The sequence below is a fragment of the Cervus elaphus genome, chromosome 18, assembly GCF_910594005.1.
Source record: "Cervus elaphus chromosome 18, mCerEla1.1, whole genome shotgun sequence".
In the NCBI taxonomy this organism is placed as follows: Eukaryota; Metazoa; Chordata; class Mammalia; order Artiodactyla; family Cervidae; genus Cervus; species Cervus elaphus.
Window position 1 is genome coordinate 125,648,415 of NC_057832.1, and position 109,024 is coordinate 125,757,438.

The following is a 109,024-nucleotide window of genomic DNA, read 5'->3' on the forward strand; positions in this document are numbered from 1 at the left end:
CTCTTAGATGATATGCTGGGCTATAACAAGACTAAATAAATTTAAAAGGACAGCAATCACATGGATATATGCTCTGACATAATGAAACTAAAGTATAAATCAGCAACAAAAAGATATCTGAAAAACCTTATGTTTGTAGATTAAGCCACAAACATGTAAATATTCCAAGAGGCAAAGAATAAATCATAAAAGAAATTAGAAAAATTTAATGGAATGAAATAAAAGTAAAACATAAGAAAATTTGTGGGATGCAGCTGAATCAATGCTTAGAGAGAAATGTGTGCCTATATATTCTTACAGTTTTTAAAAAGAGAAAGGCCTAAAATCCATTATCTAAAATTTCACCTTAAGAACAATGAGGGGAAAAAGAGCAAATTAAACCCCAAGTAAGGAGTAGAAAGAAAATAATAAAAATGAGAGTGGAAATCAGTGAGATGGAGAATGATAACACAGCAGAAATTTTAAATAAAAGCAATAAAGCTGAATGAATTGACTCTTGGAAAATACAGTTTAAAAAAAAAACAAAACACAGGGTTTATCTCAGGAATGTAAGATTGGTTTATCACTAGAAGATCAGGCAATATAATTCACAGTATTGACAGACCAAAAAAAAAAAAAAAACAATGCAAGTATTTTTTTGAGCTAGAGAAAGTATTTGAGAAAATATGACATCTATCTCTCAGAACACTAGAATTGAAAGGAAACATCTTTAACATGTCAGGGTAATCTGCAACAAATACATGAACAAACAAAACCCTTCAATTAGTCCCCTATTCAGTGATATGAGACTGAATGCTTTTCTCAAGACTGAGATAATCTCATCAATTCTAATTAACAATCTATTGAAGAGTCTAGTAAATACAATAAGATAAGAAAAAGAAATGAAAGAAATACAGACTGAAAAGGAAGAAGTAAAATTGTTTTTATTCTCAGATGATATTATTACATGCATAGAAAATCATAACAAATACTCAAAAAAATTTCCAGAATTAGCAAATTTAGGAAACAATGTAATCAGTAAAACCCAATTGCAATTATATTTAATAATAACAATTTATAAATAAAATTTAAACTGCCATATGTAATAATATCAACAACACAAAATACTTAGGGATAAATTTAACAAAATATGTGTAAGACCAGGATACAGAGAACTATAAAACACTTTTGAGAGTAATTAAATAATTCCTAAGTAAATAGAGAGATAATTCATGTTTACAGGCTGGAAGATTCAATATTTTTATTTTATTTTATTTTATTTAACCATCCCTAGTGGTACACACTTTATTTATTAGAAGTTCAGCTTTCTTTTAGTGCAAAAAAATGCCCTTGAAGTAAGAAAATTCAATATTTTTAAAATGTCAGTTATCCCCACACCGACCAGAAAGTCAATGTAATTCCATTCAAAATCTCAGCATTTTTTTCTTTAGAAATTAATATGATTTAAAAATGTATCTGAATGCAATATACCCAGAATATCCAGAGGAAATCTGACATAGAACAACATTATACAGCTAATTTCAAGACTTGCCACAAAATTAGAAACGTTCTCTGTAAAAGGCCAGAGAGTAAATATTTAAGGCTTTGTGTACCATATACAACTCTTTAAAGATACAAAAGCCATTTTTAACCCCTAGGCTGTACGAAACAAAATATAGACTGGATTAAACTTAGAGACTATAATTGGCTATATGACAAAACAGTGTGGAAATGATGTAAGGATAGATACACATGTCAGTGGAACATAATAGAGCCTGGAAATAGACCCACTCATATATAGTTGACTGATTTTTGGAAACAGAGCCCAGGTAATACAATGAAAAAGACATTGGGCTGCACTGTCCAAGAAGACAGAGTTGGAGCTGGAGATATAATTTAGAGGCAGGAGTCTACATCTCATGGTTTTATAAGCCTTTGGCAAGAGGAATAATCAATCATCTTTTGTCAAGCATTCAACCTTCTTAACTGTCTCTAAATCCCTTAGTGTTTGCTTGGTTGTTTACTGCTATTCAATGCTAAAAACAGAAACACAGAAAAGTAACCATAACATGGTTTTACAACTTCTGAGAACACGCTTAATTAGAAATCCTAATTTCTACCATGCCAAGAAACCTGCTGCCCTTTCTCAGTATTTAAGAAGGCTCCTTTACAACTGGACCACTCCACATCTTCATCCACTCCACTAAGTCACACATCCCCAACCCTGTCTTCTCTGGCAGCGTAGCCTAATCTCATCCACAAGCCAAGATTTCATGAACAAAGACCTGTTCACTCTCTGGAAGGAAAAAAGAAGCCCAGGTCTCAAAGACACAAAGTCCTACTAAAAAGTAGAAGGAAACATGGGTTTTCCCCAGTGACGAGACTACTTCCAAGAAAATAAGACCTAGTTAATTTTTGTGTGTTACTTTATTGATTTTTCAGAAAATCAATTGCCTTATTGTCAGAATAAATAAGAAAATTAAAACAACTCATAATCTCACCCCTTGAAAATTAATGAATTAATATATTTATTATACATAGAACTAGAACTAATAGGTGAAGCAGAAATTGAAAGAAAAAAAATAACAACACATAAGATGCCAAAACATAAGTGGGTAAAAGATGTGACAGCTAATTTACAAAAGAGGAGCTAAAATTGATAAACAGCTTTAGTCTTTCTGAAAGTCTCAAATGAGATTCCCTGGTGCCTCAGATGGTAAAGTGTCTACCCTCAATGCGGGAGACCCTTGTTCAATCCCTGGGTTGGGAAGATTCCCTGGAGAAGGAAATGGCAACCCATTCCAGTATTCTTGTCCAGAAAATTCCATGGATGGAGAAGTCTGGTGGGCTACAGTCCATGGGGTCGCAAAGAATCAGACATGACCAACCTAGATAGCATATTAAAAAGCAGAGACATTGCTTTGCCAACAAAGGTCTGTCTGGTCAAGGCTATGGTTTTTCCAATGATCATGTATGGATATGAGTTGGACTGTGAAGAAAACTGAATGCCAAAAAATTGATGCTTTTGAACTGTGGTGCTGGAGAAGACTCTTGAGAGTCCCTTGCACTGCAAGGAGATCGAACCAGTCCATCCTAAAGGAGATCAGTCCTGGGTGTTCATTGGAAGGACTGATGCTGAAGCTGAAACTCTCCAATACTTTGGCCACCTCATGCGAAGAGTTGACTCATTGGAAAAGACCCTGATGCTGGGAGGGATTGGGGGCAGGAGGAGAAGGGGACGACAGAGGATGAGATGGCTGGATGGCATCATCGACTTGATGGACATGAGTTTGAGTAAACTCTGGGAGTTGGTGATGGACAGGGAGGCCTGGCGTGCTGCGATTCATGGGGTCGCAGAGTCAGACACGGCTGAGTGACTGAACTGAACTGAACTGATATTTCACCTATTAAGTTAGTGGCAAACAAAAATACTGGCAATACAAATACAGTTGAAGACTCCAATATTTCTCTCAACAACTGATGAAACAATTAAACAAAAAATCAATAAAGATATAGGAAAACTCAACACCACCACCAACCATGAAAATCTAATCAATATTTATACAACATTCCAGCCAACAGTAATAGAATGCACCTTTTTTTCAAGCACCTATGGAACATACATAAAGAGAGACAATTATCCAGGTCATAAAAAGGTTCAGCATATTTAAAGTAATTAGATCATATACTGTGTGTTCTCTGATCACAGTGGAATCAAACTTGAAATCAATGGCCAAAAAAAAAAAAAAGGAAACTCTAAACACTGAAAACTAGACAACACACTTCTAAATAATTTATAGGTCCAAAAGGAAGTCTCAGAAAGTGTTTAAATATACTGAACGGGTGCTTCACACCGGTCTGGAGAGTCCTTCCAGGCCACTGTGACAGGAATCTGTGGTGGGAACTCAGCAGAAAGGGCGTGAGGGCAACCGGGACCTTCCTTCACCGAGGACGTGACATTGCCAGGTACACTGAGGTCACGCAGGTGGCGGGGAGGCCGTTTCAGATGGTGGTACGTGCTGAGAAGGTACGTGCTGCATGGGGTGGCAGGGGCTGACGGGCGGTGAGTCCAGAGAGGCGCCTTCTTGGAGGAGGAGGGATGCTCAGACAGAACTGCATCTGGGGCCGGAGCTCCAGCAGGGCTGGCCGGTGGGTGAGAAGGGTTCTGCCGAGGCTCAGCCACAGGAGCGGTGCATCTGGCCTCTGGTAGAGTTTCTGCTCCCCAAGTACTGGGGTTATTGTCTGTCTCCTCACGGCTGTCCCGTGCTTGGAACACGACCTGGCCAGAGGCAGGTGCTAAGCAAATATCTGTGAATGAGTGGATGGTCCGAGTGTGGAGATGCACAGGACAGGCGGCGTCAGGCTGCAGAGTGGGGGTTAAGTAGATTAGGGGGCCGAGACGGGAGAGAGGCATATAGGGTTTCTGAGTCCAGACTCCCAGCCCCCTTGGGCTCAGCTCCACCCAAGCCCGTCTGTTCCCCAGACACTGTTTTTTATGGTACATTCCCTCTGGCCTTCACTCACCTGCGTGTCCTGTCCTGCATGACTTCAAGAGAAGCTCCGAGTCTGTTCCCAACACCTGTGCCTGAAGCTTCTTTATGCTTAAGCTGGGGGATCCCAAGGGCGCCCCCTGAGATGGGGCCACTTTCCTGCCAGGGGACGGCTGCACCTTGTCTGTGCCATGGACTCTGCTCTCTGCAGTTGTCTGCCTGTTCGGGTCTCTGCCTGACCCAGGGCCAGGAGTGTTCATGGGTCGGTGTGTCCCCGCTGATTCTAGCAATCCGCCAGGCTGTCCTGCTGGCCTGCATTGTGACACTGCCATTTACTGGTGACACGGGGCCCACCCTGGAGCACAGCTGACAACGTGTCCACTGGTCTCAGCTGGACCTCGCTGTTGGGCCGGGAGCCAGATGGTCAGTGCTGTTGGTGCCTGTGGGCATGGCTGCCATCACAAGCCTTCACCTTGGGGCTCAGCAGCTGAGCCATCAGGGTGTGTGCAGAACGCGCTGCAGACCAGCAGAGGGGGTCAGCGCTGGGCCTCAGCCAGAGATGGGGGCAACGACATGGGGGCCTGCCCTCCATTAGGACACTTTCTGGCCTCCTGGGCTCTGTTTTGTCCGACCTTCAAGGAACGGGAGGAGCTGCTGCGCTCATCCTGGCCCACCCGCTCCAGAGCTGCCCTCACAGACCTCCCCTGCATTGGGATCTGACCAGTACATTCCTGGTCCCAGCACCAAGCCAGGGTGTCCTGGGGCCCCTTCAGTTATGTGATCAGGGGAAGCAGAGCCACTTTGTCTTGAGCTGTAGGAGGAGTCATGTGGGTAGAGTTCTCATTTCCTCCAGTGACACTCATGGCTTACGGCGCCCAGGGCTCTCCTGTCAGTCCCTCTTCTGACTGGTTGGTCCGTGTTCTGACTGCTCGGGACTCTGTGCTCCTGGGTTGAGTATCTGTTGTAATTGGCTAGGGTCTGTTCTTTTCTTTTTTTGATCAGTGTATATATATATATATATATATATATAATATATATATATATATATATATATATTTGAAATATAGTTGGTTTATAATGTGTTAATTTCTGCTGCATAGCTCAGGGATACACTTATACACATATATGCATTCTTTTTAAAAAAAATATTCTTCTATAGTTTACCATTGGATACTGAATATTGTTCTCTGCTATGCAGCAGGGCCTTTTTTATCCATTCTACTTATAAAAGCTGCATCTGCTGACCCCAGCCTCCCACTCCATCCCTCCATCGCCCCCTCCTCCTTGGAGAGCACCAGTCTGTTTTTTCCCTCTGTCCCTCAGTCCGTTTCTGTTTCATGTGTGTGTGCTCAGGTGCTCAGTTGTGTCTGACTCTTTGAGACCCCATGTACTGTAGCCCACCAGGCTCTTTTGTCCATGGGATTCTGCAGGGAGGAATTCACCACTGGGTGAATGCAGGCTTGGGGTCGCTCTGCTCTGCCACAGACCTCTCAGAGGCCATCCACTGGGTGAGTGCAGGCTTGTGTTCACTCTGGTCTGTCACAGACCTATCAGGGGCTGTCCGCTGGGTGAGTGCAGGCTTGTAGTCACTATGGCCTGTCACAGACCTCTCAAAAGCCATCTGCTGGGCGAGTGCAGGCTCGTGGTCACTCTGGCCTGTCACAGACCTCTCAGAGGCTGTCTGCTGGGAGTACAGGCTCATGGTTGCTTTAGTCTGTCACAGACCTCTCAGAAGCCATCTGCTGAGTGAATGTGGGCTCATGGTCACTCTGCTGCACAGTCTTCATAGGGCTGTCGAGAGGCACCGTGTGGCTGCCCCAGCTGGGGGCCACTTGTTGCACTCTTGCTGCCCCCAAGCTAGGTCTGGAGAAGGCTAATCCTAATGAGAAGCTACTTTCAGACTTCAGCTCATGTTCCAGGAGCTAGTCTTCCAGCCTAAGCAGGTCACTCGGGGTTTCCTGTGTTAGTGCTTACAGCTCACACCCCCTAGAGAGTGTGCTGGATCTGGGGACACATGTCCTCTGCTGCTAAAAGTGACATTAGACTGTGCTCCCAGGGATGGACCTCAAGGGGTGATGGGAGAACGTCTGCCTTACCTGCTTGGAGGCACTGTGCCCCCAGCCCCTGCCTTCTCCCCACTCAGGTATGGAATGTGGGAGAGCAGGAGGGGGAACCTGGGTCCCCACTGAGACCCTCTCAGCAGAGCTGGGCCTGGGTCAGGCTTGGAGGGTGTGACCGAGAGTTTGCTGGACAGGATGCCACATTTAGAGGGCCTCCTGCAGTGTAGGTTTCGGGGCTACATAGCAACTAAGTGCAGAGCATGGTGGCTGAGCTGATGGCTGTGGATCCTGCAGGCTGAACGCTGAGCCCTGAACGTTGGAAGGTTGTCTGGAGTCACAGGACGTGCTTGCTCTCTCTGCTGAGATGATCTCAATGGGGACCCAGGTTCCCCCTCCTACTCTCTAGAAGTCATCAAACTGAAGCCACTTCTAATGGTGAACCCTGAGGAAACTCGGGGAGGAGAAGAATACCTGCTTTCCACCAGTCATCAAAGTGCAGCCACTCCCCACTGTGAGCCCTGAGGAAACGCAGGAAGGAGAATACCTTCCCTCTAGAAGCCATCAGGCTGCAGCCACTTCTCCTGGTGAGCCCTTGAAGAAACTTGAGAAGGAGAAGAATGCCTGCTCTCTAGCAGCCATCAGACTGCAGCCACTCCCCACAGTGGTCCCTGAGGAAAGTCAGAAAGGAGAAGACAGGATGCTGGTCCCAGGTGGTAAAGTGTGTACCAAAGGGGATGATTACAGTGGGATGGCTGGTGCATCTTCCCACACACAGAGAAGTGCTAAATTCCTTAACTTTAGGTGCTGCCTCCTGGTTTTGAAATCCTAAAAGATTCTTACTGAATAAAACATAACTCTCAACACCTAGATTATAAATATTTTTATGTCTATACATATGAAATAGAGACTTTCCAAAGAACAACAGAAGACAAATCTCAACATTCAGAACACTGGCACCAGTGGTGGGCACTCCCCAAAGGATGCAACTAGTGGAGCAGTTAGAACAATCATCACCCCTTTTCCCATAAGATTGTGGAATGGACACTGACACTGGGGAATTGTTACAGGGAAGAACAAAATCTGACTCCATGTTGAATGTTTTACTTTAACTTTTGCTTCCTGTTGGTCTGTTTGCTACAGGGATACTGTCCATACATAATGGCCTGCCTCAGGAAACCCCACCCCTCTGCCTTTATCCAGGACCTGTCCACCTGTGGATGGCTACAGGAAGGGAGAAAGTAACACATCTCCCTCCGAGGCTGGCCATTCCAGGAGATGTTTGGCAGGTTAATGGCCTTTTTACTTTATTTCCTCACCTCCCAGCTCTGTGTTCTATGAAAGACACTGGCATCCAGACCCTGACAAGATGGTTTCTTCAAGATGTTAGTCTGCTATCTTCTCAGTCTGCTGACTTTCCAAGTAAAGTCGTATTCCTTGCCTCAGCACCTTGCCTCTGATTTATTGGCCTGTTGTGAGGAAAGCAGAGTGAGCTTGGACTTGGTAACAATCCCACATGCCTTGCAATCAAAAAATCAAAACATAAAATGGAAGCAATATTGTAAAAAATTCAATAAAGACTCTGAAAATGGATCACATAAAAAAGATCTGAAACCAAAAACCAAAAGGAAGTGAGTGGTTGTCTGAAATATTTAAAAAGGAGTTAGTACCCCTCTTGCCCATACCCCCTGAAGCCACACTGGACAGTTAGGCCCTGTCCATTCAGGACACTCTCCAGACCCCAGGTGGAGGTGCTGTGCCCCCAGTGCCCACCTGTGTCTCAGGAGTAGAAGAGACACAGCCTAGGGGGTCTCTTCTCTGGTCCAGGGGAGCGTCACACCAGCCACCCTGTCTCCCTGCCCATAATAAATAAGGAGGGTTGTCAGCACCTGGGCGAGTGATGCTGTGGGCACCTGGACTGCCTCGTCCTTGTGATTTGATGTGAAGACAACACAGAAGGAGAACCAGCCAAGAGGGATCCAGGCAGCAGTAAACCCTTCTTCACAGGGACCCTGTGAGACCCAAGACTCACTCTGCCCACCCTGCTCCCACTTTTGGGAACTGGCCTTTGTCATTCTCTGGGCAGGAGGTGGGAAGGACAACCCGGTCTCTCTTCCACCTCCTGAGACCCAGGTGGGCACTGGGGGCAGCAGCACCTCCACCTGGGGTCCAGAGAGGTTGTCCTGAATACACAGGGCTTAACCATTCAGTGAGGCCAGCCCTCGTCCACAGTGCACTGACCTGCTGCAGGGTCTCAGGCTCCCTGGCATCCAGCTCCCCCATCGCCAACCCCAGCTTTGTGCCTTGGAAGCCCATCACTGGCAGGCACACAGCAGGTGAAAGCTGCATACTCAGCAAGAAGGAGGAGAAGCCGGTGGGGCAGGGGTCCAGCATGGAGTGTCCAAGGTCCCTCTGCTCACCCAGGAACACCCAGCCCTGCCTGCCGTGGCCTTTCTCCTCTTTAGTATGTGTCTTTGTGGCTGATGTTGCCAAACACCTTCCTCTGGAAGAGAAGGCTCCATGACCGTGGAAGGGTTGGAGGTGAGGAAGCGCTGTAGCCCTAAACCCAGGGAGCTTGAGAACTAACTTCCCTGAGCCCTGAATGTACTGTCTATTCAATCTGTACCAACAGAGGCTGAGATCCAGAGATATCCTCTGTGGAAACACTTCACGCCCAAAAGAACCAAATTAGGCCAAGATCTGGGCAGATTCTCTGTGGAAACACTTTTCCATCCAACAAGAGAAGATTTGTTAACTCACAGCCGAATCCTGAGACGTGGGACGTGCTGTAACTGTGGAGACTGCAGGGAAGGCATTTTAGAGGCTTCTTCCCGGGAGGCTTCCCTGAGGCCCCTGCAGTTACTGGACCCAGAGGCAGAGCACTCGTGCTTCTCTCCTCACTGAGGGCCAGAAGATGCCCCCAGCCACACAGCCCTGCTCCTCCGCCTCCCTGAGTTCAACAGAAACCCGCTGGTCATGAGGCCAAAGCGCAGTCTTCTTGGTGAGCAGAGCAGAGGCTGGTGGGGAGCGTGATAGAGGCTGAAAGCTTTTGTAGAAGAAAAAGATGCACATGTATTCCTGTGTGTGGTGGTCAGATGCTGCAGTAATTGGTGTTCCCTACACATTTATGGGTGGATTTTAGTTTCTGTATTTTCTAAATTTCTTTTTTTTAAACAGCTGAATATTATGAGAAATTTTTTGCAATCAGCCATGAGAACTTGCAAAATAAGATCTTTGTGGTTTTTTTTTTTTCTTTCTCTAAAATGTTGCAGTTTTCTCTTGATGACAGATGAACAGACTCCTATCTTTAAGTATTCATTTAATCGGCTGCGCTGGGTCTTAGCTGTGGCATGCAGGGCCTTCAGTTGCAGCATGTGGGATCTAGTGCCCTGACCAGGGATTGAACGTGGCCCCCTGTGTTGGGAGCTCAGAGTCTTAGCCTCTGGACCAGCAGGGAATGCTGCAACCTCCTACTTTAAAAAAGATTATTTATTTATTTTTGGCTGTGCTGGGTCCTCGCTGATGTGCGGGCTTTTCTCTGGTTGTAGGGCGTGGGGACTGCTCTCTCGTTTCTGTGCTGAACTTCTCCCTGTGGTGGCTGCCCTGGTTGGGAAGCATGGGCTCTAGGCTCTTGGGCTGCAGTAGTTGTGAATGGACTTAGTTGCTCCACGGCACGTGGGGTCTTCCCAGATCAGGAATTGAACCCGTGTCTCCTGCATTGGCACGTGGATTCTTAACCACAGCACCACGAAGGAAGTCATTCCCCTTCCCCCTTCCTGCCAACATTCCACTTCAAAAAAAGACTAAAAATAATCTGTTTAGTAAGTTTTCAGGAGTCTGAGCTCTGAGGTCAGGGTCTGTGGCATCATTCTCCCAAAGGCTTCAGACACCAGTTGGGCTCATGAGTCTGGTGACCAGGGTGGGCCTGGCGGCTGAAGACAGGCTTGGCCTCTGGAGCTCTGCCCTCACCGACTAACCCAGGGCCCCTGAGCCATGGCAGTCAAGCAGAGCTGCACGCAGGCAGGGCTGGTACAGCCGTGGGGCTGCTGTGGTCAGGGTGGAGCGTGCAGCGGAGGCAGCTGGCTGTCCATCCCGTGACTGCTGGTGTCCTGTGTGCCCGTGCAGGGCAGTCCCAGTGTCAGGTGGGGCCTGACCGCTGTCGTGGGGACAGGATGGGACCTCAGACAGCTTGCATCCCCACTCCCCATCTCCCAGCTCCGCTTCAGATCATGGCTTGTGACTGCTGGCAGCTCCCTGGGCTGGGAGACTGTGTAAAGCACCAGCCTCCTTGCTCAAGGTCAACTGAGACCCCCAGCTCTGGGGTCACATACCATGTGTGCCACCATCCAGGTCATCCCACTTCTGTGAGGGAGGGCCTGTGTGGGGCTGTGGGTGATGGGGGATTTGGGGGTGTTGTGGGCTGGCCCCAGGAGTCAGCTTTTTGAGGGGAGGGGAGGGAGAAGCTTTGACCTGCTCAGCCTTCCAGGGGATTCCAGGCCCAGCTCTGGTGGGAGGTACAGGTGAGAAGCCCCTGCAGGTTTCTGGGTCCCCACTGTTTTTCAGCTGAAGCCCCTCTGCCTGCACCACCCCTAACTCTCCCTCCCGTGGCCCTGGCCTGAAGCCACAGAAGATGGGGAATTTACGTGGCTTCCCTTCCTGTAGGGAAACCAAGCCACAGACAAACACGTTCCTTTAAGAAAGCATGACAGAAACAGGAAAATAATAGTGGGTGGTTATTACTGACACGATTCATGTAGAGACGCTTCACAAGCCTGGCACACAAAGGGAACTGAGGGCCATTGCCCAAGTCCTGGAGTTTGCATACTCCGCCCCCCTCCCCATGGCCCACTCTCCCCTTGGTGTCTTCTGGTGGCCGGGCGGACTTCAGCCTCCTGAACCCCTTCTGGAAGGATCAGGCCAGGGCAGAGGTCATTCACAGAGGGGAGGGTGTGGTCGACCTTAAGAACCCCATTGCCCCACTCTGTGTCGGAGCTCAGTTCTGGGTCTGAGCAAGTGTGGCTTCCTGGTGCTGTCCCCACCCTCACTCACCCAGGGTGGGGGGTGCTTTGTGTCCACTTTGTCCCCTCGTGCAGCCTGGCCACCCTGGGACCTGTGCTGTGTGAGCATCTGCTCTGCTCACAGCTCACCCCGGGGCCCATCAGACTTCACTCATGAAAGGGAAGTGTAAGGACGAACTATTCCATGGTTAACAATTTCAAGGTCGTGACAGCGTTGACCAGAGTGCACGGGCACAGGTACCAGGCCCATGCATAGAGAAGCCGTGGTGTGGGCTTCAAGGACCCTCTGTGTGGGGGTGGGTTTGGGGCCGAACGGGGATTTCCTGCAAACGCGGCTCCAGGCTCTGTTCTCGGCAAGGGTGACGACTGTGGGCACTTCCTGTCTGTGGAGGGGCCGTGGGGCTGCCCAACTCAGCAGGAATGGCTCGGCTGGGAAGGGAGGTCGCCCTCCCTTAGCACCCCAGATCTCACACCCCCTCATCAGGGCAGCCCAGTGCCTAAACAGCCCCTTTCTCATCTAGCTCTGAAGACCTGGAAGGTGTGGGGGCTGGAGGACATGCAGAAAACAAATTCTGTAAAGCAATTATCCTTCTATTAAAAAATAAAAAAAAGATTGAAGAAAAAAACACAAAGGACAGCAATGGTGGGGCTTGCGTTCTCAGCCAGCCTCTGCCAGATTCCGCCTGTGCTTATGCATCACACCAAAATGCTGGTGCTCCCACCCCGTATCACAGATGAGAATAGAGACACAGAGAGCTTGAGCATCTTGCCCCAGCTCACGCAGCTGCTGAGGGCAGGGCTGAGAACTGGACCTCTGTGGTCGAATCTGGAGTCCAGATGCTGTGATGACCCTGAGGGAGCGTCAGAGACCAGATAGCCCATGCTGAGCCAGGCGTGCACGCACACACACACACACGTGCACATGGCCTTCACCTTTGAGGCTACAGAAGTCAGAGGGAACCAGAGGGCCACCAGGAGAGGCCAAAGGACAGTCGAGGTCTATAAGGAGAAGCCACACTCCCCAGGAGGCCGGGGAATCCCTTTCCCCAGTGAGTCTGTCTCAAACCCTAGATTCCTCTCCCTGGACTCAGGAACTGACTATCCAGTGACCTAACTGAGTTGGCTCCAGAATTATGCCTTCTGAAGTGTTCATCTACCACTGGACCCCACTGCTGTCAGTAATAAGGGTGGAATGGGTGCATAGTCTGGGCTTCAGATTTGTTTGGAGACAAAATTTATTAGAAGAGGAGTACAAAACCCATGAAGGCAATTGGCACGAACATCTTCAGAACACTTAAGAAACCCTCTGCTGTTTATCTACCTCCTCTCCTGTCATGAAAGTGGAAGGTCTATTTAACAAGTAAGTGTGTGCTTATCACACTCTTTCTTTAAAATATTTATTATATATTTATTTATTTGGCTGTGCTATGTCTTAGTTGCAGCATGTGGGAGCTAGTTCCCCAATCAGGTATTGAACGTGGGTCTCTGCATTGGAGTCTTGACCCTTGGACCACCTGGGAAGTCTCTCCTCATACTCTTGGGGACAGTAACGGGTCACAGACCTCCTCTGAGGCCCCCTTAGAGCTGAGGCATGGGGTGGCTGCAGTAATCCTCTTGTGGCTAAAATGTGGTTTGTTGGTCATGACTCACTCACACTCCCGCAAATATAGGGCTTCTGCCCTGTGTGTGTCCTCTGGTGTGTGATGAGGAGGGACTTCTGACTGAAGCTTTGCCCACACTCCCTGCAAACATAGGTCTTCTCCCCTGTGTGTGTCCTCTGGTGTCTGATGAGGATGGATTTCCGACTGAGGCTTCGCCCACACTCCCTGCAAACATAGGGCTTCTCCCCTGTGTGTGTCCTCTGGTGTCTGATGAAATCTGACTTCTGACTGAAGCTTTGCCCACATTCCCCACAAACATATGGCTTCTCCCCTGTGTGTGTCCTCTGGTGTGTGATGAAATCTGACTTCTGACTGAAACTTCGCCCACACTCCCTGCAAACATAGGGCTTCTCCTCTGTGTGTGCCCTCTGGTGTCTGATGAGGGCTGACTTCTGACAGAAGCTTTGCCCACACTCCCCACAAACATAGGGCTTCTCCCCTGTGTGTGTCCTCTAGTGTGTGATGAAATTTGACCCATGATGGAAGCTTTGCCCACACTCCCCGCAAACATAGGGCTTCTCCCCTGTGTGTGTCCTCTCGTGTGTGGTGAGACTTGGCCTGTCCTTAGAGCCTTGCCCACACTCTCCGTACGTGACTCTCATAATCCCTGAGACCCCTGCCCCCGTGAGCAATGTGCCTGTGTCCTCTGGATTCAGTTTCTGGCTTGTGCTGGGCTCGTCTTTCATTCTCTCATGCACCCCAGAACCCCCCATTTGTCCTCTGGGTGAGTAGGAAGAGGCCCTTGAAATCCTCTTCAGCCTTATGCTTTTCAGCAATTGTTGGGGCCTGTCCTTGGCCTCCTGACCCTCAGGTTTGTCGCTCGGGCTGTGTGGATTGGAATATCGCTGATTTTGATTGCCTGGGCAGGGATCCTCTGGTTGGAGGAGGTCTCTTTCAGATGGTCTCAGGAGGGTCTGAGAGGGGTGACTGCATTGGGTGTGTTGGCTGAGGAATTTCTGACTGGAGAAGGCCAGAGAGCAGGAGGCACATGGGTGGATCTTGGGCTTTGGTTCTGCTGAGAGAGGAAGCTTTTGGTCAGGTAGCTGGTTTGCCATGGTCAGGCCTGCCCCACTAATCATCTAAGTGTTGACAGGGCAGGATTTGTCTCCCATCGAGTGTGTCTTTATGGTCCACTTTTCCATTCCACTCTTATTCTCTACATCTACAGAAATCCAGGAAGCTGGTGTCAAGGGCCTTTTCTACATATCACCCAGATAGGGCCCTTCTAGCAGCATCAGAGGCAGTGTCTCTCGTGATAGAGATGGATCTGCATGGACTTTCCCTGCGTGTAATTATCGGAAAAATCACGTCACAGTGGCCACAGGTGTTTTACCCTACTGAGAGATAAGAGTTGATGACTTAAATGGATTCTCCTAAATGGCTCTCTGTGAGGGGAAAGGGTCTATTAAGTTAGGGGCACCTGGCCTAGAGCTTTCTGCATATGGGAGGCAGCACAGGGGGGTGGTTAGAGCAGGTGTGAGTAAAGCTGACTTTGTGACTCCTTGTTCAAAGAGCAGCCTTTGTGCCGATCTCTGCAGGAAGTGGGTTTGAGACTGGATGAGACCGAGCGGCCCAGGTCCCACTGACTACAGGTCTCTGGCTCCTGCTGCCCCAATTGGTTCACAAATTGCTCCTCTCTCAGTTTCCCGTAAATCAGAAAATAAAGGCATGTCCTTTCTAAAGCCTCATCAGTGTTCATACATGATTTATTTCATTCAGGCTTAGTCCATTTAACATGCACTAGGAAGCCCTGTTTAAAAATACATCTCCAGCCAGACTCTTCACACCCTCACTCCCAACATCTTTAGCCAGCCCACTCTCCCCTCATGTCTGGCAATGAACTGACCCCTGAAGGGACTCCCCACTGCTGTCTCTTCCCAAAAATGAACCAAAGCATCGTCACAGAACAGAGAACATGCTGCTTGCAGCTGAAAGCCTCACGGTTGTTCTGTGTCATCCAGGAAGACCCCTGGGGCCTGCATGTGGACACAGGCCCTGAGGCTTCCGTGTCCCATCCAGCCTCCTTACTCTCCCTCTGTGCTTCCTCCCGCGACCCCTGACATGGCCTCTCTTCCCGACCCCGGGGCTGTGGCACTGGCTGCTCCCCTGCCTGGAATCCTTCCCCGCAGGTGTTATCTCTGCAGAGACCCTGCCGCACCATCCCGCACCACACCCCACCCTCTGCTTACGCTGACCCGAGGCACGTTCCCTGCGCTGGTTTTCCTCAGAGCACCAGCCCCTGTTTGGTATGAAGCCCCTGCTGCCCCAGGGCAGTGGTCCTGTCTGTTTTGGTGCGTGGAGCCCCGTCTGGCACAGAGCATGAGCTCACATGACAATAAACTGGAACAGTAACTGAAGGCACATCACTGTACATGTGTCACTTAGAAATGGGAGGAAATGAGGAAGAAACAGTAAAGGGCAGAGAAGTGGTAGGTGATACAAAAGTCGCTTTTTGCTCTAAGCCTTTCAGCAGAAGGTGATGTTACATATTATTTTGCATGAAATATTAAAAATTAGAACTAACATTTTTAATATAAAAATTTTTCCTAACAATCATATGAAAAGAATCAAATTCTGAGACATTTTAATTGCAACTCAACTGACTTTGGACTGGATTGTACTCTGCTTCGAAATCAGACCATGGAGGCTCCCAGGATGGGGTGGGGTGCTGGAAGAGTGGTGACACTCACCTCTCCCAGTCGCAAGCTCACTCTTCCCCCTGCTGTTCCACTTGATGCCAAGGTCCTGGCCATACTCGTCCCCATACCAGACCAGCAGCTCACAGCCCAGTCTGATCACCTGGCAGGTTCGGTAGAAGATCTGCCCGTGATACTGGAAGGCCACCAGGTTCTGCTCCTCGTCGTCCCGGGCACAGTTCACATACCTGGGGTCGAGGCCGGGAAAGGGAAAGAAACCTCAGGTGATGAGTGCCTTCCACTCTCCAACCATGCCCACCTCCTTGCCTTCTGCCTCTGAGGCTGCCCCTCATGTGGACCTTCTGTTCACACCTTCGACCAGGCCATGTGAATTCCCATGCTTTTCTCTCCTTACCTAATTAGCCATTTTCCAGAGCCCAGTTCCAGACTCATCTCCACCTGGACTGTCCGTGAGGCTGGTGACCTCCAGCTCCTCTAAACTCTGAATTAAGTTCTCTTTCATCCACAGGACTTGGTGCTCCTTGGCTAGCACGCAGCCCTCAGCACTCACCCCAGCCTGCCTTCTCTCCTGAGGCTTTCTCCCATCTCCCCACGTGTATCCAGTGTCCTATTCGCTTGCCTACCCCCTCCCACAGAAAATTAGAGAGAGCTCTGATATAGCTTGAGACACGGAACAGTAATAATTTGTTCACTGTCTGCCTGCCCTGATGAAAGGAGAGGCCCTCAGAGAACGGCCCTGCTCAGGGCCATCCTGTTCCCCATTCCTTCTGAGGTCTCAGGGCCCACTTCTCACTGGAACCAAGCCTGAGGAGGTTGTTGCCCACGTGGAGTCAAGGTCTCCTGTATTAGGTTATCCTGGCACTGTGTAGTTACTCAAAGATAGAAAAAATAAGGTTACTGTTCCTAAAATCAATAGGCTAATGTCTGTTTGCAGTATGTTCTCCAAAAGGACATGGGTTGTGTGATCTGCTTCAGTAATGAAGTTCACTGTCTAAACTGAAACATAAAGTGCCTGGTAAGTGTCCATTAAGTGAGTTAAAGTGTCCCTGGTGAATCTAGACTCCTCAAGTTGTTTTCAAGTTCACCAGTTTTGTTCAGCATGTAGACTTCTATCTTGATGGCACATGCCATATTTTTATTTCCTTCTTTCTAGTGTCTTTTGAAATGAAAGAGCATGATATGGAGGGAAAAGAGGAAAGAAGATGTGAAAGCTGTTGAGGGAGCTGGTTTGAGAAGGAAAGGGGCATGGGATTGAGGGAGTATCAATGTCTACAAACTGCAGACTCATTGCACTCACCTCATCCAGTTGGCCCAAGACGTGTCCTTTCCATCCACATACTTGTAGCAGTTTCTCCCTTTGGTGATCTGAGTGTCAGAAAAATAGTTACAAGCTTTCCTCTTTCTTTTCTTTTTTATTGGTAGGAAGCAAGAGAAGAGCTATTTCCCTCTGTAGTCATTGGTGCTTTTCAGCCTGCATGGATTCAACTGCCAGTCAGACCACACGGTAAGCTCCTTACTCATCATTCCAAGTCTGAGTCTCTTGGTTCATTGAAGGCAAGGGCTCCGCAAGGGAGTAGTCACTTCTGTGTGCCTGTACCACAGTGTTCCCACCTCTCCTCTGACCTTTAGATAGAGGTCCTGTGTGTCTGTACACTGTACTCCCACCTCTCCTCTGACCTTTAGATGGAAGTCCTCCGTGTGTGTACACTGTGTTCCCACCTCTCCTCTGACCTTTAGATAGAGGTCCTGAGTGTCTGTACACTGTGTTCCTACCTCTCCTCTGACCTTTAGATAGAGGTCCTGTGAGTGTGTACCAAGGTGTTCCCACCTCTCCTCTGACCTTTAGATAGAGGTCCTGAGTGTCTGTACACTGTGTCCCACCTCTCCTCTGACCTTTGGATAGAGGTCCTGAGTGTCTGTACACTGTGGTCCCACCTCTCCTCTGACCTTTGGATAGAGGTCCTGAGTGTCTGTACACTGTGTTCCCACCTCTCTTCTGATCTTTATATAGAGGTCCTGAGTATCTGTACACTGTGGTCCCACCTCTCCTCTGACCTTTGGATAGAGGTCCTGAGTATCTGTACACTGTGTTCCCACCTCTCCTCTGATCTTTAGATAGAGGTCCTGAGTGTCTGTACACTGTGGTCCCACCTCTCCTCTGACCTTTAGATAGAGGTCCTGAGTGTCTGTACACTGTGGTCCCACCTCTCCTCTGAACTTTAGATGGAAGTTCTGTGTTCACGCCCAGGGCACACAGTACACAGGGCTGACTGTGTCATTGCTGACCATGTTATCACCATCTGTGTCCTTGCATGTAGACATGAAGTACCCCCCCACCATATAGAAGCGATTAGAGGCCAGAGGACAGGGAAACGGGTGCTTCTCACCAGCCAGGCGTATCCACTTTTGGCGGCCTCTTCATCGTCAGTGATCTGGCCCTCATAGGGGCCAAAATGCAGGCCCAGCGGCAGATCGGATGCCCCGTTCCAAACTCCAAGCCCAGTGTCAGGGATGCCCGACAGTCTGATGCTTAACCCAGGGGGCAGAGTGAGGGCTGAGCGATTGGCATGCCCCTTTTCCACTGCACAGTCCTTTACAAAGGTTGGGGGCCCATGGGCAGCACAGCTGTCGATGAAGAAGTTCTGACACTCCTCACAATCTGGAGGTGAGAACAGGGATGAGAGGAGGTATAGTGAAGTTGCTGGTCATAACGACCTTCAGAAAGAACTGGGGCATTCATGGCATTTGGCCTCGATCCTGCACCCCAAGTCATAGAGGAAGGGGATGGCTGGGGGACCAAATGGTGAGGTGAGGTTAGTGGACCAAGACCTCATAGCCCCTTCTCCGTGAGTGGGCCAGTGGGGTCCCTCACAGAGGTAGTCGTCATTCTGGGGCTCAATGACCTCTTGGTACATGTGGCCCTTTTTTTCATGTAGACTGTACCTCTTCACTCCAGTCTCCTTTCTTCTGAGTTCTAAGATGGAGAACAGAAGCTAGCAAGGCTGATGGGGTCTGGAGAATTAGTCCCTGTTTTATCAAAAAGTGTCAGATCTCCTACCTGTCCATCTATACTGTTTGTTAAAACTTTCTTACATGTATTTTTCAAACTTTTACTTTTGTAATTTTATGTTTTAATGTTACATTATTTATTTCTTGGCACACTGCATGGCTTGTGGGATGTTAGTTCCCAGACTAGGAATGGAACCCACTCCTCCTGTGGTGGAAGCGTGGAGTCTTAACCACTTAACTCCCAGGAAGTCCCTTCTCTATACTTTTTTTCGTTTCCCTTTAACTACTGGTTCAGGAGACTGAGGCTCCACACTGACCACAGATGCCCAGTTCAGTGATAGCTTCCTGCACTTCCCGTTAGTAGGTTTAACTTCACAACCTTCTTACTTAGGAAATAGTTCACCGACACATCTACTCAGAAAATATATGTTAAGGGCACATGACAAGTAAGGCATTGAGCAGAGGTCTGGGCATAAACACTAAGAAAGCATGGTTCCTCTTATCACAGTTGGATTTATTGAACTACTTGTAGGTGTCAGACTTTTACATTTAATGTAAAGCTTTCAAGCACTGTATGAATTATGTATCCTTATCTTCACTTTACAGATAGCAATCAGGACCTCAGAAAATGTATAAGATTTTCCCAAGGCCCCAGTACTAACTTCATGTCTCAGATCAGTCCAGCTTAAACTCCCGCCTACCCAAAGTCCATGCCACACACCTAGACCATGCTTATTAGTTTTTCTACAGGGATTAGAGGAACTAATTAGAGGAACTCCCCAAAATTTCCCTTACCGACGTTTTGTCTGGGGTGCTGTCCAGGGGTCCTTGCTTTTCTGTGATGGGGCACTGGTTTCTGAGCCTGCTTGGAGCCACTTGTCTTCAGCAATTTTGCTGCTCCTGGCAATTCCTTCAAACTAGATTCCTTACTTAATGGTGCCCTGGACATTCTCTTCCATGTGAGTAAAAGACAACATGCATTTCTGTAGTTCTTTAGGACTTTATGAAGTGTTTTCACATGCATTACTTTAGTTAATACTTTGACAATTCTTGGAAATACCTGGTGGAGGTGTGGTCTGAACACTGGAGTGTAAAATAAGGACCTAAGTGGGTAATAAATCAAAACTAGAATTCATATCTTAAGGTTCTTTCCCTGCAACTTTCTGCATAAAAGTGAGAGCAAGGCAGGGATAATAGCTGGAGGTCAGGGAAAGAAGAGGGTAAGGGCTCATAGAGAAATCCAGGGGGTTTTCTGTTAATTAGTGGTCCTTTGATGGACGAGGAAGTATGGAAAATTACAGAGGGGACAAAACACATCTGGAAAATAAGGTGACAAAGCAGTGAGATTGAGATGAGAAAAGACAGAACACATTTAGACAATAAAAAATCGGCAGAAACACATTTAGACAATAAAGAAAATGAGATGAAAGTTGAAGGTTGCCATGTCCTCTTAGAGACAATGTTTGGAATTAAAGTAGCTGGTCTCATCAATTCTGCTAGAACAAGGCTGTATGACTAGCTGGTTCTCCTCAGTTTCCTGATCCATAAATTGGTATACATGCTAATTCTAAATGTTACAGTGGACATGAAATTTAATAACATTTCAACAAATTGTTGTGTGAGCTATTTAATATAGTATGAATGTGAGTGTACATCCCTGCCATCAATTTATCCCTTCAACTGCATGTATATTTGAAGTCTAGCTCACAGATACTATCTTCAGCACTATTTGACCTTCCTACTCCTAGATGAATGTTTAAATGTGGAGTCACTCATTCACAAAACATTCAGGGGTCCCTCAGGGGCTTTGAGCTGGGCCTGGGCTTTTGAGAATTAATGGGTATGGGCTAGGCTCTCAAAGCTCACAACACAGGGTTAGGCTAAACACATGATTCCAAACAGGAGAGTTGCCGAATTAGAGCTCAGAGGAAGGAGCTGTTACTCCCTCCTGCAAGAATGAGCATTTGAAATGATGCCCAGATGATGGGTTTCTACTCAAAAGTGGGTAATCTATGGGAAGTCCTTCAGCTAATTTCTTATTTGTTGCTTTTCAGTCATAAACCTGAGGCTTGTCAGGGTTGCGAGTTGCTTCCTCTTATTGGAGTGGGAGGCTCTGAGGTAGGGATCCTGTCGCCTTCTTCATCCTGGACTGCCCACTTTACACACTGCCCAGCATGTCCTTAAGCTTCTTCATCCTGGACCATCCTCTCTACAAACTGCCCAGCACGTCCTTAAGCTTCTGGGCCATCCGCTCTAAAAACTGCCCAACATGTCCTTAAGCTTCTCTTAATCAGATGTCTTAGCATATCCCTCCCTAGCATAGCACAAAAGAACTGAGGTTGAAAACATCTCTCAGATGAATGATATAAAGATGTATGAATAAACTTCATAGAACTATGGAAGCTTTAATCATCTTGTAAGGAGTTTAGAAAAAGTGCTTTCGATTAGACTGCACTACCAGTGATACTGTGATCTCGGGGATATAGTCAATCATTTTTTTTTTTTTTACCTCAGTTTTGTGATCTATAATGGTGATAGTTATATACCTACTTACAGGTACTGTAGGATTGTTTTAAGGTTTAACTAAGTTTATTCACATAAAATGCTTAAAGTCTGAAATATTGTGAAAATAATGTAACAATAGAACAGGATACTATGGTCGTTGTTCTTACTAACTATAAAGGTGGTGATGATATCAGACAGTGTGCTAAAGATCCAGGACAGGAAGGCAGCCTTCTCCAGGATCTCTGTGTTTTCTCCTATTCTCACCTGTGACTGGATCCATGAGGAGGATATTTTTGCAACAGGATTTGGGAAATACTCACCTTCTGGTGTTTACTGTGCTCCACTCTGAAAGCCATCGAAGAAGGTATACCTAAAAAATGATGAGAATCAGTGTTTTGGTTGGTAAATATTTCCAAACTCTGGGCATTCTAATTAAGGACACATAATTCTGAGCCAGAGAGTGACAAGGACAAGGATTATCAAAGGAGGAATTGGAAATGATTTCTGTATCATCAACTCCTATGCTTCCACTGGGAGCATTACATAACTTTCTTAGAATTAAAAAGAAATATGAAACTTCATCTGTGCCTCATCTGATGCCCATAAAGTATCTAATAAATTTACTAGCCTTTCATGACAAAAGTACTCAACAAACTAGAAACAGAAGGAAGTGACTTCAATATAATAAGTGTCATATATGAAAAGTCTACCTCTAACATCATAGTCTTCGGTGAAAAGCTGAAAACTTCTCTAAGATCCATAAAGAGGCAAGGGTGCCCATTCTCAACACTTCTATTCACCATAATGTTAGAAGTCCTAGCCAGGGCATTAGGTTAGAAAAGGAAACAAAAGGCTTCCATTTGGAAAGAAAGAAGTAAAATTATGTCTGTTCACAGAGGACATGACTTTACGTACAGAAAAATCTTTAAAATTCCACCCACACACAAAAAAACCCGTACAGAAAGTTGCACAGTACAAAATCAGCATTCAAATATCTTTCCATTCATTAACAATGACCATTCCAAAAAGGAAAATAATAAAACAATCTTAATTATTTTTTATTTTTTAAAGCTATAGTCAAGATCTAAATTTAAATTAAAAATAATTTATTTTTATTTATTTATTTGTGCCAGGTCTTTGTTGCGGCATGTGGGATCTAGTTCCCTGACCAGGGACTGAACCCAATTTCTCTGCATTGGGAGTGTGGAGTCTTAGCCTCTGGACCCCCAGAGAAGTCCCAATAATCTTATTTATAATAGCATCAAAAAGAATGAAATAATTGGGAGTAAACTTAAGGAGATGAAAGACTTATACATTGAAAACTACAAAGTATTGCTGAAAGGAATCTGACATAAGTAAATAGAAAGGCGTCTCATGTTTATGGATTTGGAGACTTAATATTATTAAGCTGTTCATACTACCCAAAGCAATTTAAAGATTCAATGCAATTCCTATTAAAATCCCAATGGAATTTTTTTCTGATACAGAAAATCCATCCTACAGTTAATACCAAATCTCAGGGGACCCCAAATAGGCAAAACAATCTTAGAAACAACAGCAAAGCTGTAGGTCTCTGATTTCAGAACATATTACAAAGGTACAGGAACCAAAAGAGTGTAGTTTTGGCATAAAGTGTGTGCTTAGTCACTGAGTCGTCTTGACTCTTTGTGACCTTTTGGACTGTAGCCCACCAGGCTCCTCTGTCCAGGGGATTTCACAGGCAAGAATACTGGATGGGGTTGCCATTTCCTTCTCCAGGGGATATTCTTAACACATGGATTGAACCTGCATCTTCTGTGTCTCCTGCATTGAAGGCAGGTTCTTCAACTGCTGAGCCACTGAGGAAGCCCGTTGGCATAAAGTCAGACATGCCAATCAATGGAACAGAATAGACAGCCAGAAATAAACAGAAATACACTCCTGTATACATGGTCTAATGATCTTCATCAAGAGTGTCAAGACAACGGGGAAAGTTTAATCCCTATAAGGAATGGTGCTGGGGAAACAAAATATCCATATGCAAAATAACGAAGATGTTACATCATGAAGAAAAATCAACTCAGGATGGATTAAAGACCTAAATGCAAGACTTGATAAGACTCTTAGAGGAAAACAAAGGTGAAGCTTCACGACACTGAATCAGCAATGATTTCTCAGATATGGTACCAAGCGCATAAGTATTAGTAACAAAGTAAAAATAGACAAATGAGATTGCATTAATCTTAAAACCTCTGTGCAGCAAACGACACAGTGAACAGAGTTGAAAAGGCCACCTACAGGACAGTAGAAAATGTTTGTAAAATATGTATCTGATAATGGGTTAATAAACATACACCAATATGAAGCCTACCTGTAAGTCAGGAAGAGAACCTGATTGACCACGATGGCACTCTGATATCAAACTTCCATGCTCCAGCATTGTAAGAAAACAAATTTCTGTGGTTTAAGGAATGCAATCTGTTTTGCTATGGCAGTCTGAGCTGACTAACATAGTGGAAAAAGGAATTCAATAGACATTTCTCCAAAGAAGATACACAAATGGCCAACAAACATATGAAAAGATGATCAATATTACTAATTAATAGGGAAATACAAATTGAAACCTTCTTTGATAAGCAATATGAATAAGAAGATAATAGCAAGTTTGGTAAGGATATGGAGAAATTGGAACCCTTATACACTATTGTTGGAAATGTAAAATGTTGCAAGCTTTATAGAAAACAGTATGGAGTTTCCTCAGCTGTATGATCTAGCAATCCAACTCAAGAGTATATTTCCATAAAAAATTGAAAGCAAGATCTTGAATAAATAGTGTGCACATCTATGGTCATTGCAGCATTATTCCCAGTTGGCAAGATGTGGAAGCAATCTAAATGCTCTTTGGTGGATAAACAGATAAAAATTATATATAAGATATATCTTATATCTGTTATATACACATGCACACAATGGAATGTTTTTAAGCCTTAAAAAAGAATTCTGTCCTATGCTACATCAGGGATGGGTCTTGATGATATGCTAAGTGAAATGAACCAATCCAAAAAAGACAAATATTGCCTGATTCCACTTCTATGAGGTATCTAAATTAATCAAATCCATGAAAACAGAAAATATAATCGTGGTTGCCAAGGGCTATGAGGAGGAAGGATTGGAGAATTGTTACTCAGTGGGTTAGGGCTTCAGTCACGCAAGATGGAAAAGTTCTACAGATTTGTTGTAGAGCAATGTGTATATATATGCCCGGTGGCTCAGTGGTAAAGAATTGCCTGTAATGCAGGAGATGCAACAGACGCAGCTTTGATCCCTGGATTGGGAAGATCACCTGGAGCAAGAAATGGCAACCCACTCCAGTATTCTTGCCTGGAGAATCCCATGGGCAGAGGAGCCTGGCAGGCTACAGTCCATGGGTACGCAAAGACTTGGACACGATGGAGTGATGAACACTATGGCCACTAACACTAATGTGTACATAGTTAGCAAGAGTGTACCATACACTCAGAAATTGTTAAGAAGGTAAATTAAGATGTGCAGAGGTATGGTGAAACGTGACATATATATATTCCCTATGAAGAATCTCTCTTCATGTAGAAACCTTTGCAGACAACCAAATGTTTGTTTTCATGTCCCTTTCACTAGTTTTAATAACCTAAGGGAACAGAGGGACTTCCCTGGTGGCACAGTGGATGAGAATCTGCCTGCCGATGCAGAGGACACAGGTTCGATTGCTGGTCCAGGAAGATTCCACTTTCTGCGGGGCAACTAAGCCTGTGTGTCACAAACTAATGAGCCTGCATGTGCTCTGCAATGAGAAGCCACTCACCGCAACCAGAGAAAGCCTGTGCACAGCAACAAAGACCCAGTGCAGCCAAAAATAAATAAATAATTTTTAAAAATTTGGGAGAACAGAAATTCATAGATGGAGAATCATAGAACTATCTAAACTGTTTTCTCCAATCTAGAATATTAACTCGTCTAAACTGTCTGAGCAGTTAGAAGAGGAAGTGAGCTGCTCACTTCTATTTTATAATGAGTGTACTTCATTTTATTTACTTGATGCTGTTTCTGGTCAGTGAAATGTGGGAAAGATCAGGGAGAATAAATAGTTCTCTCAAACCCTTTCCCAGAATTAAAACAAAGAATTAGTTTCACCTTAGGGTAACAAGATCATGTGTTGTTTTATATACATACATAAATAATGTATCTTGACATAATATGTTAATCATTTCCTCTTGTAAGAGATTTAATCCAATAACCAATTATGAGATTAGTATTAAATCTCTTTGGTGAATTTATTTCTAAGGTTTCTTTAACTGCCTTTCACTAAGAATGTTTAGCAAAAATAATTCTTTTTAAAAAGAATTATAAATTTTAAACATAAAACTTTTGAGAATTACACTGGAAAACTTATACATTCATCTTCATTCAGGCTGATGTCAATATTCAGCCACAACCACTTTGGAACGCTGAAAATTATGTTTTCTTTGCTAATGGCTGAGATGTAGTTGAGACCTAAGCCCAGGCTGGTTTCAGAAAGACACCTCTAAATCCTCCTGGCCCCTCACCTTGCTGCTTTGGTGTCCATTCTTCATCAGAATCCTCAGTGTCATCTACCTGGGGTTTGATGACCTGCCTGCGGTGATGCATGAAAGTTGGTCGAGTGGCTCTGAAACCTGGAAAGAAGCAAAATATTTGTCCTAAGAAGGAGGAACAAAACACAGAAGCAATGGAAAGTGTCACAAAGCCAGGGAAATCAGTAGGATGGGCTGGGGGAATCTAGAACAAGGCAAGAGGTGAGCTCTGCACTGCAGAGTCAACCTCCCTCTGGTACAGAACTGTAAACATTTCCTGCAGTTTAGTCTCCACAAAAAAGGGAACTGTGAGCAGATGAAGCCACCTAAGAGCAGGCCAAGTGAACACTGAGGGTGAAGACCTGTTTCATGTTTCCCAGGCTCACAGGCACCCAGCACTTCCTGTTACCTATAGCAATCAGCACTTCATAGTTCCTTTTCACATTCCTATAATGGATTTTTTCCCATTCTCCCATCTCTTCCCATTCTTCCTTGGAGAAGTATACGGAGATGTCTTTGAAAGCATCTTTGGCCTAAGGAAAATAATAGATTTCATCAGTGATTTACTAATCTAAGTCAGACCTTAGAGCTGGGCCTTCTCCTCCACCTTTTGTGCAAGGAGTAGCCTGAAGCTACTGGATGGTCTCTGTGAGACAGAGATGAAGACTTTCCTTCCTGACTGTGTCCTGCTTAACTGAACAAACACTGGGCATTTTCCTAACTCTCTCTGGACACAAAGCAGTTGACGGATCTAGTGTCCTATTTTGTCCCACTCCTCCCCACCGTCTCAGACAGGACCAGGCATGCCCATCCTGTGTATGGTCACAGAGACGTTCACTCAGCTGCCCAGGCAAGCAGTCTGTGGTGCTTCACGGACCAGCGCCATGTCCGTCCTATAGAGCTGGCTTAGAGCCCAGCTTTGCCACCTCCACCTCTCACCGTGGGCTTCCACTCTGTTCTCTTGGCATCTCCCTCAGTGCTCTCCTCTGGAGACCTGTTCGGCCTCATGGCCATTGGAGTGCTCAAGGCCAAGGTGCCTGTGGAAGAAGAAGCTGCTGAGATAGCCCAGACCACTGTCCAGAGCCTGGTTTGTCTTCTTTGGGTGGAGTGTCCAGGGAAGGAAGGTGAGGGGTAAGTCGGGGTGAGAGTATTGGTGGGATGGAGGGATCCTGACTAGCTATGACAGACCAGCCTAATGTGAACTAGATTTGGTTTCTTTGGATCCCCTACAATTCAGCCCCTCCAAGGAAAGGCACTGGGAGGGAGATTTCTGTGGGTGACAGAGGGATTCCTGAGGAGACCTGGAAGCCCCTAAGTGCTGGACTGGGGTCAGGCTGAAATCAGGGCTCTGTTCCAGTGCAGGAGAGGAATTATTTCTCCAAGAAAGGTTTTGAGGATCTCCGCCTGGGGACTCAGAAAAATCTGGGCATAACGTGGATTCTATATCTAAGGAACAGGTCAGTTGGCTTGAGGAGATCTGGGTCCCACGGGCTGAAGGAACTGGGGTCCTCAGGCAGAGGGGACCTGGGATCTTTTGGCTGATGTAGAATGTGCAGGGTGAGAGAACTTGGCATCTTTCAGGCTGAGGAAATCAGGGGTTTCTTACTAAGGCGCTTTAGGTCTCCGACAGGCAGGACAATTGGGGTCTTGAGGATGAAGAGCTTTAAGAGTTCCCAGGCTGAGGTATTCAGGGTCTCTGAGGTTAAGGAAATTTGGTGTCTCTGCAGGTGCTATTTTTAGGGTGCCTCAGGCTGAGGGGTACTGGGGTTACTCTAGGTATTTGAGGGTCGCAGCACCAGGGGATTCGGTGTTTCTGTGGGTGAAGGGACTTGTAGTCCCTGAAGCTGACGAGACGCTAGCTTCCTTCAGATTAGGACTCAGGTTCCTCAAAGCTGACGTGATTTGGGGCCTCTCACCCTGGAATTTGAAGTCGTCAGGTAAGGGTTTATGAGGGTTGTGCAGGGTGCGTTCTCGTCAGTCTCGCCGCTGTCCTGCGACGCTGCCCAACCCGGCCTGGGGTGCGCTAGTAGCTCGGGGACGTCCAGTCCTCCCGCGCTGAGGCGAAGTGAAGGGCCAGCAGGCCGCCAGTACCCTGTCAGGCACGAGTGACCAATCGGCCTTGCGACCAAGGCAGTCTGGCCAATAGGCGCTGGGAGGGTGCGGAGCGTGATGGAGGCCCCGCCCCACCGCTCAGGGATTGGCTGCTCTGAGGGCGTGTCTGTCAAGTAGCTCCAGTGCGCAGGCGCATCTTGGCTGTTTTCTTTGCTTGTTTTCAGGCATGGCCTCTTAGGCCTGGATCCTCAAGTGAGCGGGTTGTCCTCAGGCTGGATGTTTCCTTCCAGTGCCCTCAACTAGAATCTCAGCTCCACCAGAGTGTAGTCGTGCTCCCGGAATTTCTCCTAGGCCCACCTGTGCCCTACCTTGCCAAATCCAGTTTTGGCAAGAACTCTATGTGATGAGTACTGCATTATTCAGGGGAAAATTGTGTAAGTAAATTCTGATGAGACACAGGATAAACAACGTATGGTCAAAGATTTAAATGCAAGGCATGGAGTAAGTATGTTAGAAAAAACTTGGAGGATTTTAAACCTCAAAGTAGAAGTGACACTGATGAGTCATTTGTATATTTATTGTAGGTATTAAAAGCCTTCAGAAATGAGGTATAAAGAAAACCTCAAAGCCTTGCACGTGTTTTCTGTAAAACGAGGCATCGAACTGGATGGAGCCACAGAGCTGAGTTTGCTTGACACCTACTGGCTTCACAAGGTAAAATTAGGGACACTGTTTCTGGCCCTTAGCTAGATTTGCTCACAGAAAAATAACGTGATTTCCATGTATTGGAAGCAAAACAACTGACTGTAAAATTAGTATCACGTGGTGGTTGCGAGTCTGGACAGAGAAATGTTACCAGGAAAGTGAGTTTACCTCTTGGTGGGTGTTGAGTCAGAAGATACAACCCAGCCAAAGCTGATGGGAAGGAAAAGTGTATTACTTGCAGAACCATGGAGAACACCACGCAGCTTTCCAGAGCAGTATCTCTCTAAACTGCAAAGTTGGGGAAGCTTTAATCTATGGGTACAGGCGTGTTCAGGCTTTCATGGTGGCTCAGACGGTAAACAGTCTGCCCATAGCAGAAGACCCGGGTTCAATCCCTAACTGGGGAAGATCCCCAGAGGAGGGCATGGCAGTCCACTCTCGTATTCTTGCCTGGAGAATCCCATGGACAGAGGAGCCTGGTGGTCCATGGGGTTGCAAAGAGTCAGACAGAAGTAAGTGACTAACACGTTAACTTTACAGGCATGTTCATTAAGGGTTTTGGGCTGTGGGAGACTCCAAGCTTCAACTGTATAGTGTGATAGCTCATGACATTAATTTTTAATTCCCTAATGGTGTACATGTTGAGCGTGTTTCTGTTTTATACTATGTGTATAACTTTGTCTGGCTGGGTGTCTGTTTAGATCTTTATTTATTGTTTATAAGGTTGTTCAAGAGGTCTTTGTCTATTTTGTGTCCAAATCTTGTAACAGATATGAATTTTTCAAATATTTTTCTCCCAGTTTGTGGCTTGTATTTTGATTTTCTGAATGAGTTCTTTCAGAATAGACATCTTTATTTCTATAAAGTCCACAATATTTTTCTTTTGTGGACTGACAGCTTGTGTGTTAAAACTCAAAGCTCATGATATACAGGCCAAACCCAGGGGCATGTATATTTTCTAAGTTTATGTCCACAATTTTGATAGTTTCAAAATTTAAATATCTGTTAATAAATTTGAGTGAATTTGGTGACTACATTTCATTCTATACAGTTTCGAGTTAATTATTCCTTAACCATTTTGGAGAAGTTTTGGATATTGGCAATATTTCAGTTTGAATTTCCATAGTTTAATGAACCTAGCAGAACTGCCCTGAGGGGCGTAGTCTCCACTTAGCTGTGCCTGCGCGAGTGAGGGAAGCTTGACCTGCAGTTCTCATTGGCTGGCAGGGAGCGAGGAGCCCGCCTCCCTGACCCACCCCCACCCCAAGTGGAAATCCCGCTCTGACTGAGTACTTGGCTGCGTGTGGCTGCTGACAGGAGTCTGGTCTCCTCAGAACCCACTGGGATTTCAGATTTGGGACGTTGTGGGATTCAGTTCAGGAAGACAAGAAGTCTGGTCTCCTCAGGACCAGACCTGCTCAGGTTTTGGCTTTGGGACATTGTGGGGTTCACTTCAGGCTGACAGGAGATGGGTCTCCTCAGGACACACTGGTGTTTTGGCTTTGGGACATTGTGGGGTTAGTTCAGGCTGAGTGGGTGTCTGGTCTCCTCAGGACCTGCTGGTGCTTCAGCTCTGGGACTTTATGGGGTTCAGTTGAGGGATATGGGAGTCTGGCCATTGAGGACCCACTGGGGCTTCAGCTTTGGGACATTGTGGTGTTCAGTTGAAGCTGACAGGAGTCTGGTCCCCTCAGGACCCACTGGGGTTTCAGCTTTGATACATTTTGGGGTTCAATCCAGGGTGATGGGAGTCTGGCCCCCCAGGACCCATTATGACTTTGGCTTTGGGACATTGTGGGGTTAGTTCAGGCTGATGGGAGTTTGGTCTCCTCAGAACCTGCTGGTGCTTCAGCTCTGGGACTTTGTGGGGTTCAGTTCAGGCTGACAGGAGTCTGGTCTTTTCAGGACCCACTGGGATTTCAGCTTTGGGACATTGTGGGGTTCAGTTCAGGGAGTTGGGAGTCTGGCCACTGAGGACCCACTGGGTTTTCAGCTTTGATACATTTTGGGGTTCAATCCAGGGTGATGGGAGTCTGGCCCCTCAGGACCCATTAGGGCTTTGGCTTTGGGACATTGTGGGGTTCAGTTCAGTTTGACACGAGCCTGGTTTCCTCAGGACCTGCAGGGAGGTGGTGCCGCTGAAGGAAAAGGTGAGGAAAATTGGGAAGAAGCTTTCTGTGTATGGCTGTTGCTGAGTGTCTAACTTCAGAGGACCCAGGACAGTTAGGGCTTGATGTGGAAAGTTGTGGGTTTTTAGTCAGTTTTTGTCTGTGGTACAGAATGGTGTCCAGTGTTGTTCCTTGTTGTGTGGTGTCCATTTTTCCCAGCATGGCTTATTGAAGGGACTGTCCTTTCCTGGATGTATGTTCTTAGCTCCTTTCTTGTAAATTGATTACTGTGAACCTGTAGATTTATTTCTGGGCTCTCTGGTATCTCTGCCTGTTTCTGATACAATTCCACACGTCTTGTGGTGCCTTTAGGTGCCTAATGCAGATTGAAGTCAGGGATGGAGGTGCTGCCAGCCTGTTCTCCTTTCTCAGGGTCACTTTGGCTCTTCTGGGTCGTTTGTGGTTCCACACGGATGTTAACATTATTTTTGTTTCTGTGAAATATGTCAATGAGATGTTGGTAGTGATTGCATGAATGTGTACGTTACTTTGGTTAGAATGGAGATTTTAATGGTATTGTCACCCATGAGCATGGGATGTCTTTTCATATCTGTTCAGTTTAATTGAGCACTGTGTCTTGCAGTTTTTAGCTTGCAGCTCTTTCAAGTCCTTGGTTAAATTTCTAGTTTTGGGGGGATGCAATTGGACGGGGACTATTTTCTTAATTTCTCTTTCTGGTAGTTCATTATTAGTGTAGAGAATCACACATGATCTTGCAGTTCTACTGATTTATTTTTTTGGCCATGCAACTCAGCATGTTGGATCTTAGTTCCCTGACCTATGGTCAAACCCAGACCCCCCTGCAGTGGATGTGCAGAATCTTCACCACTGGACTTCCAGGGAAGTCCCTGAATTCACTCTATAGTTCTGACAGCTGCTTTGGTGCAGTGTTACATGAAAAACTAGAATTCAGACATCTCACAGTTTCAGTTCCATCAGGGCCATTCTCAGCACCCAAGGCATGGTGGCTACTCTTCCTACAGTGACTTTTAATACCATGTGGACTACTACGAGGCAATTAGCATCACTACTTTAGTTGAATTTGGTCTGGTTAAGTCTTGGACTCTTTTGTAATGTTTGGTGCCATCTCTGATTTTCTGGCATGTGACTTACATGGTTGTACTGAAAATTTCTAGTAAAATTTCAAAAACTTCAAGTTTCAATAGAGGTACAAAGTTTCCTATATTCACATCAAAAAATGCAATGTGTTTTACCCAAAACAGGGTTGCTTTCCCAGGGGACCATCCCATAACCCCCAAATGGGGGATAGTTATGGTGTCCACATTACAATCCTATCCATAAGACCACTTCAACTTGCATCAGCTGCCCAAACTTTGTGCAAATGTCTTTCTCCATTCTAATGCAGTTTTCTTTTTCTGGGACCACCACTGCGGCTTTCCCTCTTGTCAAAAAATTTTGTGGATTTAAAGTGACAAGATGACTATGATCTGCATGGCTTTTTCTGTGTGTCTTCTTTCACTGAGGATTTTTTCAGTGCTTTTCCATGTTATAACCTGTATCATTTTTTAATTGTGATTACAAACATATACTATTTATCATTTGAGTCATTTTAAGTATGTACTTCTATAGCGTCAACTGCACTCAGGTTGTAAAAATATCCTCACCATTTGTCTCCAGAATCTTTTCTTTTTCCCGAAGTGAGACTCTAACCATTAAACACTCACCACCCTCAATCCCTGGCTACCTTATTCTACTTGGAATTTGTCTTATTTGGATATCTCGTACTGGTGGAATCATAGAGCACTTTTCCTTTTGTGTTGGCCTTTTTTCACTTCACATAATGACTTGAAGGTTCATTCACATTAGAGCATGTGTGACAGTTATCTTGTTTTTGAAGGTTGAATCATATTCCATTGTGTTTATACTACACTGTGCTTATCCATTTATCTGTTGAACGCTTGTGTTGCTTCCATCTTTTGGCTACTGTGAATAATGCTTCTGTGAATATGGGATACACATATCTGTTCCAGTTCTTGGTTTTAAATATTTTGGGTGTATTCCCTGGACTGAAATTGATGGGCTCTATGTTAACTCTGTGTTCATTTTTGAGGAGCCCCCTATTGTTTCCTGCAGCTGTGGCTCTATTTTACTATATGGCATATATTACTGTATGCCTTTATATGGCAGAGTAATGCATCTTATGGATGAATCTACCTTATTTTGCTTATTAATTCACCTGTTGGTGGAAATTTTCATTGTTTTTACCTTGGGTTGTTGAGAACAGTGCTGCTATGAATATTGGTGTACAACTTAATATTTGAACATCTTTTTCAAATTCTTTGTATGTATGTCTAGGAGTGGAGCTTCCAAAACATATGATAATTACATTTTTATATTTTTGAGAAAATGCTGAAGTTTTACACACATTGATTGCACTGTTTTACATCTCCACAAGTAAAGTTGGAGTTCTAATTTCTGTACATTTTTGCCAACATTTGTTATTTGTCTTTATTATTAATTTTCCCCATGTCCATCCTGTGTGCCTTATTAAGGAGGAAGTCATAATTTTGGACCCACACTTGAGGAGAGGGAAGTTAGCTTCACATACTTGATGGACAGCTGAGTGTCTGTATCAATTGTATAGAATCTTTCTGCATAGCGATTTTTATTCAACACTACTCATAAAACCTATGTAACTCTTTAAAAAAAACAGTTTGGACACATGAAAATTATTTTAAACTTTTGGTTATAATCCAGCACTATGTTATTAGACTGCTTAGTTTATTCTTGCTTTGGCTATTGAGAGCTTTTTCTATGCTCTCTTGTTTTTATTTTACATAATTCAGCTTTCATGGGGTCTTTTGGTACTTCTCTCTCATATTTTAAGATTATCTTGCTTTACATATTTACTGTCTCAGTCCTAGTATCAGCCACATATTTAAAGAACCCTTATTCCTTTTTATTAGAGAATGGTAGTAAAAACTTGCATGTGGGAACTTACTATTCTTAGTAGACAATGCATGAAAATACATATGCATGTATCTCAGACTATGCATACACACAGTTATGAAGATTTTCACAGGGAGCTATGTGTTTCTGTATTAGGCTAGTTTATAATGATGTCTCCAACCTGATCTGTTATGACACAGGGATTGTAACCATCTCTCTTTGTCTGCCCGTAACTTCCCACTCCAGTGGTAAGAAATCTGGCTTCCACCACTTTTCATTTATCAAATTCAGTGCTTGTTCCATTCAATGACTGATACGGTAGTTTCAGACCTGTTAGCTACAACCTCCCATAGGAAAGAACTTACAGAGTCCATTGTTTATGCATGGTACATTTTGTCTTTGGCCTGCAGATTCCATTCATTTCCACAGTGATCTTCAGTCAGCTCATTTTGTCCTACCACTAAGAGTGGGTTTTTTTCTTTTTCTTCTTTAAAAAAAAATCTCTTGGCTATGTTATATGGCATGTGGGACTTTAGGTCCCTGACCAGGAATTGAACCCACCTTTCCTGCATTGGCAACGTGGAGTCTTAACCACTGGACCACCAGGGAAGTCCTGAAGTTTTTCATACATTTCTCAGTCAGATTCTTTGTTAAATTCCGCATTCCAGTCTTTGAATGGAATAAATAAATGAATGTGAATAGGTAATAATTTACTTGTTGGGTTCTAAAAACAAAAATCCGTGTGCTCAGACAAATTCACAGTGGCAGGTATTCGTCACTACAATACCATGTGAAATATTTCAGCCACATATCCATAAACTGTTTATTATGTCTGTTTTGCCTTTTCTAGAATGTCTTATAAGTTTGTACAGTGTGTAGCACTTGAGGCCGGATTCCTTCATTTAGTAATGTAAGTGTTAGATTCATGCTTTTTCTATAAATGGGTTGGTGGTTCATTCCTTTGTATCTCTGAATACTATTGTGTTGCATTATATGAGAGTAAAGATAATTTTCTCTCTACCCTTTGATGTCCTTTATGAGATCCTCATAATGAAAGGGAGGTGAATTGGAGAAAAAAAATCAGAGGTTTAATATATGCCGTGCATTCGTGTATACTTGAAAGATACCTGGGAACACTGAGTCACTTCCTAAAATGGTGCAAGTTCAGTTCAGTTCAATCACTCAGTCGAGATCAACTGTTTACAACCCCATGGACTGCAGCACACCAGGCTTCCCTGTCCATCACCAACTCCCAGAGCTGGCTCAAACTAATGTCCATTGAGTCAGTGATGCCATCCAACCATCTCATCCTCTCTCGTCCCCTTCTCCTGCTGTCAGTCTTTCCCAGCATCAGGGTTTTTTCAAATGAGTCAATTCTTCCCATCATGTGGCCAGTGTGTTGGAGTTTCAGCTTTAGCATCTGTCCTTCCAATGAATACTCAGGACTGATTTCCTTTAGGATGGACTGGTTGGATCTCCTTGCAGTCCAAGGGACTCTCAAGAGTCTTTTCCAACACCATAGTTCAAAAGCATCAATTCTTCAGTGCTCAGCTTTCTTTATAGTCCAACTCTCACATCCATACATGACTACTGGAAAAACCATAGCTTTGACTAGATGGACCTTTGTTGGCAAAGTAATGTCTCTGCTTTTTAATATGCTGTCTAGGTTGGTCATAGCTTTTCTTCCAAGGAGCAAGTGTCTTTGAATTTCATGGCTGCAGTCACCATCTGCAGTGATTTTGGAGCCTAAGAAAATAAAGTCTCTCACTATTTCCATTGTTTCCCCATCTATTTGCCATGAAGTGATGGGACCAGATGACATGATCTTAGTTTTTTGAATGTTGAGTTTTAAGCCTTTTTCACTCTCCTCTTTCACTTTCATCAAGAGGCTCTTCAGTTCCTCTTCACTTTCTGCCATAAGGGTTGTGTCATCTGTGTATCTGAGGTTATTGATATTTCTCCAAGCAATCTTGATTTCAGCTTGTCTTTCATCCAGCCCAGAATTTCACATGATGTACTCTGCATATAAATTAAATAAACAGGGTAGCAATATACAGTCTTGATGTACTCCTTTCCCAATTTGGAACCAGTCCCTTGTTCCTTGTCTGATTCTAACTGTTGCTTCTTGACCTCCATACAGATTTCTCAGGAGGCAGGTCAGGTGGTTTGTATTCCAATCTCTTTAAGAATTTTCCACAGTTTGTTGTGATCTACACAGTCAAAGGCTTTGGAATAATCAATAAAGCAGAAGTAGATATTTTTCTGGAATTCTGTTATTTTTTTCTATGATCCAGCAGATGTTGGCAATTAGATCTCTGGTTCCTCTGCCTTTTCTAAATCCAGCTTGATCATCTGTACATTCATGGTTCACGTACTGTTTAAGCCTGGCTTAGAGAATTTTGAGCATTACTTTGCTAGTGTGTGAGATGAGTGCAATCGTGTGGTAGTTTGAACATTCTTTGGCATTGCCCTTCTTTGGGATTGGAATGAAAACTGATGTTTTTTAGTCCCGTGGCCACTGCTGAGTTTTCCAAATTTGCTGGCACATAGAGGGCAGCACTTTCATAGCATCGTTGTTTAGGATTTGAAAAAGCTCAATTGGAATTGCATCACCCCCCACAAGTTTGTTTGTAGTTATGCTTCCTAAGGCCCCCATGAATTTGCATTCCAGGATGTCTGGCTCTAGGTGAGTGGTCACACCATTGTGGTTATCCGGGTCATGAAGATCTTTTTTGTATAGTTCTTCTGTGTATTCTTGCCACCTCTTCTTAATATCTTCTGCTTCTGCTAGGTCCATACCACTTCTGTACTTTGTTGTGCCCATTTTTTGCACAAAATGTTCCCTTGCTATCTCTTATTTTCTTGAAGAGATCTCTAGTCTTTCCCATTCTGTTGTTTTCCTCTATTTCTTTGCATTGATCACTGAGGAAGGCTTTCTTATCTTTCCTTGCTATTCTTTGGAACTCTGCATTCAAATGGGTATATCTTTCCTTTCTCCTTTGCCTTTAGCTTCTCTGCTTTCCTCAGCTATTTGTAAGACCTCCTCAGACAACCATTTTGCCTTTTTCCATTTCTTCTTCTTGGGGGTGGTCTTGATCATTGCCTCATGTACAATGTCATGAACCTCTATTCATAGTTCTTCAGGCACTCTGTCTATCAGATCTAATGCCTTAAATCTATTTGTCACTTCCACTGGATAATCATAAGGGATTTGATGTAGGTCATATATGTAGAGTCATATGTAGGTCATATGTAGAGTCTTCTCTTGTGTTGTTGGAAGAGGGTGTTTGCTATGATCAGTGTGTTCTCCTGGCAAAACTCTGTTAGCCTTTGCCCTGCTTTATTTTGTACTCCAAGGCCAAGTTTGCCTGTTACTCCTGGTATCTCTTGACTTTCGTATTCCAAGACTGGTCCAAGAAATGGTCCAAGATTTTACCTTAAACACTTTCATCAACTAAGAATGAAAGAAGGAGGTTAGGGAATGGAAGAAGACATTTAAGGGAATTTACTTATAAGGTGAATCACAGTAAATAAGGGTAAATAAGAGTATGGTGGTTTTACAGACTAACATCCAGCTTAGACAAGCTTTTCTTGATGTTTATCATCATCCAGTTCCTGTCCCAGAGAGGGACACACCCTTACAGATGGAGATATCCTTAGTAAATGTAAATCTGCTTCATAAAATGGCATTTCTACTTGGTTTTCCAAGATTCTCCTGGTGCTGCTGTTTTTTAAAATTAATCAGTCCAAAATAATCCTTTTGTCAAATGTGCATATTTTGGGTGTGCTGTATTGTGCTCCCCTTGACATGTCTGTGTCCTAATTTACTTATGAATGCATCTATGGAAGGACATCCTGATATCTTTAAGTTTTTAATTATTACGTTACTTGATACTAGTTTTTATTTCATAGTTTTGCAAAGCAGTTGTCTAAATACAAGAGGTATACTTCTTGGATCCTGAGGTGAGACTGTTTAGATTTGGAGAAAAGTGCCAAACTGTCTTCCAAAGTTGACTGTACATGCATTCCACCAGCATCCTGAGTGTACTCTTTATGCTTATTTACTATCTTCTTTGGCCAGGTGTGTATTTAAATCTTTACCAAATTTTAAAGAGGTTGTTTAGTATAATTCAAGTCAGATCCTTTTTCAGATATGTGTTTTGGAAATGGCACTAGTGGTAAAGAACCCACTTGCAAATACAGGAGACATAGGAGATGTGGGTTTGACCCCTTGGCTGGGAGGATCCCCTGGAGGAGGGTGTGGCAACCCACTCCAGTATTCTTGGCTGGAGAATCCCATGGACAGAGAAGCCTGGCAGGTTATAGTCCATAGGGTCACAAAGAGTCAGACATGACTGAAGTAACAGAATACATACAGTATGTGCTTTGTCTTTTGGTTTTCTGAATAAGGTCTTCCATAGAGTAGAAATTTTTAATTTTATAAAGTCCACATTATTTTTTCTTTTGTTGTTAGACTTTTATTAAAAGTTATTTTTTGTTTTATTTTTATTTTTGGCTGCACTGGGTCTTTGTTGTGCATGGGCTTTTATTAGTTGTGGTCGTGGGGCTACTGCTGGTTACAATATGTGGGCTTCCCTTGGAAGTGGCCTCTCTTGCTGTGGAGCATGGGCTTCTAGGCTCTTGGGCTCAGTAGAAAATATTTTAAAAATATTTTTACTGATACATGAGTATAAGATATTTTTTTTTTCTGTTCTCAATATCTTTATCAATGCCCTATAATTTTCTAATTATAGGTCTTTTATGTCTTTGGTTAAATTTATTCCTAGTTTTTTTTTTTCCTTGAATTGTCAATAGGATTGTTTTCTTATTCTTTTTGATGGTTTGTTATTCATGTATAGAAAAAAATTGATTTTTGTGTAATTTTTTTTGCTGAATTTATCTTTTAACATATTTTTTGAAATAATGTGAAACATTGTGAAGCTAAAATCTCACTGTTTCTCCTGCAATCCAGATCATCTATAGGACCCACGACTTAGTGGCTACTAACACCCTCTTCCCATGATGCCTCTTAATACTAATAACATATGGACCCCTACAAGGGAAATAAGTGTCACAACTTTGGTTGAACTTGGTCTGGTAAGTCTTGGCCTCTATAACAAAGTCTGATGCCTGTCTCACCTGATTTCTTGAATGATATTGTCATGGTTGTTTTGAAAAGCAACTCACTTTCCACTAATTTAAAATGTACAGAAAATTTTTATAATGGTAAAAAGTACTCATATTTGCCAATTCACACAGTTCAGTGTGTTTTACCCAAAACAGTGACACTCTCCTGAGGAACCAACACCTAGCCCCCCATGAGGAAATCATGACTTCTGTGTCATAGTTTAATACACAGGCCCACTTCCACTTTTACCTGCTGCCCCAACTGTGTGAAGATACCTTTTTCCATCCTGATCCAGTTTTCTTTTCCTGGAGCCATTCCTGAGTTTCCCTTCATTTGGATGGCCTTGATGGATGGATTTAAAGCAGACAAGATGAATATGGGATCTGGGTGACCTTTTATGGTATGGCTTTTCTCACTAAGGGAGTTTTTAATATTCATGTATGTTGTAACAATTACGACCACTACACTTTTTTCTCATTGTCATTAAAAATACAAAACACGGCATTAACCATTTAATTCATTTTAAGTATGCAGTTTTGTGATACTAATTCCTTTCACATAGTTGCACAAATAAGTTAAATAATGTGTGTACCTCCTGTGTGCATGGCAGATACTCATATATATATATATGAAGTGAAGTGAAGTGAAGTCGCTCAGTCATGTCTGACTCTTTGCAACCCCATGGACTGTGTGTGTGTATACACACACACACACACACACCACAGCCACACACACGCATCTTTATCCATTCATCAGTTGTTGGACAGGTAGGTTTCTTTCACATCTTTGCTGTTGTGAACAGTGCTGCTATGAACATAGTGGTGAATGTATCTTTTTGAATTATAGCTTTGTCTGGATATATGCCCAGGAGTGGGATTGCTAATTCATATGGCAGTGTTTTAGTTTTTTGAGGATCCTCCATACTGTTTTCCACAGTGGCTGCATCAATTCCCACCAACAGTATAGGAGATTTCATTTTCTCCACCCCCTCACCAGCATTAGTTATTTGTAGACATTTTATCGATGCTGTTCTGACGACTATCAGGTGATACCTCACTGTGGTTTTGATTTGCATTGCTTTACTAATTAGCAGTGTGAAGTGTCTTTTTATGTGCCTGTTGATCATCTGTATGAGTTCTTTGGAGAAATGTCTATTTAGACCTGCCCATTTTTTATTAATTTTTTTGAGATGCATGCGCTGTTTGTGTGTTTTGGAAATTAGACCTTTTTGGTGGCATAATTTGCAAATATTTTCCCCAACAATTAGTATACGTGCTGGGATAACCAGATCCTACATGCAAAAGAACAAAGTTGGACCCCTACTTCTCTCACTATTCAAAATCAACTCAAAATGGATCAAAGGCCTAGATGTAAGAACCAAAATTATACACCCCATAGAAGAAAACATGAGAGAAAAACTTCATGACTTTGGATTTGGCCATGATTTCTTAGATCTGCTACCAAAACCACAAACAACAAAAGGCAAAAGAGATGAATTGGACTTCTTCAAAACAAGGTTGTTGTGCACAAAAGGAATAAGGAAAAAGATCCGTCATCCAAAATGGCACAAGATGTTTGCACATCATGTACCTGATAAAGGTCTATAGCCTACAAGCCAAGACCCTGCTGGCTCAGTGGGGTGCCCGTGGGGCCCCTCCCATCCCAGATGATAAGGGGGTTTTAGGCCCACAGCACCCTTGGGCTGGACACTGGTCATCCTCAGCACCATCAAGGAGTGAGTGCTGGATGGTTTTGAGCACAGTTCCTTCTCATCACTGACGTCAAAGACTGGAGGCTTCAGCATGTCTCCAGAACAACACGGAATCTTTGCAAGTCTTTGAGAACCAAGGGATCATCCTTCACTTTCTTGAAAAGTGCATCTTACTTCATAGCAGTGACCTTTTCCAATGTGGCTCCCATGGTGTTCTCCCACCTTATTTATTTCTCTGAAAGTGGCCAGGGCAATTTGGGTGGCTCTAGTCCCCACACCAGGTGACAAGGCCAGTGGGGCCAGGTCCTGGTGGCCCTTCCCTTCACTGGATACTAATTCAGACTCTCAGGTTGACTTTGAACATGGCTGCCCCTGCTTCTCCATCAAGAATTCTCATCTCCTCACCTTCTCTTTTCCTCTTGCTTCTCAGTCTCAGATATACCTGACATCACCACTCACAGTTCCTGAAGAGCGCAGAGATTTCTCCTGAAGGAAAGGTTCTGAAAGATTCAGAAGGATAAATAAAGAATGCAGATGATTCCTATCTCGTGCTGATGCCTAGAGGGTGATGATAATGAGTGTTTTCTCATGAGAATTGTAAAATCCTCCAAGTAATAGATCATTGGGGGGCATCCTTTGTCTTCCTGCTCATTCTAATAATGTTGTTCCTGAATTTTAATTCAGTAAAAATTTATCTTATAAATATGCCAAGGGGGAGATCCATTTAAAAATGTTACTGAAGTAACTCCAAGGGATTTACAACAAACAGCGACACAGAACCTGAGGTCAGACACTTGCTGAGAGATTCCCACCCTGAGCCACTGTCCCTTGAAGGGTGGGATGGCCGTGACCGTCCTCCGGCAGGTAAGCCTCCTCAGGCACACCCCGTGTGGGACCACCGCATCACAGAATCTCAGAATGGCCATGACCGTCCTCCGGCAGGTAAGCCTCCTCAGGCACACCCTGTGTGGGACCACCGCATCACAGAATCTCAGAATGGCCGTGACCATCCTCCGGCAGGTAAGCCTCCTCAGGCACACCCATGTGGGACCAGCGCATCACAGAATCTCGGAATGGCCAATGGCCGGCAGCTGGCGAGAGATGAGGAAAACAGTTGTCCCAGCAGCTTGGGTCAACTCCTGGGCAAGGACTTAGTAAGGGTCAGCGTCAGGCCGTTAGAGCCAGCATCAGGGCCTTAGAGACAGTGTCAGGACCTCAGAGATAACTTGATGGCCTTAGCATGAGTCAGTTAAGGCTGTTCATTAGGACACTTCAGAGACTTTATTAGGGACATATTCAGGGCCTTGGTTATGGACAGAATCAGAGGGATATTTAGTGACAGCATAGACTGTAAGGGACAGCATCAAGGCCTACACTAGGGACAGTGTCAAGGCTTCAGGTAAGGTTGTTCCTTAGGGATATCTCAGGGGTTTCAATAGGACCAGCATCAGGGCTGTAGTTAGAACCAGTGTCAGGGCAATAGTTAGTGACAAAATCAGGGTGTTACTTAGGGAAAAAGTCAGGTCATTATTATTGACAGTGTCAGGGCCTTTGAGAGGAGGAGGTTCTTGAGCTTACCAAGGAACAGGATCAGAGAAATAGGACCATTGTCAGGTCATGAGTTAGGGCCACAATTAGGGTGTTACATATGGAAAGAGTTAGGTTATTAATGACAGTGTCTGGGCCTTAGGTAGAGTCATCATCAAGACCTTAGTTAGGAAGAGCTTCAGTTCAGTTCAGTCTCTCAGTTGTGTCCAACACTTTGTGACCCCATGGACTGCAGCATGCCAGGCTTCCCTGTCCATCACCAACTCCCAGAGCTGGCTCAAACTCATGTCCATTGAGTCAGTGATGCCATCCAACCATCTCATCCTCTATCATCCCCTTCTCCTCCTGCCTTCAATCTTTCCCAGCATCAGGGTCTTGTCAAATGAGTCAGTTCTTTGCAATAGGTGGCCAAAATATTGGAACTTCAGCTTCAGCATCTGTCCTTCCAGTGACTATTCAGGACTTATTTCCTTTAGGATGGACTGGTTGGATCTCCTTGCAGTCCAAGGGACTCTTAAGAGTCTTCTCCAACACCACAGTTCAAAAGCATCAATTCTTCAGTGCTCAGTTTTCTTTATAGTCCAACTCTCACATCCATACATGACTACTGGAAAAACCATAGCTTTGACTAGATGGACCTTGGTCAGCAAAGTAATGTCTCTGCTTTTTAATATGCTGTCTAGGTTGGTCATAACTTTCCTTCCAAGGAGTAAGCGTCTTTTAATTTCATGGCTGCAGTCACCATCTGCAGTGATTTTGGAGCCCCCCAAAATAAAGGCTGACACTGTTTCCACTGTCTCCCCATCTATTTCCCATGAAGAGATGGGACCAGATGCCATGATCTTAGTTTTCAGAATGTTAAGCTTTTAGCCAAATTTTCACTCTCCTCTTTCACTTTCATCAAGAGGCTTTTTAGTTCCTTTTCATTCTCTGCCATAAGGGTGGTGTCATCTGCATATCTGAGGTTATTGATATTTCTCCCGGCAATCTTGATTCCAGCTTGTGCTTCATCCAGCCCAGCATTTCTCATGATGTACTCTGCATATAAGTTAAATAAGCAGGGTGATGGTATGCAGCCTTGACATACTCCTTCCCTGATTTGGAACCCGTCTGTTGTTCCATGTCCAGTTCTAACTGTTGATTCTTGACCTGCATACAGATTTCTCAGGAAGCAGGTCAGGTGGTCTGGTATTCCCAGCTGTTTAAGAATTTTCCACAGTTTGTTGTGATCCACACCGTCAAAGGCTTTGGTGTAGTCAATAAAGCAGAAGTAGATACTTTTCTGGAACTCTGTTGCTTTTTTGATGATCCAACAGATGTTGGCAATTTGATCTCTGGTTCCTCTACCTTTTCCAAATTCAACTTGAACATCTGGACATTCATGGGTCATGTACTGTTGAAGCCTGGCTTAGAGAATTTTGAGCATTACTTTGTTAGCATGTGAAATGAGTGCAATTGTTATGGGATTCCAGTTGAGCTATTTCAAATCCTAAAAGATGATGCTGTGAACGTGCTGCATTCAATATGTCAGCAAGTTTGGAAAACTCAGCAGGGGCCACAGGACTAGAACAGTTCAGTTTTCATTCCAATCCCAAAGAAAGGCAATGCCAAAGAATGCTTAAACTACCGCAAAGAGTCGGACATGACTGAGCGACTGCACTGAACTGAACTTGAACATTCTTTGGCATTTCCTAACACCCTGGGCGCCCACCTCGAGCCCGGGCCTAGGGACCCCAACTGGCATTTTTCGCCCGGGGAGCCCTGACGTGGGGCGGCCCAGCACCTGCTTCCAAAGGCCTCCCGTGGCTGTTTGCTTCTTCTGGCAGAGCTAGCTTTGCTCCCCGCTCCGGCACTGGGCACGCCAGGGGCCGGCCCACCACGCCTCGCTGGGGGCCCATGGGAGGTGCCAGGTGTCCTTGGCCAGGTGACCCCGGCATGGCACTCGCCCCCCTCAGATGCACTCATGCTGCCTCCTTCCCTGTGGGCAGGACTGCACTGACCTAGAAAGGTGTTTGCTAGGTTCGCAGAGTGCAGGCAGACACCTAGCCTGACTTGGGATTTGAGGCCCTGGCAGCAGGCCCGGAGGCCTGGTGTCTGATGATCCACACACTGGATGTGCGATAGAGGCCTGAAAACCCACTCTCTGGGGCTGCCTTTCCTGCCTCCAAGGACGATAGTGTTCCCAGCCGCCTGCAGGCTGAGAGTCACCCTCGGCTGGGAAGCGCTGGCTGGGAGGTCAGTTGGCAGTGGCAATGGCCTCTGGGGCACCGTGCCTGGGGAGGGCTCCCACACTCCCAGGGAATGTCCAGGCAACCCCCACATGGCTGTTTCGTCACGTTTGCTCTGCAGGAGAGAGCTCGCAAGCCTAGGCCTTTCTGCACCACGCTCGTCTACTGCCGGCAGAACACCTTGGGCGCCCACCTGGAGCCCGGACCTAGGGGCCCCAATTGGCATTTTTCGCCCAGGGAGCCCTAATGCGGAGCGGCCCAGTATCTGCTTCCAAAGGCCTCCTGTGGCTGTTTGCTTCTTCTGCCAGAGCTAGCTTTGTTCCCCACTCTGGCATTGGGCATGCCAGGGGCTGGCCCGCCACCACTCGCCGGGGACACATGGGAGGTGCCAGGTGGCTAGGCCAGGTGACCCCAGCATGGCACCTGGCCACCTCAGACACACTCCCACAGCCTCATTCCCCATGGGCAGGACCGCGCTGACCTAGGAATTTGTTTGCAAGGCTTGCAGACTGCAGGCAGACACCCAGGCCTGACTCAGGAATTGAGGCCCTGGAGCAGGCCGGGAGGTCTGGCATCTGAGGAGCCACAGACTGGCTGCGTGACAGAGGCCTGAAAACCAACTCTCTGGGGCTGCCTTTCCTGCCTCCCAGGAAGATAGCATCCCCAGCTGCCTGCGGGCTGAGAGTCACCCCTGGCTAGGAAGCCCTGACTGGGAGGTCATTTTGCAGTGGCATTGGCCCCTGGGGCCCCGCGCCCAGGGAGGGCTCCCACACTCCCAGGGAACATCCAGCCAACCTCCACACGGCTGTTCCGTCACGTTTGCTCTGCAGGAGAGAGCTCTCGAGCCTAGGCCGATCTGCACTGTGCTCAGCTTCTGCAGGCAGAACACCCTGGGTGCCGACCTGGAGCCTGGACCTGGGGCCCAAACTGGCTTTTTTTTTTTTTTTTTGCCAGGGGAGCCCTAATGCAAGGCGGCCCAGCAACTGCTTGCAAAGGCCTCCCATGGCTGTTTGCTCCTTCTGCCAGAGCTAACTTTGCTACCTGCTTCGGTTTTTCGCAAGGTTGGTGGCAGGCCACCACCCTTCGCTGGGGTCCCGTTGGAGGTGCCAGGTGCCCTCGGCCGTGTGACCCCAGCATGGCACCCGGCCCCCTCAGACACACTCCCACAGGCTCCTTCCCCATGGGCAGTACTGCGTTGACCTAGAAATGCGTTTGCAAGGCTGGGAATGTGCAGGGTGACACATGGCGCTTACTTGGGAATTGAGGCCCTTGGAGCAGGCTTGGAGGTCCGACCTCTGAGGAGCCAAACCCCTGAAAACACATTCTGTATCCTGCCTTTCCTTCCTCCAAGACATAGCTTTCCCAGCCTCTTGCGTGCTGAGAGTCACAGAGGGCTGGAACAGGCTTGCTTTAACGTCATTATTCAGTGGCAATAGCCCCTGAGGCCCTGCGCCTAGGTTGGGCTCCCACACTCACAGGGGAATCAAAGTGACATTCAAATGAGTCAGCTCTTCGCATCAAGTGGCCAAAGTATTGGAGTTTCAGGTTCATATTAGTCCTTCCAATGTATATTCAGGCCTGATTTCCTTTAGGATGGAGTGGTTGGGTCTCCTTGTAGTCTAAGCGACCTTCGAGTGTGTTCTCCAACACCACAGTTCAACATCAAATCTTTGGTGGTCAGCTTTCTTTATAGTCCAACTTTCACATCCATACACGACACATGGATAAACCATAGCCTTAACTAGATGGATCTTTGTTGGCACAGTAACGTCTCTGCTTTTTAACATGCTGTCTAGTTTGGTCATCACTTTCTTTCCAAGTCGTAAGCATCTTTTTGGAGAAGGCAATGCCGACCCACTCCAGTACTCTTGCCAGGAAAATCCCATGGATGGAGGAGCCTGGTAGGCTGCAGTCCATGGGGTCGCTAAGAGTCAGACCAAACTGAGCGACTTCACTTTCAGTTTTCACTTTCATGCATTGGAGAAGGAAATGGCAACCCACTCCAGTGTTCTTGCCTGGAGAATCCCAGGGACGGCACGTGACTTAGTGACTTAGTGACTGAAGTGACTTAGCAGCAGCAGTAGCAAGCATCTTTTAATTTCATGGCTGCAGTCACCATCTGCAGTGATTTCTGAGCCCCCTAAAATAAAGTTTGCTGCTGTTTCCACTGTTTTCCCATCTATTTGCCATGAAGTGATGAGGCCAGATGCAATGATCTTAGTTTTCTGAATGTTGAGCTTTATGGTAGCTTTTACACTCTCCTCTTTCACTTTCATCAAGAGGCTCTTTAGTTCTTCTTCCCTTTCTGCCATAAGGGTGGTGCCATCTGTGTATCTGAGGTTATTGATATTTCTCCTGGCAATCTTGATTCCAGCTTGGGCTTCATCCAGCCCAGTGTTTCTCACGATGTACTCTGCATAAAAGTTAAATAAGCAGGGTGACAATATACAGCCTTGACATATTCCTTTTCCTATTTGGAACCAGTCTGTTGTTCCATGTCCTGCGACCCCATGGACCACAGGGTGCCAGGCTCCCCTGCCCATCACCAACTCCCGGGGCTTGCTCAAACTCATGTCCATTGAGTCAGTGATGCCATCCAACCATCTTATCCTCTGTTGTTCCCTTCTCCTCTGCCTTCAATCGAGACTATTATAGACAGATATATATATTTTCCCATTTATTTTTATTAGTTGGAGGCTAATTACTTTACAATATTGTAGTGGTTTTTGCCATACATTGACATGAATCAGCCATGGATTTACATGTATTCCCCATCCCGATCCCCCCTCCTATCTCCCTCTCCATCCCATCCCTCTGGGTCTTACCAGTGTGACTATTATAGACAGATATTTTAAAGTATAATTATTTTTAATAGTTTATCTAAAAGCTCATATTGCATTTACATTTTTTAAGGAGTTTTTTTTGTTTGTATTTAGAGGTACTTTCTTTGTTGACAAGCTTGTGACAGATATAACAATATAGCAATATTTAACTTATAATAAACAGGCAGTATGAAAATTTTATGCTTAATGTTAATGACTCTTAGACATGTCTATATTAGAGTTGTGGGAAAAAAATACTAGATATTTAATATTGACTATTTCCCAGTTCACATGAATCTAAAAATCAGTCAGGTCAATTTTTTTTTGTAGTTAGAACTCTTTGATTTGTAAGGGCTTCCTTTTCTTTAGATTATTTAAATAAGAACTCACAACTTCAGTAATATTATAAAAAAAACAGAAGACTCACACTGAGACATACATAAATCCACACAGACAGAGATCTTCTAGTTTTCCGCCTCAGATTTAAAATCTCTTTGACCTCCTTTTTTTGGGGCGGTGGGGGTGGGGGGGCGGTGCTTGAAGTTCTCATTTGCCCAAGGCTGAGGTCTCAGGCAAAGTGGGCAGTGTTTTTCAAGGAAAGGGTTAACTTCAAGCTTTGCCCTAGGCAGGCGTTTTTAACAAGCTAATTGTTTTTAATTGCATATGCAAAAGAATCAGCTTTACAGTTTCCAAGAAAAAAAAATTTTTTTATTTTAACCAATTTTCTCTGGTTCTATAGAATATCATGGCCATCCTCGGTCAGGTCATCTTTCCTTTCTGTAGTCATAGTTTTATCCCTGAATTATAGACAGATTAGCTGACAAGGTTTCCGTAGTTGAACCTGCGGAAGGATCTTTAACGTGGTCTGCTCAGAGAGCTGCACTGTGGCCTCGCCTCGCCCTGCCCGGCTCGTGAGCCTCTCCTCCACCCGTGCGGCGCGAGATGGTAAGGAAGGGAGGGAAGGACGTCTGGAAGGCGGCGCGCCCGTGGCGGGCGGTCGGGTCCGGTGGCCTTTCCGGAGGTAGGGGATGAGGGGCAGCGCGAGAAGGTGTGGGGGTCGGGTGGGAAAGACGGCTCTCCTCCGCCTTCCCGCCCGCCCCGCCGGCCCCTCCGCGCCTCCATCCCCGGCCGGGCGCCCAGCCACTCTTGCCCCGTGCCCGGTGGTGTAGTCTCTGGTGTCCCTCTTCCGCCCGACCTCCCCGTCACGTTGCCTCGAGGTTGGGTCCGAGGGTTGGGGTGGGGGGGGAGGTGCTCAGCGCGCCCCACCCTACCCCACGCGCCTTTGCCCATGGCGCCAGCCACGACTGCCTTCCCCCCGGCCACCGACCGCACGGCGCGGATCCTCGAGTTGCGTCTGGAGGGCTGTGCGGCCTGACGGGTGGCGGCTCCCCGCCGCGGGGCCGCGAGCCTGTCCGTCGCCTCCCGCCGCTGGCCCTGGACCGGTCTGCCTCGGCCGGTCGTCGGTCGTCCGCTGCGCTGGGCCTGCCGCGCGGTCGCCAGGCGCCTCCCCACACCCTCCGAGCCTCGGGGCTTGCTCCCAATCCCCCCCTCTCCACGCCTCCCACGGCTGTCTTGTCCGGTTCTCTCGCCCTCTCACCTCTGTCGTGTCCCCTGCCCACTTGGCGCCACGCTTCCCGTCGGAGCCCCTTCCCTCTGCCCTTGGTTGGGGGAGAAGGGTGTCTGGGACGCGGGCGCGGGTAGGGGTCCTGGTGGTTGAGGGGAGAGGACGGGGTCCCCGGGGTGGGGGGCGGCCGTACGGGTGTGCGAGGTGGTGGGGGAGGGCTCTGCCCCGTTACAGGGGGATGTGGGGATGGTCGTCTGGCGTCGGCGGGGACCTCCGGGTGGGGCCCGCATGTGTCACGGGCTGGCAGCGCCGAAGCCTGTGGGCAGCCGTGGGCCGGGACGCGGTGGTGGTCGAAGTTGGGGCGGTGGCCCGTGGGGCGTGCCGTGCGCCTCGCCCGCCTCCCCTTTTCCAGGTACCTAGTGTGGGGCTTCCTTGGTGGCTCAGATGGTAAAGCGTCTGCCTGCAATGCGGGAGACCCAGGTTCGATCCCTGGGTTGGGAAGTTCCCTTGGAGAAGGAAACGGCAACCCACTCCAGTACTCTTGCCTGGAAAATTCCATGTATGGAGGAGCCTGGTAGGCTCCATGACAGTCCATGGGGTCACGAAGAATCGGACACGACTGAGTGACTTCACTTCACAGCTGATAAAAAGCTTGGTTGTCTCGGTGGGGTGGATTTGCTCCTGGATGGATTTCACCTGGCAGCAGTAGCGAGGCCCGCGGGCCTCTCCTGGAAGTGGGCATATGGGTGGAGCACACCTGGCCCGCGTTGGGAGCGGAGCGCGCCTCCTCTGAGCTCCTAGGCAGTGGGTCCCAGGTCTCAGGGGTCTCCATTGCAACAGGGAACACCCATTTCGTGGGCTCCTGGGTCCCCATCAATGGGCATCCAGTGAGCGGAGCGGAGGGGTGCGGACCACAGGTAAGGGAACTGGGGCGCGGTGGCGCAGGGTGGAGCGGGGAACCACGTATTTCGCCCTCTTTGTTGGCACAGTCTCGGAGCCCCCTAACCTGGCCGTTGCAGAAAGGCCTCACCATTGGGGTCAAGTCCTTTACCACTTTACCCCTTTGCATAAAGTTCAGACCCGCGCGGTTTTTCCAAGCAGCCTAATTCCTGCAGTGAGGTCCCCAGGAAGTCCAAGGGATTTATCCTGCCTGGTGATTTCACCTGCTGGGACTCCACAACCCTTAGTCTGGCCGGCTGGCTCAGCCCTGCTTCCGGCACTTTGCAGGCCTGTGGGCCCTTGACCACCTGCTGGGATGGGAAAGGGAAGGGTCCACGAATTGCACCCCAGAAACTTAGTAGGGTGCATGGATTTAAAAACCTGGTAGCCACCCAGGCGGAAAAGAAGGGAGGAGGGTACCTTGCTGCCCTTTCGTGGTGGAATCTGTGGCTGTCCTGCTGACAGGGGGCCTTTCCATGGGGACCCTGTGCAATAAGTGTGGTGTTTTGGAACTGAATAATTAGAACGTGTAAAAATTTTAAATTATGTGGTGCTTTAATTAACAAAGCTCCAAAGTTTTTGCAAATTGAGGTCTAAAAATTGAAGGCCTATTTTCCTTCCACTGTGGCAGTCTATGAAGAAATGTGTGTTGTTTTTTTTTTTAAAGAAAAGAGTCAGAAAAGTGAGGGAAACAGAAAATTCAGAGGTGCCCCTGTAGTTTGCTGAAGGCCTTAGGAGGTCACTTGTAAATGCTGCTGGCTGTCAGGAGGCAGTCTCTTGTGACCGATGGGCACAGAGCTCTGCAGGCTTGTCCTTTGCATGGATGTTCTTGTTTGTGGAAATCCACCTCGGAGCCATCTCCTGATGTGTAAGAATTTCCCAGACTAGACCCCTAGGCAAATCCCGCAAGGCCAGGGACTCCTCCTTTCATTATATTTGTCTGTTTGACTGAAAAGCAGCAATGACATATTTTTCTTTAAATCTGGTCTATCATCCAGGCCTTGGAGTAATATTTCCCTCCCCCTCAATAGGCTTGGGTTCCAGGGATGAATTATCGTCAGTTGTCCATGATTTTACAGATGAGGAAACTGAGACCTAGAGAAGGTGGAGGACTGTCCAAGGGAGAATGGGATATCGTTCCAGGAGCCCTGGCTCCTGGGTTTTTAATGAGCTTCCTACTCAATGTGGTCATTAATTGGCAAGTGTTGACATTGAGAATAAACTATTGGTGGAAGTGTAAAAGGCTTTTTAAAAGAATGTGCCTACCAGCTGTGCATCTTATGGAGTATTTTCATTGTACTCCCCAACCCTTGGAAAGTGCTGGGCACAGGGCAGATGCTTCATCATTTTTATTGAATAACTTCAGTTTCACACAGTTATATCCATAGTGTCAGCAACACTATGAGGTATATTAGAACAGTGATCATCACAGTTGGTACTTCACAGATCAGTAAAGAAAGAAAACTTTTTCTTAGGAAGACTGTAAAAGAATTGCTAAGTATTAAGTTTATCCCACAAGGATATTTTCAAAAAATGAAACAAATCTCTCCAATCATCACTAAGGCTATTGGAGGTCTGTTGAGGACCCCACGCAAGGGAGGTTCTACCTCTTAGAACACCCCTGCTTCAGCATCTCCCTAAGCCAGCAACCTGGGACACCTGAGTACACTTGAAGTTCCTTCCTTGACCTTGGGAGTTTTTTTTGAAAGACAGGGGTGGGGGAAGGTTTTGGGATGTTTCAAGTGCAGTCCATTTATTGTGCACTCTATTTCTCTTTCTGTTCCCTGGTGGCTCAGTTGGTAAAGAGTCTGCCTGCAATGTGGGAGACCCGGGTACAATCCCTGGGTCTGGAAGGTCTCCTGGAGAAGGAAATGACAGCCCACTCCAGTATTCTTGCCTGAAGAATTCAATGAACTGAGGAGTGTTGTGGGCTACAGTCCGTAGGGTCACAAAGGGTTGGACACAGTTGAGTGACTAAACACTTATTTCTATTATTATTTCATCAGCTCCACCTCTGATCATCAGGCGTTAGATCCTAGAGGTTGGGGGCCCCTGCTTTAGTTCCCTCTTTCATCTTCTCCACAGTTCCAGCCTGCTTCCTCCTCCTCTTCCACCTGCAGAACTACCTGCTGGGCTTCTCTGAATGTGACTAAGACTCTCCTTCCTTCACTTCCTTTTCTCTGAGTCCCTTCCCCTAACTGGGTTTCCCTGTTCTCCATTTAGACACTTTTGCCCCAGGTGGTGCTAGTGGTAAAGAACCTACTTGCCAATGCAGAAATTTGATCCCTGGATTGGGAAGATCCCCTGGAGGAGGGCATGGCAACCCACTCCAGTATTCTTGCCTGAAAAATTCCCATGGACAGAGGAGCCTGATGGGCTCTGACAGTCAGATGTGACTGAAGCGACTTAGCGCAGCATACCAGAGGACCTTTGAGCTTCAGACTCGTGATTGTTTTGGCTCTTTGGAGTCCCTTGTCATTCCTTGTATATGTTAGGGTCAGCTTGTCTATTGCTTCCTAAAGGCCTCCAGAGGGTAATAGGCAGGAAGGCCAGGGGTCTCGGGACAGAGAAAATAGGCTGCAAGTGTCAGATGTTTTTTTATCTCTCTCTTAAGAGGCAGAGAAGCAAACTAGTGTTACATTTTTTCCCCTTCTCGATACAAATTTAAAAAGAGGTTTCTCTTAAAATTCTGTGTTGCCATGATGACTCCTGGCTCCACCTGAATTTAACTTTTCTCAAACCTTGAGCTAAACAATGCATTTTTCTTAGGGAAATGTTTGTCTTAAGCTATGTTAATGTACTATGTATTTACCCTAGATTCTGTCTTCAAGTCGGTTCCTCCTAAAGGCTCAGAACCAACTTGACAAACCAGTATGTTTTACTCATACCTTGTTCTCCTAATCTATTTTAATGAAACTATATATTTGCTTAGAAATCTGCCTTTTTCCAAGATTCATGTCAATCATTTTATGGCCCGGGATGACTCACCTGCTGCCAATGTTATCTCAATGCATGTTATGGGTGAGGGGCCTGGTGCCATTCTCTGAGACATTGCCTTTCTTTCATTAGCAGACTGCTAGTGGCTGTATAACATCTGGTTGAAGACTAGCAGTGGGTAGTCTATGTCAGCAGCTTTCTCTATCTCTTTTATACTGTAATAAAACTTTATGACACAAAAGCTCTGAGTGATCAAGCTTCATCACTGGCCCTGAATTGAATTCTTCTCCTCTGGAGGCCAAGAATCCTGGCATCTTTCATGGTCTAGCAACAACCTTTCAGCCTTTTGTAATTCACATTGAAGCTTCATTTCAGATTGAAGATGCATTCCATGGTATTGCTATCCTGAGTCTTTCCATTGCTATGGAATATCTGTACATGTATTTAGGATATTTTTCAGCAATCGTGTATAATTTTCAGTGTGCCAGTCTTGTCATCCTCATTATATCCATGGCAAAGTATTTTATTAATGTTGACATTATTGAAAGGGAATTGTTTTTTTAAATTCCTTTTCAGATTGTTATTTGCTAGTGTATACAGATAAAAACTGTGTAATCATTCATTTTTTATCAGTTTGGACAGCTTGATAGTTGTCTTTACTTTCTTTCTCATAATTTAAGATTACCCTGGCTCATATATTTACTGTCTCACCCCTAGTCTCAGTCATTTCTTCAAAGAACTTCTGTCCATTTTTTTTAAACATTGAATTATTTTTGACTATGCTGGGTCTTTGTTGCTAGTTTGTCTAGTTGTAGTGAGCAGAGGCTACCCTCTAGGTGCTGTGCCATGGCTTCTTATTGCAGCACTTTCTCTGGTTGCAGAACTTGGGCTCTGGAGCATGCAAGCCTCAATAGTTGTATGGGGGCTTAGTTGCCCCCGGGAATGTGAAATCTTCTAGGACCAGGGATTGAACCTGTGTTCCTTGCATTGGTAGGCAGATTCTTTACCACCGGGCCACCAAGGACGTTTCCTGTTCCCTTTTATTAGAGAATGATATTTCAAACATACATGTAGGAGCTAAATATGCTCAGCTGACAATACATGGAAATATATACATGTATTCCAACTTACCTTTGAACATATTCAATTAAAGGTAATGTGTGATGATGTCTCCATAGATATTGTAACCTTTCCTTTTGTTTATCTGTAACTTCCCATTCCAAAGGTAAGATACCTGGCTTCCACCACTTGTCATGTATAGAATTCAGTGCTTGTCCCATGTGGTTACTGAAAAAACTGTCAGACTGTCGTCCAAAGGGGGCTGTGCATGCATCCCACCAGTATCTTGAGTATGTTTTTGTATGATAGTTTACTCTCAGTATACCCTCCGTGGCCAGGTGTCTATTTCAGTCTTTACCAGTTATGAATGGACTTGTTTGCTCTAGCGTTCTTGGACAATTTGAGTGCAGATTCTTTGTCAGACATGCATTTTTTTAGGAAAACGATTGTATTTATTTTTGGCTGTGTTGGGTCTTCGTGTGTGGGCTTTTTCCTAGTTTGGGTGAGCGTGGGCTATAACTAGTGGTGTGCGGGCTTCTCACTGCAGCGGCTCCTCTTGTGTGGGGCACAGGCTCACGGGCTTCAGTAGTTGCAGTATGTCAGCTCGGCGTTGTGGCTTCCAGGCTCCAGAGCACAGGCTCCACAGTTGTGGCACACGGGCTCCATAGCATGTGGGATCTTCCCATCCCAGGGATCACACCTGCATCTCCAGCACTGGCAGGCAGAGTGTTTACCATGGAGCCACCGGGGCATATTCTCGATTCTAGTTTTCCACACATGTATCTGGTGAGAGAGGCCAGGATCAAGAGGCCTGGCACCTGGAAATCCACAGCCACAGTTCTGGCTGTGCTATCAAAAGCTCTGGGGCCTTTGGCGAGTGCCTCAACTTCCCTGGGACTGTTTCCTCCCCTCAGAAATGCCCTGCTGTTGGACTGTAGCCCACCAAGCTCCTCTGTCCCTGGGATTTCTGAGGCCAGAATGCTGGAGGGGCTGCCATTTCCTTCTCTGCAAGATATCATTTTGAAGTTATTTTCTCCTGGATTGTGGTTTTGATGAAGGAAAGGGGATTCCCTTCCCAGGGCTTGAGAGTGGGTTCTTGTCTGACACTTGGAAATGAATCGTCTGAGGAGAGGAGTGCTGTCCAAGCGAGAGACTATTGGGAAGGGCTGCCGGGGCGGAGGGCAGGGGGTGAGGGAAACGGAGAGAACTGCTCTGCCACGTGCCTCACAGTCTCAGGTTTTATAGTTTCTGGTTTGTCTCTTGCCAGTCATTCTGAATTGGGATCCTTCCTGTGGGCACATGCATCACTCAGCCGAAATGGATTCCAGCGAGGAGGATCCTGGGAAGTTGGTAGGACCTCTGGACTGGAGTCTCCCATCTCTTTTTGACCTCTCCAGAATACTGGTTGGTGGTAGCTTGTTAGTTCCTTGTTCCTTACCAGGACGTCCTGTTGTAAGATGACTGCTGCAAGTGTTTTCTCTTCTCTGTTGCCTGGCAAGGGTGGGTGGTCAGTGGTTCATTTAACCATTTGTTTTTTGGTTCTCTCGAGTAAGGTCCTCCACAAAGTAAATGTATAAAATTATAGAAGTCAGTGTTTTCAATAATTTATATTAATAATTTGGTAAGATGGCTTTTTTGTTGTGTGTTAGAACTGATCACCAGACCAAAGGTCTTGTAGATCTTTTGTTGTTTTCTAATATGTTTATAGTTTTTTAAATGGAATTACAGTGTTGCAAAGCTTGTGTTTACGTTCATTTCATTCCATCTTTTTTTTTTTTTTTTAAGTTGTTTATTTTTAGTTGATTGATCATTGCTTTACAATATTGGTTTGATTGGTCATACATCAACATGAATGTACCGTAGGGGTACGTGTGGTCCCTCGCTCTTGAATCTCCCTCCCACGTCCCGCCCATTCCCACCTCCCTAGGCTATCAGAGAGCCCCAGTTTGAGTTCCCTGAGTCAGACAGCAAATTTCCAGTGGTTGTCTAGTTACCAAGGTTGGTGTCCACGCATCCATGCTGCTCTCCCGGTTCATCTCACCCTCTCCCTCTCGTTCCCCACCCTTGTCCGTAAGTCTGTTCCCTATGTCTGCATCTCCACTGCTGCTCCGTGAACAGATTCGTCAGGACCATCCTTCTAGAGTCCAGGTTTTTCTCTTTCTGACTGACTTCCCTGTTTCATACGCTCTAGGTTCATCCACTTCATTACAAGTGCCTCAAATGTGATCCTTTTTGTGGCCGCATTCCATGCAGGCTCTGACTGTTCCTTACCGTGTTTTGAGGAGGGTCGTGGAGCTATTCGACTCCATTTGGGTTTGGGCTTCCAGTCTGAGTGCTCCCGCAGAGCTGCTTCTGGGGGAGCCCTCTGGGCTGTGTGAGCGCGGGGCTGCCCGCTCTTGTCCGGCGGCCCGCAGGGGGCGCCAAAGCCCCCTCTGACCCGCGGGCGCAGGACTCTCTGCCCTCAGACTGGGCTCGGTGACCAGCTGGCGGGAGCTTTCTCTCCTCAGGGCCGTCAGGGCTTGGGCTTCTGGAAACGGGGCTGCGTCCAGGCTGAGAGGAGCGGGCTTGCCTCAGTGCCCCAGCAGGGAGGCGCTGCAGGAGGGAAAAATGAGGACAAAGTAGACGTTTCCTGTGTCCAGCTGAGCGCTGACCGGAGGGCCATCTCAGAGGACTCGGGGTGCGGGGGGAGAGCTCCATGTGCAAAACAGCGGGTTTTCAGTTAGATTTCTTTTAGATGATCTAGGGGATGACCAGTGATGTTCTTCAGTGCAGGTGGCCAGTTTTCCTGACACTGTTTCTTGAGAAGACTGTCCTTTCCTCTTCGCTCGTTCCTGGATTGATGTTCATGAACTGGCCGCGTACATGTGGCTTCACTCCTGGGCTCTCTATGCCTTCCTCGAGTTCACGTGTCTGTGTTCTTGCCAGTTCCTCACTGTGGTGCTTCCTACCGCTCTGTGATGTAGTTTGAAGTCGGAGAGGAAGATGCGTCCAGCTGTGTTCTTCTTTCTCAGAGTCTTTTTGGCTACTTACGGTCCTGTTCAATATTAGCAGCCTAATATTAGGAATATTTCTATTTCTGTGAAAAATGCCATTGCATATTATTTTGTGATTGTAGTCAGTGTATTTGTTGATGGCTTTGGTTGGAATGGACATTTTAATTCCTCAGTGTTGCAGTGCATGAGCGTGGAATAGTTTTCTGTTTATTTGTGTTTTCTTTGATTTCTTTAACAGTACTTTCTAGTTTTCTGATTACTGGTGTTTTATGTCCTTGATTAAGTTTGTTGCTAGATGTTTTATTCTTTTTGATGCAGTTATAAGTGGGATTTTCTTAATTTTTGTGTCATTGTTATTAGTGTATAGAAATGCAAGTGAGTTTTGTATATTGGTTGGATTGTAAATTGTATTATTTTATATCATTGTACAGTGATCTGAAAGTATTCAACTTTACTGAATGTAGTTTAACAAGTTTTTGTGAAGTTACGGGGAAAATTTCATTTATAAAATCTGTTTCTCCTGCAATAGGTCATCCAGAGGACTCAAGACATGGTGGTTACTAATAGACTTCCCAGAGTACTTCTTCATCCCATGTGGACTCCTTCAAGAGCGGTGAGCATCCCAACTTCCCTTGAACTTCGTCTGGGTAAGTCTTGGCTTCTATAAGAAAGTTTCATGCCTGTCTAATCTGATTTTCTTTTGTGGTATTGACAAGGTTGTTTTGAAAGATAATTTACTTTCCAGTAATTTAAAATGTACAGAAAACTCCTAGCAATGGGAAAAAGTGCTTGCATTTGCCACATCATCTAAAATACTCTATGTGTTTTATCCAAAATGGATGTATTTTCCTGCAGAACCAGCACATAACCTCCAAAATCAGGAAATCACATGGTTTCTACATTATAATGTAATCCACAGCCCCACTTCCCTTTCATCAATTGTTCAGTTGTATGAATATATCTTTTCTTCCCATCCTTTTCCTCAGCGCCCCCCCCCCCACCCGCCGCCCCCGCCTTTAAGAGTGTTACTGAGATTTTCAGTTATTTGGACAAACTTGATGGATTTAAAGCAGACATGGTGAATATGGGATCTGGGTGGCCTTTTCTATATGAATCTTTTTCACTAAAAGTGGTTGTAATGTTTATTCATGTTGTAACATGTATGGATCCTGCATTCTTTTTTTTTCCCCCATAGTAATTAAAAATAAATAGCATGCCATTTACCACATAGATATTTGTAAGCATACAGTGTTGTCGTATGAACTACCTTTACTTGTTTTGCAAACCAGTTTAATAATGTGTACCTTGTGCATGCTTTGGAGAAACTCAGGAAACTGAGTCAGTGACTGAAATGGCCCAAGATATCACCTTAGATCACATCTTCATCTAAAAACAAAACAGGGGCTTCCTGGTGGTCCAGTGGCTAAGACTGGACACTCCCAAAGAAGGAGGCCTGGGTTCAATCCCTAATGTGAGGACTAGATCTCCCATGCCACAACGAAGAGTTTGCATGCTGTAGCTAAGTATCTGGCTTGCCTCAACGAAGGTCGACCTGGCGCAGCCAAATAGAAAAACAGATAAATATTAAAAAAATAAAACCAAAGGAAAGGAAGGGTATGGTTGTTGTACAGATTTACGTCTTAGCTTTCCCTATTGTTTAAAAAAAGCGTTTCACAAAACTGTTATCCTTCTATCTGGTTTATATTGAGGATTCCTTTGAACTGAGATTTCCTTTGTAAATGTGACTCACAGAAGAGCCGTCCTGAACTTGGGTTTCAGAGACGATCATGTGTCTTCTTAAAAAAAAGTTAATTGGGTCCAACTAATTGTCATGCTGAAGCGGTATAGTTTGGGGTAGCATTTGCACCCTTTCACTTTGGATGTACCCCAATTTGCTTGCACAGTCATCTACCTGAAGACATCCTGATATTTGAAAGTTTTTAGCTGTTACAAGTAGAGCTGTTGTGTATAATTGTGTGATAGTTTTTGTCTGGATGCTTTTTCAAAGCTGTTTACTAAGTACTAGATGTGTAGTGCTCAGGTCACAGGTGAGCCTTGTTTAGCTGTGGGAAAATCCAGTTGTGTTCCTCTGTGGCATGTGGGATCTTCCTGTGTAAGGGATGGAACTTGAGTGTCTTGCATTGTCAGGCAGAGTCTTTACCCCTGAGCCACCAGAGAAGCCCCGCCCCTTTACCCCTGAGCCACCAGAGAAGCCCCGCCCCTTTACCCCTGAGCCACCAGAGAAGCCCCGCCCCTTTACCCCTGAGCCACCAGAGAAGCCCCGCCCGTTTACCCCTGAGCCACCAGAGAAGCCCCGCCCCCTTTACCCCTGAGCCACCAGAGAAGCCCCCGCCCCTTTACCCCTGAGCCACCAGAGAAGCCCCGCCCCTTTACCCCTGAGCCACCAGAGAAGCCCCGCCCCCTTTACCCCTGAGCCACCAGAGAAGCCCCGCCCCTTTACCCCTGAGCCACCAGAGAAGCCCCGCCCACTTTGAGTTTACTGGATCTCATAGGTGTGCAGTGCTACCTCACTGTTGTTTTAGTTTGTAATTTCCTAATGGGATATGATTTTGAGTATCTTTGATATGCTTATTTACTATCTGTATATTTTCTTTGGCCAGGTGTTCAGATTTATACACTTTAAATGAGGTTGTTTGTTCCAGATTTTTTGGTATAGTTGGAGTACAATCCTTTATCAAATATGTATTTTGTAAATATATTTTTCTGTGGCTTGTGTTTAAATTTTGTGAATACAGTTTTTCACAGTTTAAACTTATAATTTTTTAAAGTTCATGTTATAAATTTTATATCCTTTTTTGGGTATACTTTAGTGTTTTGTGTTTTTTTTTTGGTTAAATTTCATAAGCAAAACTGAGGTAGTGTAGATACACAGTTTTAAGCAAAGCTGAGGTACCATAGATACAGTTTTGCCTTTTGTCTGTTGAGAAGTTTGAGTGAGGTTGGTGTAAATTGTAAAATTATGTTTACATTCATTTGACTGGATATGGCTTCCAATTAGTTGTCTAATTGGTTTTGGAGATGTCATGGGAAGTCAGTTTCCCCAAGGGAAATTGGGTGGGTTCCATGAAACATGAATTGTCTTCGATCCCTGCGAATCACTTTCTGCTTTTTCTGGCTTTGGATGTGACTTGTTTGGATATCTCATATTAATGGAATCACAGAACGTTTGTCCTTTTTTGGTCTGGCTTATTTCACTTAATATGATGACCCTAAGGTTCGTCCACATTGTAGCATTGTCAGAATTACCATCTTTGAAGGGGTGAATCGTATTCCATTGTGTGTATACCACAGTTTTTATGGAATTGGCTGTCCATGGACACTTAGGTTGCTTCTGTTTTTTGGCTAGTGTGAATCATGCTGTTGTGAATATGACTGTAGAAATATGCATTTTTCAGCGCTGTTTTCCAAACCTTTTGGGTACACAACATGAATTAGAATTGAAATATATATTTATTCCATGTGTTAGTTTTGGAGTAATTTCTGTAATGTCTTGCACAGCGGCAGAACCATTTCAGTTTATTTTTTTGTACGGTAGAATACTGTTCAAGCTTCTGAATCTACCCTGTGTTGCATATTCATTCACCCACCGATGGACACTTCAGTGGGCTCTACCTTTGGGCTATTGTGAATAATGTCACTATGAATATTTGTGTACCAGTTTTTGTTTGAATTATTAACAAATACATAGTACTATATATGAAAGAAACCACAAGGACCTACTGTATAGTTTAGGAAACTGTATTGCATATCTTATGATAACATATAATGGAACAGAATCTCAAAAGAAATATATGAAAAAGACATAATACCATGATAATTATTGTGCCAACACTATGAGTTATCATAGCACTAGTCAACATGTATTTATACACGCCACTGAAATATTCACATCTGTAAGTATATTTCACTGCTTGATTGTATAAAAATAGAGAATTCAAACAGAATAAATAAACTTCCTGTCATTGCTCATCATCATTTTTGCACTATTATTACCTGTAACACTCATTGTATAAGTGCTGAACTAGGAATTCATATTCGTGTAAACCAAGTGATTGTGAAGGTGTAAGGAAGTATAACTTATTTAATTCCTTAACGAAGGATTATAGAACTCTATGTACATGAAGTGAATGAAAGTCAAACAGTTTAATTGAGCCACATTCTTACTAGAGTGATGAGCTTCCACCCCTTCCAGTGTTAGCTCACAATTAAATCCTGAAGTCATCTGGCCTCAATGTCTGCTTCCTGCCATCCAGAAAGAAAAGGTGAGGAAGTCCTGACAGAATTGTTGCTATTTTTCTTTTTTTTGATTTGTATTTTATTGCAGGGCTTGGCAAAAAGAGGGCCTAACCTGTGTTTAGAGTTCCATCCCAAGGCTTGCTCTGGCATGTTACATATGTTGACAAACTGCTGATTATTTTCAACAAAGGACAATGATCTGCACTTCACTGTCTGTTGCTTGAGCTGGAATAGTAGGCATCCCTTTAAGTGCAGTCCTTCAGGCTGAAGTAGGCATACCTGAAGCAGCAGCGTAAGATGAACACATTTATCATGTAGACCTTGCATCCCATGAATTTGTAATAATTTTTCAGTTATACCCATCATCATTGGAGGAACTGACTTGTCCCAGTAATAACTGGAGTACCCAGTATAACAGTTCCTTGACTAAATAATAATGCTTACAAGTACTTCTTCCAATGTTCTTTCTTCTACCCTGGTCATGAACAGGAGAAGCTGATGGCTGTGGTTATTGAAATGTATATTGATTCCTAGGTGGCACAGTCAGCAAATAATCTGCCTACCAGTGCTGGAGATGGAAGTGATGTGGGTTTGATCCCTGGGTTGGGAAGATAACAATTCATACACTCATTTTATGTGAACAAGTTTGATACTCATGAGTTTTTTCTTCTGTATACAGAGAAACAAATGCTGTTCAAGGACACTGAAAGAACCCTAATGTTGAAAATCAGATCTGTGTTGTGAGTGATGCTTAGAAATACATGAGTTGAAGCATAGTGTCATGCCTATCATCCTTGTAGTTCCCTCAGTGAAATATTTTGAGAAAAGCTCTTCATGCATGGTATAGATTCATGAAGAAGCTAAATAGCATTAATCGTTTACGTTGACAACTGTGAATTTAAATCTCCTGTGAATCCTATGTGACAACCACACATACCAACATGATTTATTAGTATTATATCAATATTTTTAGTCCTATTGTATTTCAACTAAAAATATCAATATATAATTGTACATGAATTCAAGACATAAAATCAGTGCAAATACAAAATACGCCATCCTTTGAGGAAGGGAGCAAAAATTCTATGTGCTTTGCCTATTGCATTTTTATATATTAGATCCTTAAGTATTTTATTCACCACACCCAACTGAATGATTAACAAATCTTCAGAGAAGAAAGGATCATTTCTCTTTAACAATGAATAGTTGAACTCCTCTCAAAGCAAAGTCATAAGTGAGTCTAATTTTGTGTGAGACCATGAAAACTCAGTGTTTCTATTGTGCAACATTCCCTTTCTCCCTACGTGCAGTAGAAGTCATTCCCACTTCCCAACATGTCTGTCTTCTGTCCTCTGGAGTATGTATTACTTCAGCTCACCATGGCCTAGTAGATGGAAATCGTCAGGATATTCTAGAAACACTTTTTGCTGCAGTCTCTTCAGGAGGTTAGAACTGCTGCAAACCTCAGGATTTTACCAAGCACTTTTTACAACCTCAGATAAAGGAGAAGTCAACACTCATCACAGCCACAGGCTTCCATGGCCTGTACATGATTGTTGGCTTTGCTTTCATCATCATCCTGTTTCTTATACCAACTAAGATGTCCCTTTATTTTTTTGTCATCATTTTATCTTTGATGGTTTTTAGATCTATTATGGATTTTCCTATATATCTTCACTTATTGGTGAGGGTCTTATGTTAGTAGTAGTTAATAAAACTGACTTCCAGTCAGTTAGCTGTGGTAGAATAGGAAAAAGAATAACCAACTGTATATTATTATTATTATATATTAATATACTATTAGTTTTATTGTTTGCAGTCATCCAATTCTAACTTTCTGAAATAAACATTCAGGAAAATCACGTCCTTTTGAGTGTCCATTTGACTGTATAGGAGCACGGCAGTGTTATTACATAAAATTGTTTACAGTTTCCATTATGTTTCTTCTGTTTGATGTATATATCAGCCTTTGGTTCTATCACTAGCATTGCAAGTAAAAAAATAATTAATTAGAGCTCCTATGGTAATTTAACTGTTAGCAATAAGTATAGCATAAAGTGGACACAGAAGAGGTTAGAGTAGACCAGATATGAAAGTTAGTTTAAAAGAAAATATACAATGTTGGATGATTACAGTAGGATTAATTTATATTTATGAAGTTCCTTTAGTATAGACAAGTATTCTATCCTTTCAGTTTCCTTTGCAGGGGTGTTAATGTACAGATTCCAGTACCATGGCTAGAGTGAATAATACTATCATTCATGAGAGCAACTCTAAGTCTTAGTGCTCATATCACTCAAGGTATTTTAATACCTATTATGTTAGTAGTGTTTGTAGTTTGTGAAGTCACATAAGTTGTATTCATTCAAGCAATAGTGTCAAACAGCTCTGGCATCAATTATAGATGTGAATAGATATAGAATGTGAATCCGTTTCACTGTGACAGGTTATTATTTAAGGTATTCTATTAATGCCAGTAACAAAGCTGTGCAGAGATGATACAATGTTTATTAAGAAAACAAGATTTACTAATTTGTTTTATTATTCTATTTCTTTTAAGCCGATTTAATGAGCACAGGCTTAACTTCTTGTTAACTTGTATGACCATCAGCAGTTTGACCGAGTTGAAGAACATGACTTGTTCGTAGTCTTCCTCATCAGCTCACTCCATCTACTAGCTTTAAAATTATTTAGTACAGAGCTCAAACATTGTCTAGGTGTTAATCCAGTGTTTTGCTTGATTATCTTGCAGGATCAATTTAAAAGTAAAAGTATGCCTGTATGGGTTGGAGCTCTGATCCCAACAGTCCATGTAGAAGCTTCCACTGAGAAAGGAAGGAGCTCACAGTGTACAGTTAAGAGAGGGCTTCCTGGGAAATAAACTGATTAGGAAGCTATGGTTTTGCTCTTGGGTTTGCAAGTCCAGGAGTTTCATTTTTCAGTTTACCCATGGGGCTTCCTAGGTGGCCCAGCGGTAAAGAATCCATCTGTCAATGCAAGAGATACAAAATACATGGGTTTGATCTCTGGCTCTGGAAGGACCTCGGAGGAGGAAATGGCAACCCTCTCCAGTATTTTTGCCTGGAAAAAATCATGGACAGAGGATCCTGGTGGGCTATCATCCATAGGATTGCAAAGTGTTGGACACAACTAAGCAGCAGGCGTGATATAGCATAGGTAAGCTGACTCAGGAGGATAAATGTACGAGACGCACAAACAAAGATAAAGAATCTTGAAAGCATCACAATAAAAAAAAGTCTTGGTATATACAGGGGTTCTTTCATAAAATTATTAGAGGATTTTGTAGCAGAAACATTACAAGCCATAGGGAGTAGGATGATACAGTCAGAGAGCTGAAAGAAAAAAAAAAGCAACACTTGCCAACCAAGCATGCTAAATGGAGCAAAACTGTCCTTCAAAAATGAAGGAAAAATAAGGAACTTCCCAGATAAAACCTGAGGGAGCTCATCACTGCTAGGCTTGCCTTAACAAGAGTTGCTAAAGAAAGTCTTTCAAGTTAAAATAAAAGACCCTAGGCAGGAACACAAAAGGATATAAAACTCTCCCTGGTAAGGGAAGTATATAGATAAATACAGAATCCTTTAATGGTGGTACATAAATCATTTTCAATTCAGATATAGAGCTTAAATTATAAAAATATACTTATGAAATATGTTAATGGATTAAAAATATTTTTAAAAAGATGAATTTTTGACATTGATAACAAAGGAGTGGTGAAGACTTAAAGAAGTAGAGTTGTTATGTCACTGTACTTAATTTGTTATCAGTTTAAAATTGATTATTTTAGTTATAATATGTTTTATATAATCGGTAAAGAAAATACCTGTAGAAAATGCACAAAAGAAAATGAGAAAGGGATCAAAGTCTGTCATTGTATAAAAATAAACCACAGAGAAAGGCAGTGAGAGGAAAAGAGGGACAACATAATTATACAACATACAGAAAACAATAAACAAAATGACAATATAAAGTTCTTTTCTATCATCAATTACTTCAAATATAAATGATTTAAACTCTCCAGTCAAAGGACATAGAGTGTATGAATGGGTGAAAAACAAGGTCAAATTATATACTATTTAAAAAGAGCATATATGTTCTTTAGATATAAGGACATGACTAGGCTGAAAGTAAAAGAATGGAGAAATATATATGAAGCAAATGGGAACCAAATGAGAATAGGGATGGCTATGCTTATATCAGACAAAATAAATTTTAAGTAAAAACTGTTATAAAATACAAAGAAAGACATTATGTAATCATATATAATCAATTCACCAGGAAGACATAATGCTTGTAAATACTTATGTTCATAGTAGCAGAGGATCCAACTACATGAAGTAAACATTGACACAATTGAAGGGGGAAATAGTGCAAAGTAGCAGTAGATTGCCACACTCTACTTTTAGTAATGGGTAGGTCAATCCAACAGAAGATCAGCAAGTGAACAGAGGACTTCAACAACGCTATAGACTGTTGGACCTAATAGACATATACAGAATATCTCAACCAACAAGAGCAGAATAGATATTCTCATGGACACATGGAACATTCTCCACATATTAGACAACAAAACAAAATAGCTGTCCTTTCTGCCTCCTTATATCTAGGCATATAAGGGATCTAGATATATGCCTTATATCTAGAAAGGCAGCTCCTTTCTGCCTCCTTATGTCTAGTAAGAGAATCACTAGCCCACTTCAACTGGAAATGTACCAAAAAGATAATGGGAATATAGTTCAGTCAAACAGGCAGTTTACAAAGTCAACAGTCATGCATTAAGTCTATAGAGTTCTATGTAATATGCTTCTTATATTCTCATTTTCACAACTGCAGATTCAACCAAACATAGACCAAAAATATATTTTAAAAAATCAAGAAAGTTTCTGAAAGCAAAACTTGAATTTGCCCTGCACCAGGAACTATTTATTTTTTTTATTTCAGAATTTACTATTTACTATTTATTTCAAAATTTACCTTGTGTTTACAACTATTTGCATAGCATCTACATTGTATTAGGCATTATATTAATAAGTAATCTAGAGATAAGTTTAAGTATATGGGAGGATATGTGTAGGTTATATGCAAATACCACATGATTTTGTATGATGAGTTTGAGCATCTGTATGGGGTCCTGGAATGAGTCCCCGAGAATTTCAAGGGACAATTGCATTTTGTTCTCTTTTCTCGCCTTACATATTCTCCTGGCCACCTCAGTCTTCTCTATGACTTTGACTACCATGTCTATATGAATATTCCCCAACTTTATATTCCCAGCTTGGATGACTATAGTCTTCTCTATAGTCTTAGATAACCAAGATGCTGATAGACATCACCTCGATATCTATCGATATCGACATCGATATCGACATCACTTAATCTTCAATTTGTTCAGGCTGAATTTGTCTCTTTCCTCTTTGTCTCATTTTGGTTAACAGTACCATTATGTACCTAGCACTCAAACCAGAAATCTTCTAGTCATTCCTTATAGTTTTCCTTCTCACACACATATGACTAGTGAGTACTAGTCCCATTTACTCAATTTCTCCTAAATTTCTACTGCTATTATTCTGATTCAAACCATTATCATCTCGCATATAGATCAAGGCAACCATCTCCTGCCCCCTACCCTCTCCTGTTACCCCATCCTTCTTTGTGCTTTAAGAATAGAAACCAGATATATTACTCTTCTATTGAAAGCCCTTCACTGATCCCCTTTAAGATAATGGGTGAAATCCAAATGTTGCATAGCTTAAACCATTCTCAATAATCCGACTATGACCTACCTTACCTGTAATCATGTTTGGAGCTATTATATTTGCTTCCTTTTTTAAGACTCAGACTGGACCTATTTTATTATTACTCCTTCCCTGGAGGTTCTCATTCTGCAGCTGGAAGAGAAAAATCTTTCTTCTCTCTTGATGGAGTTATCAGCATGTGGGACTGTAACTCCCTGTGTTCGTGTTCTTCACCCTGTAGAGAGATCCCGGCAGAGTGAAAAAGAACAAACAATAAGATGCAAAACAAAGAAGAGATTAGAGACAAAGATGGAGAAACAGAGCACTAACAGAAGTTGTGTCTCTGGATCCCGTTGCCCTAAAGATTACTGTTGACTTTCTGCAGTTCAGATTTCTCTTATATGTTTAAGTTCACTTGAGCTGTATTTCTCTTGCATCAGAGTAGTGATTTATATACATAATTGAAACTCATACATTCAATGTGTAGCCATAAAGTACCACATGAACACATTCCCATTATATGTCACTGTGTCTGATACAGCATTTCTCTTCATTTTTTAAGTGAATGAGCTTGAAGAATAATTCTTCAAGATTCTGTTTAAACATCAAATCTTACCAAGTTACTTCTTGATAACTTCAGATTAAGCTGACCATTATATTTTGAGAGCCTCTTCATACATACAGAATTTACCCTTTTATATTTATTCATATCCTTTATTAGGTGGTAAAATTTTGGAAAAAAGGGACCCTTCCTTCTTCATTTTTGTCATTGATCATAGTGTCTGAGATAGAGAAAGTGCCAAATTAATATTTGTTAAATGATGGATGATTTTGCAATTTATGTTTACTATTTTAAATAGGAATTATTTTTGTGTTTGGGGATGTTTTATCAATTTGCTTTTGGACATACTTGTAGGAACCTTCATATTATCACTTTATTTATACACTATGGGAACAAAGAAAGGAACAAATGCTATTGCTTTCATTTTATACAAAGTATAAATAAGTCAATTTATAGTATTTTGTCAACATGTAAGTTAGAAAAATAAATGGGATTAAACCAAAAGGAAATCGCCCTTAGGACATAGGTTCCTAAGCATTGTGAAGTGAGACTGATTAACAAGCAGCAATCCAGTGGAGACTAAGCCAAGTGTTGAGGTAAAGCTTTTAGAGTAGATACCCTTACAATTGGGCTTCCCTGGTGGCTCAGACAGTAAAGCGTCTGCCCGCAATGCGGGAGATCCGGGCTCGATCCCTGGGTTGGGAAGATCCCTGGAGAAGGAAATGGCAACCCACTCCAGTATCCTTGGCTGGAGAATATCATGGATGGAGGAGCCTGGTAGGCTACAGTCCACAGGGTTGCAAAGAGTCGGACACAACTGAGCAACTTCACTTCACCCTTACAATTATCAATTTTTTTTCCATTTATTTTTATTAGTTGGAGGCTAATTACTTTACAATATTGTAGTGGTTTTTGCCATACATTGACATGAATCAGCCATGGATTTACATGTGTTCCCCATCCTGATCCCCCCTCCCCGCTGCCTCCCCATCCCATCCCTCTGGGTCATCCCCGTGCACCAGCCCCGAGCACATGTCTCACGCATCCAACCTGGACTGGTGATCTGTTTCACACTTGATAATACACGTTTCGATGCTGTTCTCTCAATTTCAAATCTGGTATGTGCAATCACCAGACTTAAGCCTCATATTCATTTTTCAAAGATTAACAACAATAAATTGATGTACCTATACACAACTGGGGCTTCTGTCATAGCTCAGTTGGTAAAGAATCCCACTGCAATTCAGGAGATCCTGGTTCGATTCCTGGGTCGGGAAGATCCCCTGGAAAAGGAAAAGCCTACCCACTCCAGTATTCTGGCCTAGAGAATTCCGTAGACTGTATAGTCCATGGGGTCGCAAAGAGTTGGACGTGGCTTTCACTTTCATACACAATTGTTCGTAGAAAGCTCTGTAACTTCCCAATTTAAGTCTGTTTTCTAATATTCAAAATAAAACTCCAAGTCAGTTTGCATGAACTTGCATCAGACAGCCTCTGTGTTTCATTTTCAAATTATGTTGTATTGTTCACTTCAACCAACCTCCAAAAGCAATTTTAGTAATTTAATATTATTTTATTTTACTTGAGATAAAACAACCTCCGAATTGATAAATAGATGTACATAATTCTAGCCAACTAGATTGATAGCAAGTAATTGTAAACAGTATTTTAATTCTAATAGAAATATATATATATATATATATATATATATATATATATATATATATATATGTATGCTTAGTTGCTCAGTCATGTCCAACTCTTTGCAACTCCACAGACTGTAGCCGACCAGGCTCCTCTGTCTGTGGGATTCTCCAAGCAAGAATACTGGAGTGAATTGCCATGCCCAGGGGATCTTCCCAACCCAGGGGTCAAACTCCGGCCTCCCGCATTGCAGGGAGATTACTGAGCCACCAGGGAAGCCCAAGAATACTGGATTGGGTAGCTTATCCCTTCGTCAGGGAATCTTCCCAACCCAGGAATCAAACTGGGTTCTCCTTCATTGCAGGCGGATTCTTTATCAGCTGAGCTACCAGGGAAGCTCACATATATGTACACACACACACACACACACACACACATATATATATATATGTATATATTCAAAAGTTTTTTATAATTTTAAAATATTGTCCTCTGTCTTAAGCCAGGTTGCTTCAACAAAAACACTGGGTGGCTTATAAACAACAGAAATTCATTTCTCACAGTTGTGGAGGTGGGAATCCCACGATCCAGGCTGGCAGGTTTGAAGTTTGGTGAGGGCCTGCTTTCTGGTCCATAGGTGACTATCTTCTCACTGTGGCAGAGGGGAGCAAGAGAGCTCTCTCAGGTCTGTTTTGTAAGGGCACTGATCCCATTCATGAAGGCGCCATCCCCGTGCCCTAATTACATGCCATGGGCTCCACTCCCAAATACCATCCCCTTGAGAGTTAGACTTCAGTATATGAATTTTGGGGAGCACAAACATTCAGTCCTTAGCAGTTTCTGATCTATCATTTACTGAGAAGCTGCATGAAACTCTGCCCCCATTTGTATGGATTGCTGAACGAGTATTGTCATTCTATCCGTTTTAAATTTCATATATTTTGAAGCAATGAAATTGAATGAAATGATTTTTGACATTTTATGTTTCCAGATAATTGTTCCTTTTATTCTTATAGTGTCCACCTTTCTCCCTAGCAACGAATATTCAACCATTCCTTATCATAATAGCAAATGATTATTTAGTGCTTCAAATGACTAGATGGGCTTCCCTGGTGGCTCAGCGGTAAAGAATCCACCTGCAATGCAGAAGATACGGGTTTGTCCCTGGGTTGGGAAGATTCCCTGGAGAAGAAAATGGCAACCCACGCCAATATTCTTGCCTAGGAAATCCTGCTGATGGAGAGCCTGCTGGGCTGCAGTCCAGTGTCACCAGGAGTCCAACATGACTCAGCGACTACACCAACCGCCATATATTTGCAGGTTTACAGAGAGTTTTAGCCCAGTAATACAATGCAGTGCTGAGTTTGATGGAATCATAGCATAAAATTTTCTTCATTGATTTTCAAAAAAAGCTGTGAATCAAACCAGTTCTTTCACTCATCTGTACTCAACACCATTGTGTCCATTTTCCTTTCTTTTGAGGTTTTTAGCCAAAAAAGAAAAAAAGATCTAGGACCATCTGATTTTAACCCCATAGGCAGAGATGACCATTTACATCGATGAACTCGGATTCTTTCCTTTGGTTGCTGTTCTTCAGTCACTCAGTCGTGTCTGACTCTTTGTGACCTCATGGATTGCAGCACTCCAGGCTCCCCTGTCCTTCACTATCTCCTGGAGTTTGCTCAGAATCATGTCCATTGAGTGGGTGATGCTGTTTAACCATCTCATCCTCTGCCATCACTTTTCCTTTTCCTATAGGAAAGCTGAAAATCTTTGAAAAATCTATTTATAGAGCATAACATAACATTTCATTTTATTTAACCTGATAATTTGTTCCATTCCTTAGATATGTAGTTCTGATCAAACTGATAAATTCTTCCACCAACCCCATAAACTTCATTCTACTCAATGTGGTTCTGACTTGGCCTAAGATTTTATATCTCCTATAGCTCTGTGGGATAGTTTGGAGTTGTATATTCAAATAAGGTTTTTTTTTTTTTTTTTTGGTTTGAAGGTATCAAAAAAGTCTATAACCTATTTGAACTAAATAGTAACTACTGTCTCATGAAACTTAGAATTCTTGGAACAGAGCCAACTTCAGATAATAGCTGCATCCTGGAAATCAGAAATTGTCATTAGGGTTCTCCTGTACTCTTTTGCTTGTCTCTACTTAATTTCAATCTGCAGGCAGGGACTCTTCTTGTGATCGTCAGAATGACTTCCTGGACTCCCTCTTAGCTCTTAGGAAACACTGTGACTGTGCCAGTAAAATCATATGACCATATTGGAATAACCAGCCTTGGTCATACCCTGTATATCCTGTGCCTAAGGGAAGATATGATATGCTTTTCCAAAAGAAAAGAAAAAACAGGATGGTATAAGCAAAGAGGAGGAAATGGAAGCCCGCTCCAGTATTCTTGCCATCGACAGAGGAGCCTGGTAGGCTGCAGTCCACGGGGTTGCAAAGAATCAGACACGACTGTGCACACATGCATAAGCAAAAAAAGGGCATAGGATACACCCTGTGATGACCACATCATAGCTTTTATAAGATTACTGTTCTAGAAAACATTCATCTTATCTGTGCAGCCCATATATCCTGAACAAAATGGTACAAAGAATAATGTTAAAAACAGTCAGTTGGAGGAAAGATTGTTTAGGAAAACTATACACTTTTTGACTTATAAGATGTTTTAATGTCTTATACAAGATTTTGAAAAACAAACAAACAAATAAACTCATGGTCTCAGAGGTGCTCTTAAAATATACCTGATGAGAATTTACATTGGTATAACATTTCTGGAAAACATTTTTGCCAATTCGTAACCAAGATAGTAAAAGATCTAATAATTCTTAACCTAGGTATTTATCTGCTTCTAGGTATACAGCCTGAGGATAAATTAGAAATAAAGACAAATATGTATCAGAATGTTAGTCATAGAACATCAGTCCTTAAAACTGATGAAACATTCAGTTCAGTTCAGTTGAGTTCAGTTGCTCAGTTGTGTCTGACTCTTTGCAACCCCATGGACTGCAGCACGCTAGGCCTCCCTGTCCTTCACCAACTCCCAGAGCTTGCTCAAACTCGTGTCCACTGAGTCGGCGATGCCATCCAACCATCTCATCCTCTGTCGTCCCCTTCTCCTCCTGCCTTCAATCTTTCCCAGCATCAGGGTCTTTTCCAATAAGTCAGTTCTTTGCATCAGGTGGCCAAAGTATTGGAGTTTCAGCTTCAACATCAATCCTTCCAATGAATATTCAGGATTGATTTCCTTTAGGATTGACTGGTTTGATCTCCTTGCAGTCCAAGGGACTCTCAAGAGTCTTCTCCAACATGACAGTTCAAAGGATCAATTCTTCGGCGCTCAGCTTTCTTTATAGTCCAACTCTCACATCCATACATGAATACACAACAACTCTCACATCAGTACATCAAAACCATAGCTTTGACTAGACAAACCTCTGTTAGTAAAGTAATGTCTCTGCTTTTTAATATGCTGTCTAGGTTCGTCATAGCTTTTTTTAGGAGCAAGAGTCTTTTAATTTCATGGCTACAGTCACCATCTGCAGTGATTTTGGAGCCCAAGAAAATAGTCTGTCACTATTTCCATTGTTTCCCCATCTATTTGCCATAAAGTGCCGTGATCTTAGTTTTCTGAATGTTGAGTTTTAAGTCTACTTTTTCACTCTCCTCTTTCACCTTAGGAAGATTAAATATACTACAGTAGAAGATGGTTTAAAAAAATCATAGCATATTTCAAATAGTGGAATATTATGTAACCATTGTAACTTAAATGAAAAGAAAAATGCTCATATAAAAACCAGATTTGAAGCTACTTAATACAAATTTAATCTTTATTTGGTGTTTGTAAATAGTTGTATTTACAGAGTTACACAAAAATTTCAAGTTTTTTTTTTCCCTGGTGGTCAAGATTACATGTGGTTTCACATTCATATTTTTTTTCTAAGTACATAATTTATTGTTACTATTGATTTTTTAAAGAAAAATCTTTCTTCCTGAAAACTGTATCTTATTTAAAACTCAATATTCAAAAAAAGAAGATTATGGTATCTTGTCCATCATGGCAAATCTATGGGGAAATAATGGAAACAGTGACAGACTTTATTTTCTTGGGTTTGCAGATGGTGACTGCAGCCATGAAATTAAAAGATGCTCACTTCTTGGAGGAAAATCTATGACCAACTAAGACAGCATATTAAAAAGCAGAGACATTACTTTACCAACAAAGGTCATCTAGTCAAAGCAATGGTTTTTCCAGTAGTCATGTATGGATGTGAGAGTTGGACCATAAAGAAAGCTGAGCACTGAAGAATTGATGCTTTTGAGCTGTGGTGTTGGAGAAGATTCTTGAGAGTCCTTTGGACTTCAAGGAGATCCAACCAGTTGATCCTAAAGGAAATCAGTCCTGGATGTTCATTGGAAGGACTGATGCTGAAGCTGAAGCTCCAATACTTTGGCCACCTGATGTGAAGAACGGACTCAGTCGAAAAGACCCCAGTGCTGGGAAGGATTGAAGGCAGGAGGAGAAGGGGATGACTGAGGATGAGATGGTTGGATGGCATCACCGACTCAATGGACATGAGTTTGAGCAAGCTCCGGGAGTTGGTGATGGAGAGGGAAGCCTGATGTGCTGCAGTCCATGGGACTACAAAGAGTCAGACACGACTGAGCGACTGAACTGAAGTGAATTGACTATTAGACACTATGAATTAAGAGTTTTAAGTGCCTTTTTAGTAGCTATGTTACAATGCCAATATAACTAACTCCTTCCCATAGTGCAACAAAGAATATCTAAGAACTGCTCAGATAACATGAGATACTTAAGTGTGTTGGTAAACCAGCAGGGAGAGAGCCACTTGGACTCCTAATGGTGCCAAAGGATGTCAGCTTCCTGAGGCAGGGGCAGGGTCCACTGTCCCCAGCACAGTGGCTGACACAGACGCGATACTCATGGAATTGCTCATCAAACACATTTTCTCACTCATGCAAAATAACAACTCAACTAACTATAGCAGATAACTATGAATACAACTCACTGGCTACCTGCGTCTTTGAAATCTTTAAATGCTGGCACATATGAAGAGAGGCTTGTTAGTTGGCATTTATGGAGAAAAGGATGATACAATATGAGACCTGGAGGTTCTCCTGGAGACTCCCACCCCTTCTGATGCTGTGAAGTGATTGTCATACAAATGGCACTGAACAATAACTGCACCACACTAACATCAAACAAAAGCATTTTGGATTTTCTGACAAACCAGAAATAATTTTCCAGGTGTAGGCAATATACTCATGTTGGCATTTGTAAGTTCTTACATGTGGTAATAAATATTGGGAAGCAGCCATGCCAGTTGTCTTGGGGGTGGTGGAACCATAGTTATTGGATTTATGGTGTTCCAGGTCAAAGCAGAAACTACGTCCTTGCCTTAAGTTCATGCAGGGATTCTTGGTAATATGTGGGGTCAGAATGGAGCTTACACTAACCTGCTTTCCATTAACTTTTACTCTAGCATTTGGTTTTGCAAAGAAACTGAAAATGACTAAAGGCAGTAAATAAAACTCGTGGCTCGATCACAGCTCTGCAGTTGTTTGCCAAAGGTTAGGCACACCGAGTGAATAGCAAGAGGAAAACAACCTAGGAATCTACAGATTGAAAAGATTTAAATGCACTTGTTTCAGCATGTACCCTCATAGGCCTTCTGTTAATAGTAGGATAACTGGTGTGCAGGGTTGCATGTTATAGGGATATTTGGTATATATGACAATCAAGAGAAATGGCACCAAATCCTACTTGGAGTAAAGCCTGACACTCATTCTCTTTATTTAGCAGATTCTCAGCGTGCACATCAGAGTTGAGATGTCTCAACATCACTTAGGGGTTTGGAACAAAACTGAGAGTGGGATCATTTGATTTCAACAGGGTGTAAGGGAAACAGAGCTGCCCAGCCCTCAGTGGCTTACTACTGATCTCTTGACTGTATTTAAACCACATGCTGCTGGTCAGGCCACAGAGGGAATGCCTGGAGTAACCCTGAACAGGATAAGGAGAGAATATGTGAACAATATTAATGCATAATGTCTGAAGTCTACAAAGTTAATGTTCCCCCAGGCTTATGGTCCTGAGGTAGAGTGAAGGAAACAGAAGATAAAAGTGGAAGTTACTTTGGCAGGTAATGGATCATGGGGAGAAAAGCCATCATACCTCTTCTGCGGGAATGCTGCTTCCTGAAGGAACTTCTAAGGATGTCTGATGGACACTGGGGTCCCTGTGACTTTGGCCACACAGAGGATGCTAATGCAATGACAGCCAAGCAGACAGGGGAAAAAGTGAGAAAATGAGTCCACTCAGCCTTGAGTCCTCCACAAGCTGTCCTTGCTTTGCTCAGAATCACTCTATCATCTCCTTTGAGAGGTTCCCATCTTGGAAAATCTCAGTGGTTCCTTTATAGCAGTGGTTCTCAAACTGGACTGCTTCAAAGCAATCTGGGTGACTTGTTAAAGCATCCATTTCTGGGCCCTTCCCTGAAGATTTGATTAAAAAGCTCTGTAGTGGGACTTGAAAATTTGCATTTCTAAGTTGCCAGTTGATAATGGTCTTGCTGGTCCTGGCAGCAAACTTTGAGACCCATTGCCTTACAGGACACTAGCTAAGATCACGGCATCTGGTCCCATCACTTCATGGTAAATAGAAGGGGAAAAAACGGAAACCATGAAATTAAAATATACTTGCTCCTTGGAAGAAAAGCTATGACAAAGCTAGTGAAAATGAAAGTCAGTCATGTCCCACTCTTTGCGACCCTATGGACTGTAGTCTGCCAGGCTCCTCTGTCCATGGAATTCTAAAGGCAAGAATACCGGAGTTGGTTGCCATTCTTTTTTCCAGGGAATCTTCCCAATTCAGGGATTGAACCGGAGTCTCCTGTGTTGCATACAGATGCTTTACTGCGTGAGCTACCAGGGAAACTCTAGACAGCATATTGAAAATAGAGGCCTCGCTTTGCCAACAAAAGTCCATATAGTCAAAGCTGTGATTTTTCCAGTACTCACTTATGGATGTGAGCATTGTGCCATAAAGAAAGCTAAGGTCTGAAGAACTGATGCTTTCCAATTGTGGCACTGGAGAAGACTCTTGAGATTCCCTTGGACAACAAGGAGATCAAATCAGTCAATCCTAAAGAAATCAAGCCTGAATATCATTGGAAGGACTGATGCTGAAGCTGAAACTCTAATGCTTTGGCCGACTGATGCAAAGAACTGACTCATTGGAAGAGCCTATGATGCTGGGCAAGTTTGAACGCAAAAAAAAGGAGGGGGGCTGCTGCAGAGGATGAGATGGTTAGATAGCATCACTGACTCAGTGGACATGAATTTGAGCAAACTCTGAGAACTAGTGAAGGACAGGGGAGTCTGGTGTACTACAGTCTATGTGGTCACAAAGAGTTGGACACGACTTAGCGGCTGAACAACAACAAATTCTGCTGTCTCCCCTCTCTATCATGACGGTTTTTCTAGCTTCCCATCTCAAATGGCAGGACCAGATTACTGGAAGCTTGTTATGTCAAACCTCCAATCTTCCCTGTAACACTATTGCTATGCCACCAGAGCAGCAAAGGAAAATCAATGTGAATGACTGGCAAAGATTATACATTTCTCAAGAGACTCTGATGCATTTTTTGCACAACCAGCTTAATTAAGAATCCTTGGCAGTATATTAACCAGAAGCTTATGGATCTCAATGTGCCAATCAAACATAATAAGATAAATGCAAATGTCAAAGTACAGACTCTTTGCCTAGGAAGTTCCAATGGCTTAAAGCTGTGTCTTCAGTCAGTTGGCAGAAAGCAATGGGAATAGCTGGGTCTGGTGAGGCTGGGGTTTGCCCATTACAATTTAAATATATATGGCATGACCTCCAGGACTGAGCTATGCTGTGTCCACGTGGGGTTTCAGGGTGTGAGTATGAAGATAAAAGTCTCTGGCTCACAAACTCACGTTAAGCTAACGACAGCAACAACAATAGTAACATACCCCAAGATACTTTTAGAAAACAGGCCTATAAGTCAGGAGCCAGAATCAAAACCTGCACCAAGGTCTGCCTCTATAAGGTAACAGAGCAGTCAGATGACAGCTCTGTGTCTGAATATCTAATAAAATAGACATGATAGTAGCTGCCTGTATTTGTTTCATAATAATTCATATCAGAAAAAAAGAACAGTACATTTAATTATATTAATTTGTCTTTTCAATGACTGCACTAACAAACGGCTACACTATAGAACTGTTATCTACTTGGTGTATCTGGTTCTTGGCTAGATTTGATGATCTATTGACAGTTGAACAACTTGAAACTTAAAACAGGCTAACAGATGGTTGTTAACCTGGTGGTGTTTGCCATTCTTACTGAAGACCTGAATTGAAAGTATAGATAACACATTTATGTGTGATGCAAATTTGGAAGAGATGGGCAATATTTTCTATGAATAAATCAGGAGCCAAATATATTTTCTTTTTAATTTGACTATAAGGTGAATTTAATCAATTGCACTTTAATAGAGTAAATATAAGGATATTCACGAAGATACAGAAAAAGAAATTCAAACAACAAATTCCACCCTATGGATAGGTGACTTAAGAATATTTTAGGTGGAAGAGACTTTAAAATTTCACTGTGAAGCATTAATGTGTTTCAGATTCTAAGACAGTTAATGTGATCTTTGTTGTCTTTAATGGATTATAATGTACAGAATGAAAGAAGTGATGATGTTCCTGTAAATTAGACAGACTATCTCTGGAGTATCCTTCTTAGCTCTGGATACCATGCTGTTGAGTAAAGAGACAAGAAATCAGGTCAAGGAGACAATGGTTTCATATAACGTGCAGTTGAATGAAAAGGGAGGTTGTAGCCCTTATACATGCAAACTGAAGGAAGAAGAAGATATCTGGTTTAAAGTACTTGAAAGATAGTCAGGATGAAGAGAAACGATCAATACTTTTATATGTTGAGTCATAAGGAGGATAATTAGGACCAGAAGGTAGAGAGGCAGATAATAGGTCAGAATAAAAAAAAAAAAGAAATTTTCTTTCAACTGCTTAATACTTAAAAAAAATGTTTATTAAAATAATTCATGCACACAGTTTACAGAGACAAATAACAGTGCAAAGCATGTAATTTAAAACAACAGCTATTTTCTTTCTCTTCATCCTAGTCCTTGCTTCCCAGAGCAAACATTATGGACTGTTTTCACTTATTCTTCCAATATTTCCCTCTATTTTCTAAACGTTATGTATATTCTGCTCTAAAAACATTAAATCTAAACACTTTTACTATAGAACATGGGAATTTGGGTGTCTATCATCTCCCCTCCTTTTCTCCCAGCAAGTTAAATAACTGTTTCTGGTTAAATCAATATTTAGAATGTTATTTTATATAAATAGCTCATGACTGAGTCACATAAAGTATTGAGGATATTTTCTGTTTTACACAATGTTTTGTTTTTCTTAGAATTAATGATTATCCTATTTTTGCTATTTCCCCTGGGTGCTTTTGTTAATTCATCCTCCAGATTCTCCATCAGAGCTGTAGGGCTTCAATCAATGCAGTAAACATGTTGGTCAATCTTTTAATGCCATTTTTTTCCTCAGGAAAATGCTCTTTGGAGCCTTGAGCTCACTGACTCCTATCTGGCAGCTGTGGGTCTTTTCAACACTCCTTACTTCTTTCTGAAATATTATGTATCCTATGTCTTGTTCGATTTCCCTATTTCAAAGGAACATTTTTCCCAGTAAGCTTCCTCAGAAGGGATGTATGATAAATAAAAATTTTGAAACCTGACAATCTGTTTCTGTTCTTTTCTGAAGTTGATTAAGAGTGTTCCTGGGACTAGAATTCTGGATTGGAAATTACACTCTTTCAAATTTTAAAGGCATGGTTTGAATTATTGTTTTCTAACTTTCAAGATTGTTGTTTAGAACCTGAGAATATCATTTGCATATACATTACATTCATTTTTTTTATTCGCCTGGAAATTTTTCAGTAAATAATCTTTATACCTTGTTATTGTTCAGTCTCTCAGTTGTGTCTGACTCTTTGTGACCCATGACTGCAGCATGCCAGGCTTCCCTGTCCTTCACCTCTCCCAGAACTTGCTCAAACTGATGTCCACTGAGTCGATGATGCCATCCATTTTGCTCTCTGTCGTCCCCTTCTCCTCTTGCCTTCAAATCCTTCCCAGCATCAGGGGCTTTTCTAATGAGTCAGCTCTTCACATCAGGTGGCCAAAGTACTGGAGGCTCAGCTTCAGCATCAGTCCTTCCAATGAATATTTGAGATTGATTTTCTTTAGGATACATGTTTGATCTCCTTGTTGTCCAAGGGACTTTCAAGAGTCTTCTCCAGCACCACAAAAGTATCAACTCTTTGGCGTTCAGCCTTCTTTATGGTCTGACTCTCACATCAATACATGACTACTGGAAAAACCATAGCTTTGACTACATAGACATTTGTCGACAAAGTAATGTTTCTGCTTTTTAATATGCTGTCTTGGTTGGGCATAGCTTTTCTTCCAAGGAGCAAGTTTCTTTTAATTTCATGGCTGCAGTCACCATTTTCAGTGATTTTGGAGCCCAAGAAAATAAAGTCTGTCACTGTTTCTACTGTTTCCCCTGTTTCCCCATCTATTTGCCATGAAGTGATGGGACTGGATGCCATGATCTTCGTTTTTCTGAATGTTGAGTTTTAAGCCAGTTTTTTTCACTCTCCTCTTTCACCTTCATTAAGAGACTCTTCAGTTCCTCTTCACTTTCTGCCATAAGGGTGGTGTCATCTGCATATCTGAGGTTATTGATATTTCTCCTGGCAATCTTGATTCCTGCTTGCGATTCATTCAGTCTGGCATTTTGCATGATGTACTCTGCATATAAATTAAATAAGCAGGGTGACAATATATAGACTTGATGTACTCTTTTCCCAATTTTGAACCAGTCCATTTTTCCATGTCTGGTTCTCACTGTTGTTTCTTGACCTACATACAGATTTCTCAGCAGGCAGGTCAGGTTGTCTGGTATTCCCTTCTCTTTAAGAACTTTCCAGTTTGTTGTGATCCACACAGTCAAAGGTTTTAGCATAGTCAGTGAAGCAGAAATAGATATTTTTCTGGAATTCTCTTGCTTTTTCTATGATCCAATGGATATTGGCAATTTGATCTCTGGTTCCTCTGCCTTTTCTAAGTCCAGCTTGAACATCTAAAAGTTCTTGGTTCACGTACTGTTGAAGAATCGCTTGGAGAATTTTGAGCATTACTTTGCCAGCAAGTGAGATATGGAGATGACACCACCCTTACATCAGAAATCAAAGAAGAACTAAAGAGCCTCTTGTTGAAAGTGAAAGAGGAGAGTGAAAAAGTTGGCTTAAAACTCAACATTAAGAAAACTAAGATCATGCCATCTGGTCCCATCACTTCATGGCAAATAGATGGGGAAACAATGGAAACAGTGACAGACTTTATTTTTGGGGGCTCCAGAATCATTGCAGATGGTGACTGCAGCCATGAAATGAAAAGACCCTTCCTCCTGAAGAAAAGTTATAACCAACCAAGACAGCATATTAAAAAGCAGAGCCATTACTTTGCCAACAAAGGTCCATCTAGTCAAGGCTATGGTTTTTCCAGTAGTCTTGTATGGATGTGAGAGTTGGACTCTAAAGAAAGCTGAGCGCTGAAGAATTGATATTTTTGAACTGTGGTGCTGGAGAAGACTCTTGACAGTCCCATGGACTGCAAGGAGATCTAACCAGTTCATTCTAAAAGAAATCAGTCCTGAATATTCACTGGAAGGACTGATGCTGAAGCTGAAACTCCAATCCTTTGGCCACCCGTTGCAAAGAGCTGACTCATTTGAAAAGGCCCTGATGCTGAGGAAGACTGAAGGCAGGAGGAGAAGGGGACGACAGAGGATGAGATTGTTGGATGGCATGACTGACTCAATGGACATGAGTTTGAGTAAACTCCGGAAGTCGGCAATGGACAGGGAGGCCTGGTGTGTTGCAGTCCATGGTTTTGCAAAGAGTCGGACATGACTGAGCGACTGAACTGAGCTGAACTGAGATGAGTGCAATTGTGTGGTAGTTTGAGCATTCTTTGGCACTGCCTATCTTTGGGATTGGAATGAAAACTGACCTTTTCCAGCTCCGTGGCCACTGCTGAGTTTTCCAAATTTGCTGGCATATTGAGTATAGCACTTTAAGCAGCATCATCTTTTAAGATTTGAAGTAGCTCAGCTGGAATCCCACCACCTCCAGTAGGCTTGTTCATTGTGATGCTTCCTAAGGCCCACTTGACTTCACACTCCAGGATGTTTGGCCCCAGGTTAGTGATCACACCATCATGATTATCTGGGTCATTAAGACATTTTTTGTATAGTTCTTCTGTGTATTTTTGCCACCTCTTCTTTATATCTTCTGCTTCTGCTAGGCCCATACCATTTCTGTCCTTAATTGTGCCCATCTTTGCATGAAATGCTCCCTCGTGTCTCTAATTTTCTTGAATAGATCTCTAGGTTTTTACATTTTATTGTTTTCCTCTATTTCTTTGCATGGATCACTTAAGAAGGCTTCTTATTACTTTTTTATCATATTGTATGTATATAATGTATTTTCTATAATATTTCTTATTATTTCTTATTCATATTATATTTTCTTTTTATTATTTCTCTCCTTGATATTCTTTGGAACTCTACATTCAAATGGGTATATCTTTCCTTTTCTCCTTTGGCTTCCCTTCTTTTCTCAGCTATTTGTAAGTCCTCCTCAGACAACCATTTTGCCTCTTTGCTTTGCTTTTTCTTGGGGATGGTCTGGATTCCTGCCTCCTGTTACAATGTTATGAACCTCCATCCATAGTTCTTCAGACTCTCTATCAGATCTAATCCATTGAATCTATTTGTCACTTCCACTGTATAATAGTAAGATATTTGATTTAGGTCATACCTGAATGGTCTAGTGGTTTTCCCTACTTACTTCAATTTAAGTCTGAATTTGGCAATAAGGAGTTCATTATCTGAGCCGCAGTCAGTTCCTGGTCTTGTTTTTGCTGACTATATAGAGCTTCTCCATCTTTGGCTGCAACGAATATAGTCCATCTGATTTCAGTATTGACCATCTGGTGATGTCCATGTGTAGAATCTTTTATTGTGCTGTTGGAAGAGGGTGTTAGCCATGATGAGTGCTTTCTCTTGGCAAAGCTCTGTTAGCCTTTGCCATGCTTCATTTTGTACTCAGAACAAACTTGCTTCTTACTCCAGGTATCTCTTGACTTCTTACTTTTGCATTCCAGTCTCCTATGATAAAAAGGACATCTGTTTTTGGTGTTAGTCTAGAAGGTCTTGTACGTCTTCATAGAATCATTCAACTTCAGCTTCTTTGGCATTAGTGGTTGGGGCATACACTTGAATTACTGTGATATTGAATTGTTTGACTTGGAAATGAACAGAGACCGTTCTGTCTTTTTTTGAGATTGCACCCAAGTACTGCATTTCAGACTCTTTACTAGTCTGAAACTTCTTAGTGATTTGCATTAATGTGGAGTTTTTTGTTCATTGTGTGGGATATTTCAGAAACTCTTGGCCTGCAGTTTTGAGACATTTTCTCATGTTCTCTATTAGTTTTTTTTTTTTTTTTTGTATTTTTAAAATTCCTTTTCTAGTAAAACGTGGTGCCTCCTGGATCTAATTTTCTCATGCTCTTTCTTAATCTTTATCTTTTTGTAATTTGCTTTATATTCTGAAGAGTTACACAACTTTATCTTTCAATCTATCAGAATTTTTATTTCTATTAATGTGTTTTTGATTCTCAAGAGTTCTTGTTTGTTTTCTGAAAGTTCTGTCTTAGAGCATCTCATTTTTAATTTTATGAATAAAATTTATCTCTTTGAGAAAAATTTAGCTTAATATTCTCTGCGCTATCTTTCTCCTCCAAGTTCCTTTTTGTATCCTCACTTTGAATTGATTTGAACTCATTCTTTCATGTTAGAGTCTTTCCTAAAAATAAAGGCTGGGATGTCCTTTCAAATTCTAGAGTGAGTCTGTTAGATCAGGTTCCCTGGGAAATAGATTGTATAGTAAGTTTACTTGGGATTTTCTTGGAATCAACACCTGAGAGGATGAGAGAGAAATTGGTAGAAATATTGTTTCAATCACTTACCAGGCAATAACAGGGAAAGCTCTGGTACTGGGATGACACCTCAGAGATATACTAAATTGAGGCAAGTGTGCTGGAATTGGGTTTTCCTCTGGGAAAGATTGTAATCATCTACAAATCACTGGATTGGGTTTGTCCTCTGGGCAAGGCAGCTGTCTTCATTTGGGGTGATTTCCAGAAAGGAAATCAGCTATGATCCATAAGCCACTGATACATCCAACAACTGGGAGAATTGCCTCAGCCCCTGAAGGGTGAATCCGGAATCCACGAGAGCATGGTAATTAAGTGCTGTGATGTGCATGAGCTTAGGCAAATGGTAGACCTCACCAGAAGGTGATCATTTTGGGAGAAAGATCACTTAGGGGGATTCTTAATTGTCAGTATCAGAGATATTTCCCCTGGGCTGTTACATTCCCACAGATGAAATGGGGGAAGGAGTTGGGCAGTGGCTACCGTGTTAGCAGACCAGCTGAGGGGCTCAGTGTTCAGTATGCAGATCTACACTTAACCCCTTGTTTCCAGAAGATGCTTCATAGTCCTCTGTGCCTGGTGTCCAAATGACAATCTTTACAGTTCAACATCTTCAGAATGTAAATCCATATGCCTGGGTGGGAGGGAGAAGAGTTCACTGGCTTTATGAGGTGAGAGAGAGAATCTGGGTGTCTGACTTTTTTAAAAGCAACCTTCCAATAAACTCTCACTTTCAGCCCCATATCACCCCTCAGATGTACCTGAGCCTTTCCATGGTTTGTCTTCCCCCTTGCAGATTTAAAACTCAGCCTCTCTGTTCTGCCAAATCAGCTTCCAAAGTTTCACTAACATCCGTGGCTCTTGCAGGATTTTTCAAAAGCAATGCTATACTTGTTTTACTTGGGTTTTTGGTGATGAAAAAGGAGATAAACCGGTTGCTTAGTATTTCATGTTTGACTTTAGTTACAGTAATTACTTTCTATAAGATGCCATGTGCTATCTCAAGAGATGATGTTTCTCAACCACTGGAGGTGTTCAAGCAGAGAATGGACAATCACTCAAGAGGGATGCTGACAGGATCTTGCCTGATTGGAATTAGGAGATCATGTCACCCAATCCTGGGGCTTCCCTTGTGGCTCAGTTGGTAAAGAATCCACCTGCAACGCGGGAGACCTGGGTTTGATCCCTTGGTTGGGAAGATCCCCTGAAGAAGGGAAAGGCCACCCACTCCAGTATTCTGGCCTGGAGAATTCCATGGACTGTATAGTCCATGGGGTCACAAAGAGTCGGACACGACTGAGTGACTTTCACTCACTTACTAACCCAATCCTGAGCTTCTACAGTTCTGCATAATATAGGAGAAACAACTTTATTACAGGAAATGGTACATGATAGTCAAAGAACAAGACTTTATGTATTAAACTTCTCCATTTGATAGATAGCCCTTAATATTCAAGGTCCTTTTTGATTTTTCTTCTATTTACCATGTGGGTTCAACTCACAATACTACTCAACACAGTTTATTCCCATCAATCAGATGTACCTAGTAATGTCTGAATATCAGTAGTGAGGGTAATTAACCAACACCCAAGGTGAGATCATATATACATAAGAAGGGAAAAGTGAATTACGTATTTCAGTTGTGTATATAGACTCATTAATGGATAAGTTAGTCAAAGTGATCAGTGGCCATGGAACTCTCTTTTGGGCTATTTATACTCTAGGAAGTCTTCCCTGGTAGATCCGATGGTAAAGAAAGTGAAAGTGAAAGTCACTCAGTCGTGTCCACCTCTTTGCGACCCCACAGTTCACGGAATTCTCCAGGCCAGAATACTGGAGTGGGTAGCTGTTCCCATCTCCAGGAGATCTTCTGAACCCAGGGATCGAACCATGGTCTCCTGCACTGCAGGCAGATTCTTTCCCAGCTGAGCCACAAGGGAAGCCCAAGGATACTGGAGTGGGTATCCTATGCCTTCTCCAGCGGATCTTTTGGACCCAGGAATCGTACTGGGGTCTCCTGCATTGCAGGGGGATTCTTTACCAACTGAGCTATCAGGGAAGCCCCCAGATGGGAAAGAATCTGCCTGCAATGCAGGAGCCTGAAATGCAGGAGACCTGGGTTTGATCCTTGGGTCTGGACGATCCCCTAGAGGAGGGCATGGCAAGCCACTCCAGTATTCTTGCTGGAGAATTCCACGGACAGAGGAGCCTGGTGGGCTACAGTCCATGGGGTCATGAGTAAGCAACACAAACACACACGCACACACACACACACACACTTTAGGAATCAAATTTAGATCAAGTTTTCCACTCACATCTCTTGAAATTATTTGGGAAAGTAGACCAAGTGTTCTGTTTGATTTCTGTGTTATTACATTTTAGATAATTCAATACTAAGAGGTAATATTTATACAGCCCTTACCCTGCCAGACAGAGCTCTAAAGCTTGGGCATGCATAAACACATTTAAACCTCACAATAAAGTCTCATAGTAAATTCTCATAATAAAACTGTATGAGATAAGATAGAGTTTTATTCTCATTTTATAGATGATGAAACTGGGTCACAGGAAAATTAAGTAACTTACCCAACACCACACAGCAAGTGAAAGAGCCAAGATTTGAACCACATTCTGATTTTGCTCTAGACTCCAAGCTCTCAACTGCTGGGTTGCTCTGATCTTTGTAATCAAGGTCAGACACTTTTACACAATGAGAAATATTTGATATAACATACTGTGTCATACAATGTATTATACAACAGTGTACAATTCCAACAAGTTCTGCAAGTACTGCTCCCAATTAGACCAGCCGAAAGCAGCGCTCAGTGAATAGCATCTGGCATTAGTCAACAGAAAACACACAGTCTGCCCTCAGGATACTGGAAGACCACATATTTCTTTGATGACCAGATAAAAGCTGTTACAGCTTGACAGGCAAGTTCTGATTCATCCGCCATATTCACCGGATATTGCACCTTTAAATTTCCGTTGATTTTTGTCTTTACCAAACTGTCTTAATGGAAAATTTTCAGTTCCATGAAAGACTGCAAAGGGCATCTGAAATAGTTATTTGCTCAAACAGATAAAAAGTTTAGGGAAGATGAAATTATAAAGTTGCCAGAAAAATGGCAGAAGGTAGTGGAACAAAACAGTGAATATATTGTTCAATCAGTTCTTAGTGAAAATGGAAAAAAAAAAAAAGGAGACTTTCCCTGGTGGTCCAGTGGTTGAGATATGGTACATACACATTTTAATATTTGCACATTTATTATGGTCTAGATTAAGCCCTCATGAGCATTTTAAAAGCATGTTTCACTTTTTTACAGATTGACAAACCTCACAAATTTTTCTTGTGTATTACACATATGTAGCTATATTAAATATCTGATGTGTGGATAAATGATTAATACTAATATACAATATATGTCTGTATGTACATTGTATATAATATCATACATAATTGATATATATGTGTGTATTATATGCACATATATTTATAGTTAATATAGTATATAGTTAAACATAATATAATATATATAATATGTAGTTAATATAGCACTATAATATATATTATATAATTAATGGGCTATACATAAAACATATAACATATAATTAATATATGCATATACATAGATATATATATATGAGTATGTTTACATATCTCTGTATTACCATATTGCTTGTGACTTTCAGATTGCATTGCTCAAATAGCTAGAATGATAGAAGACACAAATCCTTGTAATCTGTTTTGGGGCTTCTTTTTTTTTTTAAGATTTATTGCTCTGGACTGAAGAATCTCCAGTTCCATTATAAAGGCACACTTTTTCTCTAGGGAAAGAATGTATGTATTTCAAACACTTATTTTGAGGGGATAGATATGTTGATGACTGTCTGTTTGGATAAAACTATTCCACCAGATGTCACTGTTTCCCTTTCAGTGGAAGTGATTTGCCATCAAATAGTTTCTAAGATACTTTAAATAAATTAAAATGAAGTAAAGAATTCCCTTGTATATGGGTGAGTCAGTCAGCACACATTTTGTCTACAAAGAAACACATGTTGATATCCAACACAGTCCTGCATGTTAACTTTAATACCAGTGCATACAGCTTTCTAAGCAAAGACCTTGATGTATATGATATTGCTACACATTAAAGAGAGGGATTCAAGTATAATACAAGGATACCTTTAGCTTTTAAGAAAAATGTAGGTAAAAGTAATTTTCTTGTTAAAAAGTAAGGATTTCAATTAGTTCACGAAGCCTCACTGCCACCTTATTGCTTTATCCTTTATTCTGGGGGGTTGTTGACCCCTTCCCAACCTTGCTGACCCAAATATAGAAGATTTAGTTATAAAAATACCAGAAAAGAGAAATATGCAAATTTCCCAATCTTGTCCTTAAGACCCCTAAATTCATTTGTATCATCTTTCTGTGGGATTATCTGCCATCCATTTCAATTAACCAGATCAGGTATGGAGGGCTTAACTTGATTGTGCATGGGCTAAGTATGAGGGTCAGTTTTATCTCAAGCTGTTTTCTTGTCATATTTTATTTTCCTGCCTAAAATGCCTTAGCCATGAGACCTTGAGGGCAGATAAACAGAGTGGGGATAAAACACAAAATAGAACATTTCAAATTGTGTTATTCTTTTTAGGAGTCAGTATTCTTTCTAACAGACATGTTGGAAGACACATAACTTGCTAAGTCAACATAAAAAGTAGTGTGAATGGATGACATATATTAATTCTATGAGCAAGTATTTATTTAACTTTGCTACACTTCCAATATTTTGATAGGGAGTGAAGATGACATGAAGACATGAAAGATAAGCTCCCAATCCTCTGGGAGCTTCCAGTCTAATAAGGAAGAAGGACAGGAAAGGGTGTGTAACGTGCCCTTAGGGCAATGGCAGGTGTATTCATATATGTAACACTATAGACTGACTGGTTAAAGTGAGGGGTCTGAGTTCATATTCCAGGAGCCCTAGTTGCCCACTGAGGTTTGCTTATGACGTTTCACTAACAATAGACCTTGAAGGAAACACCTAGTTCAGGATATTAATAAACAGGTAAAATAAAGTTTAAAACAGGTACATTATATAACTGGACTTCCAAGAGACTTATTTCACAATAGTGTTTTATTCCAGCAGAAATAAGTTTATCTTTAGAGATTCCCTAATATGCTCATAGGTTTAACACCAACCCACCTGATTGAATTTAGAAATACACTCTTCTCCACAGTAAGGCATCTGTTTATTTTAATAACATAAATCTGACTGTGGGTAAAGAGAGGATGTCGAGTCTTCTTTTCCTCTGTAGATGCCTAATAGGTGTTAATATAAAATAGAGGATTATTGTGGAGAAGGAAATGGCAGCCCACTCCAGTATTCTTGCCTAGAGAATCCTGTGGACTGAGGAGCCTGGTGGGCTGCTGTCCATAGGGTCGCACAGAGTTGGACACGACTGAAGCGACTTAGCAGCAACAGTAGAGGATTATTGGTCATTTTATTTAATTTTTATAGCTAGATAACTACATAGATTTTAATCAAAAGAAATGACTGTTTTTCTTCCCATAGTAGTATTGTTTTATTTCTTGGCTAAGGTGAGGAGAGTCTTTACTTTAGTTTTGCATTGTTTATATATAATTATATATTTATATATACATATATTATATTAATATATAATATATAAATATATTATAATATTTTATATAATAATATACAATATTATAATATATAATAAAGAGTAATAATATAATATATAATATACTATATTATATAGTATATAATAATATATAATATAATATATAATAATATGTAAAATAATATAATTATATAATAATGTATAATATTATATTAATATATAATATACATTATATATAATAATACATATAAATATAATTATATATTTATATAAGTATATTATATTTTATATTTTATGATGTTTATAATATTTTAAATATAATATATTATATAATATTATAATGCACAATATCATGTATTAATATTAATATATAATATATGTATAACTACAATAGTAGAACTATTTGCTCAGATCACAATTGCTTTCCACCATTTTTCCTGCTTTGTGACTTTTTAATGTAAAATTGCATTTCTCCATTCACGTGTGTTTGCTCTCCTTTCTCATTTAAAAAAAATATTGGAACATCTAAATTGCCTATATTTAGACATGGACTCAGAACTGTTTCATGCTGAATAGCTCAGGTTTGCAGGGTCCAATCCTCCAAGGATTTTCTGAACTGCTCTTGCTTTTTGGTGTGTTTTCCTCACATGAATCGAGATATTTCACCATGTAGTCGCACAGAAATGTTGATCAGAATGTGAGATGTCTCCTCACTTCTTGACAAAGCTAGTCCCTCAGTCTGGAAGGTTTTCCCTACTGTCCACTTTGACTTCATTAACTCCTACCCCAAATTAAAATGTTGATTCCTTTGTTAAAGCTGTCTTTCCTCAACCCTTCTTCCCCAGTTTCCTCCCACAATACAAGCATAGGCTTGGGAACTTGCAGAAAATATTACTCTAGATCCAGGCAATTTTGGTCGATTCTAATTAGGAATTTAGTTTTTTTCTCCTCTCGTTGATAGGGCAAGGGTGAGGATGAAGATGAAGATGAGGGTAGGGAAGGAACGCCCTTTAGTTCCTCCTCCTTCACTCTGCATCAACCATAAGAAAGTTCCTTTCCAACCAACAAAAGGTGATTAAAAAAAAATTACTTTGGGAGTGGCCTAATTGGAAATATAAAATAAAGTTCTACTATGATCATCTTAGAAGCACAAGATAATTTTCTCTCAACTGGTAATTACTTCTGCTTCAAAATAACTTTTTCCTTACATCTGCCCATTCTTGATTCTTCCCTAAGTATATTCATTATCAAGCTATTAATTCCTCTTTCTGCAATATTCCTTCTCTCCCTTTCCCCAAGACAATGACTTAATTAATCCTCCTTTTTTTTTCTCTCTCTCTTTACAAACATGCCATCGTTTCTTATATTTTAATGAGTAACCTTGTTCCTTAGTGATTTTTCTCCAGTTCTGGCTCAGGACCCTCAGGGCCTAGGGCACAGAAATCTTTCTGGGAAGGCCTAGTAATGTTCTTTTGGGTTTTGGTTGTGGTTTCCTGAAACTTGTTTCTCTCAAAACTCTATTTACTCTTCTGTTATGCATTGAAACTTGCTATTAAATTACATTTTGACATGTAGTTCTCCATTCCTTTGTAGGTAATATTTGCTCTTTCTGAAATCTCTAGTTACTACGACTCCTTGCTACTATTGTAATATTTCAAAATTATGTGTTTTGGTGAGATATCTTTCTCATTCTGTTGGCTGGGCACTTGATGAGCCCTTTTAATCAGTAGAATAATGTATAATCACTTTAAGAAATTTTCTTGTACAAGTGATTTATGAAATATTATATTTAATGGTTAAGAATGAGAGTTCTGGAGTTCTGAAGCATGCTATTTGATATTAAGCAATTTTAAAAAATATGTCTTTATTCAGTCATAAAAGAGAATGTAAAAAAATATGTCTTTATTCAGTCATAAAAGAGAATGAAATAGTGCCATTTGCAGCAACATGGGAAGACCTAGATATTGTCATACTAAATGAAATAAATCAGACAGAGAAAGACAAATAGTACATCACTTATATGTGGAATATAGAAAATAGGACAGATTTCTTATTTACAAACAGAAACAGACCCACAGACATAGACCATCATTGCCAAAGGAGAAGGGAAGGAGGAATCCATCAGAAGTATGGGATTAACGATGCACACTACCACATATAAAATAGAGAGATAACAGTGCCTTACTGCATAGCACAGGGAAGTACATTCACTATCTACAATGGAAAAGAATAAGATATATATATATATACATGTATAAACAAATTACTTTGTTGTACACCTGAAACTAACACAATATTGTAAATCAACTCTTTGCTGTTGTTTAGTTGCTCAGTTATATCCAACTCTTTTGTGACCGCATGGACCGTAACCTGTCAGGCTCCTCTATCCATGCGGTTTTCCAGGCAAGAATACTGAAGGGGGTTGCCATTTCCTTTTCCAGAGCATCTTCCTGACGCAAGGACTGAACGCCTCCTCTTGCCCTGGCAGGTGAATCTTTACCACTGAGCCACCTGGGAAGCCCCAATCAACCGTACTTCAATTTTTAAAAAGCAGCCACAGAAAATATGTAAACAAATGAAAATAATATTTTTGTTTCTCAGTTTTCTTGTCTAAAAATTGAGATAATAATGTACCCCTATTTCACTGAGGTCTTCTAGGATTAAATAATTTTAATTTTATTGAAAAGTACTTAGAAACATATGACTGCTATTGTTCTAGAGAACTCTGCAATAGTAGTCATCCATTTAAAAAAAATTACTATGAGATTTTATGTAAATATGATGAATGGAAGCAGTTGATTTTTCCAAAATATCTCTGAAATAGATAGGTGTAATGAGAGTGCCTTTTTGCTTCTTGATTTTTTTAAATTTTTTAAATTATTAAAGTGTGATAACACATTTATAGGAGACTTGGAAATTACAAAGTTACATATAGTTACATTATATATTACAATTAATTTTTTAAGTAGATAAAAATTTTTAGTTGAAATTTCAATATCAAACTCTCAAAAATCAATAGACTGAATAGACAGAAAAGTAGATCTGAGAAGCACTATGAACCAATTCAACATAATTAAGACTAATACAATTTTCACACAAGATGCAAATTCTATTCAAATTCTATTCATAGATTACAAACCAGGAGACACTCGAACATATCCATAGGCATAAAACAAGGTACAAAATTTCATGGTCTAAAGGTATTGAAATCATACAAAGTCTGTCCTCTTATCATGTGGAATTATGTTACAAATCAATATCAAGAGATATTTGAAAATAACTCACATATTTTAAGTGCAATGTTCTGTTCACTGAGGCCATATTTACCCATCTGCCATTTACCACCTTGCCCTTTATAAACTTTGCAGTTGAACAAAGACATTTCCTGATAGTTTCATGAATCTTTTCTATTCTTTCAATGCTTCAGTGCTTTGCCAAAGGAGAACCTTCATTCTGCATAATGATCTCACACAATTTTTAGCCATGCCAGAGAAGAGAACATTAAAATCCATCACTAAGTGATGTTATTTGGATTTGTGGCCTCTCTCCAGAGGCCACTGTGCTCATTAAACAATGAATTGATTAGATTCACTCAAAAGAGGAGTTGTTCACTTATGACAGATGTAATATTGATCATATCCTTCATTTAATAAGTCATCCAAGTATAATTCAATGCAAGCTACTGGAATAAATTACCATCCATATTCATCTTACTTGACTGTTTTATAATACCAAAGAGGAGCAAGAACAACAGCATAAAAATTTTCATGTTGCAATGTAAACAGTGGGCAGCCTCTGCAGCAGGACTGGGCATTTCTGCTGTGAGAAGTGACAGAAGTCTGGTCTTTGTCAGAAAATCAGACCATGCAAGTCTAGCTCCATCTGGCTGTGAGTGATTTGTGATCAGACACATTAACAGGAGGGTAAGGATGGAAGTCCCTTAAAAAGGTCTACCAAGTCTGTCCTCTCTATCGCTACACGGATCTCTCCCACTGTGTCCCTTTGTGATGGATTTCTGCTTATTCTAAGTCGCTGTGATTTAGAACATAGGCAGTAACATCTGTTCTTTTCAGAGCGTGGATGCTAATGAACCGACAGGCAACCTGAGAACAGCTGAGAGAACCCGTGAGAAAAAGATCAAAATCTAAACGAAGTGAGTGTTCTGAACAGGGTGTCAGATGCAGAAGTAGAGATTATATGTAGCACGATTATATGCTACAGAAGCTGGTGGAGAAAAACATGTAACAGCAGAATTAGACTCACTCTTTTTATTTCTGTACCTCTAACTTTCTATTTTAACACTACAAACTGGCACAAACCACATTATTGAGGAACTGCACTCACTTAGATCACTTTTTGTTGTTCATTTGCTCCGTTGTGTCTGACTTTTTTGCGACCCCATGGACTGCAGCACTCCAGGTTTTCCTATCCTTTACTATTTCCCAGAGTTTCCTCAGACTCACGTCCACTGAGTCGATGATGCCATACAATTTGACAGTCATCTTATCCTCTGTCGCCTCCTTCTCCTCCTGCCTTCAATCTTTCCCAGCATCAGGGTCTTGTCCAATTAGTCGGTTTTTCACATCAGATGGACAAAATATTGGAGCTTCAGCTTCAGCATCAGTCCTCCCAATGAATATTCAGGATTTATTTCCTTCAGGATTGACTGGTTTAATCTTCTTGCTGTCCAAAGGACTCTCAAGAGCCTTCTCCAGCATCACAGTCGAAGGCATCAATTCTTTGGCACTCTGCCTTCTTTATGGTCCAGCTCTCACAATCATTTGTGACCACTGGGAAGACTATAGCCTTTACAGCATGGATTTTTGATGGCAGAGTAATATCTCTGCTTTTCAACACACTATCTAGGTTTGTCATAACTTTCCCCCCAAAAGCAAACGTTTTCTGATTTCATGGCTGCAGTCACTATTCCCAGTGATTTTTGAGCTCAAGAAGAGGAAATTTGTCACTACTTCCACCTTTTCCCCCTCTATTTGCCATGAAGTAATGTGGCCAGATGCCTGATCTTAGATTTTTTTTTTAATATTTAATTTTAACACAGTCATTAAAATGGCCGTAATCCATAACACTGGCAATACCAAATGCTGACTGAGGTGTCAGCAACAGGAACCCTCCTTTGTTGGTGATGGAAATGCAAAATCATTTAGACATTTTTGAAGACAGTTTGATTTTTTTTTCTTTTTTACAAAACTAAGCACATTTTTACCATATAATCTTAAAGTTATGTTCCTTGGTATCAGCTCAAAAGAGTTGACAACTTACATCCAGAACAAAGTCCTGCAGACAGATATTCAGTTCAGTTCAGTTCAGTTGCTCAGTCATGTCCGACTCTTTGCAACCCCATGGACTACAGCATGCCAGGCCTCCCTGTCCATCCCCAACTCACGGAGCTTGCTCAAACTCATGTGCATTGAGTCAGTGATGCCATCCAACCATCTCATCCTGTGTTGTCCTCTTCTCCTTCTGACTTTTTCCTCTTTCCCAGCATCAGGCTCTTTTCCAATGAGTTAGGTCTTTGCATCAGGTGGCCGAAGTATTGGAGCTTCAGCTTCAGCATCAGTCCTTCCAATGCAGACAGATAGTGGGCTGGCCAAAATGTCAATTTGGTTTGTTAAGTAAAAATAAAATCATTTTTAATTTTCACCAAGAACTTTATTGAACAACACATTCATTGTTTTGTTCCACCACCTTCTGCCATTTTCCAGGCAACTTCATAGTTGCATCTTCCCAAAACTTAATCTTTGTGAGCAAAGAAATATTTCAAATGCCTTCTATACAATCTTCCAGAGAAATAAATTTTTTTCCATTAAAAAAATTTTGTAAAGACCAAAATGAATGGAAATCCAAAGTTTCAGTGTCTGGTAAATAGAGCGGATGTATCAGAATTTACCAGCTAAGCTGCAAAAGTTTTTGCCTGGTCATCAAAGAAAGATGCAGTCTTGCATTATCCTGATGGAGGATTATACATTTTCTGTTGGCTAACTTTGAGACATTTTGTTGAGTGTTACTTTGAGTTGGTCTGTTTGGAAACAGTACTTGTACTTTTTTTCAGTGAATAATTTTATTTTATCATTTGGTTTTGGTTTTCAAGGAAAAGAAAGTGTATAGCTTAGCATCTGGAAACAATACGAATATTTACAAAGCTATACTGAGAGGTAATTGAAAAGTTTTTTTGCCGCTTGAATTAACTCATATCTCCAAGTGAATCTTGGTCAAAGATGACTCAATGGATACCTTTGGAGTTAAAGGACATTTATAAATTCAGAAACACTTATCAATAAGCAACAAAGTACATGAATAAATTTCATACAATACTGGAAGATGACCTTGAAACTAAGCTTAAAATAAAATAATATGCATTATGCTACAGTAAAGTTCTCCTTTCCTCTCTCCTCAGTCTTTCTTTTTTAAATTGAATTCATTTTTAAATGAAGCAAAGATGAATATTTTTAATGATAAAAGGTACAGTTCACAAAGAAGATAGACATCATAAATCATTAACTAAAAAACAAAGAAACAAAGATACATAAATCAAAAATCAAAAGAAATGAAGGAAAAAGAAAAATGTTTATAATCATACTGAGACATATTAACATTTCTCTGAGAATACTTTATCAAGTGCAGAAAAAAGTAAAAGCAACTTGAATTATGTCATTCATAATTTAAATGTAATAAATTTCTATTTCTATTAATTTATATTATTCTTATATACTACACAAATATATTTAAAATTTTGTGTCTCATACATTATTATCAGGTGTCCATAGGACATTTAGAAAAACTGGCAAAAAGATAAACAGTACTAAATTTCATAAAGTAAAATTTTTTGTGATTTAATTATACATATACATATATTATTTTTGAAATTATTTCCCATTATAGGTTATTATAAGATATCGACTATAGTTACCTGTGCTACACAGTAAACCTTTGTTGTTTGTTGTGTATCTATTTTTCTAAATTAGAAAAATAGCATTTTATTCATAATAAGTCAAGCCAGTGGAATCAAAATGTCATAAATTTTTAGCTAGGCAAAATTCCTAATTTTCTAAAATAGACATTATTTATATGTATGCATACAGGAGATTTTCTACTTTGTTTAATAAAAGTTTGAGAAAGAACATAAAGTGATGGAGAAGTTGGAAAACATAAACTAAATTAAATGAGAGCATTGAATATGAAATGGGAAAAGTGAAACAGACTAGATAAAAGTAAAACGTCCTCATATTGTCCAGTTGTTTTTAAATATGGCTGCTCATTAGAAACATATCTGGAACTCCAGTCAAAAGAAGAAGCAATACCTGGACGTTTGTATTTTTTGAAAAAACTCCAAGATAATTCTGATACGCATCTGAATTTTAAAAAGTGATTACAGATTTTTCTATAAAGTGGTAGCTTTGATGATATAGAATTCTATTATTTTTCTGTTGACCAATCATGATAAATGGTATTAAATGAGTAATAGTTACGTAATCACAATAGTGAAAGATGTTTATCAGTTTTCACAATCAATAGCCAGACAAAAATAAAAGATAATTACAATTGCAAGCCATAATAGAACATGATTAGCCTAACAATATAAAATAATTGCATGCAATTTGGAGAGTCAAGCAGAGTGATGGAATTGCATACATGCACATGTTTTCATCTGCTCAGCCAGTCTATGTCTTTTGGTTGGTGCATTTAATCTACTTACATTTAATGCAATTATTGATATGTATGGTCCTATTACCATTTTTGTAACTTGTTTTGGGCTTATTTTCTATAGGTAAATATTTTCCTTCTCTTGTTCCTGCCTAGAGAAGTTCCGTTAGCATTTGTTGTAAAACTGGTTTGGTGGTGAATTCTCTTAACTTTTACTTGTCTGGAAAGCTATTGATTTCTCCATCAAATCTGAAGGAGAGTCTTGCTGGGTAGAGTTTTCTTGCTTGTAGCTTCTTCCCTTTCATCATTTTAAATATATCATGTCATTCCCTTCTGGCTTGTAGAATTTCGTTTGAGAAAACAGCTGATAGCCTGATGGGCATTCCGTTGAATATTATTTGTTGTTTTTCCTTTGTTGCTTTTAGTATTTTATCTCTGTCTTTAATTTTTGTCAGTTTGATTATGTGTCTCAATGTGTTCCTCCTTGGGTTTATCCTGCCCGGGACTCTATCCTGCCTGGGACTCTGTGATTCCTGGACTTGGTTGACTATTTCCTTTCTCACGTTAGAGAAGTTTTCAGCTATTATCTCTTCAAATACTTTCTCAGGTCTTTTCTCTCCCTCTTCTCCCTCTGGGACACCTATAATGCAAATATCAGTGTGTTTAATGTTGTCCCAGAAGTCTCTTAGGCTGCCTTCATTTCTTTTCATTCTTTTTCCTATAGTGTGTTCTGTGGCAGTGATGTCCACAATTCTGTCAACATTTCACACATCTTCTCAATCTTTGCTTCCATTCTTTTTCTGAGATCCTGAATCGACTTCACTATCATCATTCTGAATTCTTTTTCTGGAAGGTTGCCTCTCTTCCTTTCATTTAGTCGTTTATCTGGGGTTTTATCTTGCTCCTTCAAGGAATCTTCCCAGCCCAGGGATCAGACCTACATCTCCTGCACTGGCAGGCGGATTCTTTACCACTGGGCCACCTGGGAATCCACTTGAGTTGGGGAGTAGGACTAACAGGCAGAGGTTGATAAAGGCTGCAGACTTTTAGTTATAAAATAAACAAGGTCTGACGTGCTAACTTTACTATATGTGATAACAATATTCTATAATCAAAATTCACTAAGAGAGTAGAATGTGCTCATTCTCACACACACAAAAAGGTAAAATTATGAAATGATAAACATGTTAACTAATTTGATGGGAAGAATTCTTTTACAATGTATACATATATCAAATCATCACATTGTATCCTTTAAATAACTTAGTTTTGTCAATGATACCCCAATAAAGCTGGAGGAAAAAAAAAGAGATCAGGAGGAAACCTCTGGAGGCGATGAGGTGATGAGTATGTTTATGACATAGATTGTGGTGATGGTTCATGGATATCATATATACTTATCTCCAAACTCATCAAGCTCTATATACTTGAAATATGCTTTTTGTATGGCAATCATACCTCAACAAAGTGATTAAAAAAAGAAACTAAAGAATGGGTGACTATAGATCTAAAGAAGGGAAGTGAACAATGAGATAGGTTAAACTGTGTCTACATAATTTCTAGAATGGATATAAGGCAAAAATCATTTTTGAGGACTAGATGCATACTGTAATGAACAGCAATAATATTAAGTAAAATTTTACATGTTATACAAAGAAATATGTGTTTGAGGATATGTACATATTTATATATCCAAAAACCTATTTCAGGCAGACCTGAGTTAAAATCTTAGCTTTACCGTTCAGTTTTGTGTGATCTTGGACAAGCCTCAGTTTTCCATCTGTAAAATGAGAAGGCTGCAAGACGCGGGTCCACCCAGAAGCCATCTCAGCCTTTAAGATGCTGCCCCTTTAAGGAGGGCGGGGTAGCGGAGAAGGTAGCCGCGCCCCCTTCCTCTCCTCGCGGAGCCTTCCAGACCGCCTGTTTTCGGCCTCGCCCCGCCCCCTAGGGGAGGGGCGGGAGCAAAGGGGGCGGGGAAGGAAGATGGTTTACCTGGCGCGGCGGGCGCGCGGCGCGTGCGAACGGCCGGACAGGTCCGCGGGGCTCACTTCCTGGCGTTGCCCCTTCCCCCTCCTCGCCGTTACCCTGTACATCCGGGTCATTTGCCCTCCCCGCTCGCAGGAGCCGTTGCCGCCGCTGCCGCCGCCGCCTGGCTCGTCGCGGCTCCGCCACAGGCGCAGGTGCGGAGGGGTTCCCGGTCCGGCCGCCGCCGCCGCCGCCGCCGCCGCCGCTGCCCCGCTCCGGGCCCGGGGCTCCCCCTAGCGCTGCTGAGGAGCTGCCGCCGCGGCTCGAGGAGGGCGGAGGAACGGGGCTGAGAGAGAGCGCCTGGAGGCTCGCGGGGAGGGTGACTGGTTTATTTTTTTCCCGTTTTCCTCGCGTCTCTCACACCCCTGGCTCGTCTGCTCCGCGACCCCATTTTGGCGGAGAGGCGGGCGCGGTGGGGCCCTCTGGCATTCCAGAGGAGGGTTTTGTATAGCTCAAGGAATTTCAGTCACTTGGGTGTTCAGAGACTTATTGCAGATCGTTTTAGACTAATGTATCAAGAAAAATAAACTGATCCTTTTTATTCTTTAATTACACTTAATAATAGAAACAGAAGCTCTGTGTCTGGAACAACTTAGTAATTGGGGCTTATTTGATAGCCTGTTTGTAAAGTGTTGCAGTTAACTAAAGCTACCTGATTCAGCATTCATAAAATGAAATGACAGCAGTTTTTCTAATGTGACATTCATAGTTCATAATAATGAACTCCAAGGAAGGTACTTAATCCTGAAGTGCACCTTCCTGCGTGTCAGTTTGATACAATTGCTGTCAATATTAATAGCATTTGTCTAACAGCCCTTTCTTCTGGAGAGGTAGGTACTAAAAAGGTGGTTGGCTGTTTGTCCACTTTCAGGTTTTGGATGACCACTTGAAGCACTAAGATTACTTAACTTGGAGTCAAGATTGCATTTTTTTTTTTTTTGGGCAGAGCAATTTTGCTGGGTAACATATATGTTAAATTCTTTAAAACTTTAACAGGTAGCTACTTGAGAAAAATCTTGTTTTGTAAAATGTAGGATAAAAAGTATGAATTCTAGATTGTTTGATGATTGCATTAAGGCTAGATTTTTCTCTCCTAAGAAAAAATGGTTGATCAAAGGAAGGCATGATTAGTAAATTGACCCTAGTCGCCCCAGCAAAAATTCAGTTTCAGATGCTGAGTGAAACTGAGTGAATGTACTTTATTTCTGATAGATTACAAGTGACATGTAACAGCTAACTTAAGATTTTCTCAAAACTTTCTCCTTCAGATGGGTGAAAAATAGTGTCATTCTTGAGGTTATTTGACTCATTTAAAGTGGTCATTTACCTTTACTTAGTAATTGAGCAGTAGAGACGGATGCTTATTTCATTTAATCCTAGTCTCTTTGGGGAAAATATTGTACTGTCACTTTTATGAAGTTACTTAACTCTTAACTATTAATGCACTCCAGTGTTTTGGGTTGGGTTTATCCTGCCCGGGACTCTATCCTGCCTGGGACTCTGTGATTCCTGGACTTGGTTGACTATTTCGTTTCTCACGTTAGAGAAGTTTTCAGCTATTATCTCTTCAAATACTTTCTCAGGTCTTTTCTCTCCCTCTTCTCCCTCTGGGACACCTATAATGCAAATATCAGTGTGTTTAATGTTGTATGTTCCAACATACAATTTACTCTTTTCACTGTTTAAGGAAAACAGCATTTCAGGAACATTTAATCACAGTGTTGGTGGCGCCCACTGTCGCTGTGGTCTCGCCTTTCCTGTTACTCTATAACAGGGTTTGGCCCAGTGCCTGCCTGTGCAGTGGACATGCAGTCAGTGTTCCGACTAATTGGATGAATGGCAGGTTTGCAACAGTTAGACTGTAGCACTTTGTAATTATGTAGCAAAAGTTTTAGAGAAAGATGTTGATTGCTCTCAGATGCAATTTTCTCTGGTAATTTGTAAGTTTTGTTTTTCAGGGGAAAGCGCGCCCGCAGTCCCCCACTACCATAAATTACACAGTCGAGTTTCCCCTATTTGAGGAAATCGCAGAGGTCAACACACCGGAGTGCAATGGGTGAGCCTCGCCCTGGGAGAACCACCTTCTTGATAATGGTATCTCCTCTGCCAGGTAAGTATACTTGTAAGTTTTGAGAATTGCTATATATAATTATTTTAAACTGCTTTGAAATCTTTGGGGAGAAACTACAATAGACATATCAGTTTGTGATATGCTTTAGTTCCGTGAAGGGATATGTTCACTGAAAATGGATATTTGTTGTATGTATCTTGTCAACATTCATGACCAATGGTAATTCAGATAATTTCTTGTATATGTAAAGTTTCTAAAAATCAGCATAAAAACTCTTTTGAGTGTGTGAGTTCATCCTATATTATAATCAGTTCACTAAATAAGGTTAATTTTCAAGGAGCATTTTTTCGTATAGTAGAAAAGTAATGAATCTGATAATGTGGCAGTGTTTACTTAACATTTCAGTGGTGGTGATGATAATGATGTTAATAGTAACTAACACGTAGCTAGTGTGTGCTACTTGCCGGGCAGTGTTGTAAGACATTTAATCTTTACAACACCCTAATTCTAAAAGGTGATCGTATTATAGACTAGGAAACTAGTAAGGTTAGGTAACTGAAGGGACACAGAGATGGAGGACTGGGTCTCTGCTCCTAATTGTTACTCTGTAATAGTGAACACCTCTGTGCCACGTTCTCTATACGACCGTGCAAGGTGTAGGTTAATTCCTAGTTAATTCTTAAGTAGCATTAGCAAAGTAAGGCTCAAGCCGCTTAGGTAACTTGTCCAAGTACTTGCCCAAGTAGGATCAAGAAGGCTGGCAGTTCAACGCAGGCCTCTGTGACTTGTAGTCTTCACTAAAATTATTTCAAAGTAGTAATTTGAGGTCCTGTATTTTATGTTATATATTTAGAAGGCATACTTAAAACAGCGAGTCTCCAAACGTTTTCACCTGCCACACAGGATGGATAGTGTTCACTCTTCTCTACTGTCTGTGAGCATATACGTTACATGTCGGTTGCATATAACATAACACAGGCAGGGTGAGATGTGACCTGGGGAGTCGCCTGGCTGGAGCACAGTCCTCAGATAACCAGGGGCCCCTGTGCATGCACCCAGTGACTCGGGTGTGTCAAGAAGAGTTAATTACATCCTATTTAACTCTACATCAATTTAGGAAGCATAATTCATAAAATCAGTTAAAACACAGGCCTCAGATTTTATGCAGAGAAGGCAATGGCAACCCACTGCAGTACTCTTGCCTGGAAAATCCCACGGACGGAGGAGCCTGGTAGGCTGCAGCCCAGGGGGTCGCTAAGAGTCGGACACGACTGAGTGACTTCACTTTCACATTTCACTTTCATGCATTGGAGAAGGAAATGGCAACCCACTCCAGGGTTCTTGTCTGGAGAATCCCAGGGACGGGGGAGCCTGGTGGGCTGCTGTCTATGGGGTCGCACAGAGTCGGACACGACTGAAGTGACTTAGCAGCAGCAGCAGCAGCACCTGTCATTTTATTTAGTTCAATAGACTTTAAAAATAATTCACGTCAGAAAATGTAAAAAACGCCACGCCTCAGGGTGCCTGCCCATGGGGGAAGGAGCGCGCCCAGCTCCTGCAGCATATTCAGGAGAGGCATCCACACACGGACCTGAGCGCACCGCACACTGGCTGGTTCACAGGACTTACTATCCTATCCTAGACGTCCCGGTGCTATTAGCCCTAGCTGCAGGGACCGAAAGTTTCCTCTGCCCCTTCTGAAAATATTAGATAATGTCAGTGCAGGGGAATAATACACTCTTTCTGCATTTCTACCCTGCAGTGCAGCAACTGTTGCTCTTGGGGATGATTGTGCTAATTCTTAGCTCATTAACGCCAAGTACTACATGCCTACACACTACTCTAACCAGAGAGAATGCAAAAGAGTGTGTGATACATCTTTCTGGAGCATTGAAGTTTAATAAGATTGAACCAAGGGAAGAACCAAGGAGTTGGCAATAACTATCCTCTCCCCCACCACATGGAAGACAGAAGTGTGGGGGATGGGGACAGTCCAGTCTCTGAAGTTTCACCCAGCAGGGGAGGAGGGGCAGCCAGGCCAGGGTGGTGCCTCTTCTGGTCGCCCAGGTCCCTGCAGAGCATCCTCTGTGCTGGTCAGGGTTTTGGACAGGAGGCTTCCTGAAGGGGTGGAGGTGTCTACGGCCATACCACCCTGAACGCGCCCGATCTCGTCTGAAGGGGTGGAGGTGCTGGGTTTGAGTCCCATCATCCAGGTGGGAACATGCCCAGGTCCCAGGGGGCTTGGCAGGTCATCCCCTAGGTGTTTCTGGGCTCACTTTTTTACCCCTCTTGCTGGGCAGCCCACAGCAAAGATGTTTAAGGAGACCTCTCCATATTCTCCCAGCCACCCCCTTCTTCTTCTGGGTGAGGCCAGGGGGAGTGACTGGAGACAAATTCTGGGGCTGCCCAACAAGGGTGGAGCTTCCCGCATCAGGCACATCTGGGGGGCAGTGGGTTTTACCGCTCATGTCACAGGTGCCCCTGCTGTCCCGGGTGCCGTGGGCACCACCGGTGTCACGGGCGCCTCTGGTGTCCCTGGGGACACTGGCGCCGTAGGTATCGCGGGCGCCACGGGCGTCTTCTATGTCGCAGGCCCCAGTGGTGTCCTGGGTGCTTAGGGCGCCGTGGGTGAGGCTGGTATCGCAGGCGTCTCTGGTGTCCCGCGTGAAGCTGGTATCACGGGTGTGGCTGCTGTCACGCCCGCCGCAGGCGTCACAGGTGAGCCTGGTCCCGCACGTGTTGTGGCGGTCACTGGTGCGATCGGTGGCTGGGGCACTGCGGCCATCACGGGTGTTGCGAGTGGAGGGGGCTGAGCTGGGGGTGACGGTGCTCGCCTCCGGGCAGGGTGAGGGAGTGGCAGGCTCTCTGGTCTTCTCCCTTGACTCCTGGTTCTCCTGCTCCATGGTCTCCCAAAGCCAGTCGGGAATAAGAGTGGACACTTCAGGGCTGGCGGGAGGCGTATGTTCTTGGCTGCTGAGGTCGGAGGAAACAGCCGGCCTCACAAAGATGGTGCGGGCCCGCACCTTGGGTCCATTCGAGTCTCTGCCCGTGCTTGTATGCCTGCCCTGGATCTGGTCCCTCGACCAGCCCAGTGTCATCCCCATTGTCACCCCAGGGTAATCTCCATAGGCTGGCAGGAGTGGCCTTTCCAGGCCCACGTTCAGCCAAGGATGATGCCGAACATCATCTAAAGTCGCCCTGTTGGCCGGGTTGAGCCTTAACATACGGCGTATCAAGTCTTTCATCTCACCTGATAGGCCTTCGGGCACACGGTAGTGCCCTGTGCAGATGCAGTCCCGCAGCTCCCGGAAATCTCGTCCCGTGAAGGGGGCGGATCCCGTTACCAGGGTGTACAGCACCACGCCGAGGCTCCACACGTCCAGCTCTGGGCCTGTGTAGGGCAGCCCCAGGAAGAGTTCTGGGGCCATGTACTCAAAGGTGCCGCAGAAGGTGTTCAGTTTTTTTCCGGGGTGCCACTGGTCGCTGAGGCCAAAGTCTGAGAGTTTGATCTTGTTCGCCTCCAGGAGGATGTTGCCCGGCTTCACGTCCCGGTGCACCACGCCCCGCCGATGGCAGTGCCGCAGGGCTGAGACCAGCTGGCGGAACACTCCTCGGGCCTCCCCCTCGGTCAGGTAGCCTTGGGCGTCGAGGTAGGTGGCTAAGTCTCCCCCACTGAGGTACTCCATGATTAAAAAGAGAGTCTCCTCGGTGTCTATGATCTCGGCGAGTTGGACAATGTTCCGGTGGTTGTTCATGCTTCTCAAGGCCCTGACCTCCTGAGAGAGTTGCCGGAGGTTGGTGTGATCTGTCTTTTCGATGATCTTGATGGCTACCAGTGCCTTGGTGAGACGATGCCGGGCCAATTTCACCTTGGCGGATTGGCCCTCGCCAAGGGTGTCAAGGATGTCATAATCCGTGATACGAGCCATCTTGTTGGTCGAGATGGCTGTCAAGTCCTGCATCCCTAACTACACTAACTACCACTAAGCTATACTAATGACCTAACTATACTAACTCTACCACTAAGCCCTCACTAAGAATCCTAACTGTTCTAACAATACTGCGTATGCTAACCGTGCTATACAGCTATTCTAATGCTAACAACTATGGTAACAGTGCAGATACTAACTATGCTAGGAACCTGTTAACTATACCCACCACACTAACTATGGAGAAGACTAACAGTGCTGACACTAACTATACTATCTACGCTAGCAAACTAGTAGCTATACCAACTCTGCTATAACTATATCAATGATGGTCTCTATGCTAACACTAGCAACACTAACTAAAAACAAATAATAAGATAAAATGAGAAAAAGAAGGGGGAAAATGGGGAAAAACAAAAAATGGGGAGGAGAAACTAAAACTGAAAGAAAAAAATGATAAGACACAAATTAAAAAAATGAGAAAAAGAGAAAGAAAAAAGAGGAAAAGGAAAAAAAAATCAACAAAATGGCAAAAACACGGAAAAACGCTCACTAACTATAGGTCCAGCCGTCAGGTCACCAAAATCAGCTTCCAGGGCTCTGCGGACAAGACCAGCTGAGGTGTTATAAAGGGTTCCGGTGAGTTTCATCACAATGATGCCCTGTGAGGTCAGAGCAAGAAATGGACCAATCGTGGCTGGGATAAACCCAGTGGTTTTTCTCCCTTTTCAGCTTCAAGGCCCCTTTACACTTAGGTAAAAGGTCCCAAAGATATTTTTCTTTAAATATATTAGAGGCTGGTATTCACTTTGTTAGAAATTAAAATCTGTAGGAGGCTTCAGCAACTTTTTCATTTCTAGTTTGAAAGTTAGTAATAATTCTAAAGACCTCATAATGTCTCCACTTGAAATATTCAGTTCTTTTTCCTCAAACTCTGGTCGCAGTGTGATGATTTAACTGACTTGAAGAAACTATAGGAAAATGTTCTATTGTGTGAGACACTGGTAAAGCACATTATTAATGTTTATGAAGCTGAGAGAAGATTTGCCAGGAGGATCAAGAGCAGATTTCTCATGGGGAGCCTCAGAAGTCAGATGACATGGGTCAGTGTCTTTGAAATGTTGAAGGAAAGAAGGAAATGTTGACCAAGAATCCTATGTTTAGCAAAACTGTCCTTCGAAAATTAAACAGTGTTTAAGGCATTCCCAGTTCAGGAGAGTTGAGAGAATTCTCAACCACCCGGTCTTCCTGAGCCAGGGAGTCCTTTAGGTTGGAATGAAAGGTCCTCAGCAGGGACTCTAAGCTTCATGAAGAGGTCAAGATCTCTGGTAAAAGGAGGTAAATGGATGATTAGAAAAGCTAGTGCTACACTGCTGTAATTAAAATGGATAACCAGCAAGGACCTACTGTATAGCACAGAGAACTCTGCTCAATGATATGTGGCAGCCTAGATGGGAGGGTAGTTTGGGAAAGAATGGATACGTGTGTATGTATGGCTGAGTTCCTTTGTTGTCCACTCAGTTGTAAAGGCTGCCCTTTGTTCACTAATTGTTCTGTCAAATTATAGGCAGAGAGAGAGACCAGGCACCCTCAACATATTCAAAGGAGAATCAGCAGGATGGTGAAGGATTGCAGAACTGGGTGACATGAAGAGCAAGGACATGGATTAAGGAGATTTGTTGAACCTGAGGAAGATAAGATTCTGGACACGTGAGGGCAGATTTTCATTATCTGAAGGTCCTTCATTTAAAAGTTTCCTGGTGTGGGTCCTAGTCCCCAGAAATGGATGGTGATACCATTCAGCAAGAGAGGAATTCCAGGTCCCACAGGTTCCCAAAAAGGGTGAAAATAACTAAGTTTGACTTTTGAATGTGTTTTAATTTAAAGTTCATTGGAGATGCAGGTAGAGACAGTGAATGAGCAATTAAAAATACAGGTCTGTCTTTCTCTTTCTGACTTACTTCACTAATGTAATAGGCTCTAGGTTCATCCACCTCATTATATATGGAATCTATAAAGACAGTACTGATGATGGTAGTTGCAGGGCAGAAAAGAGACAGACATTTTGGACCCAGTGGGGGAAGGAGAGGGTGGGATGATATGAGTGAATAACATTGAAACGTATACACTGCCATATGTGAAACAGCCTCTGAGAGTTTGATGTATATGACCCAAGGAAGCCAAAGCCAGTGCTCTGTGACAACTTAGAGGAGGTGGGATGAGAGGGAGGTTGGAGGGGGATTCAGGCAGACATATGCATGCCTGATGCCAATTCATGTTGATATATGGCAAAAGCCATCACAATATTGTGAATTATCTTCTAATTAAACCAATAAAAATATATAAAAAATGTAGGTCTGGAGTTTAGAAGAACAGTTTGGGCTAGAGATAGAGATTTGAAAATTATCAGCACACAAATGGTAAATAGAGGTGTTTTGATTTTCTTTTTTTAAAGTAGACTTTATTCTATAGTGTGAGAACAAAGCTAGGCAGAGGATGGAAACTCATGGCATGTCAGCATTTAAGGGTGAAGAAAGGAAGAAGAGACAGAGTTCAATTACTGGATGATTAAAGGAAATCAGAAAGAATTCACAGAGACAAAGGACAAAAGAATTTGAAAGAGTTAAATGTCAACTGAGCAACAAGGAATAAGATAGGGAGCGAAGAAGGGTCAGTTGGCTGTGGCAGTTAGTAGGTCACCAGAGACCTTGGAAGGGAAGTTTTGTGGCGTTGATGAGGCCCAAAGCCAAACAGCAGTAGTAGGTTAGGGAGTAAACGGAGCTTTAAGCAAGAGAGGGCAGTAAATGTGGATGACTCGTTTAAGAAGCTGAGGTTAGACAGGGTAAGTGACATTGCTGAAAGTCACGAGGCTCATAAGGGTTGGAGCCAGGACATCAGACCAAGTGCCCTGATGTATTAAAATGTCCTTTGAGCATTTTCACTTAGTCATTTATTTATTTATCCAAGTGTGTATTGGTCACTGACTCTATTCTAGATGCATGGGAGTTAGACCCTTTAGATATTGCATCATACAAAGCAAGGTATGGATAACTGTCAAGAACAGTCTAAGATTTCACTCTGCTTGCAAGCTAATAAGTTAGCCTTCCACAGTTTCGTGGAGGCTGGCTTAAGACAGGAGACTCCAGGGTCAGAGAAAGAGGACAGTTGATTATTTATAGCAAGAACAGTAACCAGGGTAACACCATTTTCTTAAACCAGGTTCTTCAGCCTCAGTTCACATAGGGTAGGTGACACAAATAAGGTCATGTGATATAAAGAGTTTTCCTGGAATGCAGGAGATGCAGGAGACATAATTCAATCCTTGGCTCTGGAAGGTCACCTGGAGGAGGGCATGGCAACCCCTCCAGTATTCTTGCCTGGAGAATCCCATGGACGGAGGAGCCTGGGGGCTAGGGTCCATGGGGTTTCAGAGAGTTGGACACAACTGAAGCAACTGAGTGTGCAAAGTAAGAAGTGTTACAGGGGAGGAGTACTGAGTTCAGGGAATCTGGATCTTTTTTACAATGAGCAGCAAGCACTGTCAAATCTTTGCCTCAACATATGACTGTATCATATTAGACAGTAAATAAGCCTGCCTTCTATCTTCTATCTCTAGCTTCCATGGTTGTCTGCTATACAAACATTCAGGAAAAAGCCTAGAACAAAGCAAAGCAGAGCTTTTGCTTGTAAGACGTGCAGAAATGCAAAAGACCCATGGAAAATTGTCTCTGAATGATGATATGGTATAGAATATAAAGTTCCTATTTAATATTCATTTTCTTCCACTTAGTAAAAGACCCTAAATATATACCAGACAGAAATGTGCCTAATTGAAGACTGTGAGAGCTGGAGCTCCAGCAGCCCTTTTGTGACTGAAAGCTCACACGAAAAAAGGTAGACTAGAGGGACAGAAAGAGTCGGGGTCCCTGATAGCAATACGGACGACTTATCTCCAAGTTATATATGAATGGATAAATCTTTAGGTGTTTATGTCATTATATTGGGTTTTGCAGTATAATGGTATATTAGCAGTCACATACTAATAGTTCCTATTATTAATAGTCAGTCAGTTCACTCATTCAGTAGTGTCTGACTAGTACTGACGAGGAAAGAATTCTAGACAGAAGTCAAGATAACTAGGAGACTAGAATTGTAGCTTTCAATTTGCTACTAACTTACTGTGTTACCATGAGTATACAACTTAACCTCTGTCAGCTTCATATTTCTCAGCTAACTCTTAGGTACTTATTGGTGCTAACATTTTTTTTTTTTAATTTTCAGCTCTTAAAATATCTACTCTTTTTTGTTTTTCAATACTCTTTTGTTCTGTATCCTATTTTCTTTTGGGCAGGTGCTCACCTGAAAAGCAACTGGGTGAAAGGAAATCAAATAATGTCTTAATTTGTTGTCTTCCTTCTCCCAAAGGTGAAATATTTGTACTTTGGAGATGTCTCAACCTAGGGACCTTTGCCAGGGACCTTTAAGCTTAGTATGGGAGGGGCTTAGATGAAAATAGCCCACAATAATTTCAAGGGTCACAATCATCAAGAGGAAATGAAGTATCAACAACATTGAGTTTAATGA

At 42.6% G+C, this 109,024-nt stretch overlaps 1 protein-coding gene, 1 long non-coding RNA gene and 2 other non-coding genes across 4 annotated transcripts; 2 read left to right on the forward strand and 2 right to left on the reverse strand.

Annotated features, from left to right (window-relative positions):
- Positions 1 to 8,328: 8,328 nt before the first annotated feature.
- LOC122673955 (histone-lysine N-methyltransferase PRDM9-like) lies at positions 8,329 to 26,952 on the reverse strand. Its single transcript, XM_043871828.1, has 14 exons — positions 26,877 to 26,952; positions 26,354 to 26,470; positions 25,939 to 26,046; positions 21,697 to 21,746; positions 19,667 to 19,823; positions 18,735 to 18,836; positions 18,250 to 18,521; positions 17,160 to 17,227; positions 15,896 to 16,089; positions 13,797 to 14,217; positions 12,267 to 12,395; positions 10,504 to 10,682; positions 9,428 to 9,543; positions 8,329 to 8,709 (listed from the first exon to the last, which is right to left on the reverse strand). The coding sequence occupies exons 1-14, from the start codon at positions 26,950 to 26,952 to the stop codon at positions 8,329 to 8,331; spliced, it is 2,370 nt and encodes a 789-aa protein (XP_043727763.1).
- A 20,649-nt stretch (positions 26,953 to 47,601) lies between these two features.
- LOC122674814 lies at positions 47,602 to 69,117 on the forward strand. Its single transcript, XR_006335048.1, has 3 exons — positions 47,602 to 47,732; positions 50,132 to 50,135; positions 69,103 to 69,117. It is a non-coding gene; the product is annotated as an uncharacterized LOC122674814 (long non-coding RNA).
- TRNAC-GCA lies at positions 49,210 to 49,281 on the forward strand. Its single transcript has one exon. It is a non-coding gene; the product is annotated as a tRNA-Cys (tRNA).
- Positions 69,118 to 100,395: 31,278 nt separating the features above from the next.
- Positions 100,396 to 100,558, reverse strand: LOC122675037. Its single transcript, XR_006335190.1, has one exon. It is a non-coding gene; the product is annotated as a U1 spliceosomal RNA (small nuclear RNA).
- Positions 100,559 to 109,024: the final 8,466 nt, after the last annotated feature.

Coding starts and splice junctions, on each gene's coding strand:
- LOC122673955 (XM_043871828.1), bottom strand. CDS start 26,952: ATGAGGCCGAACAGGTCTCCAGAGGAGAGCACTGAGGGAGATGCCAAG. Junction 26,471..26,876: donor GTGGAAGCCCACGGTGAGAG/GTGGAGGTGGCA, acceptor CTTAGGCCAAAG/ATGCTTTCAAAGACATCTCC. Junction 18,837..19,666: donor GCACCCCAGACAAAACGTCG/GTAAGGGAAATT, acceptor TCTCCATCTTAG/AACTCAGAAGAAAGGAGACT.